Source organism: Passer montanus, unplaced genomic scaffold (assembly GCF_014805655.1).
Source record: "Passer montanus isolate IOZ18808 unplaced genomic scaffold, ASM1480565v1 scaffold6, whole genome shotgun sequence".
In the NCBI taxonomy this organism is placed as follows: domain Eukaryota; kingdom Metazoa; phylum Chordata; class Aves; order Passeriformes; family Passeridae; genus Passer; species Passer montanus.
The window spans coordinates 13,574,345-13,718,523 of NW_024371037.1; the positions used below are offsets into that span (position 1 = coordinate 13,574,345).

General features: G+C 40.9%; 1 protein-coding gene across 6 annotated transcripts; it reads right to left on the reverse strand.

Annotated features, from left to right (window-relative positions):
- Nucleotides 1-214: 214 nt before the first annotated feature.
- Nucleotides 215-66,061, reverse strand: PRICKLE1 (prickle planar cell polarity protein 1). Of its 6 annotated transcripts, none has more exons than XM_039726907.1 (8): nt 65,843-66,061; nt 9,447-9,625; nt 7,097-7,210; nt 6,117-6,254; nt 5,419-5,622; nt 4,723-4,909; nt 3,721-4,584; nt 215-2,444 (listed from the first exon to the last, which is right to left on the reverse strand). In XM_039726907.1, the coding sequence occupies exons 2-8, from the start codon at nt 9,576-9,578 to the stop codon at nt 1,588-1,590; spliced, it is 2,496 nt and encodes an 831-aa protein (XP_039582841.1). In that variant the 5' UTR covers nt 9,579-9,625; nt 65,843-66,061; the 3' UTR covers nt 215-1,587. The 6 variants fall into 6 exon arrangements, with proteins under 6 accessions (XP_039582841.1, XP_039582845.1, XP_039582846.1 ...); XM_039726911.1 differs by lacking the exon at nt 65,843-66,061 and adding an exon at nt 15,840-15,929 and having other exon boundaries at nt 1,588-2,444; XM_039726912.1 differs by lacking the exon at nt 65,843-66,061 and adding an exon at nt 15,587-15,605 and having other exon boundaries at nt 1,588-2,444.
- Between the last annotated feature and the right edge of the window lie 78,118 nt (nt 66,062-144,179).

Sequence of the window (144,179 nt, forward strand, 5' to 3'; positions counted from 1 at the left end):
TGGAAGAAGTTTATTATAACTTTAAATAGCTCCTGCTCCATGTCTGGAGTTTAAGGCACCTACTGTGATTACCTCCTACTTTATAGTTTTTGCCAGCTTGCCTTCTAGAACCACTCAGTATCTCTCTTCCTTTAGGTAAGCAAACTTCAGAAATTATTTTTGGGGAAGGAGGGAGAACAATAATAAAAAAATCCACGTCCACAGGAGTTGCATACTGGTTGTAATGATATATTCCAAGCTTGTGTGGTTTTTACATTTATATAGTTTACATTTTGCTTGACCCATAAATAATACTTGCAAGATTAAGAGGGCCTTAGAGAGTATTTACATAGCCCCACCATGCATATAGAGCTTTTAATACCTAGTAGACAAAATTAAGCTGTTTTGCACTGAACATTTTTCAACTTAAACCCCCTGACTAAAATACAAGCAATATTTCATCCATAACACTGCTGTTAAACCCCTAACAAATCTAGTTTGATATGGTAACAAACTTCTTCAAATTCAGGGATATAAAAATATTCAGATTTTAAAATTTTAACTGTACAATATGTACATTAGTATTTGCACTGTTAAATTATGAATACATTTAAGCCTATGAAATACTACATTATAAATATCAACCTTTTTGACTTAGAATTGCAGCTAATACATTTTAAAACCTGGATAATGCATGTGAAAAGACACAATTCTGGAGCCTAATCCTTTAAGCCTGTATGAAAATATTTGTTATGTAAGTAGATCCATTGACTTAAATGGGGTTACATGCCTGAGCAAAGGACTCCAGCAGTGGTACCTCTCTCACTGCTGAGGGGTGGGGGCCATGGCAGAAAAAACATCACCACTCATTGGCAGCTAAGTCCAATTCCAGAAGCTAAATTAATATCTTCCTTTAAACAGGCATGAAAAAAACCCCAAACCAAAACCAGCCACCTCACACTTTCTCAAAAAATTGTAGAGGAAAAACCATGAAAGTTAAATGTACAAAACATTCACTGCTGTTTTAGGATACATCAAGGCTTCAAGCATTTCAGCTCCCACATTATGATTTTTGCTTTCTTAAGGAGCATTTTTCCCAAATAAAAAGAATCCAGTTTTTGTATGGAAACTTGAGCAAGGAAGAGTGAGCTTTATCCTGAAGAAAGGGCACAGTATAGAGCCTTCTTTTTCTTGGCAGCAAGAGGAAGAAGACATCACCCTGTGTGTCTATAACTACAGCACAGGACTGACATTTTTATTTATTCATCTTTGTTGAATCCTCTCTCTCAGATAATTCAGTGTAGGTGAATAGTGAGCATAAAATAAAACATCTACAAAAACTCTGTATTAAGAACTGCAGTAACAGTATTTTGACAGCTGAAACACAGTATGTAAACCTAGCAGTATCTGAGCAGATCATTTGGCGTGGTGACATTTCTGAATGTTACATTTACAATGTAAACTCTGGCACGGTTATCATTTACAGTGGCAAAGCATTATGAACTTCAGCAATTTGCCTAAGTACAATTATTAATATAAAAAAGATGTGGTTCAAACTGTAGCTACAGAATTGACTGGTCCTCCCAATTAAGAAATACTAGTAATTAATTAAGATATAATACAATTTTTTCCCTTGTGTCCCCTCTTCTTCTTTGATTTGGTTGTCCTTTGTCCAAACTGAGAACTGGATAACGCAGTAGTTGGACCAGAAAGATCATCTGTATAGTATGGATATCTCAGTGACCGTGGCTGTGGAATTGGCTGTCCTAGAAAATATCCTTCCTCTTCAGAATCAGATGATGAGGATGAAGTTGAACACCAGGAGTCATCTTCCTCACCATACAATCCAAAGAACTTATCAACCACCTGATTCCGCAGTGCATAGTCAGACCTGGTATGGGCATATTGTCCATACAGCTCTGCATTTTGAATATAGGCACGAAGCTCACGTGAGCTTCTATTCTGAATAAATTTTTCATGATCCTGAGGGGAGTAATAACGGAATCTCTCTCTTGGAGAGCATCTTCTTTCTGCGGCCAAATTAAGTGCATTATCTGAACGAGACTTCCTACTTCTTCTGCGATGGTGAGAAGGCCGACTTCCACGCTCTTCAAAATGGTAAACACGCCTGCGAGTCCTTTCACTCATGGGAGGCTGACGTATTTCAAGATTCTCATAACTTCCATTATCAATAACATCATCTGAGAACTTCACTTGTTGTGGTCTAGACTGGGATTTAGATCGTCTCAGTACAGGCACATGCACTGGCTTTTCCTCTGGCAATGCTTTTTCCTGACACAACTCTGAGCTCAGGCTCTTCAAGGACTCAGTGCTCCGATGGAGCATTGAAGAATTCAGAGTTCCCATGTTGCTCATCTTCTCACAGTCCTCCACCTCTAGTTCTTGGAAAGTTTGCAAAGAGTAGAGAGATGGCCGTGGCTTGCCTTCTCCATCCATTGAAGCCCCTGTGGTGGAAATGGAGAAAGGAGGAAGAAGAAAATGAGAGGAGTACCAAAGAGACAAGTATTACAACAAAATATGAAACATTTCTTGTCACCAAGTGTTTTTTTGAACTATTACCAAAAACACTCCCTTCATAGCACAATAAACTTTGTTTTGATTTAAAACATTTAACTGTTAACGCTGATGACCAAGGAATTAGCTGTCATGAGGACATCAAGAGCAGAAGTTCAATGGGTCAAGAATTTTGAAACATACGTACAGGTATGCCTTTTAAGAAAAAAGGATTACTTAAAATTATTCTGCAGTTTATGCTTGCCATTCTTAAGGCTAAAATATTTCACATTTCTAGTGTTGCCAAATTAATGTTCCAGCTGTTGCAACAGGGAAGCCAAGCTCACTGCCTTGCAAAGAAGGATCCTTCCTCTCAAAAAATCATCAAAAGCATCACATGCCCTATGATGGTCCCAGGTGCAATACCTCCAGTTCCTCCTCCTCCTGTGCCCCCTGAACCAAGCTCCCCTCCTCAGTTCCTTCTCTGCTGCTTGGCCAATGCTGCCAGCCTGTGGCTGGGCCTCAGCTAGACAAGTAGCTGCCGTAATTCGGGTTATAGGAGGGAAGGAAAGGAGACCATGACTGGACCCACTTTTCAAATGGGTCTTGACTGCCAGGTCTGGGTTTTTGGACAAAAATAGGGAAGGAAGGTTCATGCACACTTTATCCCTTTGAGGGATAAGGTTATGTTTGACAAGGAGGTTCACAAAAGTGCATTATCAGTTTCCCTTTAGTCAGTGTGGAAAAATCTCACAAACCTAATTGCCTAAGGCTATGAAGTTTACCATCCTTTCAGATTTTTTCTACATATTTTTACAAGCAAATCAGGAAGTTATCTAAAGTGTTTTGTAGATTATCTTTAATATCATCCTAATATATAATGCAACCTCTTATACATAAGGTATGGAAAAATAGTCATTTGCTTAAAACAGTTGTTTGTATGTAATAAATGTGTAGTTGAAGACTGTTCTTATTCTGTTTAACATCACTGCTTAAAGCAAAAAAAAGAGAATTTAAAAGGAGCAAAATCTAATAGGATTTAAGCAACAGAAACATATCCTGTAAAAGATTATGGGCTTGATAAAAGCTGTTGCCTACTTTACATGCATCTCTTGATACTAAAGCTTTTTAGAAATCACTAAAATGAAAAAACTTCCTACAAAATACTCCAACACACATGCTTCTGTTGACCTTCCCATCAAAACCAGTAACTGATTTCCCCATTACCTGTTATGTTAGACAAAGCCAAGGAATCCATTGAGTCTCGAACACTTTGTTCTTGCTGTTTCAGGTCAGACAAGCATTCGAGTGAACCTCCATACCACGGTGCTTGGTCATGTTTGTATCCTGAGGCCCCGTGTTCCATGTCCAGCTCCTGGATTTTCCTGCTGCTGGCAGGGCCTGGGTGGCTGCCATATGCAGAGTCTCCCAAACCATCTTGTGACTGGGCCCAGTACATGTCTGATTGATATTTCTTACTTGCTAGGCTTGGATTATTTTTTTTCAAGTCCAACTTGCTCTTGACCATGCTATCAGAAATCCAGTGTTCACTTGATCTAATGTCTACTTCAGTGGGTTGCTGGAAGAGGCTTTTATCACCAAACTTCAGAAGAAGTTGGGTCATGTAGTCTTCATGTTCAGCCCATTCTTCAGGGTCTTCAGGCATTTCTTGCTCTACTCTTCCTTTCCAGAAGTCTTCATTAACAAAGCCTGCCTCTTCCCTTGAAAGGCTTAAATCATCCAGCTTACGAGAAAGAGTGTCATCAGCATTGTCTGAAAGGCCAGGAAATTTGTAATTGAGGGCTGGCGACAGGAGCAGAGACTGGCGGCACTGGTCGGCTGAGCGGCTGCTTTTTCCCATGCGGACGCTCCTCCTGGAATCTCTGGACCGAGCAGACTGAAACGCAGAATCAGAAGAGTCGGAGGCATGAACATCCTCTCCCAGGCTGCAGGTTTTTGAACAGTAAATCTGCCCTTGCTTTGGAAGGAAAGGGCAGCCAAGCAAAGAGGTCTTGCACTGAGCACAAGAAAAGCAAGTTTCTGTGGCATGCCAGTGCTGTCCATCATAGGTCATCTGAGCATGGTCAACACCTGCAAAGAGAGAAAAAGCAATGCTCTGGGTCTCTCTAAAAATTACTTGCAGAATTCATACTTCGGGAATGTGAAATAATTTCATAAATTGGCTTTCCCTTAATTTGTACGTTTAATGCTTAAAAAGGACACACTTACCAATGTGTTCGCCACAGGTCTCACAGTATTCTGCATAGAGAGATTCAAAACAGTTACAGCAGAATGGCCGCCCATCCTTCATGATGTACCTCTGTCCACCCAGGATTGTCTCACACTCGAGGCAACAGAAGTGTTTCATGTGCCAGTGGCGACCTTCAGCTTCCGTGCACTCATCAGCAAAAATTATCTTTTCAGGGAAAAAAAGGATACTTTTAGTTAAGTGGCCTAAACCTTACCTTGAGAGTTAGAGCATATAAAATATCCTAACTCTGCAGTTCACACACAAAATTTATTTTCATTTTGCTCCCTTTTGAATACAAAGATAGAAACAACAATCTCCCACAACAGAAATAAAAAGAAAGAAAAACAGTACATTCTAAAGCCAAAAAAAAAAAGGAACCTCACCTTGGAACTCAACTATTACAGAAGTTTCTATAAGGATAATATTTTGTAATATTTGAGAATGTTCAATTCTAAATACAAGCAAGTGTTTGCTTTCTAAATACTATCTTATTGCTTGTAATATTTTCAGTTTGACAAGAAATTAAATATCCCTCAGCTTTCAAACACATTGATGCAGCAGAGTCCTGACTTCTTAAGTAACTGAATCTGGAGTTAGGAATTTCTGAAGTGATGCAGTTTGTCAGCTGAACAACAGGAGTGCAGCTTGGCTGTAAAATGTGAATTATTATTTACCTCATCGCAGGCTGAACATCGAGGTTTGAGAAGCTCAGCGTGGTGTCTGCCACAGTGAATTTTTCCATCTTGGTAGAAGTAGATAAGGTCAACAAGAAGCTCGTTGCATGTGAAGCACACAAAACAGGAGGGATGCCAGCACACACCAGGCCCAGCTCTTGAGGCAAAAACTGCAACTTCACCGCCGTTGACTTTTGTACCGCACTGGGAACAAACACACCAGAAAGTGAACACACTTGCCATCCAAAACTACTAGCTTCTTGCATTTAAACTAAGTTAAAACACAAAGCCCAATATGAGATTTTATTCCAAAATTCTGACAATAAGAAAAAAAAAAAATCAGTTTTGGTCTAGATGAATTGCATCTCAATGAACCTTCTGCGAATATAAGTTTACTTTATACAAAATAATGTTTTAAAGCGTATGTCTGCTTTTACTTTAATATGAGTCAGCATTAAGGGGTTTTTTTGAGTAGGAAATATATCAAAGACTCAGTTCATTCCTGGTAGTATCAAAGGTTGTATTTTGCTTAAGCAAGCACTACCTCTTTCGTCTTCCATGCAGCTTCTTCAAAATAATCTTTTGTTGTTGTTGTTTTCAAACACAGACAAAGGTAAGTTTAATATTTAATATTGAGATACGGACCATAGTTTTACATTATTCAGCCCTGTAGCTAGCCTATGGCACCAGTACGTTACCTGCTCACAAACAGCATGCATCACTGCTCTGGAGAGTAGTTTAATAGTGCCTCGTCCCAGTGCCTCCTTTTTGCGCTGAGAGCTGAACATCTGCAGCTCCTTCTTTTCCTCTTCACTTAACGACTGGCAGTATCTCACCTTCCAGTGAAAACACAGGAGAACTTACATTAGAGACTGAGCTTCTAATGGAACAGATGAGTAAGTAAGTGCATATATGCAAGGAATTCATCAGGCCTGCTGCCAATTATAATTAAACTTTTTCTGCTTGCCTTCTCTACCATCTTAATATTTAGGTAATATGGCATAACACAAAAATAGTATGGAGAGAGATTTTTTTTTTCATTACAGGAAAAAACCCACCATGCTAAACTGAGGAGTTGTTTAGGCAAAAGAAAGATTTTCAGAAACTAGCCCAAAGTCTGCTGCTAACCTAAAATAACGGAATGAACCTAAATCAGCCATAATATTGTCCTCTAGATTTATGGTTAAGTGCCCACGACTAAGTGTTGCAATATACACAAGACCTTAAGTACTGACACCCCCGCCCCTTTCCTTACAAAGAGCTTGTTTGTTATTTCCACTTCTACTCCAAATTACACTGCATAACTGAGATGCAAACCTTTTACTATCACAAAGCATCCTTTTTGTGCGCCACAATGCAATTCCAGGAATTTGTAGGTTCCTGGTAATTGGTGGGTGGCTGCAAACACTATAAAACCAACTTGTGTTAAGTTTATTGCAGTGACACCAGCCTGCCTAACAAGCAAAGGCAGTGTCCTTCCAGACAGCTCTTATCTGCACACAAGCCAAGCGGACAGCTGAACAATGGACTCAGTGTACACACCGTGCTGCTTTATAGCTCAGATGCCACTGCAGGCCATGGTTTAGACTTGTAATAAATACACAGGCAGGTAATTCTCCACGGAAAAGCTGCTAGGGAGACCCAAGTCCTGACAGTTCATCCTAAATTCTGTATTTACCTCGTTGTCGTGGGGTGGCAGCTGATAGAGAAGTTGTTTAATCCGGTGTTTCTCTCCAGGGCTGTTAACGTAAGGGACCTTCTCCTCTGGCAAGCAGGCAAAATACAGCTGGACCTGACCAGGAGAAATGCAGAGTTCAGACCCAGAGACACACAGGCCCCAAGCACTGCCAGTGTCCTTTGGCTACTCTTTTATCTCAGGTCTCATTTACCAAGGAAGAAGAGGTCACGCTACATTAGACTGTGACAGGGTTTGTGCTGAAAATACAAGAGCCAGATGAACCAGCTCAGCAAACCTGAATTCTCTGATAAAACTAGCACCCAGCTGCTGAATTGCTTTTCTGGAATGCAATTTGCAGTGACAATTAGGGGGGTATCATAAATTATGCACATTTAATGTTCTCATTATTCCCACCCCCTTCAGGGCTGGTCAACAACTCCATGGAAATTCTAAGTTTCCCTCTGCAATTTACCACACAAGGCACGAAGCTTTCCAGAAAACAGCCACTATATAAACAAATTTAATTTGCTCTCTGCATTTTACACATTGTTGAGACAAAAGCTGTTTTGTAGTCTCCTGCTGATCAGGTTCACCCAAACCATCAGCTTTCATTGCTTCCATGTGGGCTTTGGTAAGAAGGTGGAAACATCCTTCCCTTGGGAGGAGGCTGGATCCAGCCACATTTCAATCAAATGCAAATTAACCAGGAAATTTTCACAGGATGAACGTTTTTGCATCAGCCTTCACTTTTTTTTTTTTTTTTTTCAGAAGAATATTATGACAGGAAAGCTGTAATGAACACTATGACAAAGCCCAATGGCAAAAAATATTTTTGTGGAACAGCTACAGATTTATTGTTTTTCCTATGCAGTTTCCAGCTTGTCACGAGGCCTGGGGCTGTAAGAGCTGACTATTGGCAAAAATATTACTTGCCATAGATTTAAATAATGCTCAGGTCAACAGCTTGTTACTGTGCAAGACAGATGAAAAAAAAGGCATTAATCAGTCACTTAAGTCAGGAAGCAATCAAAATTATGAGAGACAGATAGTACAAAACATGATTTGCTCTTCATTTAACCAAAATCTAAACAACTGAAGTCTACTATAAGCCTACTTGCTACTGACTATATTTCAGGATGCTCCAGGAGAAGATAACATGCAGCAAGAAGTGAAGCTTTAAAATAGCTTATGCCCTTTTCTCAAGTTTATTGCACTGTTCTCAAAATAAGTAACCCTTCGGGGGGAAGAATCCTCCCATCTTTGGTGAGTTTGGGCTAGCTGGGATTATGGGGCTATTTTAGGGCATTTAATTGTTCTGGCAAAATGTTAGCTCACTGTTTGCCTTAAGGTCTGATTCATCAGGATTCTTATAGATGCTTAAGTAAGTGATAAAAAGAGTTGCCCTAAAAATAGCCTGTTATTTGCAATTCCTGCTGACTTGTTACTTTACTCATTATTAAGAAAATCTCTGCATTGCAAAAAAGAGACATCTTCTGCACTTTTTAAAAATATGGACTGTATAAGCTTGCTAGGATCGCTCTGCCTCCTTTATCAGATGTTGCAAAGCCACCCTGGCCATTTAACACTGAAGTCTTGAGTTCTGAATATTACTGAGTACACAGCATCAGCACAGTTGCAATATCATCAATACCATGAGCAGTTCATTCTGGTCTCCCACAGCAACTTGGTCATCAATACTTTCACTTATATTCCCACTGCCATGTGATGTGACACAAAAAAAGACTGAAAAGAGGGGAGAGGACAGCCCAACCAAGGCACAAGTGTCAGCTCCAGACACCACGCAAGAGGAATCCTGGCATGAACAAATGGCAGCCATACAACTATTTAAACAAGCGTGAAATACATTATTACCTGTCACAGTGACTGAACACTTTCATTTATATGCGCTGTCGTACCATCCATATTCTAGATGTCAAACGCCTAATTATTTAAAGAGTCATGCAAGTGCAGTGGAATACTTGACCACAGAGCACAATGTCATGAGGTATGCCATCAGCTTTAATTTAACCTAATAACTTCTTTCAAAAAGAAAGCAAGCTTCCATGCTGCTTTTACTCAGCAATACATACCTCTGCAGCATATACTTTTTGGAAAAGCTTGACTGGGAACTTTTTTGGAACATAAAACTCCTCAGAGCTGAGACCTTTAAGCTACCTACACAGAGCCCCATTGGACAATTGGACAGGAAACACAAAAGAAGTGAAAAGGTCTACAGGAATTAAAGTTTTATACACTCTAAGAATTTAATTAGACCTACAGAGGCAGCATATCACTCTCTCAGACAGTCCTTACGAGGCTTATTTTTAAAATGCAGAAACATGGTTGGTACCTGCTCTGGTCTGAGGCCTGGGGGGACCCAGGCATATTCCTCCAAGGCACAGCCAGAGTCATCGTCAGAGGTTGAGCTTCGCTGACACCCAAAAATGAGGTTATTGGCTTTGGGCTCCATCTCCAATGGCATAAGTGTGAAGTGTTAAATATTTCAGCTGCAGCTCATCAAGCAGTGATCTGGAGAAAAAGATTAATAGAGCTTTAATAGAGTTGAACATGAACAACTAATTATCAGTGTAAATGATCTTACAACAGTTTAGCATTCCTTGTGTTGCCCAGAACAATAAATTAGTGATGCTTCATCACAACTTGCTACAAGCAATTCAAAAGTGCTCAAAAAAGTTATGAAAATAAAACTATTGAAGAAAAAAAATCCGAGAAATCTAGGCACAGATTATCACTTTTGGCAACCACAATATATTTCAGTATTAACATTTGTCACCTTTTACAGTTCTGCTTGTTTCACATCACAGGATATATATATTTAGGTAACTCTAGGAAAGACTCATTGAGCAGGTGCTAACAGGAATGACACAAGCTCTTCCTGAAGTCATTACAGCCACTAACCTAGTAAAACAAAAGACATGGCAACCACTTGTCAAAAACTAAAGAAATTATTGGGGTAAGATGGTTGTGCAAGTAGCATCCTGTTGTTCACAAGGCAGGCACAGAGCAAGAGCATCTGCTGGATTCCTCTGAGAACTTTGGTAATGCTGTATATGGGAGCGGAAGGGCGTTGGTCATGTTAAATATCTGAAATCCAATTATGCCAGATTAGTCTGTAAAATGCATAATGATTGTTCTGTCAATTTAAAACCCTACAGGGAGATGATTTTGTTGATTCATGAAGCCTGCAAAGCTTAATATCAGTGGGATTGTTTTAAGTCACAACTGTCAAAGACGGCTCCCACCAAGATCTGAAGCAGTCTGCAGTAAAAAGCGTAACAAGATATATGTCTTGCATTAATTCTAGCAGAAGTTCTTAGGAAATTCAGATGAGGCATTTCAGTGAAATACAGATAACCAAAAGCACAGAGGATTTGTCCTAACACAACAGATATCCTGGCCTCTTGGGGCAGGGAGAAGCTTGCTCTTACAGTACGACCTTACGTGTGAGCGGTGCCTTCCCTCTTTCAGGACATTCTTTCACCTGTTCATCTAAACACAGATCCAATTTTGTCAGTGCTACATCCGAGCTGTAGAAAATTTTGATCTCCTTTAATAAACCTTGCTGGTGGGTCTAACAAGAAAAGCAATCTAAAAACTTCTGGTGGGTCCTACATTACATTTCCAGTCTCATCACCACTGTTTTGGAGAAAATAATTGCTCCTAGATCACAGGTGGAAGATTTAAGACTGCTTACCCAAGTATTCTGCTGGTTACTCAACAGGAGTTTCTCCTCCAAGCATGAGGCACTGGTTAGTGCCAGGTTCTGATAACTCAGCACATAAACCCAAACCTGCTCCATAAAAAGTGGGCATATGCATCCAAAAGCTACAAACTCAGAGAAATTATAATATCCAGTATATAGTCTTATCTAGCCCTATTTTCAATATGTCTATACATTCCCACAGCCCATAAAAAGAGGTGGGATCACTTAACTCTTCCACTGGGCTAGTGCTCCAAAAAATGAAGTTGTTTAACTTTACTTCAAAAACTTCTGGTTCAAAAACGTACACACTATTTTTGGTGCACTGCTAAGATGCCAAGACACTTCATAGCTCCACTGTAATAGAAGATTAATTTAATATTTGATGGGGCAAGCAAACCTGCCAACTTCCCCTCTGAGAATGGGCTATTTCTGGAAAGCTGGTGAGCTGTCAGGCACATGTCTGAAATCTTCCTCAAGTTGAACAGCTAAAGGTTAGCACAACAGCTTCTGAGTTTAACATCACCATATTACAGTCTTTCTCAAGGAAGGTAAGTATAACCAAACTCAATCCTAAAAACTCAATCCTATATATGTAAAGCAGAAAGACAGGCTTCCTACTGTATCCCTTGAATTAGTTGCTCTCAGAGGCAAATGATAAGACAAGGAATAGAGAATTGCTTTCCCTTCCCACTTACAGGTGGAAGTAAAGTCATGCATCAAGTATGCTTTTGCTATTGCTTGCATAAAACTGGAATGCAAGGAAGGAGGGACAGGGGAATAATGTGATGCAGTTAGGAAATCATTCTAGGAAAAAAAGGCAGCAGTGTTCACTGTTGCTGATGGATAGGGATGCTTAGTTTGGCAGCTTGTGTCACATCATCTATATCCAAGTAATTCTTAAATATAAAGTCACTAGGAATACTGAGAAGGTGAATTCCTTCCAAGATGACCTTAGCAGCAGATGAACTATTTTACCATTTCCTTTTAGAAAGGGGCAGATGCCTGATTTGCAATAATGTGCCACTCACTGACACCTCAGCTGCTATTTCAAATTCTTAGGGCATTGCAAGAACATTGGTCAAATTGTCCCTTTTCAAGAACTGACTTCTGCCCAATATCCCAGGAAAAAAAAGGAGTCAATAGGTTAAACATCTTTGACAATATTCCATTAGGCAGCACGACCTCAACCACATCCCACAGGAAGCAGATTTGAAACATAATTTAGGCAAAGAGACAGGTTCAGCTCTGGCAGTGCCTGGGCACTTGAGCAGAGTGTACTCCTGCCTTGTTCTCACAATACCCAACACTCACAAGCACACCAAGGGACTCAGCAATTGCATCATACTGATTGTTCAAAACCCTCTCTCCACAAGATCAAGATTAACTTCTCCAACTTCTCTTGAAAGACAAGGAAACAACACAAAATCTGAATGCATGATGACTTATTAACTTTTCTGAGTATTTTGAACACTGAGGCTACGTACTACTCCCACAAGGAACAAAGCAGCACTGGGCAACGTCAGGATCCTAAGCACAGCAAAGGTACAGAAGTGTGGGAGTGTTGCCTAATTCCTAAGGAAGACAAGGCACTGGTAAGAGAGAGACAAGGCTGCTTTTCTGCAGAGACAGGCCCTGCCTGGGCCTCCTCTGACACATCCATTTCAGAACGCACACACACCAGCTCCAACAAGAGGAAACCACAGAGCCGCAGGTCCAGTTTCCATTCATACAGGGAAGTATAAAAGTTTGGCTGATAGAGAATAAAAGAAAAATACATCTTACTTCCAAATGTGAAATGCAACTTTACAGTGAGGGTTCTCCTCCCCAGGTAAGGTGATTAGAAATGTTCAAAGCATTTGAACAACCGAGATTAAGACAGCTCAAAGGACATAATTCACTTTAAAAGAAAAATGCTCCTATAGGATGAATGTGAAGCTGGCTATAAAATGATTGACAACACACCCCATATAAATAAAGCCACATCATAAATACTGTGGGGTTGCAGAGAAGAAGGTTTCTAATCCAGCCTATCTTAACAGCAGGCTATCTGAAGAACTATTTTAGCAATTGCTTGTTTAGGAGTCTTCTTCCTCTCCTGTTCAAGTGTAATTTGGTTTGCATTTTAAAACTACAGGGTTCTTCCTCCCTGCCCCCCAGCCTCACTCATCCTTCAAAGTGATCTGTTTAAAATGATTACATTCTAAGGAGGATTCAAATGAATATAAACAACAGCTGAAAAAATAAGTGCTTTCCAAGGGATGACCAGAAAGGTGGTCTTTCTACTCCTGCCATGACACCTACAAAACACAGCAAGGATGTGTTGTTTTGCTTTGCTTTCCTAAACACCATGGAACATTTTGAGGTTTCAGCTCTGTTCAAATACTGCCTCTCAAAAAGGCTTTATAGCCTACAAAGAGGTTTTTCACTGGCAGGTTGACAACTATGAATAACATAATTGAGTTACACAGCTAAATTTGATTTGAAAAGAAAAGCAATTACTGTGTTTTTTCCACTGATGAATTAAAACAGTCATATGACAAATTCCTTAGAGGCAAAGACAAACTACACTCCTAATTACAAAGTTATGGGTACACAAAATACTGGGATATCAAACTTAGAACAAAGCTGTTGCTGAAGCCCATATGAAGGTTACCCCCATGCTAGGATTTCCAGCTCACTGATTATGTTCCCCCTGACCAGATAGAAGAGGTCACGATTTGTAAGCAAAGTTAGACAAACATCTCCTTGCCCACCCCCTGCTGTTTTACTCTGTCCTGCAGGGCAAATTGTTTTAACAACTTTTTTGTTAGAAGGCTTGTTAACAAGGCTATAGGGGATACAAGATGCATATCACACGCATCCATTCACAATGAAGGCTCAACGACTCAAGATTAGCGTGGCCAGCCCATTCACCTGCTTATTTAATCTCTGGTGCAAGATAACTACATTAGAAGAGGAAGGGCACAATATAACAACAATAAACCGCCATAAAGTAACTATTAATAATTCAAAGCCTACTTCCAATGTGCATTATGCACATGATCAGGAAGTCCCGTACCCTAGCTACAGTACAAATAACATAGCTAGGTGAGCTCTATAGCTCTCTGTGTGGGAAATCCGGATCCAGAACTGATAAGGAGAATCTGTATCAGCACAAGCACACAGCTGCTGGGTCCTTTTGAGTAATGAACTACCCAGAGCAGTCGGGAAGGAATAGAGCCAGTCTACTTGTTTATTCAAAAGACATACATTCTAGATGGACCCTAGAACTGTTTTCCTTTTTTTTAGCCAGTATACAAGGACCAACAGAGGAGTTAACTACTTTCTTCCTCTAGCATCCTAGCGCCAAGACCACTTTTCCAGCTGGAAGTCAGACGATCCTTCTCACGGTATTTTCTTTTGACGAGCCACACCGCAAAGGCAGGCTACCTGCATTTAGCAAAAGGCGGAAACCCCGTGACAAAGCATCGCCCCATGCCAACACATCTGATTTGCCCGTGTTATCCTTGGCTCTGCACATCCCTGATGGAAACTCAAGCACACACTGCAGTGAGGCAAGACGCAAACCTCCAGCCGAGAAAGAGGTATTCTCACGGACGCTCCCCCCTCTCTCCTTAAAAGGGTGTACAGATTTAGAAAGAAGGAAATCTTGCCTTTTACAGTCTCCCATTGATTTTTAAAATTCTATTTTAAACAGCAGCCAGACTTTACTCCAATGTACACATATACTCAGGTTTCACCCCATCACCTGTTGGCTGTCGAACAACACCCTTCTTTGTTAGGGCTCACAGCCCTCATTTGAGACAAGTTTCCAGAGAAAACACTTGAAGAAAGCGTTCAATAAGTCACAAGACAGGAATTGTAAAAAAATAGAAAAGTAAAAAAATTCCGCGCCCAAGCCCCGTGCACGCTGACAGCCCCGCGCCCCCACCTCGGAGGAGCCGGGAGGGTCCCTTCCTCAGCAGGCAGAGATCCCTGAAGGACAGGTGGGAGTTTTCCATCCTGACCAAGTTTCAGAGACGTTAAGGTGGGCCAGAGGAGCCCCCAGTCCCCCGGGTTCCCCCGCTCTAGAGCCGGATGCGCAAAGGCGCCGGCAGCTTCGGGCACCCGCCCGCCTGCGCTGCCGCTCCGGGGGAGCCGCCGCGGGGGAGAGCGGATGCGAGTCACCGCAATTTACCTCTGTGCGGCACCGAACAGCGGCCAGGTGCCGGCGGAGCCGGGGAGGCGGCGCAGGAGAGGCGACGCCGGCTGCGGACCCGACCCCGCGCCGCGGCAGCTTCGCTCGGGGCTGCGCGGAGCCGCACACCCGGACCGCTCCCGCACCCGGCCGGCCCGGGGGAGCGCCCAGCGCCAGGCACGGCCCCGCCGAGCAAGGGGCGGCGGGGGCTGCTCCAGCCCTGTCCCTGCCGGGCGGCGCCAGCGCTTCCTTTCCCCGTCCTGCCTGCTGGGAGCGCAGCGGGACAGATCCCTGCGCCGCCCCCGACCCCTCCCGCGGGGCGGCGGGCCGGGGGCCGGGCCGGGAGCAGCGCCCCAGCGCTCCGCCCCGAGCGGCACCGGAGCGGCACCGGCACCGGCCGCCTCCCGCCGACCCCGGGACACCCCCGCGCCCCTCACCGCTCCTCCGTCCGGCGGCGGGAGGAATCGCTCCCACCAGCGATCTTCCTTCGAAGTGCTGCCCAAGGCAGGGGAAGGAGTGTGGGAAGGGGGAGCGACTCCTGCCACCGCCCCCGAGGCAGGAAGGGTCGCCGTCCCGGCCGCCTACCCACCCAGGGGAACGAGCGCCTGCAGAAGCAATAAATTCCGCGCTCAGGACAGACGGACACACGGTTTGGCCGCAGTGCTTTTGTTCGTGTTTACGCCCGAAATAGATTTCCCACCCCACCCTGGAGGCGCTCCGGCCGCCCCGGGCTGACCCGGCCCGGCCCCCGCCGCCCCGCGCACCCGGACGGGAAGGACTCGGTTCAGGACGGGAAAACATTTGTTCTAGGTCTCTGTACATGAATAATAAAAATAATAAACCCTATCTGAAGGCGAGGATCGCAGAGAGCAGCCGTCCATCACTGCCTCCCTTGGCACATTCCAGGTGGGAAAGAGGCGTCCTAGCCCCAGCTTACGCACAGAGTAGCAGCACCGGGGCATTTTCTGAGAGGCTGCCAGCCCCCGCTTTTACCACTTCCCCCAGCCCCGTAGGCATAAAAAGCCCCGAGAGGCGGGTGCTGCGGCTTCAAAGGCAGGCGGACGGCTCCCCCCCGGCACCGCCAATGTAACCGTGAACAGCGCGGTCAAATTTCCTCTTCCCTCCCGCTCTTTGTCTCCCTGGGGAAGTCATTATCAAAGGGAATTTATTCGCGCTGCATCTGGGGGTCAGCACACACGGTCCCACCGCTGCGAGGGGCACGCCGAGCCAGCCCCGCTCCCGCGCCTCGCTCCCCCCGAGCGCCCGCAGCCGGGGGCGGCTCACCCGCCCGGGACTGCCACGGGGCGCTTCGCAGACACTTATCGCCTCCCCCAGGAACCGAATTTGCATGGGTTTAAATTCACTTCTGTACATTTGAATGGCTTTGCCCGCAGTGCGCCGAAGGAAGCCGGTCCTGACGGGAAGAGGAGCGGGATGCGGAGCTCGGAGCAGCGTCCCTGTCCTCAGCACTGGCACCCGCTCCCCGCGGGCTGCCCCGACCCTCGGCGGATGGCGAGCCGGGAGAAGCCTCCACAGCTCCTCCCGTGGGATGATTCCCCATCGCTAGCAGCCAGACCGGCCGGCCGAGGGACCAGGACCAACACCGGGCTATCTGATCCCGGGAGGCACGGCCCATCCCGGGCTAACGACGCTACACGCAGTCCATTCCCACCACGGGCCGAGGAGATGTGCCCAGAGACACGAGCATTACACCCGTGACCGCGGGTAAATGCACGAGGGCCCCCGCAGCTCCAGCCCCAGGGAATCAAAGCCGCAGTCTGTGGCTCCTGCGGCAGGAACAAACCTGCTAAACTCCAGCAAACTAACCAGCTCCCATCCTTCCACACCCCATTTCACTTCCATAAGCAGTTTCGCTGGTTGTACTACCTCCATTCTTAAACAGCTTAGTCGTTTTGAGGTCAAAATTGGCGTATCGCTTGGATGAACTAGAGATTTTGTCAGAGCTTTTGTCTGTGCTGGCTTTACCAGATCCAGACTGTTCCTATTCTGTTTGTTGGACTGAGCAGACCCCATCTGGCGGCCAGCTGAACATCTGCCAGCTCCATTCATCATTAATCAAAAATGGAAATGTCAGGAATAATGTTTATTCTCCACCACTACATGACTGAATAAATACCAACAATTTGCATATATTGTCTACTCCTTTTCCAGAAGTGCCTGACATTTTCTCAGCAGCTCCCCACACTGAGGGCTCAACACCTCTGCAGAGCAAATTGCAAAAATGAGAATCTCCTTTGGGAACTTCTGCAGCACAACCAGCTCGATGGCTGCAGATAAGTTTGCAAAGTTTCATGACCAAGAGTCTACCGAAGCCAAAAAAAGACATTTTCACTTACTTTGGTCTCCCATTTTGCTAACGCATTCCTTGACACTGAAGTGTCGGAGGGGAGGCTGTACAGAGATGGTTGGCTACATGGCTCTTATTTTTTTCCTGAACTTTTGTGACTTGAGCACAGAAACTACTGTATTGTTCTGGACAATGCACTTATACACTACCAGGCCAAAAGCAACCATTGTGATCTAGTCTGAACTAATGTGGTAATGAGATTTTCCTACATTTCCTCTCTGCATGAACAAAACATTTTTTCTTGATTTAAAAGTACGAGCAATGAAAAACCCACTACAACTTCTGTTAAATCCATCTAAAACCCTTTTAAATTATTTCAGGTAGTCAATTATTTTACAATATGTTATTTTTCCTTTTTTTTTCTTTTTTTAAAAATCTCAGATTGCTGTGTTTCTGTGCTCAAACACTTGATTTTATGGTATCCTTGAACGTTAGGCTAAAGAAACAGCTATCATAACTCCCCTTAGGCATTTGCAAATTGTGAAAGTCATTCCTGAACTGCCTCCTTTGATTTCAGCTGCTTCCACAAGAACAAATGTGTTGCTATGATTTCTTCTTTATTTTCACACAACAAATATGACAGCATACATACTCGTTATGTGAAGTGCAAACTATGCCACAGAAGTTGCCTTAAAAAAATAATGAAAGCTAAAAAGACAGGCACAAACTGACTCGCCCTTTACAACACATCCCACATTCTCCACTGCGTCTGGGTAGAGCTGATCCTTCAAACAACCAAATGCTTCAAGGGACCTGCAATGGATATGGAACCTTTTGCCATAAGGTATCAGCACAAATTTAGTCTAGGTAACAACTTTCTTGTACTACTGACCAGGTCAGGGATATTGTCTGGCCTGTAAGAAATTTATCAGTGTGGTTTCCCAGTTCCAAATTAGCCACGTCAGGGAACATCCCCTCAGATGACACTGGTAATTGCTACCTTTGTTGGCAGTCACAGAAGAGAGACCAAGCAGCGGAAAACAAATTAACCTCTTGTGCTTCAGAGGCAGCTTCTCCAGGTAGGACAGTGGCACAACACCCACCTCTCAAGCCTGATTAGTTCTGCAGATAAACAGAGGAGTTCACCACCTACATCATCACCCTTTAATGATCACCACCTCCATCCCAAGACTTTTAATTAAGTATCATCTCATGTGTTCATTTAAAATAAAAAGTTACAATTCAGCTAAGAAAGGTGAAAGCATGCAGCAAAGTGAATGGAAACTAGGACAAAAACAACAACAAAAAAATCTTGATAATAATTGTTTCAGAGAAATCAATGAGAAAACTCTCCAAAATAAGCCAGGTTTTGTATTTTCAAATAAAGCAGGAACAGTTTTCCATATATCTGACAGCACAGGAGTCCACAGAGCAGGAATTACAACTGCTCCCCAAGCAGTGGTTATGCACAAATCAAAGCAATGTCTGACGAAGGCAGGTATGCCCTCAGGAATTTTAGGGATAATGACCTGACCATGTATGGTCCTGCCTGAAGGCTACAGCACCGGGAACTCTAGGATGCATTTACAGCACCAAGGTCCTTCCCACACCCAGTGGCCCTGGGTCTGTGCCCCAAGGGAGCAGAGAGACCAGAATAAGGGAAGCAGTTTCATCATGATCTGAGATGATCTACTGGAAATCACTGAAGAATGCTGGTCTAATTCCCTAGGCTTGCCAGTGTTAGCACAAGGAAAAACCATAACTGGTTCCTGTGAGGCTGGACTGTTGTGGAGATGGAAGTGCCAGCCTTTCTCCCTCTCTCTTCTGGAAAAATTGGCTGTTTTCACACACTTACTTAGCTGGTGTACAAAAATGGCCTGACTCCAAGAGCACTTTACTTTGTTTGCCTTGGTGTACTCAGAAACCCCCATGGACATCTACCTGCACCTCTAGATACTTAAACATCTTGCCAAACCCATCCTAGGTCTCCTCTCCCAGGTTATAAGTGTGGAAGTATGCCTTCATAGACAGGAACAGTTTGCACAATTTTAACACTACCTGCAGTCACTAGGAGACACCTCACACATGGCACATCCTTGAAGCAAAGCTTGAAGGACCTCCATGGGCCACCAGGCAAAGGCCATCCCTCTCTGTGCCACTCCATGCCCACAGCCATAGGTGAAACTTCTCCCTGTTCAACCCTGCTTCCTCCTGCCCCCAGATGGGGAGTTTGGCACCAACAGTGGATCACTCTGTGCTGCTGGGAGCAGAGGCAAAGCAGGGGTGTTACCAACGTACTGAGGCCTCTCAACTGTGCCCCTGACTGGCGTCTTCCTTATTTGCTTTTTTGAGGTTGCAGAGAAAGGGTGTGGAGGCAACATCTCATGACTTCTCAAGGCTCCAAAGTCTGACTCTTTGCCAATCTTTAAATAATGTTTCAAAATAACATTTAGATAACATTTAAAATCTGAGAAAAAGAACCTCTGTAGGAGACATACATGTAAAACACAAGAGATGATATGCGGTAAAGTGGTAAAGAGATTAAAAGGAAGCATGCATGTGAAATGCAGCAAGTTAAAAATATAAGAATGAGATGACTTCTGTCCAGCAAGGGTTTGTGATTGCATGATGGTGCTTGGTTTCCACTCTTCTCTTTGCTGCATTCCCTGCCATTCTAACAGCCTGCCCTCTCTCTGCCTGCCTCAGTAAGTCAATACACCCAATGAAAATATTAACATCAGATAACAGATCAGAAGACAATCAAGTAGCACTAAACTAATAATAATAATAGCTCATTTTTATTTTAACCTCCAATGGTACATAGATCTGCTGAAGCATCAAGCAATCAGGTACCAAGATGGGAAACAGTGCCTACTGCTTGCTTTGGAGAGTTACACCAACTATAAATGACCTGAGGACTGGCTGGCATAAGCTGCTGTGTGTTGGGAATGCTTGACTAAGAGATGTTTATTTTATTTCCTTTCCTTAATGTTCTCAGAGTTGAAGACCAACACATTGTCTAAAACCATGATCCTACTTTGCTTCAGCAGCAAAGAATTAAAATTTCATTAAAATGCCCTTCCTTGTCAGATCGGGCCAGGACTTGCTCCTGAACCAACAGGTCTGTTGCTGGATCTGGAAACTCTTAACCCCACAGGCTCCTCTGAAGACAGCAATCTTGATTTTATCTTAATTGGCTCCACGCAGCCCACAGTCACACAGGGCACAGGTAAACACCCAGGTGCCCACAGCACCACTGCACCCACCAGCTGTGGGGTGCCAGTGGGGTCCCCTACCACACCAGCACCCCTGGATAGTCACTGCCCTGTTCCCAGGCTGCACAAGGCACAACAAAGGGCATTGCAGCAACAAAGCGTGCCTGCAATGCTTTGCCAGTAGCAGGGGCTGACACAGGTGGAATCACTGCCTGCGTTTTTAATAACACCCAGCACAAACACCATTATGCAAAGGGAAGGTGTTGCAGAGCCCGTGCTAATGCACTGTTTGCTTATTGAGGGAATTTCAGTCAAGAATTGTGCCAAAGCCTGTATGGATGGTGAATGATGTCATCTTCTCTGTGTCAAGCTCTGCTCCCAGGCCTTGCCTCCAAAGAACTCCTCACAATTTATCTGAATTGGTTCGAAATTTTATTCAGATTAAAAAATGGAATGGTATGAACTCTGGATCTTCTACTGTGGTCAACATTCATACATGCAGACAAAGGGACATTTAACTCAGGAGCTGGCACCTATGTAAAGAAGCTAAAAATATAATAATAATAATAAAAAATATAATACATTAGTAATATTATAAACTAATAATTCAAACAAATATTTGAGCTAGTATTTGGAAACAAATTTAAAACCCTTTGTGAGTGCAGTTTTGTTGTGTGAGTGATGCTTCAGTTACACTCACTCTTCCCTGTTGCTGGCAATGCTTTTCAATAGCCTGAACTTACAAAAAACCACAAGTGATTGACTTTAGTGAAGGCAAAATTCGACATGGAGGATTACCACTGCTCCTGCAGGATTATACCCAGAGAAAACAGAACTGAGATTAAAGGCAAAGATGAGATATGCAAAGGTTTGTGATAACCTCCTCTTACTTAAAATCTGCAGGAGGGAAATCCAGCAACCAGTGAAATAGATATCCTGCACAGTTCTACACTGTCATTTTCCACAAGCTATGTGCACAGAACACTACAAACACAAGGGAGAGGACAACACTTAGATTAACTATTAGTTTATTTTACCAAATTAATGTCACAGGTCAACCTCAAGGCAGACAGTGATGCAAGAAGGATGCAGAAATGTCAGGTGGATAATGACATGCATTACACCTTTATTAACTTTCCTTAGGACAGCAGCTGCAAGAGACAGTACCTGATTTATGAGCTGCCAAGACTGAAGACCATGAAATTCTACCAAAACGCATCATCAAAATATGATAAATATTTTAGTATTTTGCATAGAAAGATCAATGGCTAAATAATTGTCTGAGCCAGGTGAGCCTGGGAATAATTGTCTCAATAATAATCAATAAGATCAATAATAATCTCAAATAATTGTCTGAGCCAGGTGAGCCTGGGAACACTCAGACTCACTTTCTGCTCAGCAAAAAAACAGCTGGGCAGGCTCCTACCTCACCAGAGGTTCGATGCTCTTCTGTCCAGTGTGCCACTACTGTTACTGTAGTTTGTATAAGGTTTCTTTTTCCTCACACTTAAGAAGGTTTGGAGCGGGCTATGCAGCATCCAAATGACACCCTGACTCCAGAACTGACACACAGTTTTGCAGTGTGTTGCCTTAAAATTGCTGCCTTAAAATAGAAATGATACTCATATGGCCCCTTTCCTCTTATTCTCTCCAATCCTGAAATTAGAAAAAAAAAAAAAGGAAGGGTAAAAAAATATAGAATATTAGAAAAAGTCATCCACATAACTGAAGTTCTTTCAATGACAGCCATGAAGGTTTCAATCCTATGTCTTTCTTAAATGCACTATGAAACTCCATATGCTGGCATTTTGGTAAAAAAAAAAAATCCAACCTTTTTTTCCCAATGGAAGCACTGTAATGTAGCCCACTACTCCAAAATGGGCAACAAACCATGCCCCATTTACAGGCCTGGACAAATAAAAATCAGTGTTTAGGGGCTTTTGCCCTTAGTACAAACGTCACCCCACTAATATGAATCTAACTCTATATGACAAAATAAGTTGTGGGGTAAACACAGATGGTTGAAGCTTGCTGTTTCTTTTCCTGGGGAGTGGAGGGCAATGGGATGACTGAGCACATTTTCTGGGAAACCCAAAGAGGCTTTCTGCTTAACAGAGTGAAGAATGCTTATCTGGAGGCTACATTTTTTCCCCCTTCTCCTTTTGCTTCTTTCTTTCTTTCTAAAATTTTCTTTTTCTTTTTCCCCACCCCCCTCTAAGCATGATTAGTTTTCCTCTGCTGGTTTAGCTCCCAGAACTGGTTTATTGCAGGATGAGTTGAGCCCAATTGTTGGTGTTAGGAATGGCAAGGGAGGAACACCAAGAGGGATGGTCCCACTCCTGGTCAGGAGCTAGCTATCATAGCTACACTGACACATCCAAACCACATCAAAAGGCAGTCAGGAAGATGGCTTCAAGAGCACTTTCCTAGGTGGTTATATATACCCTTGTGATTATGGATGCTCAGGCGTAAACTGAGGAGAAATATTAGGCAAGAAGTGCTAGTTCAATAAAAACCTCAGACCTAGCAGAGCCACCATCCACAGGCATTGAAAGGATAAGGAATTGGCTGGACAGTGGCACACCAAGAGCTGCAATGGCTTGATATACCCCATTCCTGGGAGTGCTCAAGGCCAGGCTGGATGGGGCTTCCAGCAGCCTGGTCTAGTGGAAGTTGTTCCTTCCCATAGCAGGGGGTTGGAACCAGATGATCTTTAAGGTTCCTTCCAACCCAAGTCATTCTATGATTCCATGATGATACTATGAAATAGTATTCCCAGGTCCACAGAGCTGGATGCTTAGGATTGGGTAGTTGGAAACATGAAAGTGCTCCTTTCCTTCTCTTCATCTCCACTGCACTGGAATTTAAAGGCCATGTGTGCAGTGTCTGTTCAAGATGCAAGTTATGCCTGCTTGTTCAGTAGGATAATAAACAGAGCTAGATGCTTAGGATCGGGTAGTTGGAAACATGAAAGTACTCCTTTCCTTCTCTTCATCTCCATGCACTGGAATTTAAAGGCCATGTGAGCAGGCAGTGTCTGTTCAAGATGCAAGTTATGCCTGCTTGTTCAGTAGGATAATATTGAAGATTGTAGTTAAACAAATATTCAAATAGAAATCCAGTTAATTATGTTTTTTAGCTAGCAGTCATTATCCTTTCCACACCAACTGGCAAGATAATTAGTTGTAACTACAACAGGGAAAATCAGTTTAAATCCCCTAAATATCAAGATTCATCTCATCAACATGACACTATTATAGAAAATTCTGGAGCCTCCAACACATATGTATTTCCTTATCTGTGTTTACAGAAATGTTTGTAGACTCTTAAGAATATATAAGGATACTTTAGGAGCAAAATATTTTTGATTATTTATGGTACTGAAAATCCTTATGTATGAAGCAAACAGTACAAATGAAATTGTTTTAAGACACTCAGCTGGTAACTTGACCTTTGTGCAACATCCATTGATGCCTAAGCCCTCATGGTACAGTCAGCTGCTGAAACAGCAACTGCGTGACAATACCTGACACCTGACACTCAGTTGGCAGAGCTTTAAGCTACACCCACCTGGGCTTGCCAGCACGTCCTGGCTTTTCTTAGCAGCTTGCCCAGGAGGATGAATTCCTTTGGGTGCGGAGCCTTGAAATAATAACGTCTAGCTTTGAAAGAGTACCAGAATTCAATGGAAGTGAACAAGTGCTAATGCAATCTGTGGCCACAGGCAATGCATGCTTCTAGAATTCACAACTTTTACCCCCATTTTTTTGAATATTAGAATATATTTATATTCAGCCACTAGAAAGTGAACCATTTCACCACTGCTACCAATTCCAATAGCAGAGGCTGAGCTAATCTAGTCAAGTGTCAGGCCACTTGCACAAAGACAGTTCAAGATTAATTTCTGAAAAAAGTTCAACCACTTTCAGCAGGAGACAGGAGAAAAGCATCCGACTCTTCCACTACATAATATTTTATTATTTTTAAATAGGTTTTGAAAGCATATATTTGAGATAGCAATATGAACTCAATTTTCAACAAACCAGGTTTTTGTTAAGTAAAGCCTGTGAATATGAGAGCTGCTTGATATGCCTTCAGATATGTATGATAGGTGATTTGTCAAGACATGGCATTTTTACAGGTCTGTAAAATGGTACTCATCACATACGGAGTCTATTTAAATAAGTCCTGAGAATGTTAATATATGTTCAGTATTATTTTAAGTTTTCAACAATTTAGTCCTTTTATAATTGCATATTTTCCCAAGTTGCTTTCTTGTCTACAAAAATTATTGCTAGGACAAGATCAACTCTCAGACAATCAGTAAGCACTGGAAAGATGAGAATCAATGTTTCACAATGGCCATCATTCTCCAGCTTAACATAATCTTTGGATTTTTGTGTTACACACACATCCCTCCCTCCTCAGTCAGCAGCTACTTTCTCTTCAGTGGTACTCCTTCATAATGCTTCTCTGATATGCAGAACTAATGAGTCAGTGATAATTCAGTGATAATAATACTGTTTTTGTAAATGCAATTGACAGCAGACCTGGACTTTATTTCCACCTGATAACAAGAACCCCAGTCTTCTGAAGGTACTCTGAATCTCCCACTAAGTTTTAAAGCAAGAACCACTTTTTCCAACAAAGAGCAGGGTGGGGATTGGGGCAAGAATAACTTTTTAGGTTTGGATTATTTGCTTTCATCAGCAGATATCCCACACTGACCTTCAGACTGCTGCCATAAACTCCATGCACAGAAAGAGGAACTTAATAGATGTGCCTAATGGGCCCATCAAAGAAAAGAAAAAAAGAAAAAAGGCTTGAAAAGACCATCTAGTTAACTACAGTTTCATTAAGAAATTGATGAATCAAGAATGGAAAATACTGACAACCAACATGGTGCCATTATACAGCTGGATTAAGAATGTCCTTCCTCAATCAGATCAAAAAAACCTAAAATTTTTCAAGACTTAGTTACCATGCAAATGTGTGTAGAGGGGCCTCCTTAGCAGGAATGAAACCCACTCTTGTGGAATTTTATGTAGCTAGTTTGCACAACATGAAGCCACAGAAAATACGGAATGCTCACAAACCTAGACTGGCTCTGTGCTAGGACCATAGAGCCTCAGCTTCCTCCTGTAAATTAGATTAAGGCTGGATTTACTTCCCTGCACATCACACAGGTAAGATTACACTTGGAGAAATCTGCACAGTCCAAACCAGCACGTAGAGCAGGGTGAGAAGCACACACTCAGCACTTCTAAGCAAACCCAACAGGATGATGACTTATTAAAATTCCAGGTAGATCAACTTCTGCTTGATACCATTGGACTATGTCACAATGTGACTGATTGATCCTTCAAGACATGTATGATCAAGTTCCATCAGCAGTGCCACTGGGACAACACACCTGTGAGGGGAATATCAGACTTCCTGAATGAGGAAAATGAACAATGCTGGGAAATGGAAGAGGGCAGTTAGTACTCTGCAGCTTAGATGCTAAAATAAGACTTTTGTACATAATTATGACCTTATTACTCAGCTGGCATCACTGCAATGGACAAGTTGAAGCCTCTTGATTTCTCTAATCTACAGAAGGCAGTGGAGCCAATGGAAAAAGGTCAAAAACCTGAAGCAATATGCTGATTTTGCCAGCAGTGGATTTACCATAGAGATCCGTTACCACACTGAAAATGACTGAGGTAAGTTTACAAGATGCAATTATCTGTAGCTTTTTCCCATTAAGTCTTGTAAGTCTCTCAATGAGAATTTAAGAGCATACGTATTTCAAGTCCTGTGTGAAGTTAATAACTTCACAAGAGAGAAACAGTGGAGCAAGTCATTCCCATTTTGTATTATCAACAAATAAACGCTGGAGAGCAAGTTTTTGGGTCCAGCTATTACCTCTAATTACACGTATCTCTATGAATAAATGAAAACTAGTTTGCATTTTTTCCCTGATCATTAGCCTCATTTACACAAGTGTTATGAGGCCAGTTTTTTATCCATTAGTGAGAATTAAGTGATACCCTGCTGAGTGCAGGACTGTTCAGACATGCTGACTGTGGAGCAGCTGCTCTCCTCCTTTGGTATTGAATGTTGATTAGCATCACAGCACATGACACACTGCAGGGCATATTGTGTGTCACACTACAGCATACAACGTTTAATGAGAACCCAAAGCAAACCCCACGGTTTAGAAAGCCAGCCTCTGCTCTGAGCACCAAGGCAATAATTAAACACATGGGCTGTCCTGGGAAAGAATGAATCCCTTGAACAGCGGGCATTCGTTTTGGGACAATGCTGACTATCTGAGGCAGAGCTGTACATTTTCTCAGTTATCCTAAGCAGCACCAAGTGTACCCACTGCCAAATAGTAGTATCTTGTCACATTTTGCAGGAAGATACTTATGTATTACCCTTGCAATTCTGACTGATGACACAGAATGAACTTTCTGTATCATTAGACCCACACAGAACATTTAAAGAAAGACATAACAGCTAAGAAAACAGAGTGCCCTATACAAACCCAGCTCCTCAAATACAGGTCAGGGTAAGCATTGACTTTCTGTAACTACTAATACACCACTGGCATTCTTTATCAGCTGTCCTCATCTGAAAGATGGGCTGATACTACCCTTTTCTTGCACAGATTCATTACTTATTTGAATGCTGCTTTGACAATACTGTAAAATAGCACATCACTGTATCACCAACATTTTGCTACTTTGATGCAGTTCAATGAAGGCAAAGAAAAGCTTTTCACAACAAAGGAGAAATTAATGTCACACTGTTCAAACTCTGGTTATGTTACAAGAAAACATTTTTCACCATAAGGGGTAACAATACAAGAGTGTTGGATACATTTCTGCCTGAACCCACCTGCAAAGGAGAGTACGTGAAACACTGGCAACAGTTACCTTGGCTTGTTCTGAATGACAGGAACTTTGCCCTTTGATTAGTAAAGGTTTCATCATGCACATCTTTTATCTAGAAGACAATGCAGCACCAGAATCCACTTTTCAAGCTAAATAACATGTTTTGATCTGCATGGAGATCTCTCGGTTATGGATCCTGAGGCAAAACCCTCTGGGGGGAGCACACCAGTTCAGTCCCTGGAGTTTATCTAATTGCCACCACAGGTGTATGTCTGCTTCAAAGATCAGAGCTAAAACCCTCATGTGAGAGGTGTTAGAAGAAATCAGATATCATTAATCAGAATTATGAAGAAACATAAAACAATCCACTCTGCTGTTCACAATACAGTCAATTTGAAGGAGAACATCACAGCATAAATAACAAGGGGTTAAAAAAATTTACATCTACAGCTCAGTCCATGGAAACAGCTAAGGTCACTTTTCTATTTCAAAAGAAAAAGGAGAGAAAAAAAATCACAGGATGACCCCAAACTGCATGCTCTCTTCTTTTTTCCTCCCACAACTCAAGGGCACAAAGACATTTTTCAGATTTGGCAGAGAGAAGGCACTTCAGAGGCTGGGCTTCGTCTTGAAAGGGGTGTTATCTTATGCATTGAGTTATGCCAGAGATCTTTATAAACTAGTTCCTATTTTTCATGGCACCTGCCTCCTTCCCAATAAACTCAATGAGACTTGCTGCTAGAATACTTCAGTAAACAGATAGAGATGATGCTACCTCTGCAAGGCAGCAGTGCCAATTTTTTTTTCTGAACAAACCACTGATCACAGTTCAGTCTCAGTAAGGGTACCCATCATATCATTTCTTCAACCCAGCTCCCCTTTTCACACCTTCAATTAAGTTCTCACGTACCACATATGCAGAATAAACTAACTGCACCTGTATCTTGTTGGTGCAGAGGGATGTCCTGGGCACTCCTGCCCCACTGTCTCCCTGGAGGCAGACAATCACCACACAGGAAACCCCCAGGGCAGACTGGTGAGCAGGTCCCGCTGTGTCCCTGCTGAGAACAGTGCTGAGAGCCTTCAGCACCCAGCCCAGGAGGCACTGGAGGCTCTGGAGAACACTCACATCACAGCATGGTCTGGGAGGACCAGTGAGACACAAACCATGAGCTTTTGGTGCAGCTGCAGTGTCAAATACCCTCTGGACCCCAAAACCCGGCACCTAGAGTACCTTGGCCCTCCTTTAAAGGAAAGGACACTCCAACCAGCTCTGCACTGGCAAATTAAACAGCAACAGGGCCCAAGTGCGAGCCCCAGCCTGCAGTCACTCACACCCTTTCACTGCTGGTACACTTCACGGGGTAGTTTGAGTAACTAGCACTACTGGGCACGGTGAGTGGGATACAGGAAAGGCCACGGAGTGCTCCTACCATGTGGGCCAGGAAAGGGCTGGGCTTGGGTTTCTCCATCCTCCCTCCACAGCCCCCCCTAAACAAGTCTTTGAGCCCATACTTTCATGCAGTACCCCAACACATGCAACAGCCCCCCTCAGCTCCCTGATGAGTATTTCACACATGCTGAATGCGAAAAAAGACAATCCACCAAAGAGCAATGCCTGTGAAAAGGGCACACGTGTGCTGCAGTGCACACTGCAGGGAAACTATGGGCAAGGGCAATGGATTTGGACAGCCCAGCATCTGTCTCAGCGTCAGAGGACCAGTTACTGCTACATGAAACACTGCCCAGATAGGCTGCCCAGTGTCGGCTTTTGAGAAGTCTTCCACTGACTTTAATAAACGTGGTTAAAATGTGGAATAGTAACTGCTGTGTAACTGCTGTGTAACTGCTGCCTTCCCACAAGTTTTAGGCTTACATAAGTTTCCTTAGAATAACAGAATCATTTAGATTGGAAAATACCTTTAAAATCATCAAGTCCAACCGTTAACTTAAGACTGCCAAGTCCACCACTAAACCATGTCCCCCAGTGCTGCATCTACACGATCTTTTAAACACGTCCTTAAAAAAATAAATTTTGGAACTATGATTTACTCCAGCCTGAGTGCTGGAAGTAGTTATAAACTTCAATGCAGAACATCTAAGTTATAAAATACTTTCAGAAACTCTTCCATCATTTGGAAACTTTTTGATAGAATCAATTTTTAATAAAAAGAGCTTTTAGCTATATACATTTGAGAAGCAAATGCAGAGAGACCATTGTTACTAGACTGAAAACAAAATTGGAGAAATTTGAGACTCCTTTTTTGAGTTTGGATGATTTTTTAATGCATATTACACTTACAAAAGAACCCTAGAGTAAATGCAAAAAAGCAGAGGGACTTTCAGTGTCATTCACACAGACATTAATTTCAGAAGATACTGCTGTTTTCAATCAAGTTTAACACTGTTAATTTTTTCTCATTATCAGCAAAACAAAAAAAGTACATGCTGAGGACAAGGAAACAGCTTTGTTTATCTTCAAAATCATGTGCTTACCAGAACTAAAGTATGTATTTGCCATATGTCAGCCCCTGCCCCCCTTCTTTAAACTACAAATTCATTAATATAGCACAGCAGTGCTACATCATTAGCAAGGAATAAAGCACATTTTAAAGAGCAATTAAGTGGCATAAAACTACTTGGAGAGAAAGGTTTTCCACTGCAGCAGTGTCTTGTGGAGACCAAAGGGGAAACCTGACACGAAGGAATGTCAGCCTGAACTTGATTAATTTGTACTCAGAGCAACACGTCCCGTCCCCCACTGCAATGGCAGCAGCTTCCTACATTGCTTTGCTGTATCCTCCCTTAGAGCTTTCTTCTGATCTCATCCACGAGATGGATTTGTTCAAATTGACATCTTTAATAGAGTCATATCTTCTCTGCTATTGTCTCAAACTTCACAACTCAAACCATCTGTATGGGATGTGCGGGCTCCAAGAAATGGCTGCTTTTCTAAACAGATTGTGCAGGCAGAATGTGCAACGTCCCAGTTCAGAACATGCAAAACCCACGAAACACTCCCACAGACCACAGCAGCCCTGCCACAACTCACACTGTGCTCTCCTGGAATGGTCAACTGGAAATATCAACAGTTCAGGACAGGGACACAACATGACTCAAAATTCAGGTAAAGTCTGAATTTTAGTTTCCTTCTTATTGCTTTTTTGTTACTGGGATTTGAGACAAGAAGTCTAATGGTTCAGTTTTATGGCTCAGAAAGAAAAGACTTGAAAAGCTCGATCCCTGTTTTAAACGAAAGCAGATTCTCACTCACACAAAAAAGCTCAGTGTTTAACAGTGCTTTGCTTTCAAGCATTACTATGTCGTTGAAACAAATGTTTCTATGAGGCTTAGTGTAGAGGAATTTATTTAATTTAGTTTATTTCTATTGCGAAATTAAAACTGAAGTTTGTTAAATAAACTTCCTGGCTTAAAAAAAAAAAAAAGAGAAAACAGTGAAAAAACTTTACATTTGTTCTATGAAGATCATAAGCGTATCCTCAAAACTCTTATCCTTTCCCTTGGGAGTTAGGATGCTCAGCAAGTTTGGCTCTTAAATCAACATATGTTTGTTATTTAAGTTATACTCTCATTGTTTCTTTTCTGTTCTGTGACATGACTATCCCTTCCAAGCCTGGAAGCAGCATCTTTAGCTTGTGAATATTACATTACCCCCTCACCTACTAGACTAGAGAGAAAACACTTTTGCTACATAGAAAGCCTGACAACCCTAAACAAGCTACAATAAAAAGCAAGACCTGATAAAAATTCCATTACTTGCTTATCTGCAGAGATTCTTCCCAGTTCAAAGGGTCAATTTCCCAGCAGGGCACCAGTGCTTATCAGCTAGTTCTGCTGAGCCTTTCAATTGCAAAGAGAAGTGTTGCCTCCAACTGGCATGACAATGGCACTATTAAAGAGGCACTTCAAAGATACAGATGTTGTAAATGCTTTGATTTTGCCAAGTTCTCTATGCCATCACTATCCAACAGACTTTTTCATGTAGAGGTCAGAGTCCTTACTAAGCAAATGAAAAACAGGTAATAAAATAAGTCACGTGAAATGCAGCAAATCCATCACATGCCTCCACACCCAAAGCAGGTCCCCTTCTTCTCCTGGGTACAGAGAAGCCCATACCTGGCCAAGAGAGAAACAGGGCTACCACAAGATAAGGTTCAAAGAATCTGCTGCAGCAGGTCCAGTAGGACTTGTGTATATCCCACAAACCTGCAATTTGCCTTCCCACGGGAGTAAATATGCAGACACGAGTATTACTGAGGAGGACTTAGAGGAGTGGACACTTGCAAGAGCAGATCTGTTGATTATCTGATGTCGGACACACCAACCTGGATTCACTTTAAGCAGGCTGTATAGGCAGGACAGCCGGTACTCCCTTGGATGATTAAAGAGACATGAGGTTTGATTGTTTTTTAGCTTGCTATAAGGTGAGGACACAGCACAGTCAGCATGGTCACTCATTATCACAGGATCATGTAATATAGGTCATGCTTGTTAAGGTGCATATGTGGTCATCCCACATCTGCCAGTTTGCATCAGCACTGGATGCACATACCTTTATCTAGATCTTGGATGACTTGCTTCAGACCTTTCCCAGTATTTGATCTTCCTGCAGTGTGACCTTCCGTCACACATAAACCATATGTTTTAAGTAAAGGTCTGCTGCCCTGAGCACAAGAAGTATGCACATCATTCATCTTTTAAAAATTCCTTTTCACTTAACTCTCTCTCTACTTTCTTTGGAGCAACAGCCCAGAGTCCCAGCCCTGTTTTTTTAGGCCAACCATCTGCCTGGATACAGCAGCATCCTTTGCAAAGAGCACTGCAGTCTATTCCGGATGTCTGCAGTGCAGCTCCTTCAACCTGTTAGCTTGAAACCCTTCTGATGCAGGTAAGAAGATGTGCCAGAAAGGATTGTAACAGCAAGAAACTTCATTTTCACATGAATGAGGACATGACAGGAAGCTCTCAACCCAAAATGTTTCCTGTCTGATCAACAGGCCACAATTTACACATAGGAGTAAACATAGTGACCCACAGCAAACCAAGGTCATCTCCTCTAAAATATACCTGTTGATGTGCAACAAACCCTGACTAAATTAAGTTTTAATTCTCAAAAACAGTTTAAACTCAGATATGGATTAGATTCAATCTTCACTGAGGGAATTACCCCTTTTCCAGTTACTGTACTTCCCTTCTAATGGGAAAAAGCCCTTTCCCTTGGATGTCCCATATCAGCTTTTGCAAGCATAATTACAAAGAACACATGCAAATGAAAGCTATTACATTATCACATCCCACTAAGGTCACTACATCAGACTCACATACTTTCCACCTATCCCAGCAACAAAGCTGCAAGAGCAGTTTATGCCAACACATGACACCTCGCAGTGCACAACCACAACACAGGGCAACATTGTAGTTTTAGTAAAACTGACCAAAGCAAAATAAAACCCTAACCTCCATGGCTGACAGGCTGAGGTGTGATAACACACAAGTTACAAACAGTTTTGTCCCACGGCTTTATTCCATGTCAGCTAAAGTACATTGATGTGCCCTCTCCCTCCATGCCCACCGCAGCAAAGCAGTACAGCTTGTGGTTGTCACTTGTACACTTTAGTCTCTCTCTTCCTCTCTTTTGTCCTCTGCCTCCCACCTCCCTTCTAATGCATCACCTTTCAATTAGTCACAGAAGCAAAACACACAGTTCTCTGATCTCTTACATGGTCTTTTATCTACAAATGTTTAGTACTCGCCTTCTCTCTAGGAGGAGCATTCTTTTCAAGAAGAACCTGCTTTTCAGTGAAGAAGACAAATTGGAGGAATTTAGTATAGATGTTTTAAATATTTATGCTAGCAAGCTCTATACTTTCAGAAATACATTCAGAAAAGATTCTCTCAAAAGTTAAAACCAAGCAGTTGTTCCTGAGTTTTCCAGGTGTGTACTGGTATGGTTACACAACCAGCAAGTACACCAGTAGTCCTTTCCCTGAAGATGCCCACTTTCTTTAGACCTCAAAACTTGAGCATACAGATAACTCTTTGAGCCTCTGTAAACACATTGCTTTAGGTGTTCATGCTGAAATAGAAAGCATTTCAACATCAAGTCATGTACAGCACTCTGACAGATGATGCTCTAAACCTGTGAACACGGAAGAATTTTATTACTCCAGTGGTTGCCAGGGACCATCCAGCCATTTTAATCTGTTAGTAATTACATGCAGCATATTAATTTCTCCCTTTAGAAGAATTCTGAAGCTAGTATTAATGAAAAATGATCGGCAATATTCAGGTATCTAACAACATTTAGTAGGCTTTACAGGAATAAAAAAGCTAGAGTTAAGATTTCAAGTTTAGCAATGAGGCATGAATTTCTACTACCTATATGACACACATTTATTTAAAACAACTAATTTACAGCGGGTATAATCATCATGCCATTCTGCATTGATTTTTGCAAATTTTATATTGAAAACTATGGGACAGCAGGCTAAAATGACTGTGTAAGTTTTAACTCAAGGAGAACAGTCAATTTAATGCCACTCTTTAAATGCATACATAAGCAGGGACCTGACTGACAAAACAGCTCTATCATGAAAAGCTTAGTTAAAATTTAATCAGTTAATATCTAGATGGCTTCCTTTGACAACCCTGCTTTAGCTGCTGTGCAACCTGTCATTTTGCGACATGATTTGAGGAAAAATAAACACTGAAATAAGGTTTTGCAACATTCAGCTTATCCTGAAACATCTCTTCATTAGACCAAGATACAGGAATAAGCATTTATCAAAAATACCACATGCCTAACTTTAGAGTGTAACACACAGTGTAAGCAACCCAGGACAGCCCTGGGAGCCAATGTAAGCAAGTTTCAGTATGTAAAGTTTTATCAGAAACTGATGGACTAGGTTTTCTGAAATAGTTACTACTGATCTAGAAGATCTGATCTCTTCCTTAATGCTATTATGTCTCAAGTCACTCCATCATCACCCTTTTGGGTTTGCTCATGTTGCTTATCACATTCTAAGCACACCTCCCTAAGAAAAATCTTGCTGGAGAGTTAATTTCAGGGGGTTGGCAAAAGGTTTAAAATCCTCTTTTGTATTTTAGCTATCACAGTTGCCCACTTTTTTCCGGTGAGGGTGCTTCAAAGTGCAAGAACAGGCTAGCTCATCCAGAAGTCTGGAGGGTTCAGAACTTAGATATGACTCCAAATGGAGTCAGTGAAGAGAATTCAGCACTGGGCAACATGCCCTTTGCCATATGGCTGCTGGGCTGCCTGCCAATCACAGCTCAAGAGCCAGTGCTCGAAATGGTAAGATAAAGAATTACAGCCGTCTGGGGCCGGAGCCCTGAGCTCACACATCTGCACAGACGTGCGTGCCGACACCAAGGAACAGATCAGAAACAGAGACCCATGAGCTGGTGGAGACACAGGCTCATAAAGCCACATGATGCAGTGCAGCTGGATATCCAGCTTGGCCCAGCAATGATATAGCTGCATTTGCATGGCTCTTGTGCTGCTAAAATTGGAAGTCTCTTGCATTCCCCCACAGCTTCTGCTTCCAAGGAAGTAGAGCCAATCTGGGAATGCTGAGAACACACATCTGGGGCCTAGAAAAGCTCCAAGTGAAAGCTGACAGGATGAATCACCATCTTCCTGCCAGCTGAAGGATGGGAAGAGATTTAACAACCAATCTCTTTCCCCATCCTCATCCCCCATCCTAACAAGGAGCTGTGATACCCAGGAGCAGAAGGAGTGATTCAGGTGAACAGGAGAGCTAAGACCAACAGTCTGGATCTGGAAACAGATGCTCATCAAGGGAAAAAACATTCCAAAGAGAAATGTTCTAAGTGCAAAGCTGTTTAAGGGTGAGTTTCAGATACTTGACAGAATGTAGAAAGGATTGTTACTTTCAGTTAAATCTCTAAATATCAGTGAAACTATGACAGCTTAGGTACAAACAGCACTCATCTACCAAACAGCCTAAAAATTAGACTGAAGCTTTATTTTAACAACCCCCAATGGGATAAATAAGCAGCATAGTCAGCACTGGCAATATTGGGAAATGGCCAACACCAATGCAGCAGATTGAGCTGGGACCCAGAAACTGGGAGGAAAGCTGCTTAGGAGGCCCATAGCCTTAGGCCAAAACACAAGGCACTGCTGTGCAGAGCAGGGAAGGGAAGGGCAGACAGAAGACAATTTCCGTTAAGCCACATAAATCACTGGAATTGCTTATAGGGAAAGAAAAGTACTGGGATGAGAGACTTGACCATGCACTGGAGGCTGCTTGAGACTGGATCTTGGTCCACCAGGCTGCAGCAGTGCCAGGAGATCTCAGGGAAGAGGAAAGGGACAGCAGGAGCAGGCTCAGTAACAGCATCTGCACTTCCAGAGGCTGCCCTTGCAGCAAGGACACTGCTGGTGCAGAGCCACCTTTCCTGAAAAGGCAGGTTTTCAGAAGAGCAAGACAGAAAGCCACAGTAAACCATGGCTAGAGAGGATGATCTGCTCAGTGCAGAATGCAGTCTGCCTTACACTCAAGCCCAGCATCTCCTGCTCATTCCTCTCTCCAGGAATAACGGTTGCCCAGCACTACAAGTGAATTTTGCATCAGATTTTTTTTCTGCTTAAGATCTTAAGGTAACCTCAGGTTTCAACTATTTTTCTGATGGCAAAAAATATCCATGGTAGTCTGCTTGCCAAAAGGGAGGACCTGCCCCATCATCTGTCTTATGATCTGAAGTGTTGCAATACAAGCCTTGGGATTTCTCTCCCCAGGGCCATCTCAGTTTTGACAACTTCACTGCAGTACTGATCCAGACACTCTCTCTGTCTCTCAGCAGTTTGGTTGCTGTTCTCAGGACAGGACTCTGAAGGGCAGGGAGGGAAAGATCTTGAACCAAGACAAGGGAGGCAGAGCACAGGGACTGTGAGCTACAACAAAGACAGGCTGAGCTGCAGGCTCCAGTTCTACTTACAAACAAGATACACACTACCTGTGTGTATATGTATGTATACACACACAGCCAAGGCTATAAGCAAGCAAGATGATTCCAGAGCACTTAAGGACACAACAGTAGACAGGTTGATACAAGCAAGTAATGGCACAATTTAAAGAGCACGCAGCTAAAAGATGCAAAGTAGTTTATTCTAAGAAGTACCTCCATCTATCTCATAGTGGAATTATTCATTTTGTATTCAGTAAAATTTGTTTCCAGAGTAATTAATGCAAACTGACTTCAGTACTTTCTTAATTATTTGTGTGGGTACAAGAAGCATTTGCCCTGAAATAACTTGAAATCCCCAACAAGCTTAACAAGCCTGAAATTGCTGGGGATTTTTTCCTTCATTTCAGTCTATGGCTAGAGCCTGAATAGCTATGCTGTATTTTGTGTAAAGTCATGGCTGCTTTTCCTAAAGTGCTAGCCTAACATCCAGGTGATACATCTCTTCCATCCACCTGATCTGCTGCACTCCAGGGCCCTGGGCCAGACATGCACCGCTGAAGGAGAAAGAAATCTGCTGGGAACAAGAACCATCCACAGAACATATATTTCATAAAGCTTCAACAACAGAGAAGAAATAGGTTACCCTCTCTCATTGTCAGTCCCATAAGAGGCTCACGCTTGTTCAAGTGGCATCAAAATCTGGCTTGTTTCACCAGAACTCTTCCAGTCACTGCAAAGCCTGAATGCAAGCACGTATCTGTGACCACATTTCACTTCACTAGGGCAAACAAATCATGGATATTCTTCTCCCCAGCAAGAGAGACATTTCTGGAGCTCATCTTCTGGAGCCTTGTCTGTGCTGCATTTCCAGTGCACAGCATTAAGCACATATGAACTAAATTGTCAAGAAAGACTACCTCCCCTACCTCTCAACAAAACCCCTCAAGAAATTCAGCTTCTCAAACCACATCCTTATTAAAAAAATTAATAAGTACTTAGTCAGAAGGGTGTGTGCAAGCCACTAAACCAAAATTCCTAAACTCTAATCCTTTCCAACAATAAAACTTTCTGCTTCTGCCAAACCACTTGGTCCATCTGTTTCACTTTCTTTCCTGTAGAAAGGAGAACGTGGCTTCCTCCACAAAAGCAGTCTGTGGACTTGGATCATTAAAGTGTCCTTTTCCAAGTAAGTTTTTCTTACTTGCAAATAATTTTCACACTAAAGCTTTAGGTCTGGGCTAACAGAAAACTCAGGTGGATTGTACAAGCATTAGTTCTTGAGCCATTGCCATACACACGGGATTATCTGCTTTTTGATGCTTGTGTTGAAAAAACAGCTGAAAAAAATACAGGTTTTGGCTTGCATTTTCCTGACAGTTGAGGGATGGAGAAGAAAGTATTTTCTCACATAAAATGTCTTCTTGAAAAGAATAAAATCTGAAGAACTAAACAAGAATTCAGCCAATCTTCTTCAGCTTTCAACATTTAATTCAAAATATCAACATTTTGAGAATCCAGGACTTAGAGAAAGTCTAAGTAGGTATTTTCTCCAATGTTTTCTCATCACAAAGAAAAATCTGATGTATTAAATGGAGAATTTATTTTTAGTCATTAAATAACTAATTTAACACCTTCTAATACTTCAGGGATGTAAATTCTGAAGAAATTCCATTTGTTGTCCTGTACCTTGCAAACCTTCAAAAACACATGCCGTGGAGAAGCTGACCACCACTCCATCAAGATGTAGGTAACTAATCCAACACATGTACAAGAAACAATTATTTAAAGAATATATACCACTTAACTGCAACAATTTCTATGCCTCCTACTTTGAGGTACAAAGCAAAGGTGGCTTGAGAGCACCCTCAAAAATGTCTTCTGCAGGCTACCTTTAGAGGAATTGCTCCTGTGGGTGGATATATGTAAATAAGTGTTCCCACTCCTTAGGGTTTCATATGGAAACATTTACTAAGTTACACCAGCATAAATGGCTGTAAAATCTCAGAACAAACCTTCTCCTCCAACATTAGATACTTCACCTCAGATTTTATTAGTAATTAAAATGTTCCACAGGAAATAATAACTATAGCTTTAATTAGGTAATTAAACCTGTTCTTGAAGACTTATGTAATGCAAAAGAACAATCATGCAGATGGAAAAGTTTAAACCTACTAATTACATGCATGCACAAGTTACAAGCAAAAGCTTCTTTCTTAAATCACTTAAATTTCTTAAGTCTTACATTAAGTTTTGCAAAATTACATGTTCAACAACCAGCTGTTGTGCATCAGAAATGATGAGCTTACTAATGCGAACCTTCTATTTCACAGTGCTGCACTAAAAGCCCCAAATTAATTCTCATAGATTAAGAAGACTTAGAAGAAGTAAATCAAAGGATCACAAAAAGCTCAAGTCTGCTTTCTAGAGCCTCTTGATTTTAGATGTGCCAAGAGTTTGGAATAACTTCTCCTTACACAATTGTAGTAAATATTCATTCCCCACCTGCCTATTCCACCCTTCTCCAAGAGAGTGGTAATAAAGATATCTCAGCTGCTCATGAGGCAGCTGTCAAACCATCCTCCTATAGAGCTATAAAAAGTACAAGGATTAAAGAGGGTGGAGGAAAAATCAAGTACTTTTCTTAGTGGGAAAGTATTCATACAATTGTAAATCTGAAAGCTCTGAAAAATTGAGACAAAGATGTTCCCTGTACAGAGGAGCCCCACAGATACTCAAGGGGTTAAAAACTCAGTGCTTTTCATTCTCTTTTGCAACTTGTTGCTCAAAATATGTACAGCATATGTGCTGCATCTCAAAATTAACCTTCCTATGATCAGCCTCTGGCTTCATAAACGTCGGAAAAAGGATAATTGCAGTTATACTTATTTGTATAGAAAAGCATTTAGATCCGTTTACACCAGTGTCTCAAGTAAAGAGTCAGTGGTATTTTACAGCAAATCGGCCAGCTCTCCAAACCTTTTAAAATAGTCTAGTCTTGCCTTGCAGAACTTGGACCCCAGAAAGTAAAAAACCACTGATCTTCCACACAGCTCCCCCTACTGATTACTCTTCATATGTTGTCATACTGCAAAATATTTATACAAGACCATTCAGCCATACAGATTTTATAACTGGTCAGAAATACTTGATTATTATTATACAGATATTTAAATATCAGGTAAAGAAACCCCAACAACAACACATCCAAAGAAGTCAGCCTTGTATGCCCAAAAGCTACTCAGTTCCACAAAACCACTGGGGAAAAAGAAAAGCAAATATGGGAACAAAAGGAACCATAGTGAAACCCACAGAGAAGTCCAGCTGTCTAGAAGTTGGGACAATAATATTGTTGAACTTTCTAATATTTACTTTCTAATATTTACTAGCTGGAAAATGCAGTTTCCTCCTTTTTCAGTAATATTTGCTTATGTAAAGTCATAGCAACATTTGTTACCGATAGAGAGTAAATGAGACTAAAATCTTCTACCTAAAGAGATCTATGCTTGGTGAATACTCTACAGATTTATCACTGTGTGTCTAAATTTAGCAAGTCATTTGCCATGCAACCGAGAAGACACCACAAGAACAATAAACAGCTTTATACTACCCAAGTACCCAGTTTTAATATGACTTCAGGAAGAAAACAACTGTTAATAACCTACTGCCCATGAGAAAAACACTCTGTTCTCTTCTGTTCTCTTTGGCCTAAGAAGCTACATCGGTAAACAAGATACAAGATAAAAAGTAGTTACTTCACATGACCTAAGCATCAAGGATTCACTTGTGCACATTTAGATTATACAAAAATGGTAAACAAGATACACACCACTGCATTAATAGGTCAAAAATATAATTCATGTTCAGACTGCATCTGCTCTTTTAGCTGAGTTCTTTAACTATAAAATCTACATACACATAACACCTCCTTCACATGGTATTTCCCTCAGTGCAGCACACAAAACTCTCAACATGTGCTTTCCTCCCTTTTTGCAGCAGACAGAGAACAACTGCTCTTGATGGGTGTTCCCAAGTATTTGCCTTGGCGTTGCAATTTAGTAAAATAGTCTGTGTTTATTCACACCTCTTGGGTCCCCCAATATTGTACTAGACCACTAAGTACCAAAGATTGTGTCAGTAGCCCTCCCATTTCTTCCTGTGACTGACATGGGCTGAAATATCAGTGGCTTAACAGCATGAGGCCACTCAGCATGTACCAATATTATTTTATTTTATTTTAAGATCAGTGGAAGCAGTTACTAGGTATAATAACACTTGTAAAGAAATAAGAAAACCATGCTTCACAGCTGCTTACACTTCAGTCCAAAGGCTGTGTTTGCAGCAACCAGCCAATGCTGTGACTGCTTTCCAGGCTTTTTTAGCCAGGTTCTGGTTATTGTAAAGCCTTTATCTTGACCTTCTACAAACAGATCTCCAATTACAGGCAAGCATGTCAGTATACATCCATTTTTCTTACTGTAATTCTGTTCAGAATTCCTTCCCATTCAAGTTTTTCCCTGCAGTTATCCTGCAACTTATGAAACAGATGCATAAAATGCCAATTTTTAAATACACTTCTCCCAAGGAATACTAATGATCTCTAGCTTCAGAAATCTTGATGTGCTTTAGGAATGGCTAGACAGAGCCATCTCCTGGCTAGACAGGAAACAGAACTTCTGTAAATACACACCTTAACATCTGTGAACAAGTTATTCATCCGCTGCAAGAGAAGACCTGTGTGCAGATTCAAGGGTTGGTTTCAAAGGACAGTCTTGACTATCAGCAAATCATAGTTCCTCAAATCAACCAGTTAATAACTGCATAGATGATGGAGAACAACCCATCCTGTTTGCTACTAGGCTTTTGGAGAGTATGGATATAAAGTTAACAGCAAGCCCAAAACCTGGCTTGAGAAATACTGACACAGCAGCAAAGCTTTATTCATTTGTCCATAACAGAAGTGCCAAAAAGCACCCAGGGATCAGGAGATAAATCACACACAAACTTGGTCAGAACTGAGAGGCTAACCTGCAACCCTGACTGATTTCCTTAGGCATAACTAAACTCAGTAACCTTTTCACCATCAATTGACACAAACAAGTAATAGTTATGCTTTGGGGATCTTGTTCAGGATTAAGTTAACATGACCCAAACCATAAGGTATTTTAATTACACCCAACTCAACAGGAACTGAGATAAAAAGATAAAAAAAAAATCTTTACTTAGTGTTGATGAGTTTAACCCCAATTGAGTTTCTAAGTATCTTGTGATGTGGATTTGACTTTTAAAAAATCATAGAACATCCTGTAGTGATCCCCCACAACAATCAAGTCCAACTCAAAATAATACCATCCTGAGACAGCATTCAGTCATTTGCTTCAATAGGTTTCAAAGCTGAATATAATTATTCAAAGCAATGTAATTATTGCTCCTAAGACAGCATTCACTATTAGAATTCTTTCCAAACCTGCACCTACGTTCTCTGCACAACATACTACAGTTTATATGTGAGAATAATTTTCCTCTTTCTACCAACCAAGAATAAAGACGTGAGCATGGCAAACAAGCCTTCTTCTGCACTTAAGTGTATCTCTACATTCCTTGTTAAATCAACACACAGGATAGCTAACAGATGTGAGAGGTTACTGATAAATAAGTGGATTTTGTTCAATTAACTGTCCTTGTTAGTTTTCTTCCCTCCTAAAAAGGGTATTTCCATCTCTTCTGAATGGTTGCAAACACTGACCCGCCTGTAAACATAAACAGTACAAATGCTGCACACACTTCAGGGCAGGCAGGGAAAGATGCCATGATCACTAGGCTGAAGTGATCATGAAATATAATGGGATAAAGAACTTGTCATGGCAGTGAGAGCAATCTGTGATCAGTATCTTCTCTAGGCTCTAAGTGCAAGCAGTTAGCAACTTTGAATCAGACTTTATTTTATACTGCACTAGGTACACCTACACCTCAGAGGAACTAGAGTCTTTTAGATCCTAGTTTTAATTACAGTTGAGCAAATATCCTTCTGTTCCCTTCTCAGAGGCAGATGAAGCTCAGAAGTCTCTTAAAATAGACTCTTCAGCCACCACTAGGCTGATCTACTGTCCATATTATCACTTTCAAAAGATTTTTGTTTTGACCCTTGAAGTGAAAATTCTACTTTCCCTGTAAAATCCTCATGACTCAAGCTCAACACATAAGCTCTTTCAGAAAAGGAAATGTTCTGAAGAAGTGTCAGGACACAGGGTTTCTGAACTCCTGGTTTTCCTGTGTACTACCACTTGTACAACAGCAGAAGAGGGCACAGCCATCAGCAACAGGAGTAGCACGTGGCCCTGCTCCAGCCTTGATGCCATTTTAAAGTAGATCATATACACCAGGATTTGGGATCTCGGGCTAGAGCAGTGCATGACCTAGGTCAACAGAGTGAAGCAGAGCACTCTGGTCCTGCACTGAGGCTGCTGTCTCCTCCTACGTGGGTGCATGAGCAACAGCGAGATCATTGGAGGCATTTCACGTAGGCAGTCTGGCAAGTCACAGATGTCACCTCTAAGTAACACAGACATTATTCATAGCCAGTCACTGCTTGCTATCTACAGATAACTGATTGCATTCAGACCAGATTGGAAACAAGGTTGGCTAAAAAAAAAAAAAAAAAGAAAAAAAGAGCCAGACAATCTGTTCTCTCAGAGCTCCAGCCATTCCTGGACACAGAAAGTGGGAAAGACTTTGACAGCCGGGACCCACACTTTAGCACAATAGCTGCTCAAAGTCAAGAAAACAGCAAGATAATGCATTATTAGCCAAGTGCTGTAGAAACCTCAGCAACTAGCATTTGAGTTTGCTTTTTACTTCAGCTGGAGGATCTGACAACTTTATTTTCCACTCCTTGCCTGATATCTTTTGTCCAATATTTTTTTTAAACATCCAGCCTTTCTGCACATAGCGTAACTAAGAGATCATGTAGCAGTTCAGGGCTGTGTGAAGATGCATGGCTTGTTCTGGTGTTTTTAAAATTGCATTAATTGATATGGTGACTTTTTATTTTCTTCTAAGATCTATATTTACAAGAATGCACAAGAAAATTTAACCACAGTAAGAACAGCACAGATTGCTGGCAATGTAGAGTTTAACATCAATTTATCACTTAACTATAGGTATCACCTCAAATGAACTTGTTTCTGTACATTGTATTCTTGGCTTCTTTGCTAAAGCATGATGTGGCCTACTTAGCACACAGCTGCGTCCAGGATCCCCCTTCCCTAGGACTAGAACATAATGAACCAACCATTTTTGACAAATATTTCATAGCCACAACTTGCATGGATCAAGCTTAATCACTCTTTAGTTCAAAAATTTGTGAAGTTTATCATCACCAATTTTTGAGACTCACAATAACACACTACAATCAAAAGTTTGCTCTCTGCAACAATATATTAATATTTAAAAGATTTAGTTGTGATCAAAATTTAAAAATATGTTGATTAACTGTGTGATTATTTTTGATACCTTAACCATTAAATCACAAAGCTGATCTACCAAGACAATATTTTATTCAGATATCTATAAAAATAGACATTCATCTCAGAGCACAATCTTTTAAATAACAGTTGATTAATACTCTATAAGATGCCCCCTCTTCAAGGAACTTTCCTCTGGCAACACCAAGATCCATTTACTGATGGAAAACTTAATAAGGAAGCATCACACAATCTGGCACAGCACTACTCTACAAGCCCTTAAATATGGGATCTCAGAAGTCCTCATTAAAAGCAGAGAAGTGAACACACAGTAGGAATGCATTAAAAATGTTTGGTGGCTTTGTTTGGGGTTTTTGTTTGTTTTTGTTTGTTTGGTTTTTTGTTAAGCCTTTTCCTTTTTCTGCTTTGTACACCGTGGGACCTCAGAAGTCCTCATTAAAAGCAGAGAAGCGAACACACAGTAGGAACGCATTAAAAATGTTTGGTGGCTTTGTTTGAGGTTTTTGTTTGTTTGGTTTTTTGTTAAGCCTTTTCCTTTTTCTGCTTTGTACACCTGACATTTACAAGCAGCTGTTTATAAGCACCAGACCCGAGTTTGCATTCATGGGTGCAATGGAGACCAAATAATCAAACTAAGAACAGAAAATCAGGAGATTTTACAAAAGCATACGGCATAATTACGTGGCAGAGTAAAGTTAGCATTCAAGATCTGGCAAGTTCCAGAAATTTTTAGAGGTTGACAATTACTGAAAAGTATTCTTTAATCTCTTACCACTGCTCTCCTTATCAGCATGAAGATCACTAATTGTGATACACACAAACCCTTTCATTTGAAAAATGTGAACTCAAGTTTTGGAGTCTTTTCCTGGCACTTAAAAACCAAACCAAAAATCCCACACCAAAACACCAACCAAATAACCACAAACCAAAATAAGTTGCAGTAACCTAGAGAAAGAATCAGAAGATTGGATGGTAAACTAAGAACTAAACACAATTAGTTGCATACAAACTTTTGTTTGTTTGTTTTTAATTTGAATTAATTCCATCTCACAGTCTATCACAAAATTAAAAAAAAAAGTCCTAGGGATAAATCTTCTCAGATTTTATCTATAGAATTAACTGGAATTAATTCCATCTCACAGTCTATCACAAAATTAACAAAAAAAAGTCCTAGGGATAAATCTTCTCAGATTTTATCTATAGAAAAAATGTTTTTTAAAAGTCTGTCATATAGGAGACCTCAGCTTTTCTAATTAATGTCCTCATCCTGGTCCAAATGATACACATTTCTTTTTCCCCATAGCATATACTCTTTACCTACCATTTGGATTTAGACCTGTGATTCTACTCCTGGGTTAGACTGAAACCTCCTCAACCCACCCTACACTCTACCACTGCTATTGGGGAGGGGCAATAATTTTTGGCAAAGAGGCCAGGGGTGACCAGCCATGCTGATGCAGAAATGGCAGGCAAAGAGCTCCAATCCCAAATAATCTTTGCACCACCAAGAGCAGTAACCACGCGTAGTAACATTCCCAACTATTTTAGCACATGCCAACATTTCTCAGGAACCTTTCACTATTAATGAAGCCATAAAAGTGAGTCACATAAATGGGGCTGTAGGAGAGAAGTAGGTTCAGCTGAAGAACAAGGCAAAGCAAGATGCACAAGAACTACATAACTGGGGACTGTTAGAACAGAACTCTAACCCATTTATGTTTGGGGTGCGGCATGGACTCTGCCTTCTTCCTCCTTACTGACTACAGGCTCTGTCTTAGCACTGGCACTCAGTTGATTGCATGGTGGAACTGTGCAGAAATTCAAACAAGCAGAAAAATAATGCTGAAAAAAAAAAAAGTTAAATTCCCCATTGATTTGGTTTTTTAAACTAGTTCAGCATGAGGTTAGACAACCATGAATGCCACTACAAGGGGAGAGGCAGACCACAGCAGCACTTATCTAATAGTGCTCTAAGCCAGTGGAACCAGGCCCCCTGTGACCACTTTTCCCTTTGCTGTTCTCAAATCATTATTGCTGTATCCATGTTGAGTGATTTCACTTTCACACTCAGCAGGACACCCTGAACTTTTCTCTTCTCTTGCAATTGCACAGTGGGGTCAGCAAGGAAGAACACAAGACAGATTTCTGTTGGGTAGGAATTAGCTGTTTGTGTTAGCAAAGACAACTGGAGGTTTAGAGTATAATACATGAACATCTATGGCTGAAGTATCTGAATACTTTATACAAACAGAATTAAGAATGATTAACAGCTTACAGAAAGAATAATGAAATTTTACTTACACAGAACACTGTATACTGTCTGAACAGCAACAGACTGACATGCTAGACAGTGACATAAAAACCCCTGAATGGGGGTTTTTATGTTACTGGTCCCTTTAGAGTGTGAATCTGAGCATCAGTGCAGAGCAGTGGAGTTCCTTAGAAGGACATGCTTTTCCCGCATGGCCAACTCACCTACCAGTGCCACCAGCACCCACCGGCAATAGGCTTGTCATGCTCAGATACCTTGAACAGTTCCCTAAACATCCTCAGATGCCCAGAAAACCAATAGGAATGAAAGGACAGCCTCCACAACCCAAATCAAATTTCCACTAAATCACTAAACAGAGCTTTGGACATCCAAAAATTCAGAGTTGTTCTTTTAAGCATAACTATGACTTATCACACTTTCCCTTTACTACTGAATTACCTGGAAGGAATCTACACTCAAAAATGTTGTCTGAAAGGGTACAAACATGCAACTTCAGGTACTTGCAAGGGAGCATGATGCAAACATACTGAATATGAAAACAAAACAAACTCAAGAGGTTCAAGTTCAGCTGCAAGATTGCTACTCATCCAGAATGACCAGTTTCTCAACCTTATTTCATATGATGCAGATTTAAAATATGAAAATTTTAATTGCCTTTTATTTATGTATTCCTCCAGAATTCCCCTGGACTGATACTCACAAGCAGCTGTTTCTGAAGAATTTCCTGAAGGTCTTGTAAACATTTCAGGAACAAATTCCTGACCATCCATAGGCCATGAATGAGTAGAGTCTGCTGTCCCACATAACAAGCAAGATGCTTTAACATGACAAAGCCCAAATGCCTGTTGCTTATATCACATCTCTAAACAGCAACACAAAGCCTATATTTAATGAACACAGCTTCAAAATTAGTATTTTACAAGGTATTTTCAAAAGAAAAGCGACTTAGTGCTTACTTGAATCTTAATCCCATCTAACAGCACTGGAGGATATAGTAACTCAAGTGCCACTAAGTCACCCTGAAGCTACTTCAGCAACCAGGCATCCAGGAATGAAGGAAGCCAGTCAAACAGGTCAACACACTCTGCAACTGATCATGATGCAGTACTGCAGCTTCAAAGAGTAACTGTACACACAGGGAAAAACCTGCATTTTTCTATTATCCCCATTCTTCCAGCTGGAACATGTAATTTACTAAAGGCATTCTAATTTACAAAGATACAATTCATAGAAATACTGGTTTATTAAAGAGACCCGCTGAATGCTGCAGAAATCCAAATGCTGCACTGACACAGTGTGGTCTGAATTCAGCTGACCCTGCTTTGAAAGATTAGGTCAACTGACCTTCAGAGGTCATTTCCAACCACAATGACTTTAGCAAATTGTACACTTGTATTTTCTCCTACATGGGTAACACATTAACTACATCAGCTCTCTCATAGGATCTGCATTCATTTGACCTACATAAATAAGTGTGAATGGTAAAGTAAATCTAGGTGTCCAATCTTGAGTTTTCCAGTGGTCTATGGGTGTGAAGACTGATGTTTTACAACTGTGATTACACTCTCGTACCTAATGTGGTGGCTACTTTAGTTTGGTGAGAACCTACTTCAAGCACTACAGCACTGTCATTCTCCATTAAAAAGAATTTTTAATGTTTCTGAGCATGATGTCCTTGTATTTGCTTTTGTAAGCAAACTAGTAGATGGTAGAGATGTGCATGCACTGTTCATACAATAACTTTGTCTCCTGATCAGTACAACACCCTACTTAAGTTATCCTTTGAAGTGAAGAACTCCCACTCAGGTTAGAGCTATACTGCCATTTCATTACCAGCAGTAGTGGGTCACTGTAAGCTTCTTACTATTCAAATGAAAGGAGGAACTGTTTGAAAAATAGATATGGTAATTAGTTTCCTTTCTCTGTCTCTCCAGATTCTTTACCTCTTGCATTCTTCCTGTGCTCCCCTGAGTACCATTTTTCTTCTGTATTCACCACTCTAATCATCCAGGACTCGAGACACTGAGTGGGAGAAGAGTAGACCCACGCATGGACCAAGTTAACCAGTAACAGGAAAGAACACATGCAATACTTTAAATGGAAATGAGACTTGTTATATAAGAAGCTTAATTTTCTAAATGTCCTCCTGACAGACTCAACTGATAAGAACAAATAACTTGACATTCTCAATTCTTTAACATTTAAAGTACAGATGAACAAATGTGCTTTGGATGGAATAAACAAAATCTTCTGTAAATCTGCCAAAGTAACCTATACTTGTCAGATGTCACTCTACTCCAATAATTTAAAGCATTCCATAGCAATAGTGCAGTAACATTTTATTGACCAAGTCAGATGAACAGATACAGCTTAAGCATTAACTCTAAATTGTGTATGAACACTTTAGGAAAAACAATGGATTTTTTTAAAAATGACATTCTTTTGCCTCATTTGTGTACACATGGTTGATTAAACATTGTTTTGGTCAGAAAGGAGCAGCTTCCAAAGACCTGACAGCAGCAATACAGGATTGGCAAGTGATTATTTTTATACAGGATGAATTTGCCCAAGAGCTGCCTTCAAGAAACATCAGCTTAGAAAAGTTAGGAAAATGTGAGCTAGACATGATACAGAGGATAGTCTTTTTCAGTGTTTAGATGCTCATTCTGCTTTATTAGCTAGGTTCTCCAGTGATACTACATACTTCTGTGAAGCATTTTGTTCAGGTGCTGCCTTGATGCACCACATGGTGGCTTTACAAGAGAAACTCATGAACTAGGTCCATCAAATGAATTCAGTCCTATTAAAATAAAACCAAAACTACAAAAAACCCCCAGGTAGTGGCACAGAGCTATACTTTCTACAGTAAGGGATAGGAGATACTGCAGGTTTTCACTAAAGGAGTGGTTTGATGATGCAAAGAGGTGCTGTGTGGAGACAGCTACCAGCAGTACTCACTGATGAAATATCAGCCCTTCAGTGAACTTACTTGAGTTTCCAGAAAAAAAACAAAACCACCCTGCACTTGTTTTTCAGTGCATTTGGTCTTATTTAAAGAAATTTCTTGATATTTGGAAGCCTCAGTGAAGGGCATGAACTGTCTACCTTTCAGAGAGATTTTTTTTTAACACTGAAGCAACACTGAACATTTATTTACTTCACTAGGCTTTCCTTGAGCTAACAATCCTGCCAAGTCTTAGCTTGCCCTGGTCACAGCACAAACATTGAACCATGGAATATCAACTTCAGATTGTTGCCTGTGATGTCAATGTTTTGTATTCCTGTACTGGTCTTTACATTGCCAGGGTATAGACAGCATGCTATCCACAAGCTGAAAGTGTTACCTAGTCAATAGAAGCTTCCTAAAATTTACACCAGAAGACTTAAACAAAAATCCCACAGGACCAGAGACTGTCATCCCCTGAAGGCATGTGTCATGATGCCAGACATGATTAGATGTGATAAGGAAAGAATTTAGAAAACACTAAGGATCATGTACAGGAAGCAGCTTCAGGGTTATGCCTTATCAACCCAATCTACTTCTAGCTTTGTAATTAATAAGAAATGGTCAGTCAGACAAAACATACAGGTAGTTCTTGCAGTAAGACTTACATATTCCAAGTTCCAAATAAAAGTATCTCTACTTTTAAATGCAAAGGATCATTATTAAGAAACCTCAGTCATTATAAGAACAAAACAGCTGTTAAAAAAAAGCTAGTTCCATTTCTCCCTTGTTCTGAAGATGTTTATGGACAAATAAATATTGTTGATGGGTAAATTGCTAGCTAGTTATTCACAACCTTGTGATGTAAAATATGGGTAACTTTGATGCTTGAAGTCAGTTTCTTGCACAGGTTGCTGAAGATCAAGAGAATTACAAGCATCGAATCCTGAAGGGCTTCAACTGCAGCTGATGTTCAAAGGCATCTCAGATGCCACTACATTGTTTCGATTCTGCTTCAGTACATTTAAGAAGTTCTTCTTTGTAAACACATCATTCAGGCTGTGCATTACCTCATGAAAACTGGAAGCTAATGCAACAACATCCACAAATTTGGGGCTTGGTTCTTTTCCAAAGCAGTAGTGCAGCACAGAGAACTTTTCCATAGCAAGTTTCATGCCTCATCATCACGCATTAAAACTAGCGCCAGGGCTGGGCAAAGCTTTGCTCAAAGAAAGCTGCTGTATAGGACCCTTCCATTTTGTAGAAGCACAGAGGAATCAGCCACTTTTACTGTTCAGCTGGGGGTTGTTCTGACTTACTTACCCTTCACCAGTGGGTAAGAAGTAGTTCCCAGACTTTTCTCATTTGTACGTATTCCATATCAGTATGTCCTGTAATTCAGAAATGTACTTTTAAGAGTCTTTCATTACATGTTGATTTTCAGTCCATTTTAACACCATTTAAGAGGTTCAGCACCACAGGTCTAACTCCATGCCACCCAGTGGCCAAGCTACATCCTGGGGAATGTACATTTCATAGTAACTCTTGCTTCCACGTATTGTGCTTTTGGCCAGTCCAGAGGCAAGTAGCAAGTAGTAATCTGCTCAAACCCAAGAGGAGAACAGCAATAAAAGGAACCTCACAGAAGTCCCAAGAGCCACTTCATTTTTTCCAATATGAGAGGGGAACATCATGTTCCCATCAGCAGCTTAGCCCTGTAACAAACTGAAAAGCAGGTGTGAACGTTAGAAGTCGACTAGAGATGTACAATTAAAACCTGACAATTTTTTGTGCAATTACAGCTCCTAGGACAGAGAAGACAGCAGCATCACATATAAACAGCTGCATTTAGAATCTGTATATAAATTGAATACACCAGTAAGTGGGAGGAAAGACCATGGAAGAGAAAGGCAGAAGGGAGACAGGAAGACTCCTTAAGGAGGTTAAACTGCTGCCACACACAAATACCCTGTTAAACACTGATAAAGTGTTTGTGTGCCATGTGGGAGAATGCTAATTGTTTACAGGTATCAGAGCTGAAGGATTTGGATGATTACCAGGAAGCAGTGCTGAGAAAGTCCACTGTACAATTAAGTAATGAATTGCTGAACAAGGCTTTTACATTTAAGTTTATCCTGCTAGTTCCTAGCATAATTATTTACCACCAAGGGCTTCCTTTCCCAAGACTGGAATCAAGGAATCAAAAAGAGAAAAAAAAAACCCACCAAAAATCCAAATCCACCACTCCTGAAAGAATGCTTTCTTTCTCCTGTGGGAAGATGGGTACAAAGGAGACAGGTCTTGTTTGCTGTGGCACTAATCAGTATTTGCAGAAGATTAGAGGGAAAAAAAAAGGCAAAAAAAGCCTACTGGTCTATTTGAGAATGGCTTCAACACCTGCCATTCAGGTGATTCACTATTAGCACCTCTGTTTCACAGCCCCATCAGAAAGTCTATAAAACTACGAACAGTTCATGTTAACAGGATAATGCTTACAAGGATTTAGCTGAAAACTCTCAAACCACATGCCTAAATTTTTGAGAAACCACCATCTTGTTTTTAAAGAATATTTTGGTCAAGTTGGCCAGATGCCCAAGCTCTGCAGTGCCAGCTATTTCTCCCCCTTTCTCTTCTGTAGAAAATTCTCAATAATGAATATTCCATCCATTCTTCTGCTGTTAGACTAGCTTAATTGAGGTGGAGGGGCCCACCACACACACAGCTCAGGGTCCTTGACAGCTTTGATCCACAAATCTCGCTGCAGGCTGCACAGGCTGTCAGCTTTTCTTGTTTGCCAGGTGAGTCACATCCCTTCCTTATTTGAGGGTCACCCTGCATCCATGGAAAGATATGGACACTGTTGTTAAAAGGCCCAGTCCATCTGACATCTCAGCGACCTCCTGAGGTCATCTGAAGTCTGAGTGACCTCCGAAGGTCATTAGTGGGATGTGGTGACAGTCACAGCCTGCATCCCAAGCAGGATTACTCTGCAGACTTGAATTTAGCACCTGCCCATCCTGCCTTCAAAAGGAGAACCAACAGTTACTGACCCCAGATGCCCTTCTCATAATTAATAAAAAAATACAACTCTTCTTCAGTCTCAGGCAGGCCTATCTCACTCCTGCACCTTTGGGACAGGCTCACTTCAGTGCAAAAGCTCCCCAGGAATGAGGCTGATAAGGAAGCACTCCTTTGGCTATTCAGCAGAGCCCATTTCTTCCTACCTCTTCTGCCTCTGGGCCTGGTTAAACTAGTTTGGGCAGCTTACCAGGGCCTAGAGAACCACATCAAAGCGCTTGAATTTCTTGTTGTCTGGTGTTTGTAGAGTGGCTGTGAGAAGGCTCCTGCCTCCACCTATGTGCTCAGACCATTTGCACACTTATGGAGCTGCACCACACATCCTTATCCTGCCGGAGGCTCTTCTGGGGACAGAAAACAGGGTAAGGAAGAGCTCGCTCTCCAAGCACGGAGTGCCACAGCCCGACGGGCTCCTGCCCTACCCTCCAGCCAGCTGGGGGAACCCGGGGCGCTACATCCCTGCTCTCCAGCTCTGCCTACAAAGGCATGTCCACCTCCTCCTGACAGAAAACACGAAGCAGGATGTCACGCCAAAAGATGAACATCTATGCAGATCTTTTAGTGAATGGGCTGGGACCTTCAGGCTTGCTCCCTTCTCCTTTGGGTTTCGGTATAATTTTGAATAATGGCAAATTAACAGAGACAAAGCAAGCAGAGGCACAGAAAAAATAGCCAGTTCTCTGGGTTTTCTGCATGGACAGGTTGCTCCCGGTCCTTCAAAACCATTTAGACATCATTCAGATAAAGCAATTTGAGAGAAATTCAACAGCTTTGCTTTTGACGTCACTGCGAACCAGCCCTCGAAATAGTTTCAGCCTTGAAAACACAGCTAGGCAGATGCGCTCCCAGCGCCACAAGCACAGACAGAAAAGCACGAGCGACCTCCATCACTCCACCCGGCAAGGCTGCTTAACATCATTCCCCGGGATCAGCCGGCACGGGATCAGCGCCGGGATCGGGCCCGGCGCACGGGATTCACCGGGACCAGCACGGGGCTCGGGCCCGGCCACCGGCATCGGGCCCGGCCCGGCGCACGGCGCTCACTCGGGACCAGAACAGGGATCGGGCCCGGCCCGGCCCGGCGCACGGGATTCACCGGGACCAGCACGGGGCGGGCGCGGGCGGGGCCCAGCCGAGGGCCGGCGCCGCCCCGCGCTGAGGGAAGGCGCGGGAGGGAAGGGCTGACACCCGGAGGGACCTTCACAGCACTGAGGGGTCGGTCTGGGCAAACCTCATGAAGCTCCACAAGGCCAAGTGCAAGGTCCTGGGACAGGGAAATCCCAAGCACGAGTACAGCTGGGCAGAGAACGGACTGAGAGCAGGCCTGAAGAGGTCTTGGGTGTGTTGAGAAGCTCAACACGACCTGGCAGTGGGCACTTGCAGCCCAGAGAGCCAAATGTGTCCTGGGCTGCAGGAAAGCAGCATGAGCAGCAGGCTGAGGGAGGGGATTCTGCCCCTCTACTGGTGAGACCCACCTGGAATGCTGCATCTAGCTCTGGGGTTCCCAGCACCAGAAGGATACGGACATATTGGAGAGCGGCCAGAGGAAGGCCAGGAAGGTGAGAAGACTGGAGCACCTCTTCTGTAAAGACAGGCTGAGAGTGCTGGGGTTGTTCAGCCTGGAACAGAGAAGCCTTGAGGGAAACCTTACAGCAGCTTTCCAGTGCCTACAAGAAAGCTGGAAGGGACTTTCTACAAGGGCATGCAGTGATAGGACAAGGGGTATTGGATTTGTAACGAACAAGAGTAGCTTTGGATTATGTATTAGGAAGAAAGCCATTATTGTGAAGTTAGTGAGACACCAGAACAAGTTGCCCAGAAAAGCTGTGGATGCCTCATCCCCAGAAGTGTTCCAGGCCTGCTTGGAGGGGCCTTTGAGCAACTGGTGTAGTGGGACATGTCCCTGTCCCATGGCAGGGGTTTGGAACTAGCCGATTTTTAAAGTCCCTCCCAAACCGTTCTATGACAATTCAGCAACTTTTTGTTCAGCTCTACATTAGGCCACCATCACATGTCACACCAACTCCATGGCTGCAACTCCACTGCACCTCCCCCTGGCAAGGAGAAAAAAGGCACGTAGCCTTTTTTCCACCAGAACTGTGAGGCCCACACTGGGCATTAATAGCAGCCAGAGCCCTAAACCCAACAGCTGAGCCTTCCACAGCCCACCAGTTAACTAGAACATCTGCTGCCATCTTTGAGCCCGTACTTGGTGTTTGCCTGACCCTCCCAGCTGCAACACCCTACTTTTCCCTGGAATTACCAGCTGCAAGAGGGGCAAGGCAGGCACTGTCACAGCAGTGTGGTTTTTTGCAGAGCCAGAAGTGTAGGTAGAACCTAAGCCCCATATTTTAGCGTTTAAGTGAAAATGCCCAGGACTGTACGTTAATTCCCGGTAAGTTTCATCACACATTTTCACAGTGACTTTTCTCAAGCATTTTTTACTGCAGAAAGCTGTCACAGCACTGACTTGATAACCATGTACACCTCAGGCTGTTATCTCTGCCCTCCATGCTGATAAAGCCCCTTTCAGCGTTCACCTAACAGCTACACAAACATTTCAGCTTTGGAGATGTGGATCTTATATAGGTGTGCCTGGTGTACCTCCATAGTGGTACAGTGCAGCATGTACACACATGATCAGATGTTTTCCAAAATGTTTCTTAAGGACAAAATTCATAGCTGTACCAAGCTGTGTGCATACTGGGGTCAAATTTAGACATAAGTGTTGCAGCGTATCCTCCTGATATTTACTTTGTTTCATAAGGTATCACACAACAGGCTAATTTGAAAGTGAGAGCTGGAACTGTTCCACGGGAAAGAAAACTGAGGCTACCAGAATGCTGCTAAGACACCAGTGTTACAAAACTGTCTTTAAACAGTACTTTGGGAACGATGTCAAGAAATATATATTTTTCTATGCAGCCTTCCACAGCATACCAATTTTCAGTCATTTTTACTTTCCTTAAACAGGACACAGATAAAAACTCAGAGCCTGCTGGCATTATTTAAAGTATTGCTTTACTTCCCCACCACACACACTTTTTTCCTTAACACATGAATATTCTTAAAGAGAATTAAACACTTTATTATTGTGTATATAATGGCATGGACCCGTCACCGAATAGAAGGATTAATCTACTCAGACTTCTGATCCCATACATTTTTGTTTTCTGCCACAAAAGACATGGGCCAAGCACCCACCTGAGGCCTTCTGTCAGAGTGCTTCTCTGTGAAAAAAGATAGCTTTCAAAGATGGCTGGAATAGGTTGTGAACTACACAGTAGTCATAGCTTTTAGCGTACTTACTTACAAATCAAGACTGCAAGCAAATGGCTCTGGAATTATTTACAAGAAGGACTGATTTCTAATATTTACCCTAGGCTTATTGCTGCTTCCAGACCAGATTTCTGTCTTGCAGATGCATTGCACCAGCAGCTCTGGTTTTTTGTGGTGACAACTCTCCAAAAATACCTAGAAACATATTCAAGTTCTGGATCCTCAAAACTACCTCCATTTCCTGAGAAATGGAGAAACATCACCAGTTTCACAACAGGCAGAAAGTTCTAAGTATCTTCAGAGCCTTTAAGTCATCAACTTGATTACATGCTATTATCTTTGATTTGTTGTTAACCACCACAACTAATGACAGAGCCAGAAGCGTGCTCTTCTATTCCCATATCTTTTCCAATAGAAGCCACTTCATCCATAAACCTGATAAGGTGCATCATAAGATTTCAGTCTTTCTGCAAGCTTGCTGTATATACCAATCTGTATTAAAAACTAATTTTCCTACAGAGTCTCACATTTTAACCACATCATCTTTTGTTTCCCTTGTACCAGAAATTACTTTTGTACACCAAACCTTATGCTTTCAAAATACTACCAAAAGTAGTTTCTGTTCCAGACATGAACAGAACACATGAGCAGACATGCGTTGCAGCCTCCACAATTGACAATGAACTCACTATGATAAACCATTTTCCCCGTGGTAATTCATGTAAAATCTATCAGAGACAAGGAATAATTCACTACTGGAATTAATAACTGTAGTCAAGGCATCAGAAGCCAGTTCCACATCACTTCTGTGCCTGCAAAGCCACACTGAATGTTGAGATCTGCATCACTCCAACCACTACAGCACAGCAAATTTCTGTGACATCTGCTGTCCTTGATACACAAGGCCACCACATAACTAGCTAGGCAACCTCTTGACTTTTTGGGGGCTGGTGTACTAAAATGAAAGGGGAAAGCTCAATGACTAAACAGGTAAACACCACAGGGGTTTTACCCTCATCATAATAAAACTGGAGATAAAATTTAAGGGATATACTAAGTGTACTCCAGATTTAAAAGACTCTTTTGTGGACACCCATGATTTGCTATTCAAGCAGAAAAAAAAATAAATTCAAATACGCCAATAAATTTACTCCAAGTCTGAATACATTACAAGAGCCAACTATTTCATGAGCATTTTTTAAACTATAGAAAGAGGCAGTCAAAGCAATGTTTCAGTTAGGTAGAGAAGGTTGCATTAATTTCAAAAACTAAAAGTTGGAGTCTGTTGCACTGGTTAATGAATGAGGTGACTGTTCTCAAAGATATCCACACATGTACAGATCACAGCTACCATGAACAGTTTTTACAGCACTGCTGTATAATCTCATTCAGTTATTTGACTACTGATGGTAATTAAGGACCATAATCCATTGCCAAAAAATAAACAAATGTGAACAACCACCAAAACTTGGGCAATAGAAAAAATAGTGTGTGGATATTCCAGGTGTCTTGCAAAGTACTTCACTGTTCACAGAAAATTTAAAGTTATAATAAGTTCTTAAGCATGTACAAAATAAGAATGGAGCTGAACACATCACAAGCACAGAAAAAACAACAGTAACTGAGAAAGTATTGTTTATACAGAATTAGTATTTTGAACCTGGATAATGAGGAACAAGATTCACAGATTAGAACTACTGAAGCAAGAGAAAACCACAAAGTTTAAGTTGTAGAGATAGAGCCAATCCAGCCTTCTTTCCTTTGGGGCCTGCACAGGAATACAGCTATACCTCAGACTTTTTGCAGATCTGACTCTAGTAAGGTAAGTACTTTACCATACATCTTACTTATTATGTACCAAAATAGACCAAGGTATTAAATTAAAGACATGTGCATCCTGATTAGGGGTACTAGCTGTGATGTATTATATATGAAAATGAAACATTATGTATAAAAAGTAACAAGCATAGTAACTGATATCTACAAACTAAAGTCACAGTGGCACATTGAACAATTTTAGGTTAACCAGACTCACTTAAAAATAGAAACCAGAGGCTGGGCTCTTCTCTCACCCCATTTTACATGTCTTTACATCCACTGATTTCAAGTGGAGTTCTTCACAATTTATGCCATTGTGAGAGGAGAATCAAGCCTTGTGTGCTTGAAAGGAAACAGCAGACATGTTTCCCACCAGAGTGCAGGGGGAGATTTTAAAAAAACATAAGTATATGAACTGTGAAACCGATAGAGTACACAAGCAAAGGCAGGCAAAGAGGCTCTAGCTGGGGGATGGGAAGAAGAGAACTTGCAGCTTACCTAGGGGTTTTGTTGTTTATATTTTTTTTTTCTTTTTTTTTTTGTTTTTCCAAGACTTGGGACTGATATTAGTAAGCCAGAAGGTGAGTCAGTAAACAGGCTTCTAAAAAAAATGTTTAGAGAGAACTGTTGCATTTTTTTTTCAGATATCATTGATTTGTATTTTCCTACAGTTACTCTATAAAATGAGGAGCACACCATTTTGTCTGTGGAAGACATGGACTTCCCATTCCAAGAAAGTGGAGATCTGACCTATTTCCATCACCAGAAACAGTGCCCAATGATCATTTATACTCAAGCCCAAGCAGATGATCTTCCAAAACTCTTCAGGATCATCTGCACAACAAATATTACAGTGGTTAGAAAGCGTAACACTTCAGACTGGAACTCAAGTCAAAGTCCTGGGCATGACGTAGGTGACAAAATCCCTTCATGGTTTGGAGGTATAGCAGAACAGAAGCTACAGCTTCATAGTAGATTTTTTTAGGCTTTTCTTTTTTTTTTCCCCTTGGTAGCAGCATGTGGTTAGGAAGCTCCTCTTTCACCAACCCACTGTGCACAAACATAATCCTTGTACTGTTCTGTACTGATTGGGCTGATTTGGGGAAGCTCACTTAAAACAAAGAAGAAAGAAAACCCCTAAGTATTTTCAAACTATCTCTGTATCTCCACTTGAGGTATGCCTGCACAACTATGTGACAGTGCAAGGGAAACAGTTTGAGTATTTTACAGAGGGAATATAGACTTAATTAGTTGTTTTATATACCATAGAAATGCAAGATTGAAGTAATTCATATTTATTCAGAGTCCAACACCGAGAGAATATTACTGTAACTGTTTGGAAATGCTTTTTCCCAACTTTCACCCATGTGCACAACCCCTGTTACACCTCAGAGCAGATTTTAAGTCATCCCCCAGCACTCCAGCAGTAAACGTGCCAACAGTTTCCTTTTAAAAACAAGTCTAGATTATCTACTCAAAATTGCATTAGATATCAGCTGTTTTAGTACACAACAAAGCAGGATGAAGGTAAATGCAGAGAATTGCACAAAGGAGGATGACTTCTACCTGCAGAAAAAATATTGCATAATTGAAGGTGTACCTGCTGATCTTCATGAGTCATGTTCTTTCAAAGCATAAGCCTCCTTCCAGAGGCCCTCAGAAGCGAACAAATACATGTCCTTGAATACCCAACTTTGTTTTGTCCTAGCATTTAGATGTTGAACACTGGCTTATGCATCAAAGTTTAAAAAAACAAAACAAAACAAAACCAAGCCTTAAATGAACATGATCCTGGTATCACCCCACTTCCTAGAATAAATCCACCAAGTATATCTTTGTGAAAGAGCCATCATATTGTCAGTACCTCTTGACAGCATCAGCTCCAGGCTAATAAGACATCCACTGATCGGTAAGAAATGTTTATGAACAGCCACAGCACAATACGAGACAGATATTAAAAAAGCAATCTTCCAAAATTACAGTCTAAAAGGTCGCAGATTGAGAACTAGACAATAGAGCTCTGAATGTTGGGGGACATTTTGCGAGGAAATCTGAGAAACAATAAATCTGCAGCAATGAAACAGGTGCCTGTTTGTCACTATGGTCACTTCAGTTCAATCAAATAAATGCATCGTTCAATTTCAGTATATTAACAGCTACTCTAAAAACATGTAAGCTGTTCCTGCAGGAAATCAAGTTTTATGTAACTGGGAAATCATATATTGAGAACCAAATGGGTTGTTAGCCTAGACCACTGAACTTCAGCTTCACACCATCTGAAACCCCCAGAAAATACTGTCCAAGCAGATGAGCTGTGTGAAAGGTTGGGTGTAAAGCCTGACATTTACTGGGTTCACAAACAGCTAAAGAAACCATCAAGCTCAGTAATCTACTCTGCAGCATCCTTTGCTGAGAGCACTTCTACAGCTTTTTGGCAGCTCATGGTTGAGCACAACAGCAATAGAGGCATCCCTCTTACCCGACAGACATTCTCTCCAGACTTACTCTGGTACACTGCTTTCCCCCCCAGGGCCTCCCAAAGAGTGGCCAATACCCTGTATAAGAGGACCCACACTCTGGGATTTCTCTGTGAAGAGCTGCTGTAACACAGCTGCTTTGGTTTTTTTAGGGAGTCACATTTCTCCTGAATAGTGTGGTACCTCCCAGATACCTGCTGAAATCCAAACCTACACTGAGCTGCTAAGAGAACAGAACAAGGCTGCACCCTGGGTAAACAACATCCTCATGAGGCTGGAAGTTTTTTGGTACCTCATGACAGATGAGAGCCTGGTCTGCTTTCTACATGTTTGGCAGTACTCTAAGACATTCGCTGGCTATTGGCCTGCCAAGCTGTTTAGGCTTGTAAGTGTCTCTACACTTGCTTTATACTATTAATTTTATTAAATATAAACATATCCTTTGTATATGTTCTTCTCATATTCCATATGCACAGAATGAGCTCATTTCAGCCCAAGGATGAATGAAAACTCAATATTTACCACACAGATCCACTATGCGTTGCAAACAAGACTGGAAAAATGCCCTCTCACAATGAAGTTATCCATACCATCTTTCTGATGAGCAAAGCATGAGGAAACAGTTCAAAGCTCTTGGAAAGCCATATGTATACTTTTACAAAAGACATCTGCAATTCACCAGTGAGGTCCTAGACCTAGCATAATTTATTTAGCAGTTTGTATATAGAGATGCAAATATTCAAGGTTCAGACATTTCTTTAGCGCCTCCATAAAATTCATTTTAAAGTATATAAATATTCATACTTTTAATAGTCATCTCTGCATGTGAAGCTTTAATTTTTATATGAAAATACCAATTCCTGCAAAGAGTCCAAAATAAAGTAAAAATATATTAATCCTAAAGTATGCACACAAACACATGCAATTTCTTTACATAAACAGTTCTGAACTTCTGGGTGATTAACGCTTGATTACAAAAAGAGATCCTTAAAAACTATCTTCACTAATCATGCACTAATTTTTAACACACTTGAAAACAAGTCAGGTTTTACTGCTGTTAGACAAGTTGATCCACACCTGAAAGCACAAGGTGGCTTTCAATTTCTGCCGTGGTTATTGTGTGTCTCTGCTGCTACCGAAATGGGCCATGGGTGAGGGCAGTGTCCGCCAAGCCCAAGCGCTCAACGGGTTGAGCAAGAGCACCTGGGTGTCCCGGCAGAGCCTCCTGCTGAGCCAGCACCACCACTGTCACAGGAGTGCACTTGGCTGATGACGAGACCAGGGACAGCAAAACGGGCAAAGCCGAACAATTACAGCGCCTGTCTCAGAGGTGGCTTACATGGCTCCAGCAGGGATCACAGGAATACAGGAGGAATATGTGCTTTGAGGAATTTTGAGACACTTGTCTAGGTACATTTAAAGATTCGGAGACAAATCTTTTGTATCAGTCTTTTTAAGACTAGTGAGAGAAGATGCAGCTTCCCTACAGAACAAGAGGGTGCAGTCCTACCATGCAGCACAATCCAAGACCTACACTATTATATTTGTAACTGCATACACGTTCTTATTTTCTTTCTTAAACACTGAAACATATTCAGAAATGAAGATGTTTGGACAAGGAAGACTCTCAAAGAAAATTTAAGGGACTAACATCACCCTGCTTAAGAAAAAAATCTGTAGGTTTTATTATAAGCATCATGATACTGACATGCAGATTTTTAATCATGCCACTGCAATTATACAAATCAGTGTTCCAATCCACAGAGAAGTCTGTTTTCATATACACCACATTAACACAGACATTAGACAGGATCTGGCATGCTGCCGACAGAGAAGCTAGTTCTGGAATCGTGCAATATTAAGTCTGGGGTTATTTGATGCAAGATTAGAAGGCAACAAGCTCAAAAAGGTGGTTATAAAAACATCACAGGAAACAAAATTATTTTGTTTATTATTATTAAAGGCAAGCAATTATATTTCAGTATTTGGATTGCAGCTGAAAATGCTTTTTTGGCATGCAACCACTCCACAAAGCTAATATTGAGTGTAACTGGAAACATTTAAAAAAAATTCTTACTAAAGTCAAGGATGGTAATTGCAAACTGCAGAATCTGTCCTTAGATAAAAGGGGGGAAACTGAACAAAACTTATTATATCTGTTACAGATACAAACCTACTACTCCATAATACTCTTACATCTTAAGGAGGGGACAGAGGGCAAGAGAGAAAATGAAGGAGAGAAGTACACAAGACAGAACAGCAAGAGCTATCAGGTGCTATAAATCAATGCTTCAAACACAGACCTTAGATAGGAGTACACGACTTTGGTACAGAACAACTGAAATAACACAGTTCTGGCATTTGTTGATGTGTAATCCACTGGAAAGGAAAGGTCTGCCTGAGAGACTGTCTACCCCAGGTTTACTAGCTAGCAAAACATTGGGCTTGATAGGTTCAGAATGATCTTGAAAAGCAACTCACCAACCTTATGGCTATATTTAAGAACTTTTAAGAAGCCTTCCAGGCAGGGTTCCAAGAAAAGGTAAACTAGCAAAAAGCTGTCATTTACAGACCTTTTAAAAATACTAAAAATGTTTGTGTTGGCTCTTACCTCTTGTATATGAGTACTTCACTCATTTTGTACATTTAAAAAAACCTCCTTGCACAAGAATATGCTTTAGGAATATTATCAGTTTGTTGCTGAGAAGCCAAATGCTCTTTTAGTTCTTCTATAAATATAAAATGTATTTTGTGAATATTATAAATAAGTAAAATACAAAGAGGAAGAGTTGTAGCAGACCACCTGTGAAATTTTCTTCAGTAGCTGGAAATATCCTTTGTCAATGAACCAGCAGCCAAAGCGCTGTTTCTGAAAAAAAGCATGTCATTTTGGCAAACTGATCTGATAGTCTATCTGGGAATTTCTGCCAGAAATGCCATGACTTCAGTGTGCAATTACTTGAAAAACATGTTTCTTGCCATCATTCTTCAGCCATAAGGTGGGAGGAGGAAAAGATGAGCAATAGCTGTGCTGTGTCCTTCCAAGCTGGTTCTTCCCATTATACAACTCCTAATCCAAACAATTTAAGCACACAAGTAAAAGCTACTCATTTCTGTAAACATTTCCAGGAGCAGGACCTAAGCTTGTATGGCTTACACCAAGCATATACTAATGGCTAGAGCTAACCTCAAGTTTACTTCTGTTTAAACAGCATAAGCAAAAACCAGTGCTGGCCAAACTGAAGTTTAAGCCTTAATACAGGGGGTAAACTGAATATTGATATAAACCACTTGGGGACTAGGGAACCGTCTCAATCCAGCATTCTTAATGCAATATTGTATCGTGCAACAGTTCTCCCAGAAATACAAGTGACCTTTCTCAACATTTAAAGAATAAAAAGTAATGTTTCAGAACATGCTTTTATACCCCAGCAGCAGGGATCGCTTTACTTTAAAGTAACGTAGTCACAGAAAACAGAAACACAACCCAGCTTGTTTGTTTCTTTTAAATGAAATTCATCACTGCACGTCCAATTAGTTCTGGAATGCATAAGACATTGCACCCAAGCAAACAGAAGCTTTCAATTTAAGAGCAACTTTCAGTCTGCCCTGTCAGAAGCTGTGTACAGCAGTAATTGACAACGTATTTATTACGCAAGATTCATATGACAAAAGGGAAGGACTTTTAGGCTACGATACAAAGGCTTTCAGCATTAGAAAGGGTCAAACCAATCTGCAAAAGCATAATATGAAGCAAAGCAAATTACTCTGTAAAATGCAGACAATCATTAGCATAGAAAAGTTTCACAGGAAAACAATGACAAAGTAAAAGACATCCTATTTTCATATGCTAATTAATTAAATATGCCAAACGCATTTAATCTCTTATTATAACCATAGGGGGAGACAGACCAAACTCTTGAAGTTCCAAAAAGCCAGGTCATTAGTGTGCCAAGTCATTCTTCAGATCTTCTCCTTAAACACAAATTTACATTCCCAACTCATAACATATGTAAGTAAAACTTGACTCCCCCCTCCCACCCCCTCCATTTCTCCTTCTTTGGAAGGCACTTGCTTTCTCTTGCTCCTGTATTTTAAAGTCTTATTAAATGCTAGAAATAACTCATTTGCTATGGAAAAAAAGCAAAACCTAAAAGCACAGAAGCCATTTTGCCAAAGGTCTGAGTTAAACACTCCAGACCCTCCAAAACATAGAATAAGCCAGCTGAAAATGAGATTAATAACATTCTTGCACATATACACGAAAATCCACACATAGTTTGTAGTCTTTAAGTTCAGATGACATTTCTAGCCATTTCTTGCCTTTCCAAACAAGAAAGGGATTCTTATGTTTATGTAAGTTTCTCCTTGCTTAATAAATCTTAAATTGAAACAGATTTTTTTTAAACAATTACCTTTTTCAGAGTTATCATACTACAGGATATTAGGAAAAACCAGACTCTCCTGTTGCTTTTACCCACATCTGACTCCAATCTTAATAGTTTAGCTATTAACCCTGTAAGGTCCTTACACACACACCTTGCCCAGTTGATGTTAAAATTTTTATATGACTGATCTGGGCTTACTCATTACAAGACCTTTTGTTGTACAGAAAGAGAGCAGCTCCATGGACCTTGATTTACAGGACACAATTAACTGTGCTGTTGGCAGAACTGCACCAGCCCTGCTCATCCGGGGCTCTGCAGGCAGAAATGAAAGGATCTGTCACTGCACCAGAGTAACGGCTCGCTCCATCTCCTTTCCTTTCCCCTCCCAGTCCAAGCTCATTCTGATCTACTCACGTCTTGGGATGAAAACCTAACCACTGGGATATACCTGTCTTGCAAAGAAATAATACAAATTACCTTAATTCTCCCTAGGAATAGTAAGAACTACAGCTGAAGGGGAAAAAACCCCATCCTACTAGAAAAATCTCAGTACTTACTCTAGAGTTTGCCGTGCAAAACATGTAGTTTAAAGATCTCAGTTACCAGCTAAACAATGATCACAGGGAATTTCGCAACAATAACGCTAGTAATTTATTTATGCCTTTTTATAGGTTTTAGCGTGTTGGGAATATGCATTGTTAACCATTACATTTCGCTGTATAAACATTTCTCAGCGAGCCTGTAAAATACCCCCCGCTGCGTTTCCTCGCCCTGCAGCTGACAGCATTCAGAAACAGCGGTACTGGGGTGCTTCATGTGCCCTTCCCGGGCCACCCCCGCTGGGGGTCAGCGAGACATTCCTGTCAAAGGCCAGACCCAGCCGCCGCGGGCTCGGACCACAGCGAAGGCGTCTGGACCGAGCCCAGCCCAGCCGACTGATAAATGGTGGCTGCTGGAGTTTGAAATCCCGCGGTGGGCACCTATATTCTGGGAGAAGGGGCTCGCGGACGATCCATCGCCCTTCCAGAGCTCTCTTCGTCAAGAACGGAAAGCACAAACACATACTTGAGCGAGGTCCGCGGCTGCAGGGGTGGGTGTGGGGACCACCCCCCAGTCAGAGCGGACAGCGCTGAAGACGCCGCCGGGATGGCAGACCGAGGTTTCCAGCTCGCCAGGGTCCCCGCTCGGGGCAGGAGAGCGCCCAGAGGCGGACGCTTCGCTCAGGATAAGGGAGAGGGCGGAGGCTGCCTGGAAGGGGCCAGTTGCCACGCACTGACAGGCAACAGCTGAGCTCCCACATCTGGACCCTCACCCAGGCCGGCGACCGCGGCGCGCCGCTCTCTCCGCCGGGGCACCGAGCCGGCACGGCGGCGGCGCCGCGACCCCTTCCCCGACACCTTCCCCCGACAGCGGCTGCGGAGCTCGGCGGGACACCCCGCACTCCCCCGCGCTTCCCCCGCTCTCCCGAGCCCGCAGTCCCGTCCGACAACTCCGCGCAGGACGGCGCGGCGCCAGCGGCGCTGCCGAGCGCCGGCTCCGGGCTCGGGCGGCTCCTCACCGGCGCGCCCGGGCGATGCCAGCCCCGGGCAGGGCGCAGGACCCCCGCCGCACCGCGGGAAGCGCTCCGCCGCCGGCGGCACGGTGCCAGCTGCGGAGGGCGCTCCGCCAAACCCGCCGGGCGCTCCGCCGCAGGCTGTCCGTCACTCGCCATCCCGTGGAGCCTCCACTTACCCTCTCTGCAGTGCGGCCGGACCACGGCGACGTATTCCCGGGAGGCAGTGTGGTCCGTCACACAGACGACGGGGGAGGCGGATACCCGGCTCTGTCCCACGGAGTCAGCGCCGGCGGGAGACGCGCATCTCCGGCAGCGCCGCGGAGGGACCGCCCGGAGCCTCCTCGGCCGCCCCGCCGCGACTGCCCGAGCCCCGGCGCGCTCCCCGCCCTAATGGGGCTCGGCCGCTCCGCGCCCGGGGAGCGTGAGGGGAGCGCGGCTGAGCCCGTTCGGCGAGCGCGGCGAGCGGGCGGGCACGGGCGGCTCCTGCGCTCCCTTTCCCTCGCTCAGACGGAGCTCTGAAGCCGCCAGCTTTCATCCAGGGAGCGGGACGGGAAAGTTAATGACAACTCCTGCCGCTGCTCTGTGCAGAGGGATGTGCAGACGGAGCCCGTTCCGGCTGGGTCTGCGGCCCGCGGTGCTGGCCGTGGCTCAGCCGGGCACTGCCGCAGGGAAGGCGGTGAGGGCCCGCAGCCGCCCGCGGGGCTGGGCGCGCCCCAGAGCAGAGCAGCCCCGGGCTCAGCGCTAAGGAGACGGCAAAGCGAGGGGGCCGGCATTAAAGGGACGCTGAAGTAGCCAGGCACACGAACAAATCCCTTTCCTTTTGACGTTACGGGCACTTTTGGTATCTGTTAAACTGCTGGAATCTGCAGCCCTTGATCCTGTTGTTCGCACCTAACAACACTCTTTAAGGAACGTGCATTGAGCTCCTGATTCTCTAGTGGTCTCAGTCTTTAAACCCTCTATGGAAACATCAAAGGATGAGTCACATGGCATTTAACTCGATGTTGTATTTCTTCTATAGGTGCAAATTGGAAGGTGAGAATAATTTTGCCAGAGTGACTTCTAGGCAGTCACAAACGCTCCCCGCTTGGTGAAAAAAGTATGTTTGGAGCCTCAAAAGTTGTTTTTGTATGAAGCTGTGTCTCTGGCAGTGTCTCGATTCTTGAAACAAGGAATTACATGAGGAAATGAAAATGAGAATTTTCCCTTGGTGTTTTGAAGTAGATTTGGTTTTCCTCTCTTAGCAGAATAAGTTTATCTATATTCCAGTCTGGTCAAAATCTTCTTTCTCCATCTGAAAAAATAAAAACTGACAGGAAACAACTTCAGACTACAGCCATAGGCTACAACTTTGCTACAGTCAAAAGTGTTAAAACTACTTATCACCTTACAAGTTTCAACTGCAATTCAAACCCTGGTGCTCTTTTAATTTTTCAATTTTCTAAATGTTAATTTTTCAATTCCTTTTAAATATTAACCAAGTCTGAAAATAAATATTTCCAAATTGCATCATTGAATTAAAAAAAAAAAAAGAATAGACACTTGTACAGACAGGGGAAACCTCAGAAGAGTCAGCCTCTCTCACTCTTTCCATCAGAATGAATTTGTATTTCTCCTCCAATTTAAGAAGAAACAGAGGATGAAACAGGAGTGTGAAAAAATATAAAATATAGAATATAAGAATAACACTATATAATAATATTGTAAAATTAATTGTAAAGGGAATAGGGTGATAAAGATGGCAAAGGAGCCATCTGCTGCCTTACAGCTGTTTGTCCCTTGTCTTGTGTTCTTCCCAGCCACCTATTCAAGCATTTCTCTATCACTTATCACAAAGATCTAAATACATTTAGGCTCTGCTGGCAGCACTGCATGATTTCTGTAATTTACTTCTTCCCACTTCATGTTCCAAAGACATAGGAAATAAGATTGCTTGGCTTTTAAATAACCTTGTCAAAGGTGTTTGAAGTCATATATTAGCAGATCTGAATCTGGAATGAAAGAATTTATGGCCAATGCACTCTTTTAAGTTGTATATCTGTTTATCTGATCCTCACTTACAAGTGCCTCTAATTAAGCTATAAACTCCTAGTTTCTGCTTAACCATATGGGAAGCCTGGGAAGTTTGCTACAGTAATGCAATTTACCCATTCTACAGCCAAGTCTGCAATGCAAATCCAGCATGGCTGTTTAAAAAGTGTTATAACCTGCTCTGTTTTTTCATAGCATGGACAGAAATAGAGCATGTCCAAGTTGCCAACTGTAGTCCTAAAACAGTCCAGACAGTTTTCTCTTTGGACCTACCAGACTTTGTTTGTGTCCAAGAGAAAACACACCTACTGCAAACAGCAGGAAAGACAAAAAATTACAACCTGCAAATGCAATTAGTGAGGAAGGGACAATAATATTTCCATCATTTTTTTTCTCTTTTTTTGGGGAGCTTCTTGGCTGTTTTGTGCTTTTGTTGCATTCTCTCCTCAGATACTGTTCACAGGTTTTAATTGCATGCACTTTTCATTCACTTGAAGCGTGGATAATTTGAGGATGGGGTCTTGTCTGCCACTGAAGTAGGTTGCAAGAGGGTATAAGAAAAGCTTACACATAAAAAAGGCCCAGAATTACAATATATATTTGTATATGTTAAACTTCTGTTAAATATTTCAAAAATATCTATGCAACAAAAACAAAACAAACCAAAACTGCTGATGAGCAAATTTAAAAGGGTCTTGAGTCCCACCTTTGCTACTGCAACATAGTAAAAACCCCAAATTCCATGAGACTGTTGCCCATTTAATGAAAAATGTTTTCTAAAATATGTTCTATATTTAGAACTTTTCTGCAGAAAGTATTGCTGACAGTTATCATTAATTTCATGTGAGGAATGCAGTTTTTGGCCCACTTTGCAGGAGGTTAAAATTTAAAAATGTGAAGTATGAGACATTTTTCTGTGATTTTGAAGTAGGAGGAAAGTGTCTGTACAGATTCATACAGGTACCCTGGAAGAAAATGCCTAGAGCAATCCATCAGACTTTCTTTTCCAATCCTACCTCTTCCAGTGAATACTTTAAATATTTCTAATTATCTTTATAGTATCCCATGTTTACATATGGAAACCGTGCATACAGAGTTGCAGCTGCAACTGCAGGTAAGCAAACAAGAGTAGCTCCCTGTGTACCAAACGTGTAATCTAGCACTGATGTAGCCTTGAGGCTGGCCTGGAAGAGGTGGCTGGACCAGAGGGCCCTCAGAGGTGCCTTCCAACCCTGATCCTGTGATCCAGAGCTGCTGGATTCAGCCAACACAGTCTGACCATGTTGTCTGATTACTTAAGCCAGTTAAGTATGAGGAATAGACAAAGGCCATGTCCAGAGATGGAGAGTTTTAAGTGAAACATGGAAGTCTTTACATTGACTTTCAGCCACCCCATACAGGTCTGCGTTTACTATGTATTAAAACAACATTTTTGTTAAATCTGGGACAAGATTTGAGTTTTGTGCAAGGTCCAGTTGTACTGTTTTGTTTTGGTTTAGCTTTTTTCCTACGGCGTGAAACATAGTCTAGCTTCATTTGGGGATTTTGGGAGAGAAACAGTACTTTAATTTCTGCTGCTTGCTTTCTATAACACTGTACATTGGATTTTTACTTTCTCTTTTTATTACTTAGTCTTTCTTCAGGAAGGGACTTCATAATGGATACAATGGCCATTCCTTTCCTATATGTGCCTTTAAGCAGCAGTAGGAATGCCTCAGTTTCCCTGTTTGTGTGCAGAGAATAAAACTGTCTTACACCACATGGGTCATATGAGGCTTAGTTAATCTTTATGCAGAGTTTTTCAGATAAAAACCTGCATGGAAGCACTTCAATTATTAATATTTACAAGACCAGCTTGTTAAAACTCTACGTTAGGTGTTTTGGTGGTTTTGGGACACTTTCACTGGAATCAAGTAATGTGGACTGGCCAAAGCAATTAGGCATAAGCTTTCAAATGCTGGTTCTTATAAACCCAGCTCTTTTCTTTGGATTGTACCCAGCAATATGCTCTTTATCAATTGTATAGAACTGGGTTTTAAAAACCCCCAGTCTTAATAATGAGTTTTCAAATGACATTAAGATGGTTGTTTTCCCCTTAACTTTGTCAGGTGTACCACTTTTGTCTCCTGTATCTGCATGAGCCTAAAAATCTACACCAAACATTCCGAGTGCTGTATGATTTTGCAGGTTTTGTTGGAAACCTGGTCACTGGTGAGTCACAGCAGGGATAGAGTGAGGAGTACTATGAGTGCCATCACAGTGCCCAGGTTTGATTTCTTTTCCCATGGAAACCTGGATGAAGCCTGCAAGGAGGGAAGAATTTGCATCCTGCCACATGGTCAGGACAAAGCTGGAGTGCATGCTTGCATTTTGGAGAGGGAATGACTTCTCAGGCTTTCCAGTTCAAGAATTGTTCCAGTTTACTGTAGCTCCTTTTTTGATTTATTTTTGCAATAGTCCTTCATTTTATATGTATAAGATTCCTCCTGCTGATTTTTGTCTGTTTTGTTTGTCTTGGCATTATCCTATGGCTCCATAACTTTTTCAGCTGCAGAGTCCTGCCTAATCTCCGTTTAAAAGTCAGCTGAATCCTTACATGGCCAGATAAAAAGCTTTTCTTATGGATTTCTTTCACTGGCATCTTCCCTGGATATTTAACTCTTTATGTCCTTCCTGGACTAAACTGTTATCCTTTTATGAAGGCTTCATGCCCTGCCTTTGATCACAGACTATTCCATTAGTTCTTCTAGCCTAGTTATTTCCTGTGCACTAGGAAAAAATGGGCAATTTCACTGAGATGAAAAGAGCAACATTTAGTTTACAATACATATAAGTAATGCCAGTCCTGTTTCCAAGATCTGCTGCAGTGATCTGCTCCCTTCTGCCAGAGCTGGAGTCAGTCCTGTGAGCTGCAGTGACACTTGGAGCAGCTGCTGGAAAACATCCCAACATTTCTGTAACTGTTCCAGCCATGGATCATTGTACTTTACCTTCTGAGTGGTCTCAGATGAATCTGGTTGCATTCAAGAAACAATGGCAGAATTCCCTGCATTTCTCTAGTTCCAAAAGAACACTCAGAAACCCAGTGGTTCTTTGCATATCTGTTTCCCAGTCCCACGTCTCCTACCTGCATGAGACTACAGGGATTTTTCACAGCATCTTCCCCAAGAGCATGTGGCTGTTTCATTGCATGGAGGTGTTTCTGTTTGAACAGGAGACACCAACAACCTTCTGTTGTCCCCCCTTTGAGAGATAAAATATCTTTGAGAGGTCATGTCTGATCCCCCATGCAGTAAGACACTTGATGATTAACCCTTTCTTAAGATTGATGCAGTTTTGGAAGTGATACACAGAAAAAAACCAAAACTTTCACAGAAGGCAATAAATACTATTTTAGATAAATAACAGTAATTATTTTAAGTATCTTTTTGTTCTTAGTACATTCAATTTGCTTAAAAATGGCAGTTGGGGAAGCCAGGGTGTTGGAAGTTAGGGATAATATACCACACTATTTGTCCTTTTCCTTCTCTGTAATGGCAAAAGTGTAAATCACAACCCTAACTTGATTAACTTTTGTTTCATTGTGTTACAGTTTTAACATTATTTAAACATATTTCGTTATTTAACTATGCAGAGATCTTAATCTTTTACTTAAATGTAAATTGCAAAGTGCAATCGCTAAACAAATTGATTGAATACCATTGATTTTTCATCAAATAATTGTGGTAAATCTTGTAATCAATTATTCATCATTCTTAGAGAAGAATAGATGACATGAAGAATAAGCTGTAATTAAGATAAAACACTACTGGATTCTGTACTGATAATTTCTTTTGAAATTACAATTCTTGCAATTAAATCAAATTGAAATTAAAATGTGAGTAGCCTGATTGAGGCACTGAGTAATGATTTTACAAAAGTGTAATTTGAAAGAGCCTATTCATGTATGGGGACAGAGATGACATTTGATGCCTGAAATATTTTCTATTTTTCCCCATGCATTACTTCTGTCTACTGCAAGCATCATGTTCTTATTATAGATTTTAATTTCCTCCATTATTATGTGACCAATGCAACAGTTACAAAACATAAAGCACATTCTTTAAAACAAATTAAACATTTAATTCCCGTGCTAAATTTATCTTTAGCCTAATTTGTGTTTTTCATTCTAAGTGCCAAAAATGAACATGGATTTGCTTTGCTGTGAGGATTTAGTTTTACAAGTTGCATGGATTTTTAAATGTACTAACTGATTTGTTTTTTCCATGAAAAAAGGACCTGACTTGCTGGAGATTTAAATCGATGGAAAGTACCCTTTTGTCTTCAGTCATGTAACATACCTAGAAAAAGATTCTCCAAGAAACAATAAAAACCTCAGCATTAGTCTTAACCATAACCACTGTTAATGAAATAACTTGTCAGTCAGCTGGACTCAGGTGAGGTGAAGTCTGACCTTGACAGCAGTCCCCACACGTCAAAACTTTCTTCAAGTATTCAGGGCTTTTTGACCGTCATGCTAAAAGTGAAAGGAATGAATCTTCTTCCACCCAAAGAAGTAAATTGGGAGGTCACTAATGTGCCAGATTATGTTTGTTTTGCAAATTAAAAGAGAAATACTTCAGAAGGATTGGTAAAGTTGGGGGATATTTTAACACCACAGATGAACTGCTGCCTGAATAATCATTATTCAGGCTATGTAAGTGAATGCAGCTATTAGTTGCAAATAATAACCTCACATGACATTGTTTTGATGGTGATAGGATGAGTGCAGTAATACACAGAGCACAAATATTTAGGTAGGTGATTTGAAATTCATGTACTGGGAATGCACTTTCTGTTGTGATTAAGACTATGGTTTAAATATGAGCTGTCTCACAGTTTTTAAGGTCTTTTTGCCTCAGTGACATGCATTATAACAATCAGTTCAGAGCCATAAATGCAGAGTGTGCAGGTAACATACATGCACATGGACAAATGTATTCCTTTGCCTAAATGGCCATTGGTTTGGAAAATGAAAAGGATAAACAGAATTCAATCAAATTTAAATAGCATTTTAGCTAGACCTGTGCAGTGAGGCAGAAATGGTAATGTCATCAGAGCTATTTCTTTTCTCTCTCCTCTCTTTTAGACAAAATACATTTTATTGTGTCTTTAGATATCAACAAATCAATTATTTTCAAAATTTGTTGAAATTTACTTTGGAAAATAACTGTGTGTGAAAAAAACAGACCTAAAACAAAATAAAAAATCCTCAGATTTATATTATTGAAACTATGCAACAAATCTACTTTCTGTGTTTTAAATGTATATCTTTTGAATTTGATGTTCTTTATTCAAATGATTTGTATTCCTGTGTATCAGGCAAAATGACATTATTTTTATTTACTCACTGGCTGAAGACACTATGCTGTTGGTGTGTATATTGACAAATTTAGGCTTCTGCTTCCTTTAGCAATTTGAAATTTTTTTGAAATGCATTTTTGGAAAACATTTGAGTTCTAAAACTTGGTAACATGGGAGTTCACAGAAACATAAAAGCCATAAGTAATCTACTCAGAGGATGCACTTTGGAGATGGGTAAGAGCCAGAAATCCAACAGAAGGGAAAGAAAATAATGAGTGGGCAGCATTTATGAAAATGAGAAATGTTTACAGAATTTGAATGCTTGTTTTCTTTGCCACAGTTTTTGATAATTAAGCACTGATCTGTGTTTCAGTTTTCTTCTCTTCCATGGAGTGTCACAACACAATTTGCTATGGCCATGACAGCTCCCTTTAACACCAAGTTTCTCTCTAGATCCAGTCACAGGGGACAGTTGCCAAATTTTTGTACTTTTTTCATTCTCCATCCTATAAGGTTCATTGTTTATTAGTCGCCTTTCTGAGGCATCAACAATTAAATATACTGAGGTACTGGATATAAAAAGGGATCCTTGTTCATTGGAGGTGTAATTTTCTCAGGCTCTGCCTATCTATCTGTCAAGGTTGATGTGAAAATATGTCAAGCCACCTGATCTATCAGTTAAATATGCCTTATATTTCTTTGCTTGCCTCTTACATAGTTAAATGTGCTATAATGGGAACTCCAGAAAGTCAAAACAAAGAAGTCGGCAAAGCAGGATTTGGCAAACTCACACTGAATTACTTGGCCAGTTTTATGCTAATTGGGAAGAAAATTTCTCAGGACTGACTGTACTCTTCAGATTATGGAATCATAGCATGGTTTGGGTTGGAAGGAACTTCAAAGGCATCCAGTTCCACTCCTCCTACCATGGGCAGGGACATATCCCACTGGACCAGGTTGCTCAATGCCCCATCTAACCTGGTCTTGAACACTTATAGGGATGGGCAACCTGTGTCTCACCACCCTCACCATAAAAAATTTTTGCATGTACTAACCTAAATTTCTCCTTTTTCAATTTGAACCCAAAAGATTGTTTTGAGTTTTTCTGTAATACAGCATAATTTTATTTTGTACATTGTTTATTTGCATCAAAGGAAAGCTTTTGAGCCAATGTGCTTAAAATTTGGTACAAGAAATACAGAATAAAAACCTTCTGTAAAATCTTTCAGTACATTTCCTTCATATTTAGAAAACAGTATTTTCTTGTGCCTGTTAGCTTGGATCCCTTTCATTCTTCTCATTGTACTAATCTCAGAAATTTGCTCACTCACAAAGATACCTTATAAAGTTCCTATTCTTTGATTCAGTGGCTAAACTTGAAATGTAATCAGTGGCAAATGTGTCAGGATTAGTCAGTACTTGCCAAAGATGTGTCAAACCTCACTGTCAAAATGGCAAAATCTCACTGACCCCTTGCTCAAAATGCTAATGTAGCTAATACACACACAAAATGTAGCTAATACACACACAAAATGTAGCTAATACACACACAAAATGAAAACAGATTTTAAGAAGGGGAGAGAAGAAATTGCATTCATTTTCTTTCCTAATGAATATACTTTTGAAGTTAAGACTTGTTCAAAGACACTGCAGACAAGGCCATGACAGTGAGGAGAGCCCTCTCTTTTGAAAATTTGTACCTGTATTGGTACTTCCTAAAAGGTGATCCTGGCTTGAAAAATCAAGAGAGTGCATGCCAATTTTAAGAAGTTCAGGCTCAGATTCACATGATAGTTGGAGGAGAGTGTGATTCCCATCTTTCATACATCAGTCTGGTTACCAGAACAGCAACCTGAGACTTGACTACCTTGTTTCTCTTCCATTCACTGCTTCAGGGCTAAAGTGAATGTCTCCTACCTTGCAGAAGAATTACTTGAAAACCATACTGGATAAACAGGACACAGGGTTCTTGGGTGGTGATACAGCTTTGACAGCATCAGTGAAGGGCTTTTCCCTCCCTTTTTCCCTTTTTTAGGCCAGGGTGCTTGTTTAACAGGTTCATCTTCAGGAAGACAGCATTCAAAAATGAGGAGTGCAACACTATGTCCACAAAAGGTTTTATCAACCACAGAGGTTTTTTATCCATGTGACTCCTATATGCAAAATTTATGACCTCTTTAGAGTCTGATGTGTTATTCACAGAAATGTATTGCAAGAGAAATGTCCTCCTTTTTTGTTTTGTTTTGTTTCCCAAACAAAAGCGAAATACGAGGCACAGGATACTGTGAGGGTAAATGCATAAAAAATATGTATGAAGTAATAGATATATTTGGTACACTAGTTGGACCTGGAAATCCTGGAACAACTAGTTTCTCTCTCCTTGATTCACAAAAATGTCAAGGGGACAAACTCCACCCTCAGATACTCACCCATGACTTCTGCTGAGGTCAGTGAAAACTGTTTTACTCTGAAAGCAGAATTTTGCCTGGAAAACAGAATCTAGTAGAGACTGTACTACTCTCTTCACTGCTAGAAATTTGCTGACATTGCTTTCTTTACCTGTCTCCCCTCCCTATTCAAATGGAAAAAGTTGACTTTGTGCCTTTGAGAGGCTGAGTTACTATCAGCGTGCAAAATGATACTTCAATGCAGCAGGCTTGCAGAAGTGTAGTGGAGAGTGAGTGTGCTAGTAAATACATTCAAGAAGGGAAATATCAAACAGTGGAGCTAAATCTTGACACAATTATCAGAATCAGTCCACTGTGGATATTGTTGGAGGTGTTGCACTTTACTTGATTCCTTTGACTGATTCCTCTTCTATATCAGTATGACAGAGAGCTCTGCTCTCCATGGCTCTCCCCTTCTCCGCTGAAACTCTGAGATGCATGCAAGCCTTCATGTCCTGCATGCAAGATCCAAGTCACACAGGGGTCCTTAAAGAGGAGTTCCAAAGATGAAAATATGTAAATAACTTGAATACAATTCCTTTGACAAGTATAGTAGTAATGAAAGATGTAAGGCTGTTAATCCAGTTCTTAGGACCATGTGATTGAAGAAAATATTTAAAGAATAACCTCCAACACAGAAAGAGTAACCAGAGCCTACTGAGTTTCTCAACAACATCCTATCTTTTCCTGTTGCTACTCAATTCAGCAGTAGCAAACTTTGAACCATTACTCATATTTAATAGAAAATCTTCTTCACTATTTTCTCTCCCTGCCATTTTCCAGGCAGCTGTCTCTAGATTGCTAGGCTTCCTAATTCTGCTGAGTGTTTCAATCTGATTTCATATTTTCCATATTCTTTGCTCTAAATCTTATGGGAACCTCCCCTGCCTACATGTTTTGCATAACTTCCCAGATAATAAAGTATAAGAATTCGGGATGCTACAACACTCTTCCTCAGATATTTCCTCTTCAGTCTTACTTGGTAGGCTGAACCTATTTTTAAAGATACTGTTGTGTGGAAGTATTCATTGTGCTTCATTACATTGATTAGGTAGAATTTATACCCATAAACAGCTAACCATTCTCCTTTCTTACCTATGCAGTGCTGGAGTTTCAGAAAGCAAATTGATCACCACAAAATAAATGTAGAGGAAGAGGATACACTGGAAAATATGAAAAGTCTAACCTCATATTTACTTCAAACCCAAAGCTAACATTAATTTCAAACCTGAATTCCCATGATATACATGATCTTCCATATGAACCCTGGGGTTTATCTTAACTCTTAACACCCATGTCATTCTGTATTTTCCATTCAATGAATTTAATGCATGCTGCATGCCTATATGGAGGGTGAAAAATCATTGTTTTTCATTAGGATTTCCTAATTTTCTCACTAGTACTGTGGTAACTCCAACAGCTGCTTATAACTGAATGGTATAATGACAATTGTCATTATGTCACAGTATAATGACAATTTATATTAAGAACTGCAAAAACCTGCCTCAGAAACTGAGGGCAAACCTGAAGCTTGCCTCTCAGGTGGGTGATTGATTAGCCAATTTTCCTACTGAAGTGTTGAACAGTGAGTGTAACTGATAGCTGAGTGTTTAAGTACAGCTTGGTCACTAAAATTATTAAGAAATGTGATAAACTGGATATTTTATGAAATGGAGTCCCAGGAATTTTCTAGTTGAAGAAATAAAAGAAGTCACTGGAAAGCAGCTTTAGACATAACATCTCATCTCTCCTGCAAGTGTGGTTGAATGTAACCAGCTTGACTGGGACTCTCAAGGAGCAGGAGGGAAGGAATAACCCTGTCCCATGTTAGGACTTGGTATTAAGAGCACGTGCAGCACACACTGAGGTGCCAGGCGTGTGAGTGACAGGTTGCAGTCCTTGCATGCTTTGCAGTCCTCACTCTGCTGCCTCTGCCATGTCCCCTGCAGCCACAGGGAAACAGCAGGGCTGCTGGGGACAGCCAACAGAACTCCTTCCAACTTGTGCATGAGCAGACAACATTTTCTGTAGGAATGTGTAAGAAGGAGAATCCCAAATTAACCCCACAGAAGAGAAGAAAAAGAGGAAAAGACATAGCAGCTCAGAAGGACTGTGGGCCTTGCTCTCCACTCCCTCCTCAACTTACTATCTCAGAAGAAGGCATCTCCCTCTTCAGGCCAAAAAGGATGGGAAGGGACAAAGCCCTCCCTAGACTGACCCCGTGAGATGTGGAGCCTCCAGTGCTGCAAAAGGAGCAGGGGTGATGCTAGGTCAAGAAACAGATGTGAGTCTGGGGGCCGAACTGATCTGTAACTGGAGGGTGTGTGCCTGCTTTTGCTCTCTGAGTTGAGCTGCTTGGAAAGTTAAGTTGTAGATGTGGGAATGAATGTCCCTGAATTTGTGTGGAAGTGAGGGAGACACAACGCCCAAACAAAGCCATGGTGAGCTGACTACAGCTATGGCTCCCAAGTGGGAGTCTTGTAAAGAACTTCCAAAAGTACTTCTCAATATTCTCAATATTTTGGATCTGGCAGTGCTGTAAGCACTACATGGATATCTGGAAAGGAAAGATATGATCTAAAAATAAGATCTGAACTTTTAAATGAAAAATGAAAGAGTCAGGAAAAAGCATCCACATATTTGGGAGATCATCATACATTGGCCTAGGGTAGGACTCACGACTTTTAAGTACTTGAGGCTGACAGGAGTTGGCAAATACTGATTCAAAGCTCCAGGGTATAATGTGAAAGGCAAATGCTCCTTTGAGATCACTAATGTATGTCCTGGGGAAAGAAGCACATGCTATAGTGTTTGGAGAGCAAGTGAGAACATCCACTAATTGTGCTCTCCTTCAGGTTCCTGTAGTAATAGGTTTTTTTTCCCCAGCTGGTTTCTGTAGACAGGCCAGACATTTAAAAATCTCTATACAATCACAATGCAGATGTAGTTCTGGGAGTTATCACTGAGCACACTTTTCCCCCCTGGTGTTTGAGTTAGACTGGAAACATTATTTTCTTGAACTGCAAAACACCCCCCACCTTTACATCCTTGTGTATATCTTATACACCATCTTCAAAAATCACAAAATTTGGGAGAGGAAGCTTAGCTGGAAGACATTCAGCTGAGAAATGTCTGCAATAATTTTTTTTCTCCTTTTTTCTCAGTCTCTCCCTCTCTTCCAACACAGCTTCGATAAGAAAGGATAGAAGATATAATTACCCATTTTCTCCCCTCCCCTACAACATTTATACTTATAAGAGCAGTACATTTTGGAAAGCCTGAAGTGTGGGAAAATAATAAAACATTACATCTGTTTAGCCAGAAAAAAACAATATTAAAAATCTCTAAATACTCAGATGTATTCTCAGCCTGATCTAAAACAGAACAGAGGGGGAAAAAAATCACCAGAGTTGCATAAATTCTAGGTACAGCTTTGACAAGAAATGTAGTACAGGAGCCAGATCATGTGCTTTGCATCACAGAGTCAGCAATTTCTGGCCATGGTATGGATATATCTGTTCCTAAAGAGAAAGAGGTGTGCCTGGGATACTCTTCATAGAATCACAGAATGGTTTGGGTTGGAAAGGACCTTAAAGTTCATCTAGTTCCAGCCCCCCTGCCATGGGCAGAAACACCATCCACTAGGCCAGGTTGCTAAAACCCCCATCCAAGCTGGCCTTGAATACTGTTCTGGGGAGCTGATCCCCTGCCAGCCATTCTGATCTCTTGTGGCTTAAATAAACCTGGAAGAACATTTTCACAATTAAAAGCTATGCTGTTAAAAATCCAGGAGCACTCACCTCCTGGTTTCTGAGCAGCCTGAGCTGTTGCTGGCTGCTGTCAGGCTAAGCCTGCTGGTGTGTGGTCTGTGAGCACAGCCAAGGCTCTGGCCTGGCGTGCCTGACTGCTCGCAGTTACACCGGAGCGCACCAAACCTGCCAGCAGAGCTGCAGTAAAGCTGATCGCACTGCTCGCTGCCAGAGATTCCAACAGCAGGAGGGTAGAGCAACAAGGAGAAACAGCTTCCTCTGAGTGCGTGTCCCCACCCGAAATACGGCCACGAGCCAGTGGAGGTCCCCAGGCAGAGCTGCCCCGAGCTCTGGCTCCTGGCACACGGACACAGCCGCCTTTGTCGGTGCGTCGTGGTGCTGCAGTTACAAGAGCATCCTCTGTTAAAAGGAGTAATTTCCTCTCTGTTTTGGCTCCTGGGGCTCTTAAGAGTTAATGTCCTGGAATAAGATCAGTTCAAAAAAGAACTTGATTGATGAAGGGCTTGCACCTTTATGACCCAAAACCAAACCAGGATTTGGTCTTTGGTCAAATGCTACATTTGTTACGGGAGATATTTTGTTCTCAGGTTTGACCTAACTCTACTCTCCTCAGCTAACACAGCAGTTCTAAAGCACAGCAGTGTATCGGTAAGTTCTCAATTCCAAGCAACCTGAAAATAAGAGCTGGTATTGCAGTAAAATACCAGCATGAAATGTTCATTCTTAAAATACATGGTCCAAGTCTTTAGTGTTCAATGTCAGAGGAAGATATATTATACTAGTAGATGAAAAGTATAAACCCTAACAGACTGATATTAGATAGAAAGTAGGCAACGCCCCCCCCCCAAACCAAAACCAAAACCCCACAAAAAGCAAGAAGCAAGGCAACACAGAATGCCCATTGAGTTAAATGGAAAATCCTCACAATAAATCAATTTCCAGATTTCTTCCTTACTGCTGTTTAGGATAAGTGGTGTAAAAGACCAAAATCCAGTTGAGAAAAAGCCTATTAAACTAGGGTGGGGAGAATTGAAATCAATCTCCTCAATTAATCCTCTGTTTGGACTCCTTTTAAAGATTTAGCACATGTTATTTTTCTTTAAAGGGGGATGTAGTACTTGGACAAATGTTCTCACTTATCAACAAAATGTAAAGTTACTTCTTTACTTTTTCCATAGCCTTTCCTTATTAATGAGAAAAGATATTTTTATTTTGAATAAAAGTTTATAACTTCCTGATGATTTTCATGCTTGAACTTGATCTCTGGTAAACGAATATAAATCAGGAGAAACTTGGTTGAGATGGGTGAAGTAAGATTAGCATAGGAGCAGAGCTGTACTCATAATAGTCGTGCAAGAGATCTCTGTCTTAAATTCCTGTAAAAGTATGCAAGCCTACAGCATGAATCAAGTATAATTAAGAGCAGAATTTAGCCTGAAAGGTTGCATGTAAGATGACACACATCGCTGTGGTAGCAGATTGTTGTCACACACGGAGAAGTTTTTACTTTCTTCCTGCACCACTGAGAAGATCCTTGAGTTGTGAAAAAAACTCTTTTATTCAGGAGTAAACATTGAAACCAGTGATGGAGCAGTTTGGCGAATATACAGTACTACTGAGCAAGTAAATTTTAGTTTATACTACTGTTGCTTTTTGAACCTTTTCTTCAATACTAAACTCTTTCTTCAAGAAAAATAACACAAAGCAAAGAAAATACATTAACTTTTGCAATGGTTTCATGTGTTTTCTTGCTACTTAAATGTAATGTTTATCTAATAAACAGTATTTCAGTGTTAAACAGTAACTCTCTGTCCCATATTGAATGTCAGAGCGTCCTTCAGGAGTTGCTATGATGCCTTTGAAAGCAGTTTTTCTCTAATGAAAAGACACACTATGTCACTGGAACAGGGTCCCAAGGAAGGCTGCCCACCACTTTCTGCCTCTGGGTAATCTGGCCCCAAACACTACCCCGTGTCAATCTTCCTCCTTGCTCACTTTCTGCCTGGTCTGGAGTAAACTAAGCAGTATCTTGGAAGGAACGTTTATCAAGACAATGCCATAGTCCAAAGTCAAGCCATGAGTTACTGCATGAATAGGCTTTAAAAAAATAAATGTTTTCCTACTGCTTTTCCTGTGGGGATGAAAATAGAAATGATTTTTTCAGGCTTTCAGGTCTTGACTACTGAAAGATGGTGTAATATTAATTTATTTACTTCGTGAGGGCTACTTGCTTGCTTAAAACTCTGTGTGCTTAAGCTTATTTTTGAATTAATGCTGTATATGGTACCAACCACCACACCTCATAGAGAACAACTCTGAAATGAAATTAAATTACTATTTTGCAACTGGGAAATTTAAAAACAAGCTTCTCTCCTAATTCTTAAACAGAGGAAATTAAATTCATACTTTCCAGTACACTTAATCCTGAGCCATTTGACATATTTGAACATTAGCCATTTGCACTTGTGTATAAAATGAGTGTGGCTTTTAGAAATGCACTGTTCCTTTAGACTGTTGATCCAAATTGACTGTCAAAAGCTATCTGAAGAATTTCAGCAGCTGACCTGCTTTATCATGGACACCAGCTGCTAAAAACTGTAGATGGTGATGAGAGCTTAGGTGAGAGAGAAGAACAGAGAGAGAAGTTAAAAGACAGGAGGGCAGAGGAGCTCTGTGAGCCCAAGTCTCTGGCACTCGTTTCTTACTTACTAAAGAGAAGTTGTAGTTCAGTGGTACCTAACATGTTGGGCCCTTACCATTGAGTCATTCAGAGAGAACAGGGAAATGATAAATTACAATGTTTATTTCAAGGAGATGAAATAAATGGCTCTACAGTTCATGCTTTGTGTTAAACTGTTCATCACCCAGAAACAATAAGGATGAAGCTGATCAAACAGTGGTCACACAGTCTGGGATTTGTGTCATAGAACTTTAGCCATGTTTAAGGTGCCAACAAACTTCCCATGTAACTACTGAAGAAAAAGAAATAGCGTAAGATTTACCTGGCCTTCCTTAGCTGAGTTGCCTGTTCCTTTCTGTTAACAGTAAAGGGAACATGGATAACTTACTCAGATACAGTCAGATATGCTTCATTAGGTGAGCCCTGTTCTGTTCTCTTTGATTTAACTTCATTTAGGCAAGAAGAGAATTAAGGAGTTAACTTCCCTAGATTCCTCAGCAGATTTAGATTTGAAGTACACTAGTCCCTATAGTTTGCAAAATTTGTATAAAATGTCACCTTCCCTGCTCATAACATGTTTTTTATTACTAGGGAAAAAAGTTCAGGCAACAAAATAATTTTTAAAAAGCAGCTGTTGCTTTCTTGCACTGTCCTACTGTTTTCCCAGTGCATTTTTTTTTTGGTCTTGAACAGGGCAAAAAAGGACATGAAAGTGAATTAAGGCAATGAGCAAGCACTTTGCTGAGCACACTGGAGATATGGCTGAATGTTAACATCTATTTTCTATCACTATTGTTTCTCTTACTCCTTCATGTTCACTCCAAGCAGGGGGAATGACATTGGCTTATTATCACAATACTGAAATAAGTCTCCTAATTTATGTGATTACAGCACTGCTCTTTGCATCATAAAATTCCTATAGAACTGTAGCCAAAATGGATAAACATTTTCTGGAGCAGTGATGGTGTTCTTATATCTATTGTATGAAATCAAATACTCCTGGAGATAAAAGTGGCCTGAGTTTTATTTTTAATTTTATGTGGCACAGAGGAGGCAACAGAGCATGGGAATGGGAGAGAGGAATTCCTGAGATCTGAATTCCGGTTGGATGCTGAGTCTGTGGCCTTGGGCAAGTCTGGCATTTCAGTACTTCAGCGACTGACACCCTATAAATACACAAATAATAGATAGGAACAACTTAGGTCTGGATTCCATCCTGGCCTCAGAAGGCATGAACCCAGGAGCTGCAGACAGTAGTCTCCTGACAATCTGTCTTATGGTCCATAAGCCACAGTACTGGGTGCTGCAGTCACTTTCCATCTTATTTTTGAAATACCTATAAAGCAAGGCTTAGATGTGGTGTACCATCCCACTGTGCACTTTTCTAATCTATAAAATGAGGCTAACAGGAATATATTTCTTTTACCTGTGCTTATTTACAAGACTGTCAAGATTTAAATCAATGACAGAATAATGATGTCACTATCTTTTTGAAAGCTGGCTGAACTCAGAAGTGTCAGTGTGCCAGTGGCCAACACATGCCAGATTGTGAAGCTCTTCCACTGATGAACAGATACTCACACAAGAGGTTACACTGAAGTCAGCAGAGGTTCACACAACTTTTGGCTGTTGTGAGTAAGGAGACCAGAGTCTAGTTGTGCATTACTGCTGATGTTAGATCAATGTTGGCAATGAAATATGGCTAACAGAACCAAAGAAGTGTCACATTAAAAAAGAAAAAAAATGAGAAAAAAAAGAAGCTAACAGAAATGTTAGAAATGTTAGAAATATGGCTAACAGAACCAAAGAAGTGTCACATTAAAAAAGAAAAAAAATGAGAAAAAAAAGAAATAAAAAGAAAAAAAAAGAGAACTATTTAATAACAGCTAAAATTTTGAAAGAAATGAAACAAGTGATACAGGAAAAAAGGGATAACTGCATACCTAACAAACAACTGCAAGAGGTATAATTATATAGGAGGTTTTATAATATAAAAACTCTGACATTCTGTTGGAATTAATTGATGTAAAGCATCAGTGTGGATTTTCCCCTCCCTCTCTTGCTGATGTTTGTTATTCAGATGAATGAAAGGAGCCTGATTGCTAATTAGGAAAAGTTCAGTAGGTTCCATTTTCTGAGAGAGTTGTGCTTCCAGAAATTCTTTACAGCCAGTTCCTCTTATCCCAGCTCTGACAAAATTCCCAGCAAAACTCAACATTAACATGCCCAAGGTTAGGTCTTGTGTTTGTTACCTGTCTCTGCCTTTGGGGTCACTTAAGGTTGCCTGTAGCCCCAAATGAATTAATTATTTTTAAATAAGAAATTTGTTTCTTTGAAGCTGCAGTGAGAAGGGGAACATATAGTGAATTACAATACACATCACATAGCATGAAATCACCCAGCACATACTGAAAGAACTGTCTGTAAACTGCAAAGCTCAGCCTGAAACGTAAAGCTTATGCAGTCTGGGTAGTGTCAGAGCTGAGAGGACTGATTTGCTGTTGTGCTGCTGTTGAGCATTGTGCAGGAGGTTCAGCCTGGGGAAAAGTCAGGAGCAGCTCATCTCAGCTCCTCCTTCCATGAGCAAATGGCCTGGCACATAAGGGAGGCTCATGGGATGACACCTCTGGATTCTCTTGTGCAGGTTTCAGGGCAGCACAGGAGAGGGGCATGCAGCTGCCCCAGCACAGGCTGCACACTCTGGCTGGGTCTCTCCCTGTTCCACAGGAGCAGAGGTCTTCTCATCATCCACACTGCAGACTTATTGATTAATCCCCACACTCCCGCTCCACTGGGAAAAAACAAGCAAGACATGATACCATTTTTTCTTTCTGGACTCCTCTCAAGCATACGTCTGTGTCTATTTTGTGTATGTATTAAAGAGCAAACCTGGCTGCTCTTTGCAGATCCATGCCCGTAGTGATTATTGCTAACGCAAATTTACCCCTAACATTGGAGTTGTATTAGAAGGTTACTGTGACTTTATCTCACATAGCAACATAAAGCAATCATGTTGTGGACTTAGGTCCACTCCAGGTTGCTCTTAAGGACCACTTCTAGTCAAGCAGATCTCTGGAGTTTACAGATGTAAGTAGTTTTCTTCTGTAAGAAGCCGACACTGGAGGATGAGAAGCTCTGATCCCTGGGAAGCAAATTCAGGACATTTGTTTGCTGAAAGAAGAACTGCTGGTTTGCCATGTTTGGTTTTCAGTGTCCTGCTGAGACAATAAATGTTCAGGACTCCTGGCATCGTTATGTGCTGCTGTGGCTTGAAGTTACTGTATCAGTAGCCATGCAAGGCATCTGAAAAGAATAACACAAAAGAGCTTTGCTTCCAGCAGGGAAAAGGATAAAAACTAGAAATAATTAAAATCTGCTATCCTGCTCTCAAGCTTTCCAGAAACTGGTGAGGCAAAATACAGTGGCCAAATATACATGGGCTGCTAGCTCTGGGTGTGAGCAGGGGCTGGACCTGAGCACAAACCTTTGTGCTGCTCAGCCGTGTGCATGGTGGTCCTGCTGCATCTGCTCCAAGCAGGGGGGCTTGCTGATGCTCCTGCATCTCTGACTGGCTGACACTGCTGCTGCTTCTTCAGGCATCAGGGGAAGCTTGTGACTCTTTTCACAGGTCAGAGATTGTTATTAAATGAATTTTGCCCTGCATGGTTCAGGAAACATATGGATATTAATCACCTAAATATTGTCCAGTATATGCTGAAGTAGAGGTTGTAGTCTGTAAGATACACTAATTTAAGCCTTTCACATCCCATCAGCAATGTGTTTTCTTTGCAGGTCTTATTTAGTGTAGCTCAGTTCAAAAAGTACTGTTTATACAAAGGGGCTTATAGGAAAAAAAGGAAGTCTGTCACTGTCCAAGCATGCACACATGAATAATCCATATTGTCCATGATGCATCTTTAGCTGTGAATGCTGCTAGCTAAAGACCATTATTTGGATTTGTACCATGGATGTGGATGTACTGTACGTGCAGATGTAGTGTATGTGATAGGTGCCATTGTAAGCAAAACTTGTGGTGTACTTGGTGCATGCCTTGCAGTCCACCTGGAGTCTGCTGAGACTCTTGTGTAATATCCTGAGTCATTGAAACAGAAACAGTGTTGGGTACAGATTCCCACTGTGTGGATGAGGCCCTCTTCTGACTCCCAAGCTTCTAGGAGGAATAACACATCAGGTAACCTGTACATCACTTGTCAAGAATTGGAGTAATGTTTCCCTCTGTGTTAAGTGTACAGGGACTGCTAAGCTTAGAATAAAGAGAGAAATTCAGTTATAGCTGACATGACTAATATCAGAAAATTATTCTTGAGACTTTCCCTCACTAAAAATTATAAAAAACCCTCAGGCCCTCAAGACAAACACTTTGATGTAGCTTGGAAAATAACAGAAAAGCTGCTCTGAGTGCTGGGCAATCCACCAAAAGTTCATAAGTTAATAAGACTCAAGAAAGCATTACTGTAAGCAGCATTTCAGTTTTGCGCCTTAAATTAAGCATATATTTTCCATAATGAAAGAAATGCATGCCTGGGATTGAAAGAAAATGTGAAGAAGGTTGTGGGAATAGGGCACAGTAAAAAAAATTTCCCTATTATACCTTGTGTTTCCCTGCATACTAACTACATCACAAACACCAACAATAACATACAAGATGCTGAATTTGTCTTTCAGCAGCTGTGGAAGGTGTTTAGTCTGGATTGTGATTTATGGTTTTTCTGATGAATATGGACCATGGCCTGAGGGCATTGAGTAGTGAATGGTCCTTGGCACACTGAGGGCAAACAATGCATATATAGCTCCAGCCATGTATTTTTCCCCTCAAAAGCAGGGTGTTTCGCCCTCTGATCCCAATTAATAGCAATTCTTCCTTGAGAACTTTCTCCTTCTCATGGAAGAATGGAGTTCATAGAATTCATCTTCTTTACTGTTGTTTATTTTAGGCTTTTGGATTACTCCATTATTGTAATACTGAATCAATCACACTGTTTAGTGTGGACAGCTTCATAACATCCTGTGCAATGAGGGAAACTATTTTATGAGTAGGGAATCAGGTGCAGGGCAGGAATTTGTAGTTAGATTGTTAGAAAAGAGTATCTAGAGCATCCTCTTTTGAAGTTGGATTGCTTTTTGTTGCATTGTTTCATCCTGCTTAGTTATGGAGAAGATAACAATCTATTGACTCTATGGAAATCTTGCCAGAATTTCTAAAGATCTGTAGAGCGTACTTCAATACGTTCCTGATGATTTAATCTCTGCCTCAGCCAGACAAGCTTGTCCTATATTCTCAACTAATTTACAAGAGAACTGCATTTGAGATTAAATATTTTCTATTGAATTGCCACTAAATCTGTTTTTCAGAATAATAACTTGTGAGCTTTCTTCTCAATGATCCAGTAGGCAATCATATCAAGGTGTGGAGGTTAAATGATTGCTACTGGCACAATCAGAGACCTCTGTCTGAGCAGTGTAGCCACAAGATAACATTTATACTGAAAGTGAGTTTAGGTTCACCATCAAAGCATCATAACATACTCTAGAAATCCATTTGCTTTTTCAAAGTCAATACTTGAGAAAATTTGTCTGTCTGAGAAAATGCTTCTCAATACATAAGTTACTGTGTGTGTGGTTTTTTTTAACTTTGTGTCCTAACCCTGAAAAATGGCAATGAATGATCCACATGTGTGTAAATAAAACCTAGATCTACATAGTTTAGGGATAGAACACTGCTATGATCTTGCAAGCTGCTTTATTCCTTTTAAATTAATTTATTTTCTCAGCTACTTAATCAAATGCTGTTTCTAGCCTTGAAACAGGATAGGAGCTGGTGGAGGTTCGCATTTATTTGACAGATCTAGCTTTTGTGGCTTTCTAGATGACAAATTAGTCTGACTTCTGCAGTGCTCTGGTGACTGTGGTGATCCAAATATAGTTTCCTGAATTCACAGGACCTTGTTTTCCTTAATGCTCTTCTTTTTTTGAGTCTTTGAAGACATCTGTCTGTAATCTTTCCTACAGGTGTTCAGCTGCTGTCCCATCTGTAGAAAGACCACAGAAGGATTTGCCTTGAGCTGGTCTACATCTTACCCAGTCCCAGTGTGCTAGAGAGCATCTTTAAGAAGTACACTGGCTGATAGCTACACCTGATATTTGAATTGGTGTAAACAAGCTTTCAAAGGCATCAGCAATGCTTTAAGATTCCAGCACTCAGGATGTTATTCTGGCTTTTTTATACCACCAGGGACATCTCTAACATGAAAATGAAAAAGTATTCCTGTTATGCTGCTCAAAAGGAGTGGTGTAAAAAACAAGGGTGTGATACACATTTGCTTTTGTTTGATATTGGCCAATGCTTTGTCTTGCATCCCAGCCTTCTGACACGTGCAGCTATTCACGTGTGCATAGCACTATGGCTGTGGCAGAGCTGCCTCCTTCATTAAATTAATCCTGATGTTTATATCTGACAAAGCTGGAAACCTCTTCCAAATTGTATTGCATCATGTGTACTTGAGACATTTTTTCTTCACATTGCTCCAACATTGTTTTCATAGTTCAATAACTGAGCTGCAGAAGCAAGTAGAAGCTTGGTCTCCACATGTGTTTCAGTGTCTGCTGTCTGCAGCCCCAACAGGTGACTAAAGCAAAGAGGGTTCTGTGGGAAATCTGTAATGGAACTTCATTATTATTTTCATTTTTTTTTAATATATGACAAAATCTTGGTTATTTAACAGATGCATTCTTAAAAATATTTCTAAAACTAAGAATCTTGCTAAGTTTAAATGCTTCAGAGATGAAACATGTCTGTTACTTTAACTACTATGAACTATTTTAGGTAAAGTTTTTGTTATCAAGCATTTTCCAGTATTTGATTCCAGTAAAGGAATTTTTTGTAAAGACACCAACATTTTAAAGCTCATCTGAAAAGACATGTTGGTGTGCTCCTAAAAAAAATAAATCTGCTTGAATGTACTGATATGTGAAATCTGTTGCTTAGATATATTTATTTATGTTGATTCGAGATTTGCTAGGAATGGAAATTAAATATTTTAAAAATGGTAACTAAATAAAAACCAACATTTTGTCAGAAGTATGAATTTCTTCTGATCACAAAACAATAATAATGCGTTCATTTAAAGTTTGCTCTTCAATGGCTTTACCCCTTGGGGCCAAGAAAACATTTGGCCTGTGGTCTATTCTGTGTCAAGGACAAACAGTTGAAAATTATTTTCTTGGTCTGCTTGAGCCTGTTTCAGAATAAGAGTGTGAAATCTATGGCTCAGCCACTGGTTCTTTGAACAAAAGAGTAGAGAAAAAATGCTTAAACTGAAGTGCTCAGCAGTTGTTATGGTGACACATTAAACTAGTCAATTCTGGCTTGGATCCAAAAAGAGTTAAAGATGTAAGGATGGTGAGCTCCCATTTTGGAGCACTTCAAATCAAGCTTTCTGTGATCTGTAGTGGAGAAATAACCTTACAATGAGGATGGGAATTTTCACAGCAAAACACAATACAAAATGTACACTGAAGTCACTCATTAGGCAGGAAATGCCAAATTTAAGATGCTTGTGCAAACTTAGTTTCCTTCCTTTGCTGTGCTCTTTGTATGTTTCCCTTTACAGGATCACACTCGCCTCATGCAGCAGTTATGCAAAACTTGTTAAATGAGTAATTGAAGTGTTCCAAGGAAAGACTTCCAGTACAGCAAGAATAGTGCCTAAACAGCAGAGACAGAGCAATCTCCCCTGCACCCTTTTGAGGAAGTTTCTCTATAGCAGAGCTGCTGAGCATCTCTGTAACTGTAAGACATGTATGTATTTTTGCTAGTAATTTTTCAGTGTAAGGTGCATGAAACATGAGGTAATGTTGCAGACTGGTGTTTTTATGAGAATACTGATACTGAGAGTATCAGTTGCAAGCCTGTGTGTGAGCATGTACCACATGGCTTGCTGGGAACCATGCTTGTCACAGTGAGCAGTAGTTCCTGGAGTAAACTATCTCTGAGACTGCACCCGTCTTTTGCCTTGGCTAGCATAATTTTTTCACTTGAAAAGTAAACCAGTGTATGAGCACCATGGACAATCATGACTGTAAATGTTTTGAGGTATCCTCTGCAATCCTGTGAGACCAACTCTTATTTCTCATTTCTGGTGGTCAGTCTGAATGACTGCCCCGGTGAGCTGGATGTACCTCCTTTGACTGGAAAAGTCTGTTATCTTAGAAAATGGACTTCTACACAACTGCACTCACTTCTACAAATGTGGTTGTTAAGAACAATGGTAAATAACAGAGGAATAGTCACACCAAAAACTGTAAGGTGCTCTAGAGCAGCAGGAATCCTGTAAGTTGCTCCATGTGCTATGCCATAAACCTTTGGGACCACAATAGTATTACCACCCATAGTATTACTTCACTAAGCATCATCCCTATGAAATTGCCATGGAAATAAGATAGTAGTGGCTCAGGAAGCAGTGGTGGAGTGTCTTCTGCCATTACTTGTGCTGTAACCCCTGTGTGGATGAGCAGGGGATTTAAACACTTTTTTAGGGCATCCTCACTGTAAAAGCATTTCCATGCAGCAAGTACATGAGTTAAAAAGTGTTAAAATATGAAGTGCAATGCAAAGGGAATCCTTGCAGCTCCTGAGTACAGCACAGTCTACGTGGGGAGGAAATGTATTAGGACTTCAGATCCTAAGGGAATCAGTTCTGGTAATACAAACCATGCATGGCTTTGGTTTTGTAATTCTGGCAGTTATAATTTAGATCCTAAAATATACTGGACATAATTTCTGTCTAAAATAGAATATTTTGGTGCAAAAAGAGTGTGGTTACATGGTATGTCTGAAAGTTGAACTGCTGTCAAAGAAAGAGGGAGATTGAAAAAGCAGACACCCCTGCAGACGCATCCTTGACTTTGATGAATCACAGAATCACAGAATGAGCTGAGTTGGAAGGGACCCACAAGGATCATCGCGTCCAACTCCTGGCTCTTCACAGCACCACTCCCAAAAATCACACTATGTGCCTCAGAGTGTAGTTCCAATGCTTCTTGGACTCTGTCAGGTTTGGTGCTGTGACTGCTTCTCTGGGGACCCAAGGCACTGCTGACTCAAATTCAACTTTTCCTCCACCAGCACCCCAGGTCCCTTTCCATGGCATTGTTTCTCAGTCTCAGTCTCAGTCTCCCATTCCCCAGTCTGTCCGTACATCCAGAGCTGCCCAGGTGCAGAATCTGGCACTTTCCTTGTTGAACTTCATACCTTTGGTGATTGTCCAGCCCTCTCATTTGTTGGAGTCTCTCTAAACCCTTTGTGCCCAACCTGTGAGCCGGTTGCTCACCCATGACATGATGTGTTTATTCAGCTACACATTTTGTTAGAAGGATCTTGTGAGAGACACCATCAAAAACATCGCTGAAATCCAAAAAGATTACATCATCTAGTTTCCCTTGATCTGTTAGGTGAGTTACCTTGTCTTAAAAGGAAAACAGGCTTGATAAGCAGGACTTTCCCCTCATGAAGCCATAGTGGCTCAAAACTGATAGCACTCCAGCCCAAACACATGTGATTTCCTCAGTTAGTTTCAGCAAATTCTCTCTTTTGAGGTCATATTAAAACACCTGAGAATGTGTGCCCCTGGCTGAGCAGGAATCAGTACTCTCTGTCCATACAGGGCAGGAGAGAAAGAGAAGGAACAAAGAATTTGACTGTTGCAGTCTGCTGCAGCTCTCTGAGACCAAAGGCAAGGGACAGGACACGGAAAGGGTCGCAGCAAAGCAAAGGACTCAGCCTAAGATCCAGCATCTGGCAGAAAGCCCAAGTTTCAGATTTGTGAGAAACTGTCTGGGGGAGAGAAATATCTTTACACTAGATGTGAAGCAGGAGGGCTGGAGGGAGGTTTGGAGAGGAGCCCAAGAATGAGCACAGCCTGCTGCAGTCAACGGCTCCGGTCAGGGCCTCCCTTTTTCCACATGAAACTATTTCTATTGTCATTAAGTCTTAAAAAGTCATTGTGTATCTGGATGTGCACATGTGTGTATGCATGTGTTTGCAAAAGTGACATGTTTAGCTTCATATCTTCATATGTGACAACATGTCTTTGGCAGATTGAATGTAAAAATTAACTTGTTCTGTGCTTTTTTTTTCTTTTTTTTTTTTTTTTTAAGGAAGGATAAAACAAAACCAGATTGAGCTTTTACACTTAAAGCCCTAAGAAAATCATAAAAGTGAATTATGGGGTGAGAATTACTCTTTAAAGGAAAGCTTTACACTGGAGTAAACTTGGAACATTTATACATAAAATATTACATATAATATTTATGTGTATAAAATCTGCTGAACTGGCCATTTTCTGACTGTTATATAAACTGCATGCATTTGAGAAAGCAGACTTCCTTTCACAAAAAACAATTTGTTCTAGCTTCTATTATAAAGTAATAATCCCTGAGTATCAACACTTGATGCTATTGTCATAAGCTGTCTCCTCTGTGTGCTGTTTGGTTATTTGTAGATTGAGCATAAAGTGCACTGGTCTAGCAAGTAAAAGCATGATGTAAACGAGGAGAAGGACAAAGATGAGGCTGGGAAAAGTGCACATACTCCAAACAAAGGACACAATTTTGGGGTGCAGAACTCTTCAAATCCACTCTATGTCCAAGTTTAGCTTGGTAAGGGAGCCTGGATGTGGGCAGATACACAGAGAGTGAGTTCCAAAACTTAGTCTTCTTGATATAAGGCAGACCCCAGTGTTTGGAGTCAGCCTTTGAGATACCTCAAAAAGGAAGTGGTTGAGGTCTGCAGGGAAGAGAGCAAGCAGCAGCTCAGAGCTGGTGAGCAGAGAAGCACTGGGAAACTTCCCACAGGAGAGGCCCTGGGACTGCCACCTGTGCCCTACCCTCCCCTGCACTCTCCATCAGCCGTGGGGTGACACCCCCAGGCTGTCCCAGAGGAGTGGTGAGTGGCAGCCACACAGCTCAGTGTGACCTCGTGGAGCAGAGGGACCTCCTTGGAGACAGTGGACAGACTCCTTGGAGGCTTTCCAAAGTAACTGGGCTCACACAAAATAAGCGAATGGACCTAAACAGATAAATGTCCTCTACTGCCCCTGCAAGGAAGATATGACAGAGAATGAAAGAAAATGCAACAGTTATTAATGCTTTCACCCAATAATGTTTAGATGTGCTCAGATAACAAAATGACAAGGTCTTACAAAAGTCAGTGCTATGCAGAATAGCCTGCAAGTTTATCTGGGAGCAGTAGGCATTTCTTATCCTATCTATAGACATGTTTGCTGTTTTTGCAGGTTGTCCAGTGTTGATGTACTCAGCAATCCATGTGAGTTCTCTTCCTGCAACTCCCCCACTTGAAAGTTATGACTTGTTTTTGCAGAAATTATTACAAAATTATCTAAGAAGCAGGTGAAGAACAGAGACTGTTCACAGAATTTTAATCTGTAGAACTGTTGTTTTCTTGGTCGAACCTGGAACAGAAACTAAGCATTTTAGTGCCCTCAGAGCAATCCAGCATATATGATCTTCTCTAATTGCCTGCCAGGGAAAAGCTGTGGTTATGAAACAATCACTGATCTGATCCCATAGTAGCTTTTTCTAAGTCACAACTCTCTGTTTTCTTCTCATTTGTTAAGTGTTGCATTGTTTCAAAATGTCCTTTCCACAACAAGCATCAACACTGCATTAACAGAATCAAGGTCTATACCCTGGAATGACAGGAATAAAATAGATGAAACATTTAATTGAATTGCAGATGTTATGTCTAGAAGAGCAAAATACTCTGAAAGTAATTGAGTAGTTTGCCATCTACACTAAGCAGAGATTTTTAAAACAGAATACGTATGGACAATGCAATTATGCAGAATACAAACATCTGTGTTGAATGTTTCCAGTGGTATCAAGGAATACACATTTTTCTTAGATTTTAGAACTTAGTGGTATCAGTGAGAATAAAATAAAATATCTAATTATATCACTGAAGTCATCAGAAGAATGCAGAAGAAGCTCATTCTTCTTCCTGAGAGACATCTATAATAAATCATTAGTGGTATATTAAAAAATAGATTATAGGCATGGGAATAAGTGCTTTTCCTATTCAACAAAGGAGTAAAAAAGGAAGATATTGAATTATGATCTATATAATTTCAATTGTGTGCTTATTCAGTCAAAATAAGAAAACATCAAAATAGTCTCTAGGATGTTGTTCAGTTCCTTGAACTTCACAGAATTTTAAACATTTGCTGGATAGAAAAAAGAGAAGATCACTTTTTTGGCAGTATTTGTAATATAGAAACTATAAAATATATTGTCTAGTTTTCTAACACAAGCACTTACTCTGAGCACTGGGAAGTAATGATTGTGTGGAGTTAGAAATATATTATCAAATTTTAACTTCTCAGGTAGGAAGAAATACAGAGCTGTAGATGCTATATTAAACCATTCATCTTATCATTCATTTACATTTCAGCTTGCAGCACAGAAGTCTGAATAACTAAGAAGATTTTAATTAAATCAAAGGACAAAGCATGACAATTTAATGACCTTATATAAAACCTCATATGTTTCCATTGGCCCCAGGAATATTCTTGAAAGGAAAACAGTGCAAGTTAGATTTTCCAGTCTATGTGGGCTTGGACAGCCTGTTCCCAAGACACAAGACTAAGAATCAGGCTTTGTTCCCTATTGCCTTAATTCTGGATCAAATAGATACTGTGATTATATTAATTAGGCAAAAATCCCAAATTGATTTTTAAAGTTATCTTCTTTGATGGACAGTGGTAGAGCCTTGCTTTGGCAGTCACATTTTCCTTGAAAATCAATGTAGCAAGTCCTGGTCTTCTCTGGTTTTGAAAACAAAGCAAATTATTATTTATCCCCGCTTTCCTGTTCACAGCGAAACCATCTCTGTGATTTAATTCTAGCTCGGGCTGATAGCACACCAATCTTCTTGACACACTAAGAGGGAAAGGTATTTGGATCCCTGCTATGGCTTGGCAGGGGCTATTGATGTGATGCCTGCACTTTGTCAGATGGCTCGGGAAATTCCACAGCCGATACTCAAAGCTCTAGCTCAGGCAGGGATTTCCAATCCCTGATAAGTGGGAAGTTCGTGAGAAGTCAGCCACCCTACATGTTCTGCATCTGGTGGCTGTGTCAAGGCTTTCATGGCATATTCTGGGGGTCAGAGCCCCACTTAAATCCAGACATCATTACAACAGTGTGAGTGGTGAACTGGTGGACAATTTGACTACCTTTCTCTTATTGAAAAGGAGGTTGAGGCCCCTTACTAAATGTGATGTAGCTGAAGCTAATGTAGAAAATATTACTCAAATACTTGAATATATGGTTATGTATTGAAATTAATAATATGAAGATGATTCAGAAATCTATGCATAAAATTTACTGATTTTCTCTTCAAAAAGTTAAAAAATGCGGAAAACACAGCTAGTTGGGAAACTCTTAAAGAAATATTTCATTTACTTAAGAGAAATGAATTACAAGTCAGGACCATGTGAAGTTTTACTATATTCGAAATAGAGCTGGAACTATTACAATTATTGATTATCCTCTAAGTGGATTGATGATCCTTTAAACTTTTGCTTAAACTAATTATCTGAGGTTTCATCAGGAGAATGTAGGTTATGTTGTAGGAAAACATTTTCAATTATCAGCATGTCCTAATAGTAAAGGAATAACTATCTGGGTAAGTTTTAGACTCTCCTCTAACAAAAAAGTCTAGAAACAGGTTTCACACATCTTTCTCAGATGTCTTCTCTGTGTATTACTTCTTCAGCACAGAGAAAGTTGCATTCAGACCTTGTTTTCCTATGGCTTCAGGATTCTAAGAGAAAAGGCCAATATTATCCAGTAGTCTGTATTGGATGGACATAAACATAGTTTCTACTATTTAAATCTGTTTATATTTTATGAGTTTATCTCAGACATAAAGTCAAGGGTTCAGATCCAATGATGTTGATTTAAAGAATACTACTTTATTCTGTTATTTTATTGGCTTATTTGGACTCCACTATGCATTATTATTTTATTGGGTTATTCAGACTCTCACAATGAATCATTTTCTTAGCTTAAATAAGTCAGTCCCATCTGGAGCTGGTCAGAATATTTTCAGTGGAGTGAAATATGCCACTTCATCAAAGCCAAAATGTTGTATCAACATATCAGTTTTGACAAACATTTCTTGAGAATGTTTTTGCCTGGGGTTCCCTTGTCACTTACAGCCAAAGGAGAAAGAACTTGAGCTGAAAAGATCAGGTTTTATGTCCAGAAACATACATTTCATAACAATTTCCATTTGCAAAAGTGTTTGAGGGGTTTATTTTCATTCCTCTGAATAGTGAAAACAAATTCTGAAACCTTGAAATTTTGAGCAAAAATGGAATCTGTGTCCTGTGAACAGTCTTAATTATATCTGAACATACAAAATGCTGATTTAGTAGCTCAAATTTAGAGGATTTAGATATACCAAAAGGCAGAAAATCAGGAAACCATAAGAAATGTGGCTGTATATTGATAGCTGGCTTCTTTTTTCCTTGAAACAGCATTTATTTGCCAAGCAGCATGTAAACATCACCGAATATGAGTCTTGCCACAAAGATCTCCACAAAGCGTGCATGATAACACATTCTGTCTTCCACTCCAAAGTTTAGTAAAGGGCATAGCAAATCCTTCCTAAATTATGTAGGATACAGATTGGATCCTAAGTGTTTAGAGGAACACTTGAAATATGTTTGCTTTAGCTCATTAAAATTTGTGGAAACTTCAGTTATTTTGTCATGGTTAAAATGTTTTGATTGCTCCAAGGGAAAAAGTCCAAAATTGCTTCTACCAGCTGGAACAGGACACTCCAGTGCACTGAGTGAAGTTCCATAGCTGCTTGATTGCATGCTGGAAGAAATGGATGCTGTACATGACTGCAGGAATGGGGCAGGACAGCTGTGACAAAAACTGCCCTTGTCTTCCCTGACTAATATTTTATAGACATATCTCTGTAATCCCTTCTTAACCATTGGAAAATGATCTTGCAGTATACATATTTTTAATTAGTTATTATGAAACAGGACAACACCTGTAGCTGGAACACATGTGGTGGTACTTTCAAAATTAAGAAAAATATTGTAACAAAAAGAGATGCTGATGTTCTGCCATGAGCTTGTAAAAAGAGGAGGTTAAGAAAGACTTTCTGAACTGAAACTTGAGAAAGATAATTTTTGTTAAACATGAAGGAGCCACATGTTAGTGGAGAAGGCTGAAGTCTGTCTCCCATTTCCCACAAAAATGTTCACAGCAGTATTGATGGTTGCACGTGTACAGCAGTGTAGGTTGTACATTTACACTACATCTCTCTACACACACGGTCTGGTGTTACCAGGGGTAGGAGCTGCTCCAGGGAAGGCAGTGCTAATGCTGAGACCCTCCTTGGCAAGAATAACACGACCACTGCACCTGCGCTGTCTTCTTCTCCATGGGTGGGTTGTACAAGAAACTGCTGAGAGGCAGCAGAACCAACATGTGAGAAGAGGCTGTTAAGGAAAAAATATTCAGCAGAGATTGATTTCAGGAAAGGGAGTACTAATGCTGCACAAAGCCAGATGCGTGACCACATATAAACATGTGAGATTGCTCCCCTTATTCTCTAAGAGTGGAGTAATCCTGTGTATCAGTAGAGCTCATACTGCAATACAGGCAGTAATTCTTCTGTAGGGAATTGGTTTAATCAGTTTACAGAAATATTAAAATGTAAACTGTGGTTTTTCAAGAACCATTTTTTCATGAAACATATTACTGAATGAATTCTCTGCAAAGAAGGAAAAAATTCCACAACTTTGATTTCTGTTCCCTTACAGTTCACCTTTAACTCAGAAGGTCCATTTTTCTTAAGCTGTTTTTACAGCAGAATTTCAGATTTTAAGGAGTCTGGAAGAGCCCATTTCATCTGTAGAGCTAATGGCGCTATACTGTGATAAGACTTGAAAGTGAGAGCTGAAAAACAGAAAGGAGATGAGATTAAGGATTTTATTTCAGTTGGTACATGGATTAGTTTCAATGGATTTATGGCTGTTGTTTGCAATTACGGAGCCAACTGCACTGACGCCTGTGACGGTGATTTAGTGGTACCTATTGCCAAACCACATCACTGAGAGCTCTGGGAAGGCTTCAGAAGCCTTAACAGAGAGTGTGCACACGGCTGGCAGCCTCAGCCTAAAAGCCAGAGATAAACAGAACAGAAACCAATGCACAGCTCTACCTTCTGGCTCTGCAGAAACCAACAACCATATACTGTGTTTTTGGCCTATCTTCTTAATATGTAGAAATAAGACCACAGCTGTTATTTTGTCTGAGACTTAAAGATCTACTGCTGAGTGGGAGGATAATTCTTGTTTCTTACATATGCCACTGCATTTCTTCTGATTGCTTCTTTTTAAACTAAGTTGCTAAAAATACATTTAGTTTCTGATTCAAAGCAACAGTGAACAATGTTCATGAAACACTCCCAAAGAGGAAAAGAGATAAAATCTTGATGCAGCTGGTACAATATACAAGATAAAGTGTTTTTTAAAAGGAATAATTAAGGAAAAGATCCTATTTGATAGAATAATTAAATAAAAACCTTTAATACAGCTGATAGTCAAGGACTCAGTGAAAAAGGAAATCTGAATTTTAAATATTAAGGATGACATCTATCTTTGCCTAGATCTGGACATTATTGGTGCTCTACATAAATCATTCTCTTTTTAATTTAATATGAGCATCTGTAAGGTCCAGAGATAAATTAATTGCTGCCAGATTTAAATAATACGCTTGGTTTCAGGCATTTCCTGGGGATTAATGACAGGTTAGGGGAAGCCAAGGGCCTAAAGTTCAGCCAGAAACCATTAACCTCAGGTTATCATTAACCTCAGGAAACACCCTGCGTCTCAGCTGTGTCTGTTCCTACAGAATGGAAATGAAAAGAGCAATGCCATGTATTTCTTGTAGGGGTTAACACCATTCCAGTTGGTACATACAGAGAATTTCAACAGCCCATGTTCTGCCTGCTCAAATGACATGAAACAAACGTGTGCAACCACTGGGCTTATCAAAAGGAAGCATTTCATGATCTAAATTATACATTGCATGGATGACACTTTAAGGGGGAGCCAAAACATAAAAACCTGTAAGTCCATAGAAACCAAGGTGTGTGTTAGCATGGGGTTGTTTGACACTTTGAGGTCAACATTTGGCTTGCAAATGCACCTTGGCTGGGTGTGAGGAGCACATCTTCTGGTCTCTTCATTGCTGTCCTCAGCTGTTGTACAGCAGAATTTAGGCACAGAGAAGCAAGCCTCATATTTCTTAATTTAAGTAGTACAAAACTGTGTCTGGAGGAAAATTCAAGAGTTCCCAATTCAACTTATTAAGAGCCAAGTTTTGACCTACTTTCAGATTGCAGAGACCTCAAGAGACATAGTATCTGGATACAGAAAATAAGAACAATATTTCTAAGAAACTTATTTTACATTTTTCAGCCTGAAGGTTTCCAAGCATTTTATGAGCATTTATTAATTAACACCCACAACATTCCTATGAGATGTGTGTTAGCCTAACTCTGTGCTAGTAATGACATCAGAGATGACACCAGAGGAAATCTGGGGAGGGAGGGAAAAGATGGCACCACACGGGGACTCTGAGAGGGCTCTGAGAATTCCCACTTTTCCCTCATCTCTGCTGTGAACATGGGGCATACTATGGGCTCTGTATACACAGACAAGGGAATTGGGAGCTGGTGCTAATGCTGTATGTAAGGGCTTGTAAAAGTATCATAGTAACACTGTGAGTCACTGTTCTTATTAAAAAGAAGGGACAAAGTTAATCTGAGCTAATTTCAAAACACAGCCAGTGTGTGCCAGGGAGAAAGAAGAAACTTCTGGTGAGCCTCTGGTGGTTTTCAGGTGTTGGTCCAATGAGTATTTAGGCTATGGACTGGCTCAGCTGGACTGTAGCAGATATTTGCATGTGCAGTGGATTTGGATGCATCTTACTGAGCACCAAATTCACTTAATGTTAACCATGCACAAGTGGGTGTCTAGCTTGAGCTAGACACTTAGGCTTCCTCTGTAGTTAATATGATGCCTTTCAGAGTTTTAAAATAAGTGTCTAAATACTTCCTGACTCTAGAAGTGACCAGCTTTTCACACCAATTTTAGTGTGGGACTCTGAAATACCATTTTTTTTTTTAGTAGCATAGCATAGTTGGGATGAATATGAGAACAGGAGAAAGCCTGGATATTCTCAGTAAAGGGACAGAAAAATGTCCTGTTGGCTAACAACTGTGTGAGTACTGTTGGTTTGGGGACTGGACAAATAGTCTATATTTACTCCCAAGAATATATACACCAGGTTGCCTAAGGCAGCAAAAAGGCCACAAGCTCATGTTGGCTTCATGGAAGGAGATGATGGATGAGAGCAGAGAGATACATTGGGAACAACATTTGCAGCACATATTAATCTTACTGCAACTTGGTATGCTGACAGGGCTGCTCTTTGTTTTCTGGTCTGCTCATCTGGGTTTATTTCAATGTTCACTTTTTATGATAGTTTTACATGCACAAATCTGTAGTATTGTACATAGCTAGACAGTTTTGTATCTGCTTTTCATTATTATGCAACTTCTCTAAATGTTAGTAAAGTATTTTTTAATATATAAATCTTTATCTAGTTTACATTTTTTGTAGCCTACATGTAACTTTTTTGTTTTCTCTTTGTCTTCTTATCTTCTTATTACCATATTTTATATGCTTCTGTTGCCAGGCTTCTTTAATTCTGCTAGTGGCAAAACCCACTCCTCTAAACCTGTGACAGTTTTGCAGATAACTGCATCACACCTTTTCATGGATTTGCAGTGTTTAAGAGAAATGATACAGCTGCCTCTGAAAGCATATCAAGTCAAAATTGTGGCCAAACGGCAGCAGCATGACAGGAAAAATGTTCCCTGGAAGCTGGTTAGAGAGGAATTTTCTAAACTCCAAATATAGAGCACACAACACGTTTTCAAAAGCTGGCAGAAAACAAATGACTAAACTTAACTAAATATCTCTCCTGATTTTAGTCCACAGTTGGCTGCAAAGAAACAGCGTTAGGCCATCTGTACAAAGCAACCTAATTCCACACAAAATATAATGGAGGGCTGTGGAGGGATCGAGTCTGACTCTCTTGTGGGTTGTCAGGATAACATACCTCAAGTTCACTAAAGCTTGTAAATCATATGCCCTATAGTTAGTAAATCTTGCTCTACCTGAGCGTTACTGAATGGAAGGAGAAGAAATTCCCACTGTTTTCTGCTTGTATACAAGGAAGGACTGTGAGAACTCCTAATAATATCAAATACCATCTCCTCCACCTGGCTGTTAGTGCTGTTGGAACTGCTTGCTTGTGCTGTCCATCCCGTTTGGCACACCACTCATGCAAGTCTTACAGATACAGGTGTTACTAATGCAAGACAAATGTCCTCCTGTATTTCCCAGAGTGGATAATGCAGGGCTGGTCTCTGAAGGTGAGAGGCTTCTCAGCTTTTAGAATCCAGACAAAAGCTCCACTGTGTAAGCAAGGTGGGGAGACTAAGCAAGAAGGCACAGGAGCAGGGGAAGTTAACATTTTAATGGTCTTTGGCCACTTTTTTCCCCAAGCCTCGCACCTGGAGGTGGAGTAATAACTGTGCAGTGACACCGTCCCTCAGATGAAGTCACCAGCCCACTTCTCCCTTCTCCCTCTTAATTTTTCCTCATACAGAAGAATGCTCTGATATATCTGACCTCTCAAAAATCCATGCTCTTGTGGATTGGGTCAACTAATTGCCTTTGGGCTTGAGGAGGGTCACGCCTGTGTGGATGGTGTGTCATGGAAAGAATTGGAGGTCCTTCATTCCCAGAGCCACGGCAAAACAAATCCCTTCTTGAGCAAATGGAGAGCAGACCTACATCTGAAGTAATATTTATATTAAAAATATAAACTTTTCATTGAAGAGAGACACTTCCAAATCTAGCATCTGATTTTTATATCAAAAAGTGGTTAAAACTTTGTGGTTATTTTTTTGAGACGATGATTTGGGAATAATTACATAATTTTTCTTATTTCAATTCCTTATACCTAAAATGTACAATTTATGTCTACTTTGTATACATGCATATATATAATATACATGCAATATTCATTCCCTCTAAAATAACACTCCCAATCATTCTCAATTCCTACGGCAGCAATGGCATACAGACATACAGCTAAATTAACATATTAGTGAATTTCAAAGATACTGATTCTCAAAAAGCGAAGATACATTGTCACTCATTTCTACCCAGGTCAAACAAGTTATATAAATCACCAAATATAGATTACAAAATGAACCAGATATAGGCAGTCTATTATTCCAGGTTCATGCATTCTTATTTCAATTGTCTAGAACTAAAAGCAAAAGGATACACTATATCATTAAAAATAAATGGAGGTTATAATTGCTTAAAAGATTATAGCATAAAATTTGCATGACTGATGTGCTGCAAAATACAAGAAGGATTTGCTATACTGAATTTAATGTTGCTTGCTTGAAGGTGCAGCTTGCATTTAGGCATATCAAGAAACAAGATCATTTAATGGTTTATTCATTCTATTTAACAGAATATATCCATGGCCCATCATCCACACATTCACCTGCTGTCAGCTGCTGTTGAGCTCTGTAATGAACAGCTGTGGAAAGGGCAAAAAACGTACAACAACCTCTGGCTATTTGCATTTAAGATATTTAGTTTTGTGTGAGAAGAATGACATGTAATCAACCAGACACAGGAGTAAAAATAGAAGACTCCAATTTTGCCTACTATTTTTCTCTTCCCTTAGACATGGTTACAAAATTAATGAATAATTTGCATTTTGACTTTCAGAGCAACATGCAATTTTTATAGGGCAAAAGGTTAGGTTCTGTCTGTCCTGTTTCCGAGGGGTAATTGGAGAAGGAAAGCTCTTCACAGTGTGCACCATGGGAACAGGGCCTGATCTGTACTGGCAGTACATAAAGTCTCATTAACAGGTTGGTAACAGCGAGTGATGCCCACATGGCAGGGGCAGCACCTTGATAAAGAAGCAGATTGAAATAGTGTAGCAACCACTGGAGCTGTGCTGTGCAGGTAATGGTTTCTCTTGAACAACATGGGACACCTATTAAAATCTGCAGGAGGTATTGTGCAGTGACTTGAAATGAGATTGCAGCTCTCTTACCTCTCTGGTGCATTCAGATTGTCTAAGCCATCCTTGAAAATGATGGACTCATCAGCCCCCTTCACCCCCCGGACAGCCTTGAGTGACTTCTCAGAGGCTGAAAGTGCTCCAGGCTCCCCTGGACCCAGAAGCCAAACCAGCCCCTCCAGAAAGCAGGAAAACAGGAGACAGCGAGGGGCAGGATCCCATCTGCAGTCCTGCTGTAGGAAGCTGAACAATAAGTAGGTCTGTTCTCAGATAATATTCTCATAGAAGTTGCCAGGCATCCATCAATTGGAAAAATATAAGGGCTCATTTGATACCAACAGCTTTGTTTTCTGCTTTATCCACAAGTCAGAAAATTGTATTTTAAAGCTTATTTACTGGAAACCACAGGAACATTTAGTTCTCCAGTCATAGCCAGTAAAATCTGGCCAAAGGAAATACATCCAAACTTTTCCAAATAATAAACAAAGGTTCTTTAGTTGTGTGCTTTTAAAGTTTCTTCTCAGCTTGAGAGTAGTATATAATAGATGGAAATAATGGAAAAGACACTAAGAAAGTGGTGTTCCATGAGCTAATTTGCAAGAGACCTTATGAATTTGATAGTTGGAAAAATAAAAAGATTACACTGGCAGCTTGTAAACATTAGGTGTAGCTCCTTAAAAACATTTGAATCAGCCAAAATGGTGACTAAATAATTCAGAGAATCTTCAATAAGTATATCAGCTATTACAGAGCATTTATGGCTTTGCCAAGTAGGAAAAGAGCCAGTCTGATCTGAGAGTTAAAAGCACCATCAAGAAGGTAGAATAGTCATCTTTCTGCAGTCACTTACACCAGGACGGCTTCATTTATAAAAATGAAATTTTATACAGATCTGGAGTATAGAGAGAAAATCAGCTATTTTGAAAAACAATTTAAATAATTCTCTCATTAGTTGTTAAACCAGGTTACTCTGAGCATTCCAGTAAAGAGACTGCAAGCATGAGCAGAACTGCATGGATTGGAAAGGTGATCTTCAGAATGAGTTCTCACACTTTTCCCAGCCTGTGATCCGTAAAGAGAAAAGTCAGAAGGCTTTTTGACACAAGAGCAGTGTCTCTTTTCCTCTGTGGTGTGATGCTGAGTGGAACTGAGTCATAGTGAGAATCAGTCAGGCTGAAGAAAAAGTGCCAAGAGGGAAGGGCACTGAAAGACATCCCACACAAAGCATGAGTTCCTTCCTTTGGAGGCTCCATGCACAGTATGAGAGTCCTGCAGTTGGTCCCTGCATTCCTTGCCCATGCACTGACCATTGCACCCTGCTCATTTCTGAATCATGGTGACAACCTGAAGTATTTCTTCTGTCAGTGACTTCCTGAGGCAGGTACAGCAGCCACCAGGTCACTGGCACTTGTGTCCTCTGCTTCCTTCCCAAGCCTAAAGCACATGATTCCAAACTGGAGTTTCAGCGTCTGGACATCCTCCTGCTGTCACATGAGCTGCCAGACCAGACATATCCTTCACCATGTGAGAGAATAAGGTGCTGCCTGGTATGTTAGAAAAAAGAGCTATAGAAGGTTGTGTAACATGGGAGGATAATCAGGAGGAAGAACGCAGGAATAGCTGCTTGATACTCTGGCAAATCCCAGAGCCTGGGAATATCTCAGTGTGTCAGGATAAGAGAAAAAAAGCACAGGCTAGACATTAACTATCTTATATGCAGGAAATGATCACAATTAAAGCAAATGGTCTTTTTTAGTGTAAGTAAGGTAACATGAGAGGATATGGATGTAGAAGTGACTCACTCAGTAGCCCCATCAGATCAAACAATTTAAACTTCAGATATTCCATAAGATCAGCCTAAGACTATTTCTGGCTACGAAGATGGAAAAGCTAGAGAAATGGCTTAAATTGTGAAAATGTTAGCTTCTATAAACAGTTTGATATCCAAGTTAACAAAAAGTGCCTGCTAGCTTTGCTCCCAAACACATCAGCAGCCCAGAACAGAGCTGGGATTTAGGGGTTTTTGCACCACTCTGCTGCCCCCAGTACAGCCCCCAGGATCCAGGCCCACATTCACAGCCTTGGGCTCAGAGATAGAAGGAGGCAGAAACTGAATAGTGTTCAGCAACACGAACATTTGCAAACTAAACCAGAAACAAACCTGGCCTGTCTCAGGCTGAGAAACCCATAAAATCAAAGAAAGAAACTCACATGGAAACTGGAACCATATTCCAGCCCCAATGGTTCCTTTGGATGATTTTCCTTTTATGAGCACAAAGGTCGGGAAATCAGCCTGGATTCCAGCTGCTGCTCAAAATGCCCATGCTCCTGTTTCTTCAGCTCAGACAGTTGATGCTGCTTAAATATCCCTCTTTGAGAGTGCAACTGGTTTCTTGTCTGGGCTAGGAATTGAGCCGTGTGCTTCATCTCCACCAAAGCCATTCTTCTCTCCATGCCCCAATGCTCAGGGCCTAGGGAGCTAACAATCCCTAGTGGAGAAACACCCGTGGTGCTCCCCCTGTACACCCTGTCACACCCGCCTTTGTTTAAACATTTGTAGACTGAAACATCCTGTTGAGCCCTGTTCTGTGGGAGAACATATTTGTGAGACAAAGCAATGCTGTGGTCTACCAGGAGGTCTGTGACTCTCTCGGTGAATTATTCACTACTTTGCTGTGGTCTACATGCCAGGTCACCCATGTTCACAGCGGAGAATGAAGCATTATTCATTATCAACCTTTGGTTTTTCTCTTCTAGGAGGCTGCTCCCCCACCCCTGTTGCCCTTTCAGGTTTTAACAAGACATTGCATTCTTTCAGACTTCCCCTGGGCAGCAGCTTTTTGCACTTGCAGAGGTACGGCAATAATAGAGGGAAAGCCAGAGCAGTTGTAAATTGTAGCAGTTAATGTCAAATTGATGGGGCAGTGATCAAATGAAGTTCATAACCACAGAATGCAACCTGGGGGTGGAATGCTGTTTCAAAGATTGCTAATGACAGGGTTATAAAATCATAAAATAGAAAGTTTTTTCCACTGTGAAAGTTTGAAAGAATTTATTTGGCTGACCGTAGGTATTAGCAGTGTTAGGGTCAGGCTTTTATATGACATTTAGCACAATTGCTAATCAATGAGGGGACTGACCAGTCCATTTTGAACTGAGGGAACAACGCCTGCAGTGTGTTGCTATTCTTGGACACACGAGTGCACCTTTAATGATCTTTTGGTCTTCTAGTATGGTACTTTTTAATTAGAAACTGCTGATACAAAGGGAGAGCTGACTAAAAAGAGCAGTTTTGGGGTTTTCAAATCTGCCTTTTAAGCATCAGCGTTTAAGAAACCAAAGCAGTAGGGAATGCCACAACGTTAGCACAAGGGAAAACATTTATAGCTCATCAAAGCTGGACAGTACACAGCTGTATCCCAGCTGCACTCTCCAACCACAGTGCTAGAAAAGTCTCAGAGAGGAAAAAAGAGGCAAGAACAGGAAAATATCATAAGATAAATGGGCATGGAAAATATTGAAGACGTCCCAATGCAATTTACGTATGGAAGTGAAAAATGAACAACGCAAAAGAGACATACACTTTTATAGATGGATCCTTCTGTATTTTCAGATTTATTTATTTACTTATTTATTTTTTCTGATTTCTGCTTCAGTTATTGAGACTAATCTGTCATGTGATTTATTATGCTTTCCTTACCCATTTGTGCATACCTTAGTCAAGAAAGAGCAAAGCCAGAAAAAATGCCTAGCTTGAAAATGGCCTGTTTTCTCCTCATGGCAGAATATGGAAAAGGGAAGAAACCCACTTGTAAAAACTACTTTTGGTTAGAGAGGCATTAACATTCTCAGATTCACACAGAACTTCCAACCTTGGCTTCCCTGCAAGAGTTGCCAGACGTGGTCATTAAGATGTGTTAAATGAGTCTCTGTAAATCTACACCTCACAGAAAAGGGGCTGATCTCTTTGCACAGTCACCGTGTTTGGCAAAGATGCAGGCTCAAAGCAATTTCTGGCATCATTCATTACATTCAGCTGTCCAGTTTCTGATGGGATGGAGGACCTTGCCAAACAACAATTTTTTTTTCACGTCCACGTTTCCTGCTACTTCCCTATTTCCCATTCAGAGGCCCTTCACAGCTGAGTTTTGAAGCTGGAAGACACCAGTAACTAGAACTTCTAGTAACTAGAAGATGATAATGTGCTGCTTCACCCTGAAACTCCCTAATCGCTTTCTTTCCTGATCACAAAGGCTTCAAAAACCTTAATCTTTTGTAGTTTGTGGCTCTTTGAATTGGACAACAATCATCTCCTAAATTGCACCGTTCAGAAATGTAGCTTCCAGTGTTAAGATTCAGGTCTTTAAAGGTATTCAAGTGTTGAAATATTTTCAAGTCCTTAAAGTGTATTAGGCAAGTTCAGATGCTGCAGACATACCCTTGTGGGCTTTGTGTGGACATTGCCTAAGCAGTACTCCTGATGGCCTGTCAGCTCCAGAAGGTTCCTGTGCAAATTCCATCAGATATTTTTTTTTTTTTTTTTTTTTTTAAGCTAGCTCTTAACATAAGGGAAGAAAAAACCACAACCCTACTTTTCTCCATTAGTATGTGGTATTGCACATCTGGCTTCTGTGTCGAGAACATAATACACATGTTCTGCTGTGGAGGTCGACTTTGGTTGCTAGCAATCGTTTACAATTCTTATTAAGAAACAGACCATTGTGAGTCAGCAAATAATCCAAGGCCAGGTGAAAGCAGCTGGATGGGAGTGAGCTAAGTACCATAACTTGAAACAACACAATCAATGCTAAATTAGTTATTGGTCATTTGGCCAATTTTGTACTGTGGATGCAGTGTGGAAATGGACTTGGGAGACCCACTGTGTTGAGAGAGACAGAGATTTTTTTAACCTGGTTGTGATTTTTAGGAATAGAATGCAGCAGATTCCTCTAGTGCAGAATCTGGAGATTATTCTCTTTCCAGTAAGTAATTTATGCCTTGGCAAAAATGCTTGAGATCTAAAGTGTCAATGACAATAGCAAGCAGCCTGTTGCACCTTTCCATAACAACTGCTACTGCTGGTGATGTTCTCACAATTGTGACCCCTAAAATAGATTAAAATGTTGAATTAAGAGAGAAGTAGCCTTCTGCTTGTAATTAATATTCCCTTATTAATATTGCATTGAGATGAGTGAGTGTAGGTCACATAACAAAGCTGTTGCTTTCACAGTATTTGCAACATCAGAGAACTTATATTGGCAACCTGGTATTTTCTTTTAATGTTAATTATGCTAATGATTTTAATATGCTCAAAATGAAAGCTTAGATTTCTCGAGCAAAATAAGGTGCTGATTTAGAAAGGAGAACAATTATGTTGAAGCATATGAAATAATAGTGTGGCAGTATGGGCAACCTGATAGAAATCCTAAGAAGCAAAGCATTTGCAAATGGAACATGCAGCTCCTGACTTGCTGTGAAGTGAGATACTGGAGAAAGAATGTCCAAATATTTGTATGTTTTGTTTGCACAGAAACCTGAAGCCTTGCAATCTATGAGTGAAAACCATTTCCTAGAGAACTTCCTACTTATTGCTGGTTGCCTGGACAGGACCAGAGGCAATGGGCACAAACCGAAACATGGGAGGTTTCCTCTGAACATCAGAAAACACTTTTTCACTGTGAAGGTGGCTGAGCAGTGGCACAGATTGCCCAGGGATGTTGCGGAGTCTCCATCCTTGGACATATTCAAAAGCTATCTGGATATGATCCTGAGCAACCTGTTTTAGGTGTCCCTGCCTGTGCATGGGGGATTGGACCAGAGGAACCACTGAGATCCCTTTCAGCCCCAACCATTCCATGATAATGGGATTCTGTCTTGTCCTTTAAGTTGATTTTCAAGACCCCTTATTACCATGCCAAGGCGCTGGCTCATAGAGGTGCTTACTGAGGTTTCTCATCTTAAAAGAGTGTGTTGTGCGTGTGCCCAAGTTGCAGTAAGCCAAACTGTCCTGTCACGTGGCCTTCCTTTTTCCCTGACCTCTGTCCCTTCCAAGACCTCTTTGCTTCCACCAGCTTGTCACTTTTTATTTTGAGATCCTAAAATATTCTGGAAAGGACCCATTTCTCAGATCATGTTTGTAAAGCAGGTAGAACTGGATGCTTCTATTCTGAGCAGCTCCTCTTAGAAGAGATAGTGCTGTTACTAAATGCCACCCTGCTGGGCATAGTCCTGAAACCAAACATCTTTGCTAATTAAATATAGATCTTCAACTTTTTCACTTTTCCTCTTTTGCCAAACCCCCCCCCCCCCCAAAACAACCAACCAACCAACCAAGCAAAAACACAATCAAAAAACATGTAACCTAGTCTTATTGCAAAGGCATGTGACTCAGCTGTGCTAAATTAGGGGTCAGGTTTGTGCCTCCTAGTCATGTTACATCAGGAATCACAGGGACAAACACTGTTTTTTCAGGGCTTAGAGGCTATAGGTGCCTTCATGGAGTATAGCATGAGTAATGAAAGTAAAGCCATGTTAAAAAGCTCCCCCATGTTATTACTTGGCAGTTCATTAAGATATACCTTGTTTACCTGCTGCAGCCTGCACACCAGATTTAGCTCTCTGCAGGAATCTGAAGGCAGTTAGTATGCAGAAGCTGTGAATTGCGATGAAAAACAAAACACTTCTGTTTCATGATTTTGTGAAAAGCAAAGTAATTAAACAGTGACTGAGAGCCTGCTCATCCCTTCCAGATTTTTCCCCAGGCAGATAAAACTGTGGCACAGAAAAGCAGGAAAACAGATCTGATGATCTTTACTTATTGACAGGCTGGGAAACATGGAACATTTCCTCTTCCACTCTTTGCTCTTTCTGTGAAAGCTCATAATCTCCTTTGGCTTGTTAACCACTGCTGAGGCAGGCCAGAACTCATTTGCATTCTTGTGTTGCTCAGTGACCCTCCAGTGATGTCAGGTAAGAACACTGATTTTTAATTAAAATCTCAATTTTCAAGTACGTTTCACAGTTAATACATGGTGAGAAATTCTGACCAACTACATTGTTTTGCTAAGCTGTGTGGGTTCAGCTGTCTTCTTAATCACCTCTAAAGCAAAAAGTCACAACTTCAATTCCTGAAAAATGTGACTTCACAGGACAATGAATATGTGAATGGCTGATCTGCCATATGTACCAGGAGTTCCTCATTTGAAGGAAGCATCGAGTGTGAGAACAGGAAAACATCCCGTGTTTAAAGATTTAAAAGCCCATGATCACTGTGTGAACTGGTACACAGCAGGTTGCTGTGCAGCACAAAATAAATTTCTGGTTAATGTGTTCCCATGTTATTTGTTTTACTCATTCTGGTTTTTTAGACCCTTATGAGCCCATCACAATAGGCACACATGAGACCCATCAGTGACTTTATCTATGGTCTCTGATCTCAAGATCTAGGCAAGCATTATTCACCTTTTTATACCAAGGGCCATGAGGTGTCAGTGCCAAGAACTCCAGCTGGTATAACCGGTCCACTGGAGCAGAGAAACCTACAGAGCTACAAGAATTTACATTTGCACATCTAGGGAGTAAACAGCTCACCTGAGGTTGCGCAGAAATTCCGTGCCCAGCTGGGAACTGAATTCTTGTCTGAATCTCCGGCTCAGGATCACCTTCCTCACCTGTCATGCAGTGCCTGCAAATACTATTAAATATTTATTTTGCCCATTCACAAACCATCACACTCTCAAAAAGGATAGCTGGCTGCACACGCCAGCTCCAGCTGGCCCTTCAGGAGCAGGCACAATAAATGAGGATGCTTCCTGCTCAACAACCATTCTTCCATCCTTTTTGACTGTTGTAGTTGACTGCTCCCCCAGACAAGGCTTTTGAACATTTTTACTGAATTAAAAAAAAAAAAAAAAAAAAAAAAAAAAAGCAGTTCTGGGCTGCTTGCAACATTTAATTCACCTTGAATCATTTGGTTCCACTTTGAGACTTTGTAAAAATAACCTAGGGGCCATATTCACAAGAGGAATGAGGTAATTCAGAGAAGCTGGTATTAAAGCTGTTCCTTCCTCCCGTGCCCTAGATCCCAGTCCAGGCTGGACATTCACATCATATGTGGGAAACCTTGGGTCCAATTCCCTTTTTGTCTGGTCAACAGCAGGAATTTAACCTCAGGCTGACCCACTCAGAAAATACCACAAGTGCTAAGCTGCTGTGTGTGCTGAGGCAGTGGTCTCATGGCTTTTCTCCTATGCCTGGACCACTTAAAAAATAAAAATACTTACTGGATGAAAAAAATAGTATACATCTCTCTGAGTTGATGATTAGGTCATTTGGCAAGAGTAACTTCAGATTTTTGGTTGCCCCTTCGGTGGATGTTTGTTTATGAATATGAGTGGAAGCATTTCAACACGAGAGAATGAATGACCCACATTACCCACCATGCAGCCCCCAGTGCCAGGGAGCTCTCCTGGGAAGCAGTGCACTTAGTTAGTTTCTGACCTGGTGTTTGTCTTACCTACTGGGAAATGCAGCTTGGAGTGAGAGTGGGGAAAGGGACCACTGGCTCATATCTGAAATTTATGCACTAGGAGTTCAAATCAGAATACACAGGTACATTTTTGGGACAGACTGACTATTCAGCAACAAAAGGCACCATCCACCTCCACCTATACCACTGCTTGTAAAGGCTGACAGAAATGTCCACCAGAATGTAACACTCTGAGCTATCTCTTGCCCAGTGTCCAGCCAGGGAAAAGAACCTAAGAAAACATCCCCCAGACTTGCAAGGTATGGGTGACCAGGAAGGTAATTGTCAAATGTTGAAGGCTATATTTTCCATTTCACCCCCCTCACCTGCCCTTCTCTGCCAGGGGACTCAGAAAAATGAGGTTTCTAGATCATAATCTGCAGAGAATTCCTTATAAACCCCTTGGATAGGTTTCAGTTTTTAACATTTTACTGAACCAACTGTTATTCTTCTGAACAAAGAAGCAAAAAAAAAATTTTAAAAAAAATCAAAAGCTTTCAACTAGGTCATGCTAGTATTATCATGAGTGAGTGTGAGTGGTATCATTTCACACATACTGCATCTCTCAATTAAGGAAAATGCCAGACTTCTGTTAGCAAGACAGCTGGTGGTACTCAGTGACTAAATATAGTACTGTCATCACCTAGGAGCACAGCCAGGACATTTTAATGGTTGGGACAACTGATATTTCAGTTTAACCAAAACAATTTTTAATGATACTCTATTATTTTAAATAGCCAGTGGACAAAATCAGCGAATGAATGTATTTGTAATATATTTTAACCATTTTATTTATTAGGTAAATTTTTAACCAATATTCAGCTAATCTTAAAAGAAATTCCACAAATTGTGTATATTTGAGATAGAAAAAAAATCAGCTAAGTAAATACAGCTGGCATTCAGCTGATTCTCTGTATGTTAGATAGACTAAACTCCCTTAGACAGTCTTTTTATTTTGTGTACAGTCCCTTGATCAGTGGGGCTTGGATCCTCTAGAGAGCGATTATTAGGGATGATTCCATTGCAAAGGGGAGGCAAAGCCCAAATAAATATCTGTAGCTCATCTTAAATGAAGCCTGATACAGTTCAGTTCATACAATTGTTTGATGAAAACAATTTAATCTGCAGTTCCAGCTGGAATAGGTCCTAAATTATGTCAGTTCTCAGAGAGTTAACTTTCCTGAAAAAAATCTTCCAGGCTGAGGGGGAAAGTCTTCTGGGTTCTCACCTCTCCATCACTGTCCCAAGCATTTTGCATTTTTGTGTTAGCATTCTTTGTGTGTACTGTGGAACAAGCCAAAAGGAGACAGACAATTTGGTATTGCAAAGGGTGAATGGAAGCAGCTTTCTGCACATCATGCTATTGTACCTTTAAGGTCCACGAGCTTGAGCCTGCCAGGTTTACAAATATGGGCTGTGCTCATGTGTAGCTGAGGCACAGAAATGAAGTGTCTGTTTCTTTCCTGTTTCCAAAAAATACTGAGTTTAGGTCTGGTTTAGCTGTGACTGAGTAGGTATTTCAAAATGTTTATTAACAGTTTTATTGCTTTATTTCTGCTGCCAGCTCTAAACAATAGGGGCCAGGAACACCAGCTTTGTTTGTACTTATATTAATACGTGGTTGCCTGTGGACATAAACTCAGAGGTATTCTCTGCAGCCAGTGGATTAGAGACTTGTTAGTCCTGCTACATGTTGAATGTGAGCTGGAAAATGACAATGCTAGATAGCTGTCTCAAAATGAAGATAGTCAGGAGCAGGTTTTCCCATGTGAAAACCTCACTGATTGCATCTGTGCTACCAGTGGTGTTGCCTGGAACAGTTTTTTTCAGCACCTGTCTTAGTACCCTCCTTAGCCAGAGCAATAAAGACTGTTTTAATATTGAGTTGAATTTTTTTTTTTTGGTCTTTTAGTACCCTCAGCCAGAGCAATAAAGACTGTTTTAATATTGAGTTGAATTTTTTTTTTTTGGTGATATTGTCCTGGTTTCAGCTGAGATAGAATTAACTTTCTTCTTAGTATCCGGTACAATGCTTTGCTTTTGATTCAGTGTAAGAGTAATGCTGACACCGCAATGAAGTTTAGGTTGTTGCTAAGTAGTGCTCATCCTGAGTCAAGGACTTTCCAGTTTCCCATGCACAAGAAACTGGGAAGGAGCTTGGCCAGGACAGCTGATCTGATCTGGCCAAAGGGGTATGGCCATGCCACAGAATGGCATTTCCAGTTTATAAACAGGGGAGAGCTGGCTGGAAGGGGCCAGTTGCTACTTGGTGATATGGCAGGCCTCAGTCAGTGGGTGGTGAGTAACTGGATTGTGCATCACTTGCTTTTCTTGGGGCTTAGCTCTCTCCCCCATTTATTGCAATTATTATTACTACTTCCATGATGAGTATTATATTATTTTGCTTTGTTTCAATTATTAAACTGTTCCTATCTCAACACTTGTGTTTTATTTTTCCTCCTATGATTTTCCTCCCTATTCCACCAGGGGGGCGGGAGAGCTGAGCAAGTGGTTGTCTTGAACTGAGTTACCATCTGGGGTCAAATCATGACAGATAAAAGACAACGGGATTGAAGCTAGAGAGAGAGAATTAAAAGCTTTAATGAACTTATTTGTATGTGCAAGCTTTTTATCCATGCAGTCAAGCCAATATGTGCAGTAGCAGTGCAAATTTCTGTCTTGGTCTCCTGGCCAAGTTTTCCCCCAGTTTCCCTGCAGCCTTGACCCTCACAGGGCTGTTTTGCATTGGACCCACACCTGGGTGAAGACTCACTCTGGCAGGACCACCAACAGGCAATGCCAGAGCTGATGTCTTGCTTCAGTCACTCCTCCCTTCAGATGTTAACTGAGAGCTGGTGCACAGACTGCAGCAAACAGAGGTGTGTGCGTGCTTTGTTCTGTCACTGCCTCTCACCACGTTGTTTGCATCCAGCCAAGAGGGCTCAGCTGAATGGGGAATAAACTCATGTTTTCCTGAAGGTGACAAGAATTTCTGCTGGTAGCAATCAGCACAGCTCCCCTTCCTTGGGCCCTGAGGGAAACTGCAGCTGTATGTGTTGTAAGGGACACAGTTCTCCTCATACCTCTCTACCAAGGGTTTTTCTCTGACCAGATACATTACAAGGCTGCGCAGGGATAGGGCAAGAGGGAAGGGCTTCAAGCGGAAGGTTTAGGTTAGATACTAGGAAAAAAAAATATTTAGAGGGTAGTAAGGCACTGGGACAGGCTGCCCAGAGAAGCTGTGGATGCCCTAACCCTAGAAATGTTCAAGGTTAGGCTGAATGTGGCTTCGAGCAAGCCAATCTAGTGAAAGGTGTCCCTGCAGGGGGTTAGGAATAGATGATCTTTAAGGTCTGTTCAAACCCAAACCATTCTATTATTCTGTGACTTTAGGATCACTGGAAAATTAATAATAATCAGGAGGAAACTGTGTTTTCTACCATCCCAGTGCTGTTATGCTGGTATGAGGGGAGTGCTGGAGTGCTGAACATGCAGCTTCTGACACCTGTGAAGCTCACCAAAGAGAGAGCCAAAGACCTTGCCTTCTTCTTTCCTCTCTTGCCATTACAGCTGAAGAAGGTCCAGAAGATTTAATATCAGTGGCAAGCAAGTTTTGATTTTGGATTATTCTCTTGCTTGAATAGAAGACATCTATAACAATTAACATAAGGACAATTATGTTAATTGTTAAGGACAATTAACATAATCTTCTAGAGAAAAGCATTTTTTCTCCACTTATTCATTCTTTGTTCACAGACAGTATTTTTTTATTTATGATTGCTTCAATAGCTCCATGTTTGTAGCCAAACCAGTACTGTCTGTGAATGATGTAATAACTATGATCATAATCAATAAATCTATCCTTTGAGATAGCTAGCCTTATTACTTTGTTTTTAACCTTACTTTACTTTTAACCTGATAACTTTACAACTTTAGTCAGCAAATTATGATAGTCTTTCTCTTTTAATAGAAATTTTTTCATTTCTGCTATGCTAAATTTGTTGTTTCAAAAAACTTTTTTGAACACCACAGGAAGGCATAATTGGGAAGCATTAATTTGTGCTTGAAAAGTGTATTTAAATTTTTTTTCTTTGAAATGAACGCATACTGTGACCTAGTTTTTGTAAAGAAATAACAAAGAAAGAAATAAATGCCAGATCTGAAAAAGTAGATTTAGCTAGATAGTATTCTACTTTTTAATTATTTTTCAAATGTAAGAGGTGATTTCACCTATTTACATATTGCTAGAGGCTAAGGGGAGAAAAAAGCATTCATCCTGAGTTGAGTTCAGAGAGTCTGCATTGCCAAAAATGAAGCCAAACATATTAATATACAGGCTTTCTCAAAGTCTCAGAAGCATCAGGAATCCATTTGAAAGAAGAGGAGCTGGTCTGGTTTGTCAGTCTGGCAAGTACCAGTGGAAAAATCCATCATCTACCAACAAATACATGTTTGCACAGTGAGTCCTAGAGCCGTGAAGGGTCTGCAGAGCAGCTCCACTCGCAGGAGCTGAACCCCTGTTAGTGCCTGAGGCCATGTTGGCTCTGCTAGGGAGAAAGGCAGACACAGGAATGCAGAGGTGAAATATCCTGCAAAGATGATTTTTCTACATAATATTAAATTTGCTTAGTATAAAATTTTACAAGCATATCCTGGACCACCCAAAAGTTGTAGTGATTAATCCAGAGGTCTACCCTGTCCTTTACGTGATTTCTCTTAAATGTTCATTCATTGCGATATATTTTAGATTGTTAAACACAGCCACATGGAGTGTGTTTGTAAAGTACACGTGTTGTCTAAAATGTACATGAAATTTAAAGGTTCTCTTGTTACCGTACAACTCCAGACACAAACTCCTTTTTTTATGAATTCAAGAGTTAGATGAAGAAACCTCTCCAAAACTGAAAAGAAAGAATGATTAATTAAAGAACCTGAGACTTAAATGTAGACTTGTTCTTAGTTTACCAGACTGTAAAACTCTTACCTTAGTGGGTACACAGACAGGCATATGTTCACAACTGATTTTTGGCAGATGATTGAATAACTCTCAGCAGCAATGGCCTCTTTGGAATACCAGAGAAAGCACTCCATCAAATGGACATAATTTATTTCCCAGGGAGGGGGAAAAGCTTTGGTGAATTTTCCAAGAAAAATTCCAAGGCTTACGTGAATACGTTCACCTAGCAGCTACACCAACGTGAATCAATCTATAAACCCACATGTGTAAGACAGCTATGAGCAGTAAAAGTAACAACTCTGAGCTATTAAGATGTCTAAGTATGTCTTTACATAAAAGCCTTAAAGGGCTGCACAGGGAGTCATTACAGTGCATTATGTCAGGACCTTACTTACTCAACACGTAGAAGTCGACACTGACACTGTCAGCTGTGATGTAAAATGCTTGGAGGCTCGTTTCACAGGACAAGAGTTTCCAAAGAGTTCAGCACCCACCAGTTCCCATGTAGGCAGCTAAATGAGGTGATGAAACTTTAAATGCTCTCAGCTTTCGTGGGAGCTGAAGTCTTTTGAAAAATTCAACTTTCCCTGGGGTAGCTGTACCATGTGCTTTGAGCTCCTGGAGGGGTGATGAGAGGGACCAAGTTCCTCTTGGTCCCTCTGGTGTCCTGTGAAGGTGGCTGCTGAGAGAGGGTCTTCTGAACCCCCATGGAATGTCTGAAGCATGCTGAAGGAACATCTCTGCTTCATTTGTAACATCTATGCCATAGCTCAGAGTTAAGGAGATTAATTAAAACAACCAAACAAACAAACCAAGGATTGTCTGCTCTGGAAATGTCCTCTCTCAGATCATAAGATAACACTATATTAACTGTGTGAACATGGTATCTGACACAGTAGACTATTATTCTGAATTTTCTTATTCAAACATCATATTCCAGTGCACTTGAAAGCCAGCATAATTCACAGAGTGCGTTTATACCCTAGTAATTTTATTTTAAAAAGATGCAAACAAAACAATGTGTTAGATTGCATTCTGAAACTGTTCAGATGTTTCATGCTATTGCTTCAGCAATAAAAGAAGCATTAAAGTGCTGAGAGGCCAGGCTGAGTGTGGCTATTTTCGGCACCTCTGTCAGGCTGGAGTGGAGCCGAGGCACCTGGCTGCTGGGAGCCCTTTGGAAAGCCTGTCCCACACGGCTGCCGGCTGGCCCCTCGCTCTGGACCCGCCGGGCCCTTTAGGGGCACACACATCCCTGTTGCTGAAGGAGATTGGCTTTGTTCATGAAGTTAGAGGGGAACACAGAAGGAAAAGCCATCAAGGGCTGTCAGACACAAAGACAGCAGCAATTACATCACAAGGTGGGGCAGGAACAGGGGAAGCATGGCTCTATGGCTTGCCCTCTTCTGCAAATCCTCCTCAGGCATCAGCTGCTGGCCACTGCCTTACAGCTGGAGGCAGGACAGCAGGTTGGACAGGCCAACTGCCTCTTCAGAGTGAACTGTCTGGTTTCTCACACCATGACCCAGACAGGTGAGCAGAGAGGGTCCCTAAATGTGACCTAACTCCCTGGAGAGGCCAGTCTGTCAGGCCTGCCTGAAGCTGCTTCTCACTCCTTGCCTTTTTGGTGGCATGGTGCCTCCATGCTCGGCACTGCAGTGGGCTTTCCAAAGACAAGGGTGTGGCTTTGCCCTTCCATCTCCAGCTGAACCTCCCAGAGTTCAGTAGAGTCTCCCTGTCCACTGTTTCTCAGTTAATTAATCTTGTTTTCCTCCTGGTCAAGTACTTCACCTATTCACTTGTTTTCTCATCATAAGACATGGTGATGAGACTTCTTCCCCCACTGTGCACAGACCTATTGTCTCAAGTAAACTGAATTTTAAGTTCCAAGTGCACACCAAAAAAAAAATAAATTATGTAGTCTTGACCTGATTGCATAAGCTACAGAGGAAACATCATGTCTTGCTTTACTGTTGCCTGCATCCAGGTAGTTCTGTGCATAGCATGCAATTGCACTTCGGATCTGACGCGTAACAAAGTCCCAGTGACATCCTTAATTTGGGGTCTTTTTAGTATTTCTATTTTCTACTTTACAACCTCTTGCAAAGTGGTCTTTTTCTGCAGTTACAGAGGCATTTTTTGTAGAGTGATACTTTGTGTGATTGATTTGAGTAACAGATGTGTGATCTGATGCATCTTTCTCCTGTCTAATAGGAAATAAAGATGAGATAGTTTTTCAGTGTGGTACATTAGGATAACAGCCCATTCCAAAATTATTCTATATTCCATGCAAAAAAGCTGTGGAAAGGTTTAACCCCAAGCAATTTAACTGTAAGTTACACAGAGAGAAATGGATTTTCTGTAGGCAAAATAAAGAGAAACACAGGAATGATGACTAGAAAAAAGAATAATTAAAAAGACCAAATATTTTATTCCTTCTCATGCTCTTTCATCTTAACTGACATTCTAAAAAATGGCCAATCTTAAGACTATGATTTATTACCTTAAAAGTTTTAAGACTCGCCTTTTTATTTAAGCTTTGTCGGTTTTAAAACTTCCATGAGATTCTGAGTCCTTTGAGAATTAATAAGCAAAAGGTTGCAGTTGCAGACAGAGACACATTTTTCACGCTTCCCTCCCTCCCAGTGACTTGGTTTCCATGTTCAGCCTCTGCAGAATGAAAGGAGAAAAAAACTGCAGCCAGCAATGTCAGTTCATGTTATTGTTCTGCATAGAGAAATGCCTCAGCCAACATTTATATGAAGCTTTGTAGAGTGTAATAAAAAACCCAATTGAATCTCTTATGACTTCCTTACTTTACTTGGCTATTTTCTCAGACAAAAGTCTGAGATTCATCTGACTTGTGTTGAAGTACATGAAACTTAAATTTCTCACTAAGCTATATGCCTAAGTTGCTCCCCCAGTCCCATCTCCCTATAGATGGAGATAAAAAAATCCAGATAAGAGTTTTCTCCCTTTCTGGGTCTGCTTGGCTGACTTGCACTGTGGAAGAGCTACCTCTGTTTGCATGCAAAGGACCCATAGATGGAGATAAAAAATCCAGATAGTGTTTCGTCCCTTTCTGGGATTACTTGGCTGACTTGCACTGTGGAAGAGCTACCTCTGTTTGCATGCAAAGGACCACCCAGCTGACCAGCCTAACTGGTGTCTACATTTTGGATGGCTAAAGTTTGGTCTGATTCATTCTCCTGTAAGTTCATCTTTCCATTTAGGAAGGCCCAGGGTGCAGAGTATGTAAAAAAACCGCAATGTTGGTCACAAATGCATCCCCTCCCTTACAAATTTCCAAGGACATGACCATTCTGGTATTTCTTGTCCCTGACATGATTTATATATGTGTGTGTGTGTGTATATATATGTATATGTATACAGGTCTCATCAAATAGAAAAAATAGAGGAAAAAATTTGACTGAAAAGTCATGAAAGAATTGAGTTATTGAGTTGGTCAGTGGTCTGTGATTCACTAAGTCTGTCTCTACAAAAATGAGTTGAAATGAATTGCCTGGTATGAATAAATCCCTGAAGTCTCATGAATTTTAGAATGAATGTTTCTGAATGCCTTAAAATTCATATGGGAAATGAATTAATCATTCTTTCTTATTTTCTTGTTGACAAAGTCTTCCTTCTCATCCAACCAAAGTGAGGGCTACACACTGGGTTACTAGCTGTGCTCAGTGAATGCCAAGTAGCACCCATCAGCTGAGACTTTGTCACTGAAAATATTTGCTGGAACCTTCAGTATGCAGAATGCATTAGAATGAAATCAGAATTTATTTGCAAGCAATTTAGTGACTGCAGAAATGCCTGCATTTATGAGTGGTTTAACAGTCTGCACACACATTCATGGTTTATACTGGACACATCTGTCATTTAATTAAAAAAGGAAATATAAATTAACTCTATAGATTTGAGCAAGCCACGTGGGTTTTGGTAAGGTAGTAGCAGACATGACAGCTCTCTGCACATTGTTTGAGCATGTAACTTATCTGAGGAATGTGGATGAACTCTGACATTATTGTTACCACTTCTAATATGTCCAGATTCTGCAGTCCTTACAAATGCACACTCTGTATTAAAGCTCAAGAAAACTTCATGTATATTTTTGTTGGTATAGGACAGGGTAAAGTACAGAAGAAGAGACTCATATGTGTACTTTTGTACACATGAATGAATATATATGCACTGCAGTACAGTATGTGTATTATATATCTATTCTAGTACAGTAGAGTACAGTATGTGTATTATTTTATGATAATACATTTTCCCTGACTGCACAGCATTTTTCTTCTCTGCTTGAGAGTGCACTGGATGACACACATTTTCTTCAAGAGAAATCTGGTGTTCATGTAGTCTGAATATATCTTGGGGAGATTGTCCTACCTACGTAGTAGTCTAAAATCAAAAGTCTTTCACAAATAAGCTAGGTAGGAAAGAGTGAAAGAAATGTCTTCATTCTCTTCCTCTCTTTTATAATATTTTCTCACCATTTGGAAATTGTGAATGATCGTGACTACACAAATTTTACATTATATTTTCAATTCTTTTCCTACAGTTACTACAATGATAGTATTGATACTGACATTATTGATAAATTTATAGAAACCAAATCTTGATCTGATAATGCAGGGCTCTCTTATCTGGTGATCCAATTTCTGCTTATTGACCCTTCTTTATGCATGGATGCCAGCTTGTGCAATACCTTCTCTATGTGCTCCAACATTTATAGGCCAGGGCTGACCTTTGGGTACTCTGGGAAGGCACCTGGTATCTGACAGCACGATCAGGACTCAGAGCACAGTTGAACTGCTGTGACATTAGCATTAGTTCTGCAGTTAGACTGTAATTACATGGCTGGTTTGGGATGGAAATTGCTGGTTACACTGCAGGGCTCTGCAGCCACTTGGGACCACATTCATAGGGTTAACACAGTTTAGTTTCCTTATATATCCTTTCTGTGTGCATCCAATCTCCCAAAGTAATTTTTCTGAGATGGATTATTTGAAGGACCTTACATGTCCACAGCATGTGTATGTTCCATATGATCAAATAATGAACATCCTGTGAGCAGTTTTTTGGAGGGCCAAAATCCCTGTTGTCACAGCTGCATGGAGTCATTAGTGTTACAGCAGCAGCAGAGATGATCCCAGACCTTGTTTAGTGATTTGACTGGCCATCTCACCATGAGGACTTTCTATCATTTCCAGGAACATGAATTTGGAAAAAACAGTTATTTCAGTGGCACAAGGTTGACAATTGTTTGGTTTTTAAAGAGTTACCACATAATGTTAAACTAGTATCTTGCCTTAATGTGAAATCTTGATGCAGTGTATCTTATGATCTATTAATCTGGGAAAAAATGTAAACCAAAAGATAATAAACATAAACAGTGATTAAACCACAAACATTCCTCAGAGTAAATGATAATATAATTAAACTTTAACTTCACAATGCAGATTCTTTTAGTGCATAATTGAAATTGTGTAAGATGCTTTGGCAATATGTTTGACATTAACTGAAAGCAAGTAATTTTAGGAACCAGGAACTGATCTTCCTTTTATTGACATCATTTGCTCGGCTTCTGCAGCTGTGTCTATCCTACAGCTTCTTTGTGGTGTGCTTCACAGACCCACTCCTGGACAGTCCCTCCCTGTGTCCTGGCAGCAGGCTGGAAGGATGTGGTCCATGCCTCTCCAAAGCTGAGATCCTTTCAAAGGAAACCCAAGCATACAGGGAACACAAGGATCTGCAGGGCTGCAGAGTACAGGGACATGGAGCACCAAGGGGCTGCCCAGCAGACCTTCCCACAGCTGGCATCCCCTCCTGCCAGTGTCAGTGGCCATACCAAATTCAACCAGAGGCCCATGTAGGCTACTTGTCTGCTGAAAGTGTATGCTTGGGAAGCATAGAAAAGAAGGGCAAGCATGTAGCGTTGCTATCTCAGACATCCTCCTATGTGTCTGCACCTGCTCTCAAATTTAATGAGACTGGATGACAGTTTGAAGCTTCCTTCACCTTGCTCCCTGCACAAGGCTTTCTAGACATCTCAGTCAAAGGAAATACTTTTATGGTCCACACTTCATGCGCTTCCATTCCCAGCTGTGGGGCACTACCATTGCAGCAGCTGTGGCCCCACATTCTCATGGCAGCAGAGATCAGGCAGGAGCCTCCTCCCAGGGGCCCTGCTGCACGCCTGAGACCCAGCTAGGATGACATCTCTGCTTTGTCTTCCTTGCCCTAGTCCCAGATGATGGCCTGAGCCCTTATGAAGTACATGGGCAGTCTTAGAACCACCAAAGGCACTCCTGGCTGAACCGTACCTGCTGTGACTACGCTGCAGGTAGGCTTGTGCTTGGCTCTGTAGAATACACATTGATGGTAAGTGAAGAAAGACAGAGAAAGCAGGAGACAGGCCCTCACTGGAGAACTCTAGGGACTGACTGCCCTGACCACATCAACTCAGAACCATCAGCAGCCATAGCCAGCACTAAGTAAACAACATTGGTCCAGTAGTACTGCATGGCTAGATAAACCAAAATAATAACGACATTTAGAAAAACACATAAATACATAAATGAAAAAAGAATGTCTCATAGCTCTTTGCAGTGCTCTGAAATGAGGCTCTTTGGGAAAACTGGGAATTTGGGAGTTATTGAGGGTTACAGGGCTGCCAAGCAGTGTTTCCCAGGGCGTTTGACAATAGCCTCTGGAGAGCTGGTCACATGCTAATGGTTCCTCTTCATCCTTTCCAGCCACAAAATTACAGCCACAAGAATCAAGATTTACATTCAGTACATTCTTAGCATAGTGGCTCTCTCACACTCTTTCCACAGTAAGGAGAGGCAGTTTCTACAAACACTTTGTGACTGAGTGTAGCATCCAGAAGATCTCTGCCCATGAGACAACCTGGGTTTAAAGTTATGGACCAACCTGAGAAAAATTCTGGAAACGTGCTTAATGCTGGCAGGAGTTCACATGACTGGCACTTATGCCATAGGGGTTTCCCAGAAACAGGAGCTGGTGCATTTGTGAAGATGGCTCCTTATGAATCAAACTAAGAAAGATTTGTTTCTGTGATAAGAAACAAATGTACAAATATTTTTATTGAGATTCTTCTACTTTCTATGCAAACCTTATTTTAAGTACTGCTGGACTTCTTATAGCATGGGCAAAGGAACAAAGGACACTTAGTCTGCAGTTCAAAATCCAGGATTTGTCCACAAATGGCTTAAAACCTTTGATAGTTGATACTCAGTGTGACTGGTCAGCATGCACAGCAGACAGCTGGCAGTGAGTGCCAGCAAGCTGAACTTGTTTCACTCCCTTGCTCTTGTCACTCATTTGAGAAATACCTTATTTTTGGAAATTGTCTTATGTTTAAAAAGAACAATTGACAATCAGGGTACAAGAAAAATCCAACTTTTTTCTGTGAATGTTTTTCCAAACTTGAAGTAAAAGCTAGGTAAAAGTCTCTTTCAAATTTATATGACTCATTTTAAAAAAACCCTCAGATTTTAAATATGTACAGCCCAGATTTAAATCAAATTACCAATGCCATTGATCACGGAGGTAGAGTTTTGGAGTTCTAATTAAACCCAAAGTAAAGAAATTGCAAAAATTCCTCATGTTATTCATACACTCCTGATTTTCAGCCACAGATAGCTAATGGTCTCTGACTGTAGTGACTTTCATACCACATGGCATGGTCCAGTATTAAACAGGTTAAAATTATGTTGGTACAATTTCAAGAGAGGAGTAGTGGATCCTCAGCAAAGAATTTTACTTTGGAAAATACCCATTTATCAAATGTTTTTCTTGTTGTGAGTGGATACTTCTTTCAGGAATATCCTGTGAGAACCCTGAGTCAGTGCTCTCAGAGCCTGAGAAATGGCTATTTTGGAGGCTCAGCCCAGGGTCCCACATGCTGCAGAGCATTGCCTTTTCTCTCTTCTGGGGAGAAGCTGAACTCCTTCTTTCTGCTGCACTGCTTGCCTGTTTTGTGGCTAACATGTGCGTACAAAGGACTGGTTCCTGTTGAGAAAATGGACCTTGAGGAAACTTTAGAGACATCTCTTCTTGAAAAGAAGTTGCAGCAGCACTGAGGGCATTTCAGAACTGTGGTCAGCTGAGAAGCTGCTGCTCGTGCTTCTGGGCAGCCCTTGGTGCTGCAAAATGGCTTGTCCTGAATTTAACTCGGGAACGGGAAAACAGGGAATGTGTCTGCTGTGTATGAAAGACTGACTGCACCTGGCAAGGTAATTAGGACACTTCATGTTAAGGCAGCAAGAAGTTTAAAGCTGAGAAGAGGCTGTGCTTTTTCACATGACAGGGAATGAATTTGTGGACACAGCTGCATTGTGGTCTTAGCACTCAGGTGCTAAAAGGACAGAAACGGGACTAGAAGGATTTATTAGTGGGGACACTTGAAGAGAAATTTTAAACACCAATCTTTCAGAGAAAAAGAAAACATCTTGGTGCAATAGAAAATGTTCTTGCACTTTTGTCCCTCATTTGTTTGGTATTTTCCCCCTTCAGAGACTGGATCCCAGATTAGCAGGGTTGCTAGTCAGAGCAGGTGCAAGGGTGGTATGTCTTATTTTCCTGTGGCAATGTTTCCTAAAATTCAGAGTAAGTTTGTGACATTTAACTAAACCAAATATGTGGTACAAAAGGGTAAAAATGGTGCATCAGTCTGATTGAATACTTACTGACACTATGAGACTGAAAAAATGCATACATTGCTCTAGCCACAGCTTGAGCTGTGAACAGTTTATCTTTCCATTTATAGGAAAGGTCAAGACAAGTTTGAGTCACCTTTTCAAGAGACAGCTTTTCTTCTGCTTCCCAGCCACAACATTTGTCTGGGTGCCCAAGTGTAGGGGCTGCTGAAAGGAAGCTGCCCTGTCAGTCCATCACGTCTGGGCTGTGCTGTGCCCCAGAGCCCACATTTACAACCCAGGCACGCTGCAAAGTATTTCCCGAGGCTTTGGTGTGGGGGAAGAAGGAGGATGTAGAGGGATGGGATGCTTGTAACCCAGATTTGGGGACAGACTGGTTTACTTGGGCACTGATGATGGATGGAAGTGGGCTGCACATGATGCTTTTTTTTTGGGGGAGCTCATCAAGCACTATCCAGAGGGTGGAATAACATTATCTGTTAAACAGTCTCAAAATCCTCCTAAGAAAATAAAGCAATATTTCTATCTTGCACTGTCAGTGCCAGAATACTGCAAAGCAGCCATCATTTCACACTCTTGCTGGAATTTCTGGGCTTTGTAAGCACAAGTGCCCCATTTGGAGCAATGTATCTCTATGCTGCTGCTTAAGAAAAGAAGAATAAAAATGGGAGACATCCCTGCCCAATCAAATCCTTGCAATGAGGGAAACTCTGACAATGGCTGTTCAAATGAAAAGAACTAAACAGTTCAGCTGATCTCTTCCATGTGTATGAGGTTTAGGTATCAGTTGCTATGGCAGTAAACTATGTCAAATTGTGTCCTTTTTAAATCTGCAGAATTCTTTATATTTCAGTGACACAGAGTGTGGTTGTAGTTAGTACCAGGCATATATTGGATTTATTTTGTTTTGTAGCTGAGCAGTGTCCCATTTAAGCTTTGTTTTAGATTGGCTGAAGATTTCACCAGATATTTAATTTCTATGTTATTTATGCCTTTAAAATGGCCAAATTTTAAAACATAATTTTTTCACATGTAAAGCATTTTAGCCAGTTCCATTTTGACTTACTCAAAATATCCATGGAATAAGATTTGACTTTATAAAAGCTTCCAAAATCAGAACTTTTTCAGTAGCCATTTTAACTACTAAAAGAGCTGAAGAAATTAATTCAGCCATCTACATTTTAAGCACAGTTTATTTCTTCAATCTTTGCTAAAATGCTGTTCCCGCAAAGTTCATTCCAAGTGGTTGTAAAGATATTCTTATCTTTGGGAATTTGCAGGAATCCAGTCCAACGTGTAAGTTTTTACTGGTTTAAAATAAAATTATCAATATCTTATAGTCATTCACCCTTTGCTGCCTCCCACTTTACAGAATAGTTATTAGGCTCTCACTGAGAACTGGTCTCTTAGAAACAACACAAAGAAATTAAGGAAGGAGGGACAGCAACAGAATGCTTGAAGATAACAGTGCTGAGGATGCTGAAAAAGAAATCAGTAAGATAGGAAACAAGGGGATTTGGAGGTCAGCAGAGCGGGAGTGAGCAGGAAATGGAGGGAGGAACTGAGTGTCAGAAGCAGCTGATAGATTCATTGCCCTGCATTTTCTTAGGCTAATACTTCCTCAATTGGTATCAACAGCTGAGGCTGCATTGCCTTGCCTCTTAAATCTCCTGTCTGTGTACCTGACAAGCCCTGCCCAGTGACTGTCACATACATTCCTTCTGCACATCTTAAACAGTGCAAAATCCTCCTTATTCTGTAATATGGATGTAAAAAACATCCAGGAACTAAAGGAGGAGAAATACTTGCTTCACCAGAGACATCTAAAAATACAAGTATTTGCTAAAATAAGGCCCATTTTATTGCATAAGACTTTTATAAGTCTGACCACCTGAAGTTTAATTTTCCTTCTTTCATATATAATTATATCATAAAGATTATGAATCTTTCTGAAAGAAGGGAAATGGTGAAGGTATATCTATTGCTTGCTTCACTGCAAATATGCAAGGATTTTCACATTTTAGAGAAATAAGATTTATTTTAAAACCAGACTTAAAAGACTCTATTTTGTTAGAAAACTAACAATGAGCTAAGAGTTGAATAAATACAGCAAATGAATGCTTTAGAACATATTAAGTGAATAATTTGCTAGAACTGGTCATCTGCTACTGAGCAGAAAATGAAAAGCCATTTTCAATTTCACAACACAAACACAGTTTATTCACATTTCACGCACACAGGCAGTGTAAAAACCCAGGTATATATATTTATTTGGCACTGTATTTGCTAAATTAGTTTTTCAGAAACTGCTTAGACTGGATCTCTTTAAATAGTCTTCCTTGCTGTTCACTGTGGGATACACAAACTCTAACATTTTCTCATAGCTGGTCAAAAGGAGAGTTTATAGGTTTAATCAATCTTGTTAACCATGTGCAAATATCAGCTGTATGTGCTGAAATAAAGCAAGCAAAAAACCTTAGAGCAACTGATACCATATTTGCAAATATAATCTTAATATTAATTTCCCACAATACCTTTCACAAAGTTGTATTGAAGCCCACACCCAGCTTGGGATGGACACATCGGGACCTGGTGCTATGCTAGATGGAGCTTTCTTCTACCTCAATCTCTAATGGTGGCCTTTTGCTTTATTCATAATCTTTAAGCAGCTTTTGTAGGCCATTCATACATCCTTCTGACTGACAGAACAGGGTTTGAGGAGCCCTTGTCCCTCTGCACGTTGTCCCTTTTCCCTGCTCCCCCAGTGTGCAGTGTTTTCCCTAGGAGGGACAGTGTCATCAGGCTGTCTGTCTCAGATGCTGATATTAAGCTACCTATGAATGTGTAAAAGGTGACCCAATGTGACCCAAAGGTGACCCAATGTGTAATCCTGTGGAAATGTTCCACGGTTAGCTTGGTAAAATGTATTTTTCATAAATGCTTGTTGATTGGCACTTATTTTATTACCTTTTAAAGTCTGTTATTAATAGAAACCAAGAGTAACTATTCCACTGCCTTTGCTAGCAGGCTGCTGGGAGCATAATTGCTCAGGATGTCTGCTTACACTTCTAATGTATTGTCACAAACTCAGCTTCCTTTAATCCTCTGCACTTACTGTGTGTTTCAAAACTTACTGGAAATGATGATGAATACTAAAGAGATCCTTGTCTGGCTCTTTTAAAATCCATACATGGGAATGGTCTGATTTTGTTATTATTAAATCTTCATTTGGAATCTGCTGCTTAGCATCCTCTTTAGAAATGGTTATAATGGTATGCAAAATATTTTATCATATATATAAATCTGTCTTTCTCCCAACCAGAAGGCCACAAATGTTTCAGTACTCCTGCCCTCTGTACGAAAACCATTGTTAAGAACTCTTGATTTAGTTATGCTAAAATATTTTTTGTCATTAACCTTTTTTTTCCTATAGATATTATCATGTCCTGTTTCCTGCCTTATTCACTTCCCACTGTGCAATGATATTTGATGCTGTTGTCTTTCATTCTTTTCCATTTGTTTTAATAATTTTTATTTTACATTTTTTTGTCTAATCTTTTTTTAAAATACAGAACATCGTCTCTCTCAACTGAAGATTGCTGGCACCCAAGAGCATTCTTAAATTCTCAATTAGCATATGTATTTTTATCTCCAAAAGAAAATGTGGGCTTGGTGGCAGTAGTACTGTTTTAGATTCATAGCCATGTGATCAGACTAGATAATCAGAAAGGCACACTGCGGCCTTGCAAGCAGTAGGAAAATTCAGGACTACTGCACTTGGGTCATGCATATAGGGTTGCATATTTGTTTCCTTAGCTTGCCTGGATAACATTCCTCTACAGCTGTTCTAGTAAAGGATTCTGAACCTTGTCCAGAAACTTCATGCCTGCACTGCTTTGAAGTGTAGCTTGTCACTAAAGGATTTCTGTTAAGTGTTTCAGATATAAAACCTCGACTGTAGGCCTGTGCAAAATGCTTGGGTGCCCTTTGTTTTATTTATTTTCCTTTTGCAAATAAGCGTTTATAATGCTTACCCTGAAAACAGCATTTCTTACTTTTCAAGAAGGAATGCTATTGATCTTTGGAGGCTGGATGACTACAACATTATTTTTCTCAGCTATGCCCCAGCAATACACAGCTGAAGGGAAAGTCATGATGTCAAAGAAAAATGGCAATTGCCAAATTCAGAACAAATGAAGGACTCATCTTTTGGTGAGTATCCTGAAAGGTTATTTCATATGTCTTCATGCCACAGAATAATGATATTATAGACCAGTTCAAAAAAAGATTTGATAGATTCATGGAATACAAGTCTAATGAGGGATATTGGACAGAACAAAGTCATCTCTCATTCACAGGGAGGGTAAACACTGGGAATATCCCAGAGAAAGCACCACTTTCTGCTTATCCTGTCTGTGTGGGCTTTCCTGGGCATCCACTTCTGAGCCCTTCTGGAGACTCAGGCTGGAGTAGATTGACTTTTGGTCTGATCCACATGGCTGCCCTCTGCAATTAATCCTGTTTGAGTCAACAGAAATAGTAGAACAATTTGGACTGGCAGTGAGGCTTGACCAGCATGGGGTTTGGTTGAAGTATTTATAATTCTGATAAACCAAGACTGAAATTAAAGAATAAAGGAAACAATAACTCTTCCCTTGCTTCTTCTTATTGTGGTTTCATTCCTTTGTTTCTTGATGTGGATTCCAGAAAATTAATTGAGCATTAAGACCCAAAGAGCAGTACTTTTGGGGCTGATTATTGCATGCCTCAGCTGCTGTAATAAAGTATGAGTTAATGACTCTAACCACCTGAAAAGTGCAACAATTTCCCTGTAAATTCAGTGCCTGGAGTTACTTATTGTCTGATCACTTAGTCTGTAGCTCAGAAAAAAGGAAGAATTGAAAAAGCAGAAACTTACTGCTGTTGCATTTAAGGAGTGTTAAATAAAAATAAGTTTAAAAATAAATCCACATTCTTGTACTTCCTGGACATTATTGTCCTGTGCATGACATACCTGGCAGCGAGTCAACACATCGCATTCACGTCTGAAGCTTGGAAGCTGTTTCATAACTAAAGTGAAATCTGTGGCCAGTCTGTAAAATCAGCCAGACCTGAACCTGGCAGCACCACACATTGTAATCCTGGTGTTAGGCCAGGCTTGACTGGTACAGGGAATGTTATTGAGTTGAATTCTGAGCATGCTATGGGTGTGCTTCTTGTAGGTCAGTCAGTGCAATCAGTAACTTTTCCTCTCAGCTCCATTTGCAGGAAATGACCAAAAATCCTGTCTGCTTTAAATGTTTTTCAATATAAGACAGAAAAAGGGGTAAACTGAAATTCTGTGCCACTCATGTTCCTGGAGCCCTATATCCCTTACATAAGATACCTATGTGGTTTTTCTTATACAGACAGCTGCATTTTTAAAATATTGAATGACTGTCCATTGAAAGTTTCAAGGTTGTACCTTGAGAGAATCCCAGCAACATGAGCAACTGAGAGGTCTGCTTTTGGGTTTCAACCTCTTAAAGACAAGACCATCCTTTCACCTTCACAATACTTGGGGCAATGGTGTGTGCTCCTCATTGTGAACTGTGCCTGCTGTAACACTGTCTGTAATAAACAGTATATATTATAACAGTAACAACAAAAGCTGGAAGCTCATGAAGACAAAGATGGTGACTTGCAATAATTTAAGTTGTTTTCCCAGCTTTGTCACACACTTAATATGTGACCTTGAAGAAGTTATTTAATCTCTTTCTGGTTTAATGTTCCTCCAGAGACACAGGATAACATTACTTAGCAAGGGTGTCAGGAGGCTTAATTCAGAAGCGATTGTGAAGCCTGCCAGTCTCCACAGAGGGTCCATATTCTCAACATGGAAGAGATTATTGTGCTGGTGGCAAAGGATATGCAAAGAATGCGAACAGGTCATCAAAACAAGAAGTTTTGTGTTGAAAAATGTCAGACTGACCCTTTCTTTCACCTCCCTATAGCTTGGATACAGATAAGGCAAAATGAGGGAATTCCTGTCTGAAGCAACTCCACAACAGGAAATATTCTCTTTAAGTAAGCAAAACCTTGAAGCCGAATGGAAAAAAGAGCCAGCCCTGAGGAGACTGGCTATTGCAATTGCAAAGACCCAAAATATCCTCTGCTTTACATAAGTAGTCTCTGTGCCATCGTGGCGGCTCTCAGCCTTCAGCAAGGGCTGAAATGAGAGCAGCCATTAGCCTTGACCCAGGCATTGCCAGCCATGCCAGGTCCTTCCCCTACTAATGGTTGCAAATGCAATTCTTTGGCAGCAGGGAGGCCAGGGAGTCGGCTGGTGAGCTCCTGAAGGGCAATGCAGCTGCCAGGCCCGTTCTCTCCCAAGGCACGCCTGTGAAGGGAGCTGCCTGGGGAGCTGATTTACAACGTGAGGCTGAATCCCACTGTTCTGTGAGGGGTGTGGCAGTGGCCTGAAGCACCACTTTGTCCAGGAAGGGATGGCCAGAACTGGGGTCCTGACAGTGAGGGATTAAAGCAATAACAGATTTGGATGTGATACAATCCAAACCTCCTTCTTCCTGGACAAATCTGCAGCTCAGACGATCTTATTTTAAAGTACCTCTGGGAGGTACCGCCCTTCCTTTCTCTGGCTTTATCCCTGCTGCAAAGCCCGGCTGCTGCGCTGTGCCATGTGGACCTGCTTGCACTTTCTGGCATGCAGAGTTACGCCTTTCCCAATGAACTTCTCAATCATGTCACCACTGTAAATTTTCCTTTATTGCTTTTAAAAAGTTTTATTGCAGAAGACTTATCCTTCTAGACAGAGGCTCTTGCACAAAGATACTGCTCTGTAATCCCTCAGGGAATCACAGCTCCACCTCTGAAGAGCACAGACTGTAAAGCCCATGTTTCATTTATTGGACAGCCCCTTCTGAGTACATCTGCCAGAAATGCACATATGAACATGTACCCAGATGAGTAAAAAACTGTCACTAGATTAAGGGAACACTGTGCATCATTCAGATGGCTCACTGGCTTCCTCAAATTAGTATTAACAAGGAGATGTTGAACCCCAGGTTTCAACAAGCACATAACTAAATGCAAACTCTAACACTTGGAGCATTTTGCCATTTTGAAACCATCTTTGTCAAATTTTAGGTTTTCAAATCAATGTCTGGAATATATCCATTCAGAGATCCAGGGCAGTGCCAGCGTACTTAGTGTGTTGAACAAGTCAGGAGAGGTACAAAAGAAACTGAAGTGGCAACAGTTAGCCACTTGTGTTTGGTATAGAACTCTGCATTTCTATTACCTTTTTCATAGTGTCCCTTGTCTAAAACACTGCTGAATGGGGACGGCTTGGTAAATCTGACAAAAGGGTTTCAGCATTTTATAACAGTTGGCATGGCTTTCAGAGAAGTGAAATGCGTGCCACAGAAGGCGTTTTCAGCTCTGGCACCTCTGGATGCGCTGGCCTTTCATTTCCCTGACATGCATTGTGGTGTTGAAATGCTACAAATTTCACTGAGTTTTTTTTGGCACCTAATCCGCTGGTGATGGTAAATATGGCATATGAGGGAATCCAGATCAGAAGTTATTTGTGCATTGCTTTACATCAGTACAGCAAACTGCAAGGAGCGAAAAAGTCACTATTTTAAAATCTACTTCTCATTGGTACACTTTTCAGTCATGACAAACAAGGATGAAATGTCAGTGTCATGATTTTAGGCAAGGAGTGTATTTAATCACTGCAGTTGCAGGAATAAATACCAGTCTAAGAAAGTGGTGAAACAAGAGAATCAAGAGAAATGTTCTGATTTACTATCTGCTGAAGTATCATTGAAACTATTTGAGATAACATTGGTCCAAATGAATTAAACAAATATAGCCTGAGACTTTCATATGAACAAGATGACTATTTCAAGAAAACTCTGATCTATCCTGCATCAGCTCCATTATATTTTTTTGCTTTTACATTTTTTACATTAGTCTTAATTTTTTAAAAATAAAGATGTCTTCAAGTGTTCTGTTTATCATTAGTAAAATGTAAATAAAAGAAATTAGAAGTTCAAGAGAGAGTGAAAGCTGTGTGTGTATTGAAAAGTGCCTGAATAGATCACAGAGCTAGAAGCTTTCCTGCAAAAGGCTACCTGAGCTGACCTGAGCAAAATGGAAAAGTTCCAGTTTTATTGAATATTCTCACAGAAGACCACTTAAACACTAAAAACTTTCTGCTTCTGAAATGCAGCCATCTTTACTATCTGGATAATAAAGAGTGTAAAAGTGAGAGATGAGTAAAAGCTCTTGGAAGTGTTTTGGTTTTTTTAACGAAAGAAAAAAGAAGTCCTTATCAGTCTCACTTATGCAAACCAGAATGTCAAAATTATTGTCTGAACTTTGAAATGAGTGCCCATTCCTTTGTTCCAAAAGCCTTCTTCGGGCTCCTTCACTGATGAGGACAGTTTTCTCTGTTCAGCAAATAGACTTCCTATGTCTTTGGTAAATAATGAAGCTTCTTTGTTTTGGGACAAGATATTTCCAGTCTATTTCAAGGTCTGAAATGTTCAAACCCCTGAATGGTTTGTTGAATCTAAATACATTCTCCTGGATCTTCTTTTGGCAGGTTTAATCATTACTTGGCTGAGTTCCAGGGCTAAATATGTGGGGTTGTAGAATTCATTTGATATCTTGAACCTGGGGAGTTTCATTACCTGACTATCACTGTGGTAGAAAACACTGCACAAGTTCTAAAATTTAATTTCATGCTCCATTCGTTTTTGTGTCACCGCTTGTTCTGTGACACCCAGACCTGTAAGACTATCTGCCCTTCCCTCCACATAGACATGTAGAAAGACAGCAATGTTTGGATAGAAACTTTAATCCCAACTTCCCAATATCTGCTGAAAAAACTCAGCATTAATTGCAGCCTTACCCATGTCAATTATCAAGACAGCAGTAGGTAGCAGAGGATATTAGAGCACTCTCCCAGGGAATGAAAGATGTCCAAAAGAATAAGAAGGCATTCCCACCTTTAACCACAGCACAGCAGAGGTCAACAAATGTAGCCAAGGTTATACCAATCAATACACATTTAATTATTATTTAATTATTGAACATTCCTGTCTGAAGCTGAACAATCAGATTACAGACTCTTGTCAAAAGCTAGATGGATAAGTTTCCCTCTGGATGGATGGATTGTGCCTAAAACAAGCGGTAATTCAGACAAAGGGACATACATCATTTTTAATTGACGAAGGCTGGCCCCTCAACACGATTATTCAAAGCCTAGTGCCAACTAATGAATCTGCACTGCAACACCATTGTAGCACTTTGGCTTGAAGTTAGTGCTTCTAAACTACCATTTAATTGTTTCAGTTCATATAATTTAGATTTATGAATAAACATGCATTTTCCTTGGGGCTTTTCTAACCCTCTCTTGCTGTAGTGAGCAAAGTAAAACTTCAATTTTCGTTTTGACTGAAGTGTTTTGACTGAAGCACTGCTGATTTTCTAAATTCTAATAAGAATTTCTCAGGGTGACATCACTGTCGCTACATGGACTCTGTTTGCTGAAATCTGTGATTAAAAGTGCAAATGGAAAATACAATTCAATGTGCTGTTTTTCCTCAAGTCCCTGCTGCTTCTACAAGTTCTTAATTTAAATACCATTAGCTTTATTTGAAAACAGTTCTGTCCAGAAATATAGTGTAGATCAACGTACAATAATCTTTGCCAGCTAAATGTCTTTATCATAATTTTAATTAACTTTAATTAACTAGCATGAATTCAACAGAATTTCTAATTACCCAGTGGTTGATTTTATATTATTTTTGCTACTTTTCTATTTTTCTTGCCCTCTTTGAAAATTCCATACCTGAAAAATAACCTATAAATCCAAAATGGTAAGGATAATTTTAAAGATATAAGCTGTCATGGACTGTGTGTGCAAATACTCTTGCTTTGCCTTAAATTTCATGTTAACAAGAGAAAGCAAACAGTAATCAGCTAAGCTTGCAAATTTCAACTTGAGCATTTTAGGAGGTTTTTTTCCCACATTTTGCAGTTTTTGCTATTAAAAGTAAACAAAGAATTCTTAATTTTGAATATCTTGTTGTGTAGGCAAAAGCTGCTGATGACTTGGGTCATGCTACTTGAAAGAACATCCAAATCATACACTGGTGTTTCATAAACATCAACAGAGCCATCTGCCATCTTTAGTCCAGGTGAACAACTTGAAGGCCAAGGGAGCCTCCTTATAAATAGCCAGTGAGAAACTGAATGTCAATGAAATGAGTTTTTAAGTCAACCACTTAATGTTATGAATAGAGTGTGGAAAAAAATAAAGTGTAAATTCTTGTATACATACCACCGATCACACTTAAATTATGTTTGGCACGTCTCTAGTTTGAGAGCTGAAACTTGGCTTGTGTATCTGAAAAGCGCAAAAAAATATGGGGGAGTTAATAAATTAATTTTTCATATGACAGATCTTGGAGATAACTTGTTGAATCACTCATATTCCTTTAATGAAATGGCATGGATTTGTAATACAAATATTTGGCAATAAAGAGAGCCATATGAATCAAAAACCTACGTATTGTTTGAGATATTTTTAAGTAAGGCTGTGCATTGGAAACCAGTGGTTTCTGCTGGAAAGACATGGTAACAAGGAAGGTTACTGGCACAGGAAAAGGTGGTCTTTACATAGATTTGAAGATAATTTTGAAGGTCATAAAAGCAGATGTTCAGTTCTGACAGTGTAGGATATCCTAAAAGTAAAATGACTGGTTTCAATTACAAATGCAGACTGTGATTCAGTTAAAATTAGACCACGAGAAATTGCAGCTGTTTGAAGTAGGATAGCCAACTGCATTCTAGCCCATCTGCCAAACTCCACAGTTTGTTTTTTTTTTTTCCAGGGATGAAACAACATATACGTGAGATAAGAGAAGTTATTCAAGATAAGAATTACACAGTTCCTTTCCTAATCAGTCATGGCCAACACCACTTTGCTGTGGCTGTCATGGTGTGTAATATATCCCTCTTTCCATCACCTCCCAGAGACATAGATATGGGGCCTCTCTTGCCAGGAGAAATGTGGATTTTTATTGGGGACTAGTAATACAAGGTATTTATTGTTGTCTTGAATATTGTGTTATCTAATATAGGTAAACAAGACCATCATTTGGATGCTTGCCAATCCCAAATGTTTGGCATGGTTTTTAGTTTATCTTTTCTTTGGGATCTGCTTGGGGCTTTTTTTTATTGCTTGTTTTCATTTTTTGTTTGGTTTGTTGATTTTTTTTTTTAAATTTAATTTTTTTAAGAGTGTGGTCACTCAAATGTTTGTCCTTCAAAGACTTAGTCTTAATTTGAGGCATGGATGACTATACATTTTAGGAGTTACACTGGAAATATATGTACTGCGTGTCAAAGCAAAGCTGGTTTTGTGCTTAACTTCACAAGGAGAGTGTTTGCACAGGAGACATTAGTGTGATTTACTCAGGGTGTTCAATCCCTGAACTCACAGCGAATGCATTGACCAGCTGCTCAGGGATTGCATTGGATCAGCCCTTGCCTTTTGTTCCTTAAGCAGGTGTTGCTTATGGGCATACGGCTGCAGAAAGGGTCACTGCTTTTGCAATGTATGTTGAGTTTTCCATCTCAGAGTGAAGGAAAAGGCAGTTCTTCCACTGCTTGGAATGGATCCACCCCAACCAGCTTCAGAGATTTTCATAAGCATTACCAAGGAAGCTCAGAGAGTACTCAGGATTCCTAATGACTACGTTGAGAAAAAACACAAAACCCCCAAACATACCCACAATACAAAGTGCTCTGAAAGTATTTGGGAAGAGGAAGATTTGTGTTACAGCTGGATAACAGAGAACAGCACTGAAAGAGAAATAGAAAAGAGGAGTGACATCAGCATGGGAAGGGTTCAAATTAAAAAGTAAAGAAAAGACCGTGAGAAACATATGTATCTGTGAATAATTTAAGAGTGAGAAAGTGGAGGAGTCAGCAATATATGAAAAACTGTGTTTTCCATAAATTAATATGTCTTACTGATACTTATTCCAAAGATTATGCATTAAAATACACTTTAATGTGTACACAGGTATGAATGAAGAGTGTACAAAAGAATGAAAGACAGTGCTGCTGTACACGTCTGAAGCTGCTGTTCTGCATCTGTGTTCCTCAGTTAGACTTGTGCAAGAATGTTGGGTGACCCTTCAGGTTTTCTGACATTCCTGTAACCAGACCAGTGGTAGAGGTGGCAGAGCCAGCAGCTGTGCATGGCCCATTGGGTAAGTGCACCTGGAGGAGTGTGCAGGTAGCATCCTCCCACCCTCCCCGACAAGGACAGGGTGCTAGCACTCACAGCTCATCTTGGAAGAGCGCCTGACCCCCAAAATGCTGGAGAACAAACCTTGAGAAGCTGCACAAACACAGAGCTGAGTTCCAGGTTCTGTAATTGTGCTGAGCTTGGTCAACCGGACCACACAAGCAGGACTACTGAATTCAACACTGCAGTAAGGGCAGGATGAGCTGTAGCTGTCACCCTGGAAAAAATGCCTGAAAGTGACAACTAGTTCGATTTCTAGATAAAATCCAAATGTGCTTTTTAGACTCCTTATTGATTTTTCCCAAATACAAATACAAATAAACATTTTCAACTACCTTTTAAAGGATAATTTCATATGGAGGATCAAGGGCACGCCTAGTTTTTGAGAAAAGTGGCGGTGTTTTCAAACATAGCTTTGCCTGAGGTAGGTAGTGCCTTTCAGTGCTTTTGAATACAGTATTAAACAGGTGGTTATTAGTAGGGAGAAGCAAGCCACAAAGCTGATGCAGTCAGAAGGTTCTGCACTCAAGATGCTGCTGTCTCCAGCCTTGACACAAGCGCATACGTGATTAACAGGCGATACCGTTTACTGTAAACAGTCATGTGGTTGTCTGGGGTGGCTGCTGTCTGCCAAACTGTCTACAAGGGCTATTCTGTTCTTTATAAGTTTTGTCTCCAGGTTCTGCAAGACATTTTGTGAAACTCATAAAAATCTCTGGGCCATACCTGGAGTATCATAAAGTTAGCCACTGCTGGATGGGGAATGACAACTCTGCTGCGGGAACAGGTTTGAGCACTCTATGTGCCTGCAAGATTTCAAAGGGAAAACAGGCAGGCTTTTCAAACTTCTGGTAATTCCTGCTGTATCAGGTCCCTCTTTTTTTCCTTTATTGTATTTTCAGTAACTTTAATAAGACAAGTTATTATGATTAACATCTTGAAGACATCAGGATATTAGAGGAAATAAAAAGGGAAAGACAACCCTTATAGGCCTCTCCCTTGTTTCAGTGCTCTGTCTCAAATAAATCTATGCAATCTGTGATCTTTTAAATAATTAACTGGTGTTCTATTACCTAGTCCTTCTTTGCAAACTTTTTTTTTTTGCTCCTGCAGACCCAGATCCCACCCAAATTCTGCCAGACTCCTGCCAGGGTGTAACAATACCTGAAATGCTGAAAAAGATTGATGTTAAACTTCCATTGATTACTGTAAGGTAACATGTTAAGAATTATTGATACTAATACATACAAAAGAGAATTAAGCACAGAAGAAAATCATAAGGACAGACAGGAGGAAGGGAAGGTGCATTTGTGATTCTATGCATCCATGTGGCCAGAGTGGTAGTTAAATTTATAAATTATATAGTTAAATCTATAAATTTCCAAGCAACTAAACTGCTATTGGTGCTTGTTTTCTCTGCTATTTTAAACGAATATGTCATAAACCAACACTAGAATAGTTTTTGTGCAATATCTCCATAGATACTAATGATACCCAGGAGATATAGATTTTTCTAGCTGAAGAAAATCACATTTTTTCTAAGTTTAATCATAAATCTGCAAATGCACAAGATCCAGTTTATCAAAGGTAGCTTTGTGCTTGTGGCCCACAGAGCTCCTTGTAGCTTCCCTGCCCAAGGCTCCTGCTGAACTATGAAAACACAGTTCCCAAAACCAAATATTCCTGTGTTGCAAAGGTATGTTCTTGGTATGTGCATGGGAATTTAGAAATAGCCACAGATATCTGCAGAAATGTGAGAGAGTGAAATCTCTCTGCAGAATCTCATAATTTTTTACTCTAGGTTTTCCATTGCCTGGCACAATGTGCATGGGAGCGCTACAGGAAATAATTGGTATTAAAAGACCTCTCTCTTCTGCTGTACATTTTAGCACTGTTTTCACCCCAGAGCTGTGTTTTCTGTGTGAGCAAGGTACATCTCACCAGCTGATGACTCAGATGAACCAACCTTCCCACTCCTGACCACACACTGTCTGACTCCCAGCACCATACTGCTTTGCTCAAGTTTGAAGACAAATGTCGGCTTCAACCATCTATTCAACCACATTTTAAACTGTCTGGAAACAGGATGTATGGTTGCCCCAGGGCTCCCCAGGGCACTGTTTCTAGCCTACTAGGGGAAGGACAGAGATTCTGTATTGCCTGAAGTCTGATGGAGGTGGTGATGGCAGGGATGGACGTCCCCTGTACTCTCCCAGTATTCAGCTCGGGTGACCCTGAGCTCAGCAAAGAGAAGTGGGGACTGGCTTTATGAGGAGCAAAGCTAGGGTTCTGTGGAAATGTTGGTTGGCACCGACAAGTGAATTTTCATAGAATTGTTCAATGGGTGCAGAGATCTTTAGATATCATCTAGTCCAACCCTTTCGTAGTGAACAGGGACATCTAGAACAAGATCAGGTTGCTCAGAGCTCCATCAAACCTGATCTTCAGTGTTTCCAGGGATGGGACAACCACCTCCTCTCTGAGCAATGTGAGCCAGTGTACATTGCCATAAAAAATTTGTCCCTTATGTCTAGTCTGAATCTACTATCTTTTAGTTTAAAACCATTACCCAACGCCCTATGGCAACAGGGCCTACTAAAACATGTACCCCCATCTTTTTTACAGACCCCTTTTCAGTACTGAAAAGCTCCTCTGAAAGATTTCCCCAGGGTCTTCTCCAGGCTGAACAATCCCAGCTCTCTCAACCTGTCTTCATAGGAGAGGTGTCCCATCCCTCTGATTGTCTTGTGTCCCTCCTCTGCACTCCCCATGAGGAACAGCCCTTAGGTCCTGCCTCACGCTTCTCCTCCTGACAGGTGGGTGCATGGGACCATGATGTCTCCCTGTCCCCTTGACCTGGAGTTCAGGAGGAGAGGTGGCTCTCAGCAGGACAGGGTGCCACCAGCCAGCGCCTGTGTGAGGGCAGCGGTGCGTGTGGCACGAGGGGGACCAGCCCAGCCAGCCCTGGCCGAGGTGGGGCACTGTGAGTGGGCCAGCGTGCTCTGCTGCCGGGTGCCTGAGCTGTCAGCCAGCCTCCCTGCTTTCCTGAAGGATGGTCCAGCACCATCCAAGGTCACCCCTGGCTCTTGCAAACGGGCTGTCGCTGATGGTGCAGGGGATATATTTTTAGCGTGTTGGAGGCAGTCTCCTAGCTACAGCTTGAAGAGCTCAGCTGGGCAGGGGCTGGCAGTCCTCAGCCTGCACAAAAGCAAACTATTCTCATGAATCCTGCTGTTCAGGCCAAATCCTGCTCCGGGCATGCTGCTGTGCTTCCCTTTGCCTCCCTCTTAGCTTGGCTTTCAGGGTTTGGTGGGAACATTGCCCAGGTATTCCTCTGGGTTCCTGGAGTGCAACTAGTGACCGGGGTTGTTTACATCCTCTGCTGAGCTAGAAATGGTCTTTTGTTCAAGTACAGCTATGCACGCTCCTGGCTGTCAGGATGAAAGACCAAATATTGTTTATGTTGTGTGTAGTAATCTATCTCACATCTGCCAGAGTCTGGCTTTATGTAAAGATGTGAAAGAACATTCATTAATTCCTCTTTAAGGGCAAGGCTATTAAAAAGTTATTTTAATTTTAGGCATGAATTCAGAATTTCCACTCTTTTTGAAGTTGCATGTCTTCCTTAAATTGCTATCTGTCTGAGAACTGTTTATGGATAATAAAAAGTCTTTAAAGATTCTCTTTTGTTTTGGAAAAACCTTGGAGATAATTTGTCTGGCATCTCCTGGATGTTTCGCAGACACTGCATGGCTGTTGTTGGGCTGTTACTAGGATGACTGGAAGTCAGGCAGGGTTACCTAAGTTTCCAACTTTCTTTGTACGATTAAAGCAGACAATGTAACTGCTGCAAAGTGCGGGGCATCCGTGTAACTCAATAAAAGCTGAGCAACAGAGAAGATTGAGATTTGAGACTGATCATTTCTTCTTTGTAGCCAAAATATCTAATATTTTCTTCATTTTGCCCTTTGAAAATAACTGCATTTGTTCTCTGAGAGCTGAAGGACTTTTTCCCTGTGTCTTGAATTAATCTAGTAAATGTATTTTCTTCCCCTCCATATTTTCTTCCTTTTGCCCTTTGAAAATAACTGCATTTGTTCTCTGAGAGCTGAAGGACTTTTTCCTAGTATTTACTCTGATACATGCTGCATAGGAACAATGAAACCTCTTGTTCAACTTTCATGAACTTTCTCCAGGGACCTGGACTTCTTTTGCTGCTAACATTATTTTATTTGCCACTTACAATTTCATATTATGCATACACAGATCTCATCAACATTAGTTAAATAATGGAATAAATTCTGAATTTGCCCTACCGCAAAAACACGGAATAGGTTGACCACAGTCGTGGAGGGGGAGTGAGGTACATGTCCCTGTACCATGCCAGGGTTTTGTGTGGAATGGGTACCAGTGTTGTAGTCCAAGGAATTTTTTAAAAACTATTTTCCTCTGTGGTGTCACCATGAGACTTTTCCTCTTCAGTTGCAAGTACCTCTGTATCTCTAAAAACCAGAACACTTTTTAAGGTACAGTTGTGATAGGAGAGAAGAAAGTATTACTAAAAAAGAATGAACAGAATCCCTGTACAACAAAAATTCAACATTGTTTTGGACCTTAGGAGGAGTTATTCATAAGCTGAGGAACAAATGTATTTTGAGGATTCTAGTTCATATTGCCCAGAAAGAAACTGAAATCTGTTCATGTCTTTTATAGGTTTCGATGTTACTATTAACAAAAAACAAAAAACAAAACAAAACAAAAAAACCAAAACAAAACAAAAAAACAAACAAAAAAACCCCAAAAAACCACAAAAAATAAAAAAAAAAGAAAAAAAAGAAAACTAATTCCAGAAAGATTGCATATATTATTACAGCAAAGCGCTAGCGTAGGATAAATATGGTTATGCCCTCTTCTCTGAGACCTTTTTTTGTTTTATTGGAAATTGACTGGCATAACACTTACACTCATAAAAAGGTATTTTTTCTTACATGGAGAAGCAATTCCCAAGTTTTCTGGGAACTGCTCAAAGGAACACAGTAAGGTCACAGTGCTCCAGCCTTTCTAATACCATATCTAATGCTATAATCTCATATTCTCCCTTTTCTTGAGTAAGCCTGCCCCTAAAGTCTATGTCTTCCATGGAGTCAGCTGAAGTAGGCAGTAATTTCCCTCGTGACCATGGAGAATTTGAAATCAGTTTGAGACATACAGAAGTTTTCTGTGACATTCAAATGTCTCTACCTTGCTCTAGGTAACAATGAAGGTGCAGTAGCTGCCACAACCTAATTTTCAGCCAGGCCTGGTCTTCCTAAACTGCAGCATGTGCACCAGAGCGACGTAGCACATTGCTGGACTGTCCTGTCCAGCTGCGAGCTGCTGCCAGTGCCTGCACTGACAAGTAGCCAAGACACATTTGGGGACACCTAAAGCAAGCAATGAACCATGGCCTGTCATCTATAATAATGTGTCATTATTATAAACATGAAATTTCTTTTCTGGGAAGGGAAACGAAATCTTGCGCAACAGAAAAGAAAGGCTTACAAACAATCTGGAAAGGAGATATGAGCTAATGAAATGCAACTGAAAAAAACTCCAAAAAACCCAGAAAATTGGGACATTTAGTGACTCCAAGAAAATGGTCTAGGTGGAAATATAGTGCAGTGCAAATGATCAAAACATGCCAAAAGTTACCACAGAAAGGCTGCAAAAGCAGGGGAAAAAATCAGGGAGGAAGACACCACTTTGAAGGGAAGATCTGAGTGACATGTCACGGACACTGAAAAAAAAAATCTTTGCCAAAGTGAAAGCCATCAAAAGGCATGGGATGCCGTGAAGTGCAGGGACTTGGACCAAAGGTTGCGCAATTGATCCCCATTGAAATCCCAAGATTTCATTTCACTGGGTAATACAGTGTTGCTGTTGGAGTGCAGGTGGGCTGGTAAACCTTTGTTGGAATGGATGGGCTGTAAGAAGAACGTATGGGCCAAGAGATTCTTCTTCCCTTGTTGAAGTTTTCAGGTTAAGGTTTCCTGGGGGGCGGACTGCTTTTGCCAGGACACAAGTCATTACTGAATGGAAGGAAGAGCGTGAGTTTTTACGGCCTGTGTTATTAAGCAAGTTTAACCAGAAGATCTAACAGCCCTTTTTGGATTTCAAATCCATAAAAACATATGTGGTGTCATAAGATCCTCCCTGTTAACAGCACAGCCTTTTCCCTTTGGTTCCAAAGGCACCAATCAGTTGCTACTTGCTGGCTGTAATGCATTGTTTACTTGTCTCTAGAGGTATGCAATTGGTGTCTTATTGTGCTTTGTTAATTTTCTTTCCTTTTCATGATGCCACATACCTTTTTTTCCTGAATTCTTACTTTTATAGCTTCACTAAGTGCTACCTCTTCTGGGAAATAACCCTGTGTTTGAGCTTCAGCTGTTCAAGGTGTTGAGAACTCTGGACCATCTCCAAGAAAACTCTTAGAGAAA

Excerpts from the sequence above, each read along its gene's own strand:
- PRICKLE1 (XM_039726907.1), bottom strand. The coding sequence starts at position 9,578 with ATGCCATTGGAGATGGAGCCCAAAGCCAATAACCTCATTTTTGGGTGT. Across the intron at positions 5,623-6,116 it reads TGCATGCTGTTTGTGAGCAG|TGCGGTACAAAAGTCAACGG; the intron begins GTAACGTACTGG and ends GTTTGTTCCCAG. Across the intron at positions 4,585-4,722 it reads GACCTGTGGCGAACACATTG|GTGTTGACCATGCTCAGATG; the intron begins GTAAGTGTGTCC and ends CTCTCTTTGCAG.